Raw genomic sequence first — 144,179 nt, 5'->3', positions numbered from 1 at the left:
GGGGAGACTCTTACCCTGCTGGTATTGTACATTATCCAGGGTCTGGTACCAGATGCCTTTCCTTAATGCATCCCGGCCATCCAGGTCCTCCTCCTCATATAACACTGCTGGTTCCATTCTGTTGCTTTTAGGGTCGCTGTACTGTGACATGCGTTGCCCCCAACTTGTAAATCCACGGAATGGTGTCTCCTGTAGCTGTCCTTCTGGCTGTGGGAACGATCCCACCGCTGCCACCAATTGTTACAGTATACCCAGGCATAAAAGGGCAGAGGCACAGGCAGCATACAGTAAATTTCCCTTCTCCCTCCCCCCAAGCATGAGTCAAAGCTCCATGGTGAGGGTCAAAGAGATATCAGCAAGAGCTGTGGGTTTATTGTTCTTATATACACATTCTTACACATTAGTACCACCCACAGGGTTTTGTAAAACAACCAATAAACACATACAATACTCTCAGACACTCCCACACAAAATCATCCCCTCTGCCTGTGATGCAATTACCTTACACAATGGGTGATACAATTACCTTACACAATGGTTGATGCAGTTACCTTACACAATGGTTGATACAATTACCTTACACAATGGTTGATGCAGTTACCTTACACAATGGTTGATGCAGTTACCTTACACAATGGTTGATGCAGTTACCTTACACAATGGTTGATGTAATTATCACAGACAGAGAAATACAGTTCAATTGCCATGGAGCCAAAGTCTTTCACATAGTCTTTCATTATACAAATGGGCTACATGGCATAGTTATCTGGGGTATCACTGTTCAAATAGGGCAAGTACTGAATGACCCGGCTTTCATTTCCCTGCAGGGGAAAATCAAGCGTTTCAACAGGGGGCCATAGTCTAAAGGCAGCAGGCGGGCAACCAGGCTCCTCCAATGCACAGTGGCGAGATTGGTCTCGTCACAATGCTGAAGTGGTTTTTAAAGATAAAATAAGGGCAACAACTTTGTGTTGTTAGTAACCCAGAATCAATAGAATTCCGGGGGGGGGGGGGGCGGTATGTGCGGCAGCCTTGACAACATAGAGTAACTGAGTCCCAGAGTAGGTGTCACACTCTTGCTGGCTCACACTAGAGACACTTGTGATTAATCTTTAACTCAATATATGAGTTTGTTGCTCTATGGTATTGTTACCCCAATTACAATGTCAATGCTAGTTGGGAGTTGAATACAGTGAGCTAATTTATGATGGAGTGGACTGATATATGTATTTGATTCCTGAATCGAAACAAAAGTTGTATGATTATGTGATAGTGTGGAAAAGAGAAGAGGGGGAGATTCCCTTCTTAAACAATGCTGCTCTGGTTAGTGAGCAGAGTTTCCGTTGAGTTACCCTTTAAGAAATTATACTGCAGTCTATACATATATAAGAGTCCCAGGTAATACAAACACACAGTGGATATTCGGTTATTGGGTATCTTCACACAATCACACTCATACATCCATTATTTACAGGTTAGATCAAATCCGAAAACGATTCACAGTTTACAATAACGTGACTAGAATGTCATATCTGCGTTCATGTAATGATAGAACAGGTGCGGAGTAAAAACATAGAAGTCACTCGGACATGAAACAGAATTCTACTTTAGCAAAGGATTACCTTGAGGTGTTGCTTGCCATCAGTGGAAGTTCAGACAGGAGAAAAAGGAAATCCCTTAACTGCTCACGGCAGTTGCAGTGGCATCTAGTGTGAGTGTGGCTAACTTCCGGTGACTAGGAAAATAGATCCGGTCCGACTGCACTTGCCGCAGCGCAGGTATCAATGACAGGATCCAGGCAGAGAGTGGTGATAATAACGGAGGTACTGAATGACAGTGATGGTTTGTTAGTGATTCTTCCAGCTGGTAGAGACTGCAAAACAACTTGTTAGTAAACGGGCAGAGTCACGAAAACAGTGGAGTAAATGACCTGTGTATAAGAGATGAAACTATTGTGAGCATTAGCGATACAAGAGTTCAGCTCCAATTTTCAGTCAGGGATTGGATGTAAAAAAGGTGCTTAAATAAGAAGAGGAAGTAGATGGGAGGGATATACCTTTAAAGGTATATCACATCTCCCCCCCTCAAGGGAGCATGAACCTCAGAATGTGACTGCCAGGAATTTTCCTCCGGACCATAACCTTTCCATTTGATCAAATATTCCAGTCGGTGCCTCCGAATACGAGAGTCCAATACTTGCTCAACCTCAAACTCCTCCTGATTATCAAGAAGTACTGGGGGAGGTGGATCTTGGTTATGTGCCTGGTGAACAGATTTATAGGGCTTTAACAACGAGACATGAAAAGTGTTGTGTATTCTGTAGTCTTTTGGTAGAGTCAACCTAACTGCGTTTGGGTTTATAATTTTGTTAATGGAAAAAGGTCCTATGTATTGGTTAGCTAATTTCTTGCATGGTAGTTGTAACTTACAATGTTTAATGGACAAGAGTACTAGATCTCCCGTGTTGTAGATGGGACTAGGTCTGTGTCGTTGGTCGTAATAGTGTTTTTGTCGTTTTGCCTCTGTCAGATGCGTCTTGAGAATGTCCAGTCTTTTTTGTAGAGAGGAGAGAAAATCTGTAGCACTTGGTGAGTTGACTGATGTGTTAGATAAAGTAATAGTAGTAGGGTGGTAACCATAGGTGGCAAAGAAAGGTGTCATTTTTGTTGATGAAGAAATGGAATTGTTGTAAGAAAACTCTGGCATGGGAAGGTAGGTAACCCAATTATCTTGCAGATGTGTTATGTAACACCTGAGATAATGCTCTAAAGTCTGATTTAACCTTTCTGTTAAGCCATTAGTCTGTGGGTGGAAAGACGTAGAGTATCTAGCGTCTATCTTCAGGATTTTACATAAGGATCTCCAGAAAGCTGAGGTGAATTGTGTTCCGCGATCGGTAATTATGGTTGTTGGTAAACCATGTAACCGTACAATAGAATTTAAGAGAATGCCTTGGCTGTAGTCATGGCAGTTGGTAGGTTTTTTAGTGGTGTAAAATGTGCAAGCTTTGTTAAGTGATCAACTACAACAAAAAAGGAAATTTATGCTTACCTGATAAATTGATTTCTTCTACGATATGATGAGTCCACGGATTCATCATTACTTGTGGGATACTATCCTACTGTTAACGAGAAGTGACAAAGAGCACCACAGCAGAGCTGTATATATAGTTCCTCCCTTCTCTCCACCCCCAGTCATTCGACCGAAGGTATAGGAAGAGAAAAGAAAAGCTAAAAGGTGCAGAGGTGACTGAAGTTTTGAAATAAAATAAATGCTGTCTTAAAAAAAAGAGGGCGGGCCATGGACTCGTCGTATCGTAGAAGAAATCAATTTATCAGGTAAGCATAAAATTTCTTTTCTTCTACAAGATATGACGAGTCCACAAATTCATCCTTACTTGTGGGATACAATACCAAAGCAACAGGACACGGATGAACGGGAGGGACAAGACAGATACCTAAACGGAAGGCACCACTGCTTGAAGAACTTTTCTCCCAAAAATAGCCTCAGAAGAAGCAAAAGTATCAAATTTGTAAAATTTGGATAAAGTATAAAGTATAAAGGGAGGACCAAGTCGCAGCCTTACAAATCTGCTCAACAGAAGCATCGTTTGTAAAATCCCATGTGGAAGCCACAGCTCTAGTAGAATGAGCCGTAACCTTTTCAGGGGGCTGCTGTCCAGCAGTCTCGTATGCCAGGCGGATGATGCTTTTCAGCCAAAATGAAAGAGAGGTAGCCGTAGCTTTTTGACCCCTACGTTTTCCAGAATAAACAACGAATAGAGAAGATGTTTGACGGAAATCCTTGGTCGCTTGTAAGTAAAACTTCAAGGCCCGAACAACGTCCAAGTTATGTAACAGACGTTCCTTCTTAGAAGAAGGATTAGGACACAAAGAAGGAACAACAATTTCCTGATTAATATTCTTATTTGAAACAACCTTAGGAAGGAATCCAGGTTTAGTACGCAAAACCACCTAATCAGAATGGAATATAAGATAAGGTGAATCACATTGTAACGCAGAAAGCTCAGAAACTCTTCGAGCTGAAGAGATAGCAACTAAAAACAAAACTTTCCAAGATAAAAGCTTAATATCTATGGAATGCATGGGTTCAAAAAGGAACCCCTTAAAGAGCATTGAGAACTAAATTCAAACTCCATGGCGGAGCAATAGGTTTAAACACAGGCTTGATTCTGATTAAAGCCTGACAAAAAGACTGAAGTCTGGGACATCCGCCAGACGCCTGTGTAGTAAAATTGACAAAGCAGAAATTTGTCCCTTTAAGGAACTAGCTGATAATCCCTTCTCCAATCCTTCTTGGAGAAAAGACAAAATCCTAGGAATCCTAACCTTACTCCATGAGTAGCCCTTGGATTCTCACCAATAAAGATATTTACACCATATCTTATGGTAAATCTTTCTAGTGACAGGCTTGCGAGCCTGAATCAAAGTATCAATGACCGACTCAGATAATCCCCGCTTAGATAAAATCAAGCGTTCAATCTCCAGACAGTCAGCTGCAGAGAATTTAGATTTTGATGTTGGAACAGACCTTGAATGAGAAGGTCCTGTCTCAACGGAAGTTTCCACGGTGGCAGAGTGGACATGTCCACTAGATCCGCATACCAAGTCCTGCGTGGCCATGCAGGCGCTACTAGGATTACCGAAGCTCTCTCCTGTTTGATTCTTGCAATCACACGAGGCAGGAGAGGAAATGGTGGAAACACATAAGCCAGGTTGAACGACCAAGGTACTGCTAGAGCAGGGGTGTCAAACTCAAATTCATCGGGGGCCACATCAGCAGTTTGGTCACCCTCAAAGGGCCTCAAAGGGCCGGTTGTATAGGACTATGGCAGATATTATGTAGAGGGGCACATGGGGGGCATATATTTATGCAGGGTTAGCACTAAGGGTCAAAATATTATGAAGGGGGGATGGGGGCTATATATTATATGCTGGGTGACACATGGGGGCTATATATTATGTAGGGGGGACATAGAATGCCTATCTCAATGCTATTAGCAAATAATCTGCCACTCAGCTGTTATTTTATTTGTTATATCTGCTGGTAGAGATATTTTTCAGTAAAGCTTCTTAATTTTTTAATTACCCTGGCTATAGCAAATGATCTGCCACTGTTATATACAGTTTATTTGTTATGATCTAATCTGTTGGTTCTGTAAGTACAGATATTTTGTAGTAAAGCTTCAGAAGGGTACTGCATCTCTGTACTTACAGAACCAACAGATAATAACAAATAAACTCAAATGTATATATTATAACAGTGGCAGATCATTTGCTAATATCAGCCAGGGTAATTAAAAAATTAAGAAGCTTAACTTTACTGAAAAATATCTCTACCAGCAGATATAACAAATAAACTGCACGTGGCAGATCATTTGCTAAAAAATATCAGCCAGGGTAATTAAAAAATTAAGAAGCTTTTACTATTTTTTAATTACCCCTCAGATTTGCGAATCTACCTGCTGCCTGGTTAACAATGTTACAGTTACTTTATAATAATAAAATTTGTCATTTTATTACCAGCATTTTTTCCTAGCATAACAGACTGTGCCTGACAAATTAAACTTACTTAAGAATAAGTCACAAAAATTGATATTTTTTTAAAATAATTCTGATTTCATGGTTTAGCAGCCAGAGTGCCTAAAACTTTTTATTGCAGCTGAGCCTGAGAGCACAGGTTCATCACAGGTTCATATGCGCAGCAGGCAGCCAGACTCTCACCTCTCACAGTCTCGACTCACTCTCGTCTGGTCCAGATCGGCAGCGCCAAGTCAGAGGATTACGGGGCCCGGTGTTCGACACAGTGAGTGACAATCTCAGCTGCTCACTTGTCAGACAGTGTCCTCTAGCCTGCTGCCGCGTGTTCCTGTGAGAACTTCACACTCCTCAGTGCTCTAGAGCGGCAACGCAGGGTCACGTGAGATGCCCCTGGTGACATCACGCCTGCTTGCTTGTCGCTGATTCGCTGCTGCTGACCGCGGCGCGAGAATTACAAATTCAAAGGAGGAAATTATAAATATAAATGTTTATTTTTTATATTACTGAATCGCGGTATCAGGGGTGAAGGCTGGCGGCGGCTACACGGGCCACATGACAAGGTCTGGTGGGCCGGATTCGGCCCGCGGGCCTTGTGTTTGACACCCGTGTGCTAGAGCATCTATCAGTACAGCTTGGGGATCCCTTGACCTGGACCCGTAACAAGGAAGTTTGGCATTCTGATGAGATGCCATCAGATTCAATTCCGGTGTGCCCCATTGACGAATCAATGATGCAAACACCTCCGGATGCAGTTCCCACTCCCCGGGATGAAAAGTCTGACGACTTAGAAAATCTGCTTCCCAGTTCTCTACTCCTGGGATATAGATTGCTGATAGATGGCAAGAGTGAACCTCCGCCCATCGGATTATCTTTGAAACCTCTATCATCGCTAGAGAACTCCTTGTTCCCCCTTGATGATTGATGTATGCTACAGTCGTGATATTGTCCGACTGGAATCTTGACTGAATTTGGCCAAAGCCAACTGAGGCCACACCTGAAGCGCGATGAATATTGTTCTCAGTTCCAGAATATTGATTGGTAGTAGAGACTCCACCTGAGTCCTAACACCCTGAGCCTTCAGGGAATTCCAGACTGCACTCCAGCCCAAGAGGCTGGCGTCCGTCGTCACTATTACCCATGCTGGCCTGCGGAAGCACATTCCCTGGGAGAGATGATCCTGTAACAACCACCAAAGAAGAGAGTCTCTGGTCTCTTGATCCAGATTTATCTGAGGAGATAAATTTGCATAGTCCCCATTCCACTGTCTGAGCATGCACAGCTGTAGTGGTCTGAGATGAAAGCGAGCAAACGGAACAATGTAAATTGCCGCTACCATTAATCCAATGACCTCCATACACTGTGCCACTGATGGCTGAGGAATGGACTGAAGTGCTCGGCAAGTATTTAGAATCTTTGACTTTCTGACCTCCGTCAGAAATATTTTCATGTCTACCGAGTCTATCAGAGTTCCCAAGAATGGAACTCTTGTTAGTGGAACTAGTGAACTCTTTTCTATATTCACTTTCCAACCGTGTGTTCTTAGAAACGCCAACACGATGTCCGTGTGAGATTTGGTAGGATGATAAGTTGATGCCTGGATCAAAATATCATCCAGATAGGGCGCCGTTGCTATGCCCCACGGCCTGAGAACCGCCAGAAGGGACCCTAGCACCTTTGTAAAAATTCTGGGAGCTGTGGTCAACCCGAAAGGAAGGGCCACGAACTGATAGTGTTCGTCCAGAAAAGCAAACCTTAGAAACTGATGATGATCCTTGTGGATAGGAATGTGAAGATACGCATCCTTCAGGTCCACGGTGGTCATATATTGACCCTCCTGGATCATTGGCAAAATTGTTCGTATAGTCTCCATCTTGAACAATGGGACTCTGAGAAATTTGTTTAGGCATTTGAGATCTAAAATTGGTCTGAAAGTTCCCTCTTTTTTGGGAACCACGAACAGATTTGAGTAAAACCCCTGTCCCTGTTCTAGTTTTGGAACTGGGCAAATTACTCCCATGGTATAGAGGTCTTTTACAAAGCGTAAGAACGCCTCTCTTTTTATCTGGTCTACAGACAAACGTGAAAGATGAAATCTCCCTCTTGGGAGAAAATCCTTGAATTCCAGCTGATACCCCTGGGTCACAATTTCCAATGCCCAAGGATCCTGAACATCCCTTGCCCAAGCCTGAGCAAAGAGAGAAAGTCTGCCCCCTACTAAAGTCGGTCCCGGGTGGGGGGGCTGCCCCTGCATGCTGTCTTGGTAGCAGCAGTGGGCTTCTTGGCTTGTTTACCTTTATTCCAGGCCTGGTTAGGTCTCCAGACTGACTTGGATTGAGCAAAATTCCCTTCCTGTTTCGTGGCCGAAGAGGAAGCAGAGGGTCCTCCTTTAAAGGAACGAAAATTATTTTGTTTACCCCTCATCTTAACAGACTTATCCTGAGGCAGGAAATGACCTTTACCTCCAGTAATGTCAGAAATGATTTCCTTCAATTCAGGCCCGAATAGGGTCTTACCTTTAAAAGGAATAGCTAAAAGCTTAGATTTTGATGACACATCATCAGACCAAGATTTGAGCCATAACGCTCTACGCGCTAAAATGGCAAAACCTGCATTTTTCGCCGCTAATTTAGCCATTTGAAAAGCGGCATCGGTAATAAAAGAATTAGCTAGCTTGAGAGCCTTAATTCTATCCAAAATGTCATCTAAAGGGGTCTCAACCTTAAGAGACTCTTCTAGAGCATCAAACCCAAAAGCTGTTGCAGTAGTAACTGGAACAATGCAAGCTATAGGTTGTAAAAGAAAACCCTGATGAATAAATAATTTCTTTAGAAGACCCTCTAACTTTTTATCCATAGGATCTTTGAAAGCCCAACTGTCCTCAATAGGTATAGTTGTACGCTTAGCCAGGGTAGAAATAGCTCCCTCCACCTTAGGGACCGTTTGCCAAGAATCCCAAATGGTGTCAGATATGGGAAACATTTTCTTAAAATTAGGAGAGGAAGAGAACGGAATACCTGGTCTTTCCCATTCCTTGTAACAATGTCCGAAATTCTTTTAGGAACTGGAAAAACATCAGTGTAAGTAGGCACCTCTAGATATTTGTCCATCTTACACAATTTCTCTGGTGGTATCACAATAGTGTCACAATCATCCAGAGTCGCTAAAACCTCCCGGAGTAACAGGCGGAGGTTTTCAAGCCTAAATTTAAAGGACATCACGTCCGAATCTGTCTGAGGCAACACATTTCCTGAGTCTGAAAGTTATCCCTCAGACAGCAATTCTCCGACCCCCAAATCAGAGCACTTTGAGGGTACATCGGAAATGGCCAATAAAGCATCAGAGGGTTCAGTATTTACCTTAATACCTGACCTGCTGCGCTTACCCTGTAAACCTGGCACTTTAGATAATACCTCTGTAAGGGTAGTAGACATAACTGCAGCCATATTTTGAAGAGTAAAAGAATTAGACGCACTAGAAGTACTTGGCGTCGCTTGAGTTGGCGTTAAAGGTTGTGACACTTGGGGAGAATTGGATGGCATAAACTGATTCTTTTCAGACTGAGAATCATCCTTAGATATACTTTTATCACCTAAAATATGTTCTTTGCAGTGTAAGGCCCTTTCAGTACACGAAGGACACAATGTAAGAGGGGGTTCCACAATGACTTCTAAACACATAGAGCATTGACTTTCCTCAATGTCAGACATGTTGAACAGGCTAGTAATAACCACAAAAGTTGTGAAACACTTTATTTATTGATGAAAACAAAAAAATTTTAAGAAGTAAAAAGCGCACAATTTTTCCAAATCTGCTTAAAAATGTTAACAAGCGTTCAATTTTAACGTATACCTATCCTATATTGCAGTCGGATATTGCACCACAAGCAAGGGGCAAATTAAACCCCCTAAATGAGTAATGTAACACAAAACCGTTATGAAAAAAAAACTGAAACAAACCCCTGTGGCGTCTACCTGCCCCCAGGGATCTGACAAATGTCTCAAATATCACTCCGGTAATCTCTCAGTTTGGGCCCAACCGAAGCTGAAGTTTGCTGCCTTCTTGACAAAATCAACTGCGCATCTGAAGCGTGAAAAATAGGCCCCGCCCATCATATACGATGTACTCTCAGCCTAAACAACCGTATGTAAAGCGGTGTAGAACTAGCCATGTGGATAAGCATTTCTAAATTGTATGATTATAGCCATGTGAACCCCCAGCACAATGTACAAACACCAGTTATATTGAACCGTTTTGCAATAAAAACCGTTATGCTGCCCCAGTGTCTAAACCATGCTGCCATAATTTCTTGCTGCATTTAGCCCTGATAAAAATTAAATACACAGGATTTCAGTAATACCCCTTCTTATGTCTATAGGTTTACTGCTTACCCCTTCCCTCTTTGGGACTAGATCAGCCAGTTCTGAAATATCAAAGTCTCTTCAGAAGTAAATGGCTGAGCATACCTCAATGCTTGTAGCATGAAAACGTTCCCCACACTGAAGATTTCTCTAGTACTCCTCAGCCATTCTGTGGGAACCCACATGGATCTTAGTGACATCTGCTAAGATTATCAACCTCCGGGCAGAAATCTTCTTCTATATGCTGCCTGAGGTGAATAGTACTCACCGGTACCATTTAAAATAAAAAATTCTTGCTTGAAGAAAACTAAAAACTATCATTTTAACACCTCTTTCACTTTACCTCTTCCTATTACTAGTATAGGCAAAGAGAATGACTGGGGGTGGAGAGAAGGGAGGAGCTATATATACAGCTCTGCTGTGGTGCTCTTTGCCACTTCCTGTTAGCAGGAGGATAATATCCCACAAGTAAGGATGAATCTGTGAACTCGTCGTAGCTTGTAGAAGAAATAGTATTAAATTGTTGTGAATTTGGTAAGTCAACAATGAAATCCATTGAGATGGTGGTCCAAGGTATATCAGGTATTGGCAGAGATGTTAAGTAACCCATAGGTCTCTTATGTTCTAACTTATTCCTTGCACAATTATCACAAGTGGCAAAATAGTCATTGATTGTCTTTTCCATCTGTGGCCACCAGAAGTACCTTTTGGTTAGTTCAGTAGTTTTTTTGTACCCCTGTATGACCTGATAGAATGCTATAATGAGTGTAAGATAGTATAAGTTTTCTCAGAGTCTTTGGTATATACAACTTGGTATTATGATAAAGAAGTCCAGGGTTTGGATCTTCCGTGCAGTTATTAGGGAGCGTGGTCTCAACTCTTGGGTGAAATGATGTATCCTAAAAATGTAATCTGGTTTACATGAAAAGTACACTTCTCCTTTTTGGCGTAAAGTTTGTTTTCTCTTAGTCTTGTAAGTACCCACCAAACATGTTTTTCATGTTCATGGAGAGTCTTAGAATAAATTAGGATATCATCTAGGTATATGATGACACATACATCAGTTAGGTCACGGAAGATTTCATTTATAAAATGCTGAAAGGTAGGCGGGGCATTACATAAGCCGAATGACATTACGTTATATTGGAATAGACCATATCTGGTTCTAAAGGCGGTCTTCCATTCGTCCCCATCTTTTATTCAGATTAGATTGTAGGCTCATTTCAAATCTAAGTTTGTGAAAATGGTGACATCCGTGAGACGTTCGAGTAGTTCCGGAATTAGGGGTAGAGGGTAACAATTTTTTACTGTTACGGTGTATAATGCTCTGTAGTTTATTATTGACCTTAAAGTGCCATCTTTATTTCTAACAAACAAAATACCAGCTGCTGCTGGTGAAGTGGAATGTGTGATAAAACCTTTTTTTAGGTTCTCATCAAGATAAGACCGTAAATCTTTAAGCTCTGTTTGTGACAGGGGATAGATTTTCCCGTGTGGAATTTGTGATCCAGGAATAATGTCAATAGGACAATCGAACACCCTATGAGGGGGAAGATTCTCGGCTTCCTTCAAATCAAACACATCTACCAAATCCTGATAAACCACTGGTACACCTGGTTCAATACTTGCTATGGAACAATGGGGATAGCAAGTCTTAAGACAATAGTCGGAATTGAATGTCACTTCATGGAGAGTCCAATCTACGAATGGATTGTGTGTCTCTAGCCATGAGTAACCCAAGATTATTGTGTGCAAGGCTATTGGTATGATATCGAAAGAAAGATATTCAGCATGTCCAGTTACAGTAGAAATCAGTAATGGTATAGTGTGATGTGTTATAGGCCCCTTCTGTATAAAAGTACCATCAATTAATTTAACGAAGACAGGGTTATGCTTGCACACAGTGGGAATTTTATTTTTTACAACATATTTAGCGTCAATATATACCCCAGATGCCACTGAGTCTATCAATGCTTTAGTCTGGATGTTGTGTTGATCCCACTGTAAAGAATGAGGTACTGTAAGTTGAGTTGCTTTGGTTATGCTATTTATGTTTTCAACATTAAAGTTCTTACACTTCTTCTGTCTGGCTAGCAGGGGACAAGAGGAAACTGTGTTCTTTATTTGCGCAATAAAGACATAAATTGGACAAACGTCGTCTTGTCTTCTGGTGTAAGTGGGCCTTTGATAGCGCCTATCTCCAATGGAGTGGGGTTAAATGTGGACTTCTCCTGATTTGAAGTATAAATAAGTCTTGTCGTGGTGTCAAAAGTCCCCTTTTCAGCCTTCCTTTCTCTTAGTCTCCTGTCTAGAGTGGTACTCAATTTGATCAGGGCAGTCAGGCTGTCAGGAAACTCCAGAAGTGACAGCTCATCTTTCAAGGTTTCTGAGAGTCCTAGACGGAACCGATTTCTCAGACTTATTTCGTTCCATTGGGAATCGGATGCCCACATCTGAAAGTCAGTGGTGTACTCCTCCACTGTTCTTTTTCCCTGTTTCAGGGCACGTAGTCTGGTCTCTGCGTTAATTTGGGTGTTGGAATCCTCATAAAGGTTTGACAAAGCAGTGAAGAAATCTTGTATAGAGTCTAATATGGGATTATTAGTTTCAAAGAACCTATTAGCCCAGGATCTGGGTTCCCCTAATAGGAAGGATATAGCAGTACAAACCTTAATCCTCTCAGTGTGGTATGTACGAGGTTTGAGTGAGAATAATAAGTTACATGCATTCTTAAAGTCTATGAATGTAGAGCGATTACCTGTGAAAGGTAAAGGTAGCTGAATGTGTGGTTCTGGTATGTCTTGTGTCTTGGGACTCAGACAATCCTTTATAATTGATTTTAAAGAGGTAGTCTCTGCTTGCACTTCCATTAAACCATGGGCCAAATAATCTAATTTCTGATGTTACTAAATTCATTCTGAATTTCATTTGGATCCATGATGTACAGTAAGCTAAGGCATTTTTATTTATTTTGGCCTGAAAATTCTGTCACACTCTTGCTGGCTCACACTATAGAGACTTGTGATTAATCTTTAAATCAATTGTTAGGGCTTAGTTGGTTAAAGATCTTTCAACTATTGCAGTGGATCTACAGCTGCGGATCAGATGTAATGTTTCACTCAGCACTTAATTAACATATGACAATGTTAACCATAATGGGGCTCAGAGTGAGTTAATAAACTTTAAGTCTATGTGGAGACTTGGAGAAAAATAAAGGAATAACTTAATATGTTAAGTATCCAAAAAGAAACAGATTAATAAAGTAATTCTTTCTGATGATTTGTGGAAAAGTATCAGTTCGTATGTATCACAATACAATTTATGTAGCAGTCCATCTGTGACCAATAATTAGTGAGGTGTGCGTCAAAGATTTAAAGTCACAATAAGATGTTACACAACTCAGTTAGCTGTAGTGAGTTAGTCGTAGGTTACCTGTTGAATTGGCTGAGAGCAGAGAACTCGAGCGGCACTCGAGACTACAGCTGATAGGCGGTGAGTGACAGCTTACTGAAAACCGGTTGCGGTTGGCGTCTGACGTCACAGGTATGAAGTCCGTGGGAGAAATAAACTCACAAATCTTCTGGTAATGTTGAAAAGGCACTCGGATGTTTGAAGTATAATCCTGGCTTGATAATATGTGAGGAAATGTAACAGAAATGTATACCATAACCAAAGTAGAAAAAATAGAACACCGTAGCAAGGTGTCAGTTTCCCTTGAATAAAGTTTTGAACTGTTTTCCAATAAGGTAGCTTGGAATAAGCAGGAGCTCAGTTTGTAGCAGAGTTACCTAGGGATAAAACTCAATTACTAAGCACCTGGCTGGCGTCAGGGGAAAACTTAAATAGGCTAGGAGGAACTAAAAGGTAAAGGTGGTATTGGTAATTGTATGACACTTAACATAAGGTGGAATAGTGAGTTCTGACAGATTGCCCCCTTCACTCAAGCCGTCCCACGGCTTGTAAGCGAGGTCTATGAGGATTCCTTGAATGGAAGCGAGACACCAATCGGGGAGCGTTCACAAGATTATGGGGTTCCCATGTGTCTTCGTCTGAAGAGTACCCCTTCCAACTGACAAGGTATTGTAGATCCCCTTTATATAAACGTGAATCCAAAATATCCCTCACTTCATAAACGTTAGGGTCTAAAGACTGAACTTCAGGAGGTAGTAGTTGAGTACCAGTGTTTTTTGCAGGTTTCAATAAGGAGACGTGGAATGTAGGATGGATGGCAAGAGTGGTAGGAAGTTGTAAAGTGACAGCATTTTGGTTGATGATACGTATAATACGAAATGGTCCTATAAAGAGGCTTGCTAGTTTCTTGCTTGGGGTCTGCAATTTTAGATTTTTTGTGGATAGCCAGACCCAGTCTCCAATTGAATATTGTGGGGATGGCCTTCTTCTGAGGTCATAATACTTCTTTTGTGTTTCTTGAGCTGTTTGTAGATTCCTTTGTAATAGTTGCCAGTTTTCAGTAAGTCTATCAGTTAGATCCTCCACATTTGGGTTTAAAGAAGAGTCTTTTGTTGAGAGACTAATCTTTGGATGGTATGCATAATTCGCGAAGAATGGTGACATCTTACTGGACGAATTGAGAGAGTTGTTATATGCGAATTCTGCAGTTGAAAGGAATTTCTTCCAGTCTGTTTGGTGGTAGGCACAGTAGCAGCGCAGATACTGCTCAAGCCACTGGTTTAAGCGCTCTGTTTGGCCATTAGTCTGAGGGTGGTAAGCGGTGGTATAACGGTGTTCAATCTGTAACTTGTTGCAGAGGTTCTTCCAGAAACAAGAGGTAAATTGAGTTCCCCTGTCAGAATTAAGGATTTCTGGTATCCCATGTAGTTTAATAATGTTGTCTATAAATAGTTGTGCGGTTTCAGCTGAGGTTGGCAATTTGTGGTGCGGTATAAAATGAGCCATCTTGGTAAACAAGTCGAGAACCACCATTAAAGTGTTCATTCCAGCTGAAGTAGGTAATTCAACTATAAAATCTATACCCAGATGAGTCCAGGGTCTTTGTGGAACTTGTATGGGCATCAGTAATCCATAAGGAGGACGTCTCTCCGATTTTGAAGTGATACATCTAGTGCAATTTTGTACATAGTTACGAACATCCATGGCCATATGTGGCCACCAATAAGTCCTTGAAATGAGGTTTAAAGTTCTTTGAATACCAGGGTGTCCAGAAAGAGGGGAATTGTGATGTTCCTTCATTAAATTTTGTCTTAACTGCTCAGGTATATATAATTTGTCTGAATTGTAATATAGACCATCATTCCCTAGTGTTATTTCTTTAGGTAAGTCTTGTTCAGCATGTATGGCCTTTTGATAAACGGATTCAGAAAATGATGAGATGCCTAAGAACTTCTCGTGGGGTATCATCACTGTAGGGCTACCTTCCGAAGGAGGTTTAGGGTCTCTTCGGGAAAGAGCGTCCGCCTTTCCATTACGGTTAGCTGGTCTGTAAATGATTTGAAAATGAAATCTGCTAAAGTAAAGACTCCACCTCACCTGTCTAGCTGAGAGGGTCTTATTTCTCTGGAGGTATTCCAAATTTTTGTGGTCGGTATAAACTATAACCGTTAAGAGTGTACCCTCTAGAAGATGCCTCCAGTATTCAAAAGCTCTTTTAATGGAGAGTAACTCCTTTTCCCCAATAGGGTAATTCCTTTCAGGAGGAGACATAATTTTCGAATAGAAGGCTATAGGGTGTAGAGGTTTGGTTAAATTTTCTCTTTGGGATAAGACAGCTCCTAAGGCGTAGTCTGAGGAGTCCACTTCAAGAAAATACTGTAAAGCAGGATCAGGGTGACGCAATATTGGAGCTGTAGTAAAGGAGTGTTTTAAGAATTCAAATGCTTCATTTGCCTTTGAGTTCCACCGATAGGTAGTTGTACTGCCCGTAAGGATGGTAAGAGGTTTAGCGATAGAGGAATAATTTTTTATAAATTTTCGGTAATAATTGCTGAAACCTAAGAAGCGTTGGAGATCCTTTCGGGTTTGTGGAATAGGCCAATCTTTTACTGCTTCAACCTTGTCTTGTTGCATCTCGATGCCTTCAGAGGAGATGTTGTAACCAAGGAAAGATATCTTTTGAGTGTGAAATAAGCATTTTTCAGCCTTTGCATAAAGTCGATGTACTTGTAATCTTGAGAGTACCCAGCTGACGTGCTTAATATGATCTTGAAGGTTTTGGGAGTAGATCAGGATGTCATCCAGATAGACTACGACACAGATGTCTAACAGGTCTCTGAAGACATCATTGATGTAGTGTTGGAAAGTGGCTGGTGCATTGGTAAGGCCAAATGGCATAACTAGGTACTCATACAGACCGTATCGAGTCTTAAAGGCAGTCAACCACTCATCTCCCTCTCTTATGCGTATGAGGTTGTAGGCCCCCCTGAGATCTAATTTGGTGAAAATCTTAGCTTTGTGAAGGCGTTCTATGAGCTCGGGTATTAATGGGAGAGGGTACCTATTCTTAACAGTGATTTTGTTTAGGTCTCTGTAGTCTATGATAGGACGTAATGATTGATCTTTGTTTTTGACAAAAAACATTCCTGCACCAGCAGGAGATACCGAGGGTCTGATGAATCCCTTCTTAAGGTTCTCGTCTAAATAAGCTTTTAAATGTTCAAGCTCAGGTTGACTCAACGGGTATAAGTGACCATAGGGTATAGTTGCACCAGGTTTAAGGTCTATGGGGCAGTCATAACTGCGGTGTGGTGGTAAGTTTTCTGCCTCACGTTTGCTAAATACTTCTATATATTGGGTGTACTCCTTAGGAATGATAGGTAACTCCTCATCTACCTGTGCTACCTGTATTACATGTGTGGGAGATGTACAGGTACTCTTACAATATGGGGAGTCTAAAGTGAGTTTTAATGTCTTCCAGACTATAGTGGGTTCATGCAAGCGTATCCACTGTATACCTAAAACCACAGGAAAAAGAGGAGAAGGCAATACATCAAAACGAATATATTCATGATGATTGTCTTGTGTGGTAACCAATAAAGGGACGGTATGATGTGTTATTGGACCGCTAGATATGTATGTGCCATCAACGACACGAATAGAGACAGGAGTGGTTTTTCTTTCAAGTGCTATTTTATTTATTTTCACAATGGTAGAATCTATATAATTCCCGTGGGCCCCGGTGTCAACAATAGCCTCAGTGGTTAGGCGTCTACGTTCCCACTGCAAAGAGAGAGAGATGATACAATAAATAGGGTTATTCTGCTTTGAGGTAGAAATGTTAGTCATAATGCACTTACTTTTCTTATTCTTTTGTAGCAGTGGACATTCCTTTACGGAATGGGAAGGATTAGCACAGTATAGACAGAGTGCTAGAGTTTTGCGTCTCTGCTTTTCTTCTAGTGACAGAGGACCTCTTAGAACTCCAATTTCCATCGGCTCTTGAGTGGTACTACTGGTAGCCCCATGGGATATGGGAGGCGTAGGTTTCCGGTAGATAACTTCAGAACTGTGTCTTTCACTTCTCCTTTCCCTGAGACGCCTGTCTATTTGTATGGACAGCCTCATCAGCCCTTCCAATGTATCTGGTAGAACCACTCTAGCCAACTCATCCTTAATAGACTCAGAGAGACCCAGCCTGAATTGGTTTCTAAGAGCTATTTGATTCCATTGGGAGTCTGTAGAAAACTGCTTAAATTCAGTGATATACACCTCAACTGGTTTAGAACCTTGTCGTAAAGCTCTCATCTTAGTTTCAGCTGTAATTTGTGAATTAGTATCCAAATACAATTCATCCATGGCAGTGAGGAAATCTGGTAGGGAAGTGAGAATAGGATTATGTGTTTCATAAAACGAGTCTGCCCAAATCCTGGGTTCACCACGTAAAAAGATATCATTGTCAAAACTTTCAGGTGATCACTAGGGTAAGTTTTAGGTTTGAGTGTGAAAAGCAACATGCATGCATTCTTAAATTGACGATATAAACGTCTGTCGCCTGAAAAGAAATCAGGGGATGCTATCTGAGGCTCAGGTTGGCTTACCGGAGGCGGTGTTGTAACCTTCACAGTGTCTCTGATAACCTTTCTCAAAGTTTCATTCTCCACTTGTAAGGCACTCATGGCCTGTCCTAGTTGATCTACCTTTTGTGTAAGATTGTAAACAATTTGTGGCAGATCCGCTGGATCCATTATTCTGGCTTAGTAATTCTGTTAGGGCTTAGTTGGTTAAAGATCTTTCAACTATTGCAGTGGATCTACAGCTGCGGATCAGATGTAATGTTTCACTCAGCACTTAATTAACATATGACAATGTTAACCATAATGGGGCTCAGAGTGAGTTAATAAACTTTAAGTCTATGTGGAGACTTGGAGAAAAATAAAGGAATAACTTAATATGTTAAGTATCCAAAAAGAAACAGATTAATAAAGTAATTCTTTCTGATGATTTGTGGAAAAGTATCAGTTCGTATGTATCACAATACAATTTATGTAGCAGTTCATCTGTGACCAATAATTAGTGAGGTGTGCGTCAAAGATTTAAAGTCACAATAAGATGTTACACAACTCAGTTAGCTGTAGTGAGTTAGTCGTAGGTTACCTGTTGAATTGGCTGAGAGCAAAGAACTCGAGCGGCACTCGAGACTACAGCTGATAGGCGGTGAGTGACAGCTTACTGAAAACCGGTTGCGGTTGGCGTCTGACGTCACAGGTATGAAGTCCGCGGGAGAAATAAACTCACGAATCTTCTGGTAATGTTGAAAAGGCACTCGGATGTTTGAAGTATAATCCTGGCTTGATAATATGTGAGGAAATGTAACAGAAATGTATACCGTAACCAAAGTAGAAAAAATAGAACACCGTAGCAAGGTGTCAGTTTCCCTTGAATAAAGTTTTGAACTGTTTTCCAATAAGGTAGCTTGGAATAAGCAGGAGCTCAGTTTGTAGCAGAGTTACCTAGGGATAAAACTCAATTACTAAGCACCTGGCTGGCGTCAGGGGAAAACTTAAATAGGCTAGGAGGAACTAAAAGGTAAAGGTGGTATTGGTAATTGTATGACACTTAACATAAGGTGGAATAGTGAGTTCTGACATCAATATATGAGTTTGTTTCTCTATGGTATTGTTACCCCAATTACAATGTCAATGCTAGTTGGGAGTAGAATACAGTGAGCTAATATATGATGAAGTGGACTGATATATGCATTTGATTCCTGAATGGAAACAAATTCCAAGTTGTATGATTAGGTGATAGTGTGGAAAAGAGAAGAGCGGGAGATTCCCTTCTTAAACAATGCTGCTCTGGTTAGTGAGCAGAGTTCCAGTTGAGTCACCCTTTAAGAAATTATACTGCAGTCTATACATATATAAGAGTCCCAGGTAATACAAACACAGTGGATATTCGTTTATTGGGTATCTTCACACACTCACACAGTCATTATTTACAGGTTAGATCAAATCCGAAAGCGATTCACAGTTTACAACAACGTTTCTAGAAAGTCATAGCTGCGTTCATGTAATGATAGAACAGGTGCGGAGTAAAAACATAGAAGTCACTCGAACATGAAATAGAATTCTACTTTAGCAAAGGATTACCTTGAGGTGTTGCTTGCTATCAGTGGAAGTTCAGACAGGAGAAGAAGGAAATACCTTAACCGCTCACGGCAGTTGCAGTGGCGTCTAGTGTGAGTGTGGCTAACTTCCGGTGACTAGGAAAATAGATCCGGTCCGACTGCACTTGCCGCAGCGCGGGTATCAATGACAGGATCTAGGCAGAGAGTGGTGATAATAACGGAGGTACTGAATGACAGTGATGGTTGGTTAGCAATTCTTCCAGCTGGTAGAGACTGCAAAACAACTTGTTAGTAAACGGGCAGAGTCACGAAAACAGTGGAGTAAATGACCTATGTACAAGAGAGATGAAACTATTGTGAGCATTAGCAATACAAGAGTTCAGCTCCAATTTTCAGGCAGGGATTGGGTGTAAAAAGGTGCTTAAATAAGGAGAGGAAGTAGATGGGAGGGATATACCTTTAAAGGTATATCACAGTAGGTCTGCTTGCCATGCGGTCAGCTTCCATGCGGTCTAGTTGAGTAGCATAGGAAGGTCAATTTATGCGATTGTGTCTTACCGACTCTTCTAGGGTACCTTCAGGGCACTTTAACTAAGATGTCAGGTACAAAATTATGGTTTTTAGGGAACAAAGTATAGTTAAAACCAAGTAAGAATCAGGAGCTCTTCACATATACGTCCTTCAGCAACAACTGTAGGCTCCGCCCCCGAAATGGTTTTATTTTAAATTGTGTAGGGAATATACATAATATTCTATATACAATTCCACAACATTGTTAAGATAAATATGTTTTAAAATGTAAGAAATATTTGTTATTGGATTCTACAATTCAACATGTACCCAATTCTAATAATTACAATGTTATACTAGACCTTTCCAGATGTATCCATTATTAATGTTCTGGACATCAATTTCATGATCATAGGAACATTTAAAAAAAAAAAAAACACATTTGTAATACATGACACATACATCAAAATAGTTGTGTCAATCTGTCAATTAAAACATAATTTATGCTTACCTGATAAATTCCTTTCTTCTGTAGTGTGATCAGTCCACGGGTCATCATTACTTCTGGGATATTACTCCTCCCCAACAGGAAGTGCAAGAGGATTCACCCAGCAGAGCTGCATATAGCTCCTCCCCTCTACGTCACTCCCAGTCATTCGACCAAGGACCAACGAGAAAGGAAAAGCCAAGGGTGAAGTGGTGACTGGAGTATAAATTAAAAAAATATTTACCTGCCTTAAAAACAGGGCGGGCCGTGGACTGATCACACTACAGAAGAAAGGAATTTATCAGGTAAGCATAAATTATGTTTTCTTCTGTTAAGTGTGATCAGTCCACGGGTCATCATTACTTCTGGGATACCAATACCAAAGCAAAAGTACACGGATGACGGGAGGGATAGGCAGGCTCTTTATACAGAAGGAACCACTGCCTGAAGAACCTTTCTCCCAAAAATTGCCTCCGATGAAGCAAAAGTGTCAAATTTGTAAAATTTGGAAAAAGTATGAAGCGAAGACCAAGTTGCAGCCTTGCAAATCTGTTCAACAGAGGCCTCATTCTTGAAGGCCCAAGTGGAAGCCACAGCTCTAGTAGAATGAGCTGTAATTCTTTCAGGAGGCTGCTGTCCAGCAGTCTCATAAGCTAAACGAATTATGCTACGAAGCCAAAAAGAAAGAGAGGTAGCGGAAGCTTTTTGACCTCTCCTCTGCCCAGAGTAAATGACAAACAGAGAAGACGTTTGTCGAAATTCCTTAGTTGCCTGTAAGTAAAATTTTAGAGCACGGACTACATCCAGGTTGTGCAGTAGACGTTCCTTCTTTGAAGAAGGATTTGGGCATAAGGAAGGAACAACAATCTCTTGATTGATATTCCTGTTAGTAACTACCTTAGGTAAGAACCCAAGTTTAGTACGCAGGACTACCTTATCCGAATGAAAATCAAATAAGGAGAATCACAATGTAAGGCTGATAATTCAGAGACTCTTCGAGCCGAGGAAATAGCCATTAAAAATAGAACTTTCCAAGATAACAACTTTATATCAATGGAATGAAGGGGTTCAAACGGAACGCCCTGTAAAACATTAAGAACAAGGTTTAAACTCCATGGTGGAGCAACAGTTTTAAACACAGGCTTAATTCTGGCCAAAGCCTGGACGTCAGGAACTTCTGACAGACGTTTGTGTAACAGAATGGACAGAGCTGAGATCTGTCCCTTTAATGAACTAGCAGATAAACCCTTTTCTAAACCTTCTTGTAGAAAAGACAATATCCTAGGAATCCTAACCTTACTCCAAGAGTAACCTTTGGATTCACACCAATATAGGTATTTACGCCATATCTTATGGTAAATCTTTCTGGTAACAGGTTTCCTAGCCTGTATTAAGGTATCAATAACTGACTCAGAAAATCCACGTCTTGATAAAATCAAGCGTTCAATTTCCAAGCAGTCAGCTTCAGAGAAGTTAGATTTTGATGTTTGAAGGGACCCTGTATCAGAAGGTCCTGTTTCAGAGGTAGAGACCAAGGTGGACAGGATGACATGTCCACCAGGTCTGCATACCAAGTCCTGCGTGGCCACGCAGGTGCTATTAGAATCACTGATGCTCTCTCTTGTTTGATTCTGGCAATCAATCGAGGAAGCAACGGGAAGGGTGGAAACACGTAAGCCATCCTGAAGTCCCAAGGTGCTGTCAGAGCATCTATCAGGACTGCTCCTGGATCCCTGGATCTGGACCCGTAACGAGGAAGCTTGGCGTTCTGTCGAGACGCCATGAGATCTATCTCTGGTTTGCCCCAACGTCGAAGTATTTGGGCAAAGACCTCCGGATGAAGTTCCCACTCCCTCGGATGAAAAGTCTGACGACTTAAGAAATCCGCCTCCCAGTTCTCCACTCCCGGGATGTGGATTGCTGACAGGTGGCAAGAGTGAGACTCTGCCCAGCAAATTATCTTTGATACTTCCATCATAGCTAGGGAGCTTCTTGTCCCTCCCTGATGGTTGATGTAAGCTACAGTCGTGATGTTGTCCGACTGAAACCTGATGAACCCCCGAGTTGTCAACTGGGGCCAAGCCAGGAGGGCATTGAGAACTGCTCTCAATTCCAGAATGTTTATTGGCAGGAGACTCTCCTCCTGACTCCATTGTCCCTGAGCCTTCAGAGAATTCCAGACGGCACCCCAACCTAGAAGGCTGGCGTCTGTTGTTACAATTGTCCAGTCTGGTCTGCTGAATGGCATCCCCCTGGACAGATGTGGCCGAGAAAGCCACCATAGAAGAGAATTTCTGGTCTCTTGATCCAGATTCAGAGAAGGGGATAAGTCTGAGTAATCCCCATTCCACTGACTTAGCATGCACAGTTGCAGTGGTCTGAGGTGTAAGCGTGCAAAGGGTACTATGTCCATTGCCGCTACCATTAAGCCGATTACCTCCATGCATTGAGCCACTGACGGGTGTTGAATGGAATGAAGGGTGCGGCAAGCACTTTGAAGTCTTGTTAGCCTGTCCTCTGTCAGGTAAATCTTCATTTCTACAGAATCTATAAGAGTCCCCAGGAAGGGAACTCTTGTGAGTGGAACGAGTGAACTTTTCTTTTCGTTCACCTTCCATCCATGTGACCTTAGAAATGCCAGCACTAACTCTGTATGAGACTTGGCAGTTTGAAAGCTTGAAGCTTGTATCAGAATGTCGTCTAGGTATGGAGCTACCGAGATTCCCCGCGGTCTTAGTACCGCCAGAAGAGCACCCAGAACCTTTGTGAAGATTCTTGGAGCTGTAGCCAATCCGAATGGAAGAGCCACAAACTGGTAATGCCTGTCTAGGAAGGCAAACCTTAGGTACCGATAATGATCTTTGTGAATCGGTATGTGAAGGTAAGCATCTTTTAAATCTACAGTGGTCATGTATTGACCCTCTTGGATCATAGGTAAAATTGTCCGAATAGTCTCCATCTTGAACGATGGAACTCTTAGGAATTTGTTTAGGATCTTTAAGTCCAGGATTGGTCTGAAAGTTCCCTCTTTTTTGGGAACCACAAACAGATTTGAGTAAAACCCCTGTCCCTGTTCCGATCGTGGAACTGGATGGATTACTCCCATTAACAAGAGCTCTTGTACGCAGCGTAGAAACGCCTCTTTCTTTGTCTGGATTGTTGACAATCTTGACAGATGAAATCTCTCTCTTGGAGGAGAGTATTTGAAGTCCAGAAGGTATCCCTGAGATATTATCTCTAGCGCCCAGGGATCCTGAACATCTCTTGCCCAAGCCTGGGCGAAGAGAGAAAGTCTGCCCCCCACTAGATCCGATCCCGGATCGGGGGCCCTCAATTCATGCTGTTTTAGGGGCAGCAGCAGGTTTCCTAGTCTGCTTCCCCTTGTTCCAGGACTGGTTAGGTTTCCAGCCTTGTCTGTAGCGAGCAACAGCTCCTTCCTGTTTTGGTGCAGAGGAAGTTGATGCTGCTCCTGCTTTGAAATTACGAAAGGAACGAAAATTAGACTGTCTAGTCTTGGCTTTGTCCTGAGGCAGGGCATGGCCTTTACCTCCTGTAATGTCAGCGATAATCTCTTTCAACCTGGGCCCGAATAAGGTCTGCCCTTTGAAAGGTATATTAAGCAATTTAGACTTAGAAGTAACATCAGCTGACCAGGATTTTAGCCACAGCGCCCTGCGTGCCTGAATGGCGAATCCTGAATTTTTCGCCGTAAGTTTAGTAAGATGTACTACGGCCTCCGAAATGAATGAATTAGCTAGTTTAAGGACTCTAAGCCTGTCCGTAATGTCGTCCAGAGTAGCTGAACCAATGTTCTCTTCCAGAGACTCAATCCAGAATGCCGCTGCAGCCGTGATCGGCGCAATGCATGCAAGGGGTTGCAATATAAAACCTTGTTGAACAAACATTTTCTTAAGGTAACCCTCTAACTTTTTATCCATTGGATCTGAAAAAGCACAGCTATCCTCCACCGGGATAGTGGTACGCTTAGCTAAGGTAGAAACTGCTCCCTCCACCTTAGGGACCGTTTGCCATAAATCCCTTGTGGTGGCGTCTATTGGAAACATTTTTCTAAATATCGGAGGGGGTGAGAACGGCACACCGGGTCTATCCCACTCCTTAGTAACAATTTCAGTAAGTCTCTTAGGTATAGGAAAAACCTCAGTACTCGTCGGTACCGCAAAATATTTATCCAACCTACACATTTTCTCTGGTATTGCAACTGTGTTACAATCATTCAGAGCCGCTAACACCTCCCCTAGTAATACACGGAGGTTTTCCAGTTTAAATTTAAAATTTGAAATATCTGAATCCAGTCTGTTTGGATCAGAACCGTCACCCACAGAATGAAGTTCTCCGTCCTCATGTTCTGCCACCTGTGACGCAGTGTCTGACATGGCCCTAATATTATCAGCGCACTCTGTTCTCACCCCAGAGTGATCACGCTTACCTCTTAGTTCTGGTAATTTAGCCAAAACCTCAGTCATAACAGTAGCCATATCCTGTAATGTGATTTGTAATGGCCGCCCAGATGTACTCGGCACTACAATATCACGCACCTCCCTCTGAGCGGGAGATGTAGGTACTGACACGTGAGGCGAGTTAGTCGGCATAACTCTCCCCTCGTTGTTTGGTGAAATTTGTTCAATTTGTACAGATTGACTTTTATTTAAAGTAGCATCAATACAGTTAGTACATAAATTTCTATTGGGCTCCACTTTGGCATTGCAACAAATGACACAGGTATCATCCTCTGAATCAGACATGTTTAACACACTAGCAAATAAACTTGCAACTTGGAAATACAATTCAATTAGAATAATATTAAAACGTACTGTGCCTTTAAGAAGCACAGAAGATCTATGACAGTTGAAAATTAATAAATTGAAACAGTTATAGCCTCAATCCTTGTAAACAACACAACTTTAGCAAAGGTTTAATCCCATTAGCAAAGATAACAAATTCTGAAAGCAGGAAACAAATTACAGAATAAACGTTTTTTATCTCAGTCAAACTATAATTCTCTCAGCTCTGCTGAGAGAAATTACCTCCCTCAAAATAAGTTTTGAAGACCCCTGAGCTCTGTAGAGATGAACCGGATCATGCAGGGAATACAATGAGTTGCTGACTGAAATATTTGATGCATAGTAAAAGCGCCAAAAAAAACGGCCCCTCCCCCTCACACACAGCAGTGAGGGAGAACAGAAACTGTCAGAAAAACAGATTAAGCAACTGCCAAGTGGAAAAATAGTGCCCAAACATTTATTCACACAGTACCTCAGCAAATGAAAACGATTTTACATTCCAGCAAAAACGTTAAACATAATCTCTAGTTATTAAACAGCTTTATGTATTTCTTACAGTGTAATTCTAGTGAAGTACCATTCCCCAGAATACTGAAGTGTAAAGTATACATACATGACATTATATCGGTATGGCAGGATTTTCTCATCAATTCCATTGTCAGAAAATAAAAACTGCTACATACCTCTATGCAGATTCATCTGCCCGCTGTCCCCTGATCTGAAGTTTACCTCACTCCTCAGATGGCCGAGAACAGCAATATGATCTTAACTACTCCGGCTAAAATCATAGCAAAACTCTGGTAGATTCTTCTTCAAACTCTGCCAGAGAGGTAATAACACACTCCGGTGCTATTTTAAAATAACAAACTTTTGATTGAAGATATAAAACTAAGTATAATCACCATAGTCCTCTCACACATCCTATCTAGTCGTTGGGTGCAAGAGAATGACTGGGAGTGACGTAGAGGGGAGGAGCTATATGCAGCTCTGCTGGGTGAATCCTCTTGCACTTCCTGTTGGGGAGGAGTAATATCCCAGAAGTAATGATGACCCGTGGACTGATCACACTTAACAGAAGAAATTATGTCTAAATGTTAGACTGTAAATAAGAATGGATTATTGTTTGATCATAGGCCACAAAGTTGTTTAGCTTAGTAATAAATTATGTTATTAAAAAGATAGTTTTGCTTGACGTATAGACTCAACAGGGATGGAATGAAACATTGTCGGAACAAAATGTTTACAAGAAATAAAAATGAAATTTTATGTAAACCATGGTTTCTCTACCGCGGTGCTCAAGTACCCCCAACAGGCAAGGTTTTCATTGAAGCTGAACCAGTGCACAGGTGAAAAAATAAGCTGATGAGAGCAGGTTAGTAACCATGGTGTTATTGATCAGCTGATTACTTCACCTGTGCACTGGTTCAGCTATAAGGAAAACCTGGAGTGTTGGGGGTACTTGAGGGCCGAGGTTGAGAAACACTGATGTAAACAATATGGAAAAAATAGAAATATTAGTATTGTGCGTGTACCTGTAAAGAGAAGTGTTCATGGGCTATTATTTGTTTTCTTCTCTGCTGTCCATCAATAAAACTGTTTGACTGAATGTTACCAGCCAATAATCTCTTACACCACAGTCCAACTGTTGCTTTTCAGATTAACTCACAATTGAAATATCCAGTGCAAATTGAACCTTTTGTATTCCTTAAAGGGATATAAACCCAAAATGTTTCTTTCATGATTCAGATATTACGTGATTTTAAACAACTTTGTAATTTACTTCTACTCTCAAATTTGTCTTTGTGCTCGTGGTATCTTTTATTTAAAAGCAGGGACATATATGCTTAGGAACCTTCCATTTCTAGAGCATTACTAGTAGTTTTGTTATCTATTTCCAAGTGCACTAAATACCAGAACTATTTCCTGCCATCTAGTGCTGCAGATGCCTACCTAAGTATCTCTTCAACAAAGAATATCATGGGAATGAAGCAAATTTGATAATATATATTTATTTATTTTTAAATTGTAAGCTCTGTCTGAATCACAAATGAAAATCTTTGGGTTTCATATCCCTTTAAGAATTTATATGACATTTGTAAATATTTCACCGTCATTTGCATGATAGGAATTTTATGTTGCCTAAAACAGTAGGAAAATGTGTGTAATCATTATTGTTACATATTGTACCTACTAGCTGGAATGTTCATGCAACCACCATCTGGGTTCCTTTATACCCCACATACTGCAATTCTGAAATGGACTGATAGAGCAAATTCACATTTAATGTATGTGACATACAACATCAGACCACCTCAAGTCTTTCTGGACTTTTTAGCTTCCAGACAATTGTTTTTTATAACATGATGTTGTATTTGAACCTGGGGTCTTACATGCTGTTTGGGGAGCTTGTGAGAAATATCCTGACTTTGGAGTTGTTCAGTCATTAGTTGTCTCTGACTATTCATATGCTTTATAATTTTTTAAAATGTACATTGAGTGTTTTTCTCTTTCTCATATAACCCCTCTCTAGTGACAATGCTGCCAGCTCCCTGTGTCCGTGTCACTGTCTCTTTGCCTATGTCTCACTCTTCATTTGTCTTTCTACAGTATCTCCCACTCCGGGTCACCAAACTATAAGAATCAGTGTGGCTGCCCCTCATCTGCTTCTCAGTCTTATTCTTCCCCTTTTAATAGTCCTATCTACATCTGCCCCCCTTATTTCCCCTGTCTTTATCTGTGCCCATCTAAGTGGTTTCTGCTCTCACCGTCACTCTAAGGGGTCAATTTATTATAGTGCGAGCGGACATGATACGATGTAGTGTATCATGTCTGCTGCACATCGATAAATGCCGACAACATACGCTGTCTGCATTTATAATTGCGCCCCCTGAAGATTTGCGGCCGCTAGCAGGGGGTGTCAATCAACTGGATCGTATTCGATCAGGTTTATTTCTGTCCGCCGCCTCAGAGCAGGGGGACAGGTTATGGAGCTTGCTAAATTGACCCCTAAAGTTTAGTTTGTCCTGTTACTCTCTCTCTTATTACTTATGTCCTGCTTACTTACTGTATCTGAAATAGACAAATGTGTATTGTATGGAAAATAGGAAAGCGATAATATGTGTGTGGTGTTTTATGTGCTGTGTTTGTGTATGTGTTGTGTTGTATGTGCATGTGATGTGTGTGTGATATGTTGTGTGGTGTTGTATGTGCTGTGTGTGTGCGTGCGTGCGTAATATGTGAAGTGGTGTTGTATGTGCTCTGTGTGTGTAATATGTTCTGTGGTGCTGTATGTGTGTGTGTATATATGTATGTGCTGTGTATATGTGCTGTGTGATGTTGTATGTGCTGTGTGTATGTAGGTGATGTTGTATGTGCTGTGTGTATGTGCTGCGTGTATGTATGTATGCGTAGTAAATGAAAAGTACATTTTGCAAAACATTTTTTTTAAAAAAAGCTTATTTTTTTGTTTTGGTTTTTCCTAGCCTGACTGTCTGTCTCTCTCTGAAATCAACTATGCAGCTTAAAATTCTGAACTGAACAGGGACTTATATAGGGTGAAACAATGTATCAATTTGGTGACGATCAAACATTTTCCCATTGGTTGGCTTCATCTTCCCGGAGGTCCTCAGACAGCCTGTGAAATAATATTAGCATATATGTACACAATTATCAAGGGCATTTGTATTTATCATATAACTTTTAAACAAAAAATAGGAAAATTCAAACCCCAAAAAATGCCAGAATATAAATTCACATTCAAAACAAAAAACATAAATTATGCTTACCTGATAATTTTATTTCCATCTGCGGGAGGAGAGTCCACTGCTTCATTCATTACTTGTGGGAATTCAGAACCTGGCCACCAGGAGGAGGCAAAGACACCCCAGCCAAAGGCTTAAATACCTCCCCCACTTCCCTCATACCCCAGTCATTCTGCCAAGGGAACAAGAAACAGTAAAAGAAATATCAGGGTATAAATGGTACCAGAAAAAGAAAATTAAATTTAGTTCCGCCCACACTCTCCTCCCACAGATGGAATTGAAATTATCAGGAAAGCATAATGTGTTTTCCATCTTAATGGGAAGAGAGTCCACTGCTTCATTCACTAATTGTGGAAACAAATACCCAAGCTCTAGAGGACACTGAATGAAGAAAACGGGAGGGTAAAATGAGGTGGGCCCTAAACTGAGGGCACCATAGCCTGAAAACACCCAAACTCCTGACAAAAAAAACTGCTTCACCAGGAGCAGAAGGACAAAAAGGAAAAGATGCAAATAACTGCCCAACAGTTAAAACCAGCAAGGCCCTTGCTAGAGACCACTCAGAATCACTAGACTCAACTGAGCCCAAAAGCCTCTGAGGAGACAAAGTCCCACAGGCTATCAGCCCGCGAATAAACCCACGACCAGAAGGAAGGGAAACATCCACATTCTCCTTGAAAGGAAGAGGAAGAACTCAGATAAGGGAATCAGAAAGGATCCCCAAAAACACAAAAAGACATGTGCATCTCGAAGAAAAACCCCAAGGGTAACTCCAAGAGAGTAAACAAGGATGAAAAAGGGCAAAACCGACTAAAAAACTACTGACCTAGCAGAGCAAGGGAGGAGAATCCCAAACCCCTATCTGCGTGGATTCCAAGGGACCAAAGTAAAGCCCTAAAAAACTAAAGGGAGAAAGGTAGAACCCCTCCCCAATGCAGGGCACTAACTTGCACCCAGGATAGAGCAACCAAAAGACAAACCATCAACGGAAGTCGCAAAAAACAGCATCAGAATATATGAATATGTTCCTGCGAAAACCCATAGGCTTCCTGATGCAAATCTGATCTAAGCAAACACAAGGTGCCAAACCAAGCCATCAAGCTAGTAAAATGCACAGGATCATCTTCAGCAAGAAAAACTCCAAAGCAGTGCGGAACAACACCTACCCAAGAAAAGAAGGAAAGAACCCAGAACCAGCAGAGAAAAAATACCTGCTGAGGAGGGAATTACTGCAAAGCCTCGCCTATAAGGAAGGCTCACAAGATCTATCTATGATACCCGGTCAAAGATCAACAGATCAGACAAATCCCTGACCCCCACACCAGGCAACGGACCCAGCACCAAAGTGACTGGCAATGTCCGAAAGACAAAGGAATTAAAAAATTCACTAGGACCTTCAGGAAGGAAAAGGGAGGGGATCAAGCCCCCCAAAAAGAGCTTGGGTTCCAGAACCCAGTCGCAGCTCCCTTCCCGAAGACTAAGGGCACCCCTAAAAAGGGGACCCTCTGATGAACTACAGTTATGGCATATCACAAGAATACCAGCCCTTTACCCGACACCCTGCATGCAAGGCAGGGGGGACAACCCCACTGAACAGAGGAAGAAAGGACCTCCGAGTACCAGGCAGATATTGTGGAATGCCAACTCCACCCCAAAGTGGCGGGGAACAAAAAACAGAACAGCTCACCCACACACAGGTATAAAAGTGTAAAGCTGTAGATGGACCCAAAAGATCAAGTACCGAAAGAAGAACGATTCGGCTACTACGATCGACCCAGCCGAAAAGTCCAATTCCCGATAAGAGAGAGAAAAAGCCGCTCGTAGGAACAGAAGATGTCCAGGAAATGGGAACTGATCCGACCCGAACCAGTCCTAAGGAATCTGGATACAGAAACACAAAATGGCTAGTCAAAGACAAGGACAAAAAAAAAACCAGACACCTGGAACTCGGAGTCGGATTTAAACAAACTAATATCCTCTGAGGAACTACCAGGTTACCCCATCCGGAGCATACCTTGCACCACAGACGATGCAATCCCAGTCACATCCAAGGCACCTTGGACACTGAACTCTCAGGCAAGTATCCCAGACACAGAGTGCTTCAAGACCCCAGCAGGATTCAAACTCCCAACCGAAAGGGTGCTAGGCAATGATAGAAGTCACACAGCGACTCTGGTTGACCCCTAAAGGCTCTAGGGACAACACCCCCTAAGTCCAAAGACTAACAAAAGAACACAGCCAAAACCTGGAAAATCTGGATTGAGAAGATAATAGTCCCCAAGATCCTCTCAGGATCTACTTCCCAGAAGCACTACATCTCTAGGATTTACGATAAATGAACATTCTAACCCCTGGCGGATGTAAACCCAAATGCATAAACAGGGGCAACACCCGAAAAGAAGGAGGCCACAAACTGTCACGCTCCAGATGTATGGGAGCAGACGAGATCCCGGAAGTAGAACAAAGACCAACAGGCCCTAACTTCCTGAAACTGATGACCAGAAGGCCAATCCCCAGAAAAAGGACAAAAGGCCCAATCAGCCTCGACCCTAAAGGAAGAGGTACCATCACCAAGAGGACAATCTCAAATGAAGCCTCAAAGGAGAGACGAGTAAACGCCGCCAGAACCTGGAACCACGGATTTCCATGGAATCCTCTGAACCTCCAACCCACTATGGGAAGGAGAAACACTCTAGCACCTGAATCAAAAGATCCCAGGAGTCTACAGAGTACGCCCTAGCAGGATCTGAACCTCGGAAAACCCGCCAGCAAAGCATGGATAGAACAATTAGGTCTGAGCACAATCCCCTCTGATGGCCCCAGAAGATAAACGAGGACCAGCCTGATGTCCTGGAACGAAAGGCTACTTATAAATTGTAACACAAAACAAGAAAACGAAACTCAAACAAGAGTGAACCACTTGGCACCCCAACCGGACCAGCCAGTAATAACGGGAACCACGTGTCTGATATAGACCCCCAGGGACAGAAAACAAGTACCCAACCAGTACCAGCCTGAAGTATAGGGCACCCAAGGACTGCCCAAGGCCACAGAAAGTCTTAACCCTAGAAGGAATTGACAATAAAACAGGCAAACTATAGAACATAACAATGTCCTAACTTTCATGTAACTTCCACGGAAGCGCCAATGCGACCACAAAATCGCTGGTATCAAATTCCAGAGAAGAAATTGTTCCCAGGGAAAAAAATTATAACAGACACAAGCTTTTAAAATTAAATAAAATACATCCTAACTGGATCAAATTAAAAGAGGGCAACACCTGCAGGTTAATGCCCAAGAAGAACGGCGGGAGATCCATATTTCCCAAAGCTTAGAACTGGAATAGGATACCTTAAAGGAAAGAGTAAATTGGAGACGCAAGGAGATTACTTCATCCCCCCGTCTAATCCAGCTTGCCATCTGGGACAGAAGACCGAGGAACCCACGACCCATCAGGACTGGGATCCTCCAGCACCGTCAAAACATGCCGTAGCAGTACACGAAGGCGCGCCAGTCTATAACGAAAAGCAAGACTTACCTCCGTCGGGGTAACTGAAGACCCTGAGGATTGGGCCCCTGAAGCCTCAGAGGACACCCGCTTCCCCAGAGAACTGATCTGACTCAGACGATCCCCCGTCTGACGAGCCCTGGTTAACAGAACATGGACAATATCTCATCAACATCTCCATTCCTGGAAGATGTAAATGCGCCAATACCATAGATATGGCCACGTGGAACCGTGCCATAACCTCTGGAGGAAACAAACCGCCTTCTGGAGAAGGAGTAACGGCATTAGGGACACCTGCTTGCATAGCAAAAGAAGGTTCTAGGGTACTCGCCTTGCAGGATAATGAATCCCCAGGGGCGGATGGTTCGGCGGACTCTAACTTCCTCATTTTGGGAGAAAAGAGAACTCGAAAGCTGCATGCGGAACATAACTGATGGGCGTGAATTACCCGGGCCATTTCATACTCTTCGCAAGAAGTAGAATCTGAATTAAAGACATCTGTTATCAAAAAAACAGAATCCCCCATAACTTGGATAGAAATTATGGATAGAAATATAAAAAAAACGGCACCTTACAACTCCAATGGCTGGGGGCTGGGCACTCACCACCTCTTATGACCCAGACAACTAGCGAAACAGACTCTCCCCTTCACCATGTGGTCAGGAATATGGAAATGGAAACTAGAAACGTGACCGCGTCTAGTCACAGGGTACACCATGCACAAGGGCCGCGCAGCCTGACTTTTAAACAGGGCGTTATGTTCCGATAGCCACGAGCCCAAGAGACACTACACATTAGCAGACAGAATCACATAATAAACATGATTAAAGTCCCCCCTGTTCAATAACCCCACTCAAGAGATATTAACCCTCGATTCCATAAGATAAAGGAGTCCCACTGAAACCCTGCTTCTTTGATTACATTACACTTCACACATTGGAGTAAAATGAAACTATCTTACCGGAATCCACGCCGCGGAACAGGAACACAGCCTTTCAAGTGTGACAGATGATAGCCTCGCTTCTGATATTGACTTGAGTGAACAAAGCAGGTAGCGAAACTCATCAACGCCGATTGCTAAGGAGCTGTTAATATGAGTCGGGATGGTTTCGCAGAAAGACTCTCCCTGCATCTCCGGACTCTAACTTTCATCCATGATCTCACTGAGAGGCTGACAGGACTACTTAAAACTCTGGTCCCATTTCGAAGAGTACTACCCTCCATAAGAGACTATCTTTAATCTTTCGACACTTCTCTGCCAACCTCCTATGACGAAAGCCAAAGAATGACTGGGGGATGAGGGAAGTGGGGGAGGTATTTAAGCCTTTGGCTGGGGTGTCTTTGCCTCCTCCGGGTGGCCAGGTTCTGAATTCCCACAAGTAATGAATGAAGCAGTGGACTCTCCTCCCATTAGGATGGAAAACCCCATAAATAACTTGTTTCACATTGCCCTTAATGAAAATTTAAGGGGCTTTGTAATACTGACAAGACTTCTTATAGAATCTCTCCAGAACAGACAGCTTTAGAGAATATTGCCTAATCCTTTAGAAAAGCTTATTAAATGATTTTTGTACAAAATTTACCATTAAAGTTGATGTGAATAGTCTTGGTTGAAATATTTTGATAAGCTTTTTTAAAGCATTAGAATGTACCCATGTTTTTATTAATCTCTGAATTCAATTTAGTAAAACAGAGCATTTATCACGGTTCGCCAGAAACAGGAGTTGAGAAGCAGCTGTCTTAAGACCGCTGCTCCTTAACTCGTCCGCCTGCTTTGAGGTGACGGTCAGCAATCTGCCCGATCGGTTTGGTTGACACCCCCTGCTAGCGGCCAATTGGTTGTGAATCTGCAGCAGGCAGCATTGCACAAGCAGTTCACCAGAACTGCTTGTGCAATGATAAATGCTGAAGCATAATAAATTGGCCCCTAAGTGTATTTATGAGCTACTTTGCACTTAAAGTGACATGAAAACCAAAATGTTTCTTTCATGATTTAGATAGAAAATATAATTTTAAACAATTTTCCAATGTACTTCTATTATCTAATTTGCTTCATTTTCTTGGTATCCTTTGTTGAATAAGCAACAGTGCACTACTGGAAGCTAGCTGAACATATGGGTTGAGCCAATACCTCTGACATGGATACAACTGACGTGGAACTGGGGTGCAGAAAAATGATAGCAGGTGCTCTGGACTGATGAGTCAAAATTTGAAATATATGGCTGTAGCAAAAGGCAATGTGTTCACTGAAGGGCTGGAGAGCAGTACAAGAATGACTGTCTGCAGGCAACAGTGAAGCATGGTGGAGGCTGCATTTCTACAAATGGAGTTGGGGATTTGAAGGAGTAGTAATGTACTACTGGGAGCTAGCTAAAAGTCAATGACAAAAGGCCGATATGTGCAGCCACCAATCAGCAGCTTTTGGGGGTACCTAATCATACTCTTCAACACAGGATACCAAGGGAACAAAACAAACTAGGCAATAGAAGTAAATTGGAAAGCTGTTTAAAATCACATGCTCTATCAGAATCGTGAAAGAAAATGGGTTCCATGTCCTTTTAGGTTGGAAATTCCCTTTTAACATATTTTTCCCACTGCTCCATATAACACCTCCCATTGGACTGCATAATGTCAACCTTTTAAAAGCACCTCTGGGATCCCCTTTGTTCAGAAATAGCAGACATATATGGCTTTGCCATTGCTTTTTGGTAACTAGAAGGCCACTAATTGCAGCTGTGCAGCACACTTCTTTTATTCCCGGCAGTGAAGGGGTTAATTAGGAAACTTGTAAGGTTAATTTTATCTTTAGTGTAGAGATTACCCTCCCACCTGACCCTTCCCACCCCCTGATCCCTCCCAAACAGCTTTCTTCCCTCCCCCACTGGTAACCCCCATGTTAAAAGTACTGGCAGACAGTCTGACAATAAAAATTATATATTTTTTTTATTTTTCTGCAGTGTAGGATCCCCCTAACCCTCCAACCACCCTGGTCCCCCTTCAAACAGCTCTCTAACCCTTCCCCCTCTATTGCCGCCATCTTAGGTACTGGCATCTGTCTGCCAGTACCTATAAGCCCCCTTTTTTATTTATTTTTAATTTTAATTTTTCTGTAGTGTAGTGGTCCTACCACCTCCCCCCCTCCAACGATCACCGCTTATTAAATCCCCCGCACCCCCAAACCCCTTTTCCGTAGTGTAGCTGCCCCATCCCTCCCTGTTCCTTTAATTTTTTTCTGTAGCATAGAGCCCTCAAACTCCCTCCCCCCTCTGCTACTGAACCCCCCCACCCCTCCCGCCGGCACCGGCATACAGTGTCGCACTCTGTATTATTGAGGCATCTGCCCTCATATGGAGCCGGAGCACCGATCGCACTCCGACTCCATATGCGGCAGATGCCTGGAGCTTTAGGAACTCCAGCTCTCGGCTGTAACTTAACAGCCGAGAGAGCTGGAGCTTCCTGAAGCTCAGACGTATATATATACATCTTGCAGTACGATAGGCAAAGTATATATACATCTTATTGAGTGAAAGGATTAAAGGGACAAGAAACCCAAAAAAATGGCATTCATGATTCAGACAGAGCATGTAATTATAAGCATCTTTCTAATTTACTTGTATCATCAGATTTTCTTTGTTATCTTGGTATCTTTTGTTGAAAAACAGGGACATAAGCTCAGGAATGTGCATTTGTCTGGAGCACTATATGGCAGCAGTTTTGCTAAAATGTTATTCATTTGCAAGAGCACTAGATGGCAGCACTATTTCCTGCCATGTAGTGCTCCAGACCCTTACCTAGGTATCTCTTAAAGGGACACTGAACCCGATTTTTTTCTTTCATGATTCAGATAGAGCATGCAATTTTAAGCAACTTTCTAATTTACCTATATTATCAATTTTAATTCGTTCTCTTGCTATCTTTATTTGAAAAAGAAGGCATCTCAGCTAAGGAGCCAGCAAATGTTTGCTTCAGCACCATGGACAGCACTTGCTTATTGGTGCTGTCCAATCAGCAAGGACAACCCAGGTTGTTCACCAAAAATGGGCCGGCATCTAAACTTACATTCTTGCTTTTCCAATAAACATACCAAGAGAATGAAGAAAATGTGATAATAGGAGTAAATTAGAAAGTTGCTTAAAAATGCATGCTCTATGTGAATCACAAAAGAAAAATTTTGAGTTCAGTGTCCCTTTAAACAAAGAAGAAAAAAAACTTTTTTTTTAAATCCTATGCTCTGTCTGAATCACAAATAAAAAACTTTGGGTTTCGTATCCCTTTAAACACCTGAAATATTGAACTGAAACAAACAACATGTGCTTGTTTATATTTATGGTGGAACATTTATACCAAGCAGTAAAATCTGAACTGCAATTCAGAAGTGAAACTAGGCAGTGAAACAGTTAAAGCGCAGACAGACTGTAGGTGCGTACAGTTTAGTAAGTGCTGGGTTATGTCTTGTTACTGTTATGTAGGTCAGTGTGCTCAGATTATGCAACTGAAAACTCTACTGGATTACTAAATAACTTAGAGGGATCCAGTTCTGGAAGATTCACATAATATCTCAGAAGGAAATAACAATTCTTTAGTACGTATTTTCCTGTGCGACTGGCAGCTGTAATGCTGATATATTTAGCATTTGCAGAGCTTGTGGTAAGTAGGGTGTTGCCTAAATACAATTAGCCGGTCAGATGACTGGATCCCTACTCTTGTGGCTTTCAAACTGTTATAAGGATACTGAATTTAATATAACTAAATGTCAGAACTATAAATAAAAAAGGAACTAATGCATCAATATTCAGATTGGCGATTTGAATTCTGAATGAAGAGGACATTACCCTTGGCAGAAGATAAGAGTTAAGCTAGTTTGTTTTTTTCCGCTGGCAGGAGGAAGGATGTCATTCTATCTGTGTGTCCCACAGAAACCTTGGAATGGTTTCATGTATGTTTATAGCAGCCGTCACCGGACTCTTTCTTAAATTCTGACGTATAATATCTGGAGAAAAGCCACATAAAAACATGTTTTAATATCAGGACAATGCTTTTGTTCCTTCCCTTCTGAGACAGTTGGTATCTTGCACGTCACTCACACGATTAATTCCATACTGCGTTTAAGGTGAGCTGACTCTGCCTTTCTGCTTTACAAGCGATGCTGCAGAATGCATCACTTGCAAGCCTGACATGGCAGTTGGGATTAATGCCTTCTCTTCTCTATGCTGTGCTCTGAATCCATTATACGCTGCTGAGCGTTTCTAACGTCAGTATGTAAATACCCTGCCTGTCATAAGACACTGTGCCTCCAGCCTCTGCATCCTACGTTTAAACATTGCATCACCATTTTTATAGCCAGCATTTTGATAACCACTTTATAAGAAAAACACGGCCCTGAAAACAAACTGCAGACAGTAACCAGCTGGTATTAATCTTGTTTTTAATCCTGTCTTGTATTTACTCAGCTAAATAATGTATGCTGTATTGTTAATTAATGTGAATATCAAATTAAAGAGCCTGAGAACGAATATGTTTGCTATTCAGGTAGGAGGGACGGAAAAAAATCTATTTTTAACTCTTGCGTAGCTCGGTAGCCTGGCTTGAGCTTGCAGAAGTCGTGAGGAGAAGATTGAACCTCCAGGGGATGTGACAAGTGGCCTTTTTTTTGCAGTGGTCAGTCTTGACACCCTTTTTATATAAAAACATGAGATCAATGCAATGCAGCATGGAGAAAACCCGGAGGTGGATTCTTATTACTTCCACAATCCATTTCCCGATTGCAAATCCATTTCTCATGAATAACCTTCGTCTGAGCTGCTTTTCAGCTGATTTTACCGACGACAGCAACTCAGAACCATGAAGCGAGGAACAAATTAAAAAAGGTTTATTTTTTTCTTCAGCTGCGCAATACGCAGGAAGATCGAATGTATATACATTGTTAACACACCCTTAAATGGTTCGTACAGGTAGGTTTAACGTGCATGTTATACATATTATCATTATCACAGCGCCAATTACATACTGAGCAATTTGCACTAAACCACAGAGTTAATAAACATAACATTAAGGAATTTCCTTGCAATGCAGAAATGACTAAGTGGAATAATAGGAACTTGTATAAAATGAACCTTTTTTTCCTGCATGATTCACCTGTAATCATATATACGTACATTTACAAAAAGGTGGTGTATATTTCGTATACATATTAACTTACTATGATGGTTTTGCTAAATGACCCCCAAGTACCACATCTGTTGAGCTTGAGTGTATGGAATTTGTTTTGGTAGGAAAGGTGCCCTGCACAGTATGGCGGATGAAAAGATAATGCATTCTTTAACTATTCACTGATCTTTGTCTGAATATCCTCTTGCATACGGTTCACAGCAGAAAATAAAATAATACTCTTTTTTTTCCTTTTAAACTAAACTAGTTTCAATACTGTAAAATATAAATACAAGAAAATATGTTTAAACATAGCTTAGAGATGACACAGTCCACAAAGTTAGTTAACCAAAAAAGCAGCGTTATACCTCTTTTTATGGTAAACTCTTAACCACCAAGTTGCCTTTTTGTATAAGCTATTTAACAACACTTGCGGCAACCGCTACAGAAAATACCAAAGCGCTACTTTACAGCATAAGAGGACTTTCTGCATTCTCACTAAAGATACTAAATTTGAACTAATATAACCTGTCAAAACATTTTAACATGAAACTAAAATAAATACATAAGTAGGTGACAAATTCAGAGATGTTTAATTATCAATATAGCTCACTGTGACAATGCCGACCCTCAGTAGGCCAACTTGGCAGCTAAGAGGTTAATATTCAGCATGATGCATGACAGCTTAAAGCAAGTTAGAGCAGTAGCGTTATGAATCCGGCCCAAATGAGTTTCTAACATTCCCTATCTAGCTGTGTGTTAGCAGCAAAGCTCCTTTAAGACTGTGAATCTGCGTTTGTGTTGATCTCTCTAGCCTGGGCCTTTGCCTTGTTTCTGTGGCAACGGGAATTTTTCACTAAATGGTTTTAACACCGGGAAAGAAAATGTTATTTCTAGAAAATTTTCCATCAGGCAAGTAGCAAATGCTTTTTACAAAGAGCAGTTATTCTTATTTTTTGTTTGCTCCACTGGGGATTAGAGATGATTTAGTGTTTATACCAGCGTATGCAGCCAAAGCTGAGTGCAGTGGATTCTTAGATTGGTTGACATATTTTGTTTGTGTTTAATATATATAGATCATGGGAGCATTTTGCTTTCGTCAGCTTACAAAAACTACTTGATAGCATTAACAGTTTAGCAGCTGGTTTGAGGCCTGCACTGTTGCATAGCCATTCTGGCAGTTGAAAGGACTTTATTTACTATATATTTTCCCGATACTAAAATATCTGTTTCTCAACTGCTTGAAAAGAAAAGGAAGCTGTGTTAATTTCCAGTGCACTTAATAAGCATTTGCTAAATTCTTAGCTTTCTGTAGAAATATAAACACGATATGGTTCTGCGAAACAGAAACATATTAATAAAAACGTTTAGATCATTAGAGTCGGCATGAATGCAGGGTTACACTTTTAGTTCTCTTTAACAGTCTTGAGGGTGTGCAAATGACAATGTATAATTCTGTAATGTCGACCATTTTGATTTCTCCACACCTACAGTAAAATGGCCTCTATCAAATGGGTGTGGTTGCGTTTTGTTACGCTAAGGCATTGCATAGTCTTTCAATTAAGTGAATTTAAATGTGTACATAGAAATGTAACCTTTGTATTACAAACACAACGTGTTTTAGTTATTTACTGACATTTTACGAATGCTTTGACAATGAAACGCATTATGTCAGTTTATATTTTTTTTAAAAATCATTGGGATGTTGCAGCTCACAGCTATATGATTTATTTATTTTTATTGCCTGATTTATTACAGTAGTTTATTTTCAGTACACATTGGTTATAGTTTTAAATTACTTTGAATTGTTTTAAAAAAATAAAAATAAAATGGCGAACACACAACGAATATATATACTGTATATCTATACCTATCCATACACACACACATACATATATATATTTATTTTATGTAATAAGAGCGCAAGACTTTGGACAAATTATAGAAGCTCCAATATTTCTCAATAAATTTGTGAAATCATACTCTTTCTTTGTGAATACGCATTTATTTTAATAATAGAAGTGAGGACGTTTATTCTAAAAGATACATGCAGACTAGAGGGACAAAAGACCGCCTTTAAATCTCACCCACTGCAGGAAAATTGCCTTTTGTATATCTCTGTTCCTGAGGGCTGTCTGTAGATGCGAATGAAAAGGACTTTTGTGGGGGGGGGGAAGCTAAGGGCTAAAAATAACACATTATCGCAACCAGATACAAAATGGAGTTCCTGCTTCGTTTTCTACCTAACAGTAATACGTTCATTGTACTATGAATTAATCCTAAACAAGTAATATAATAACAAAAATACCAATATATGCTGCATGGTTACTAGATAAAACCAGGATTCTATTACCTTAATATACGGTTGTTATAACAGTAGCTTAGAACCATAGAGAGAGACGAGATACAGATGTGAAATGTTTATAGCATGATATGCCGGTCTAATGTGAAACCCAACAGTAATTTTCACATTTAACTTTAGAGGATAGATGCATTTCAGTTTTGAATAAAAACATTTTTGCAATATACAGGTTTTAGCAAAAATGCTTCTAGTAAACGGCTATAGCCGTTTCAAAAGTTTATTTAAATATGCAGCGTGCACAGCATTATAAACACAGCACTCGCTCTGAGAGCCTAAGGTGCTTGCATAATCATGAAATTACTCAATTTGTTGTTAGCTGATATGCTACAAGCCCCACTGGTGATCTGAGCATCTGCAGTACTTAAAATGCTAATGCTTTGAGAATATCTAGCTGTGGTTCACATGCACATGCAGAGAAAAATGTTAACACTAAAACCGTAAGAACTTTTACTAGAAGCATTGTTTCCAATACGTGTATATTGCAAATATGTTTCTAGTCAAAGATGTAATTCATCTTTGTGCATTTATATTTTGACAGGAATGTCCCTTTAAGCAAACTAACCTCAATACTGATTTTAAAACCCCAAGATAACATTATAGCCCCAGCAGTGTATTGTTATTTGTGATTATTATTTCTAACTTTAGATGTAATTATATATCTGATTACACTTGAAAACACTGCACAGTGATTGCCCATTAACACTGTCCTGAAAATATTAAATGACAATGTATCTATATGCAAATGTGAATCTATATATAAATGGGGGGGAGCCAGTGTAGCAGTCTAGTAGCAGGAAGTGGCTTAGAATAGTTTATTAAAAATGGAGAAAGATACTAGGGGGAATAGGGTAACCTAGCAACCTGTTTTTTTCCCCCCATAAACATACTGTCCTGTAAAGCATGGAAAATTGTTGTAACTTCTTTAAATAATCTCTCATTTTTAACTTTAAGTTGCATTACACTACATCAGGCAATTTCTATATACCTGAATTCTGGGTATTTTCAAGGTCAGGTGAGATAGTATACAACTGAATTCGAGTATATTCATATTTTCTAAGGTATTATGTTTACAAATAAAATTATCCAAGATATGAAATAGTTTGTGTGAGTTCACTGAAAACTGAGAAACAAAAATAGATTATTTAAAGTGAATGTCAACTTAAAGGGACACTGAACCCAATTTTTTTCCTTTTGTGATTCAGATAGATCATGCAATTTTAAGCAACTTTCTAATTTACTCCTATTATCAAATTTTCTTCATTCTCTTGGTATCTTTATTTGAAATGCAAGAATGTAAGTTTAGATGCCGGCCCATTTTTGGTTAACAACCTGGGTTGTTCTTGCTGATTGGTGGATAAATTCATCCCCCAATGAACAAGTGCTTTCCAGGGTCTGAACCAAAAAAATAGATTAGATGCCTTCTTTTTCAAATAAAGATAGCAAGAGAACGAATAAAAATTTATAATAGGAGTAAATTAGAAAGTTGCTTAAAATTGCATGCTCTATCTGAATCACAAAAGAAAAAATTTGGGTTCATCCCTTTAACGCCATTGCCCCATGGCATTGGATAGACTTTGCAAAATTAGGGTGGGTTTAATTCACCAAATTTGTTATATTTCAGTATTTTTTTTAAAAAATGTTTTGCGCTTATCGGAGTGCTCAAAAGGTAAAAATTAAAAAAAAAATACTGAAATATAACAAATTTAATGAATTAAACCCACCCTTTTTTTGCAGTCTATCCAATGCCGTGGGGCAGTTGCGTGAAGTTGACATTTACTTTAAGCTCTTTTTTGTATTATAGATTCATGAGGTGACTGAAAACAAGAGCTGTTCTTACCTACCTACAACAGTTATGGCCTGTTTACAAAAACAATTAGGCTGAATTGCTTAAAGGGACACTAAAGTCAAAATGAAATTTTCACATATCAGAAAGAGCATGCAGTTTTAAGAGACTTTCCAGTTTAATCTGCACAGCCATTTTATATACACAGTTTCTGAGGCATAAGCTCTTACTGAGCAAGTTCACAGTGTATATACGTATACTAGTCTGTGATTGGCTGATGGAGCTCACATGATACGGGGGGCAGCAAATGGGGGGGAATTTGTCACAAAAATACTATTGCTTTTTTGAAATTCAGAGTGTTATTGCATTGTCTTATTATGCAAGTCTACTGTAGTTCATTTATTATTCCTTTAACCCTTTAAGGACACAGCTTTCAGTTTGCTCAATTGTTTTATGACGGAAAAATTCCGTCATCTGTCCTTAAGAGGTTAAAGGGACAGTGAACATCTAAGTTTTAAAACAAAATTAATGCTTACCTGTTGAATTTATTTCCAGGCATGGAGAGTCCACAAATCACTCCAATTACTAGTGGGACATTCACTCCTGGCCAGCAGAAGGAGGTAAAGAGCTCCCCAGCAGAGCTGTCAAGTGTCACTTCCCTTACCCATAACCCCCAGTTATTCGGCCGAATTGGAACGGAAAAAGAAGATAACAAGGATATAGAGGTGCCTGAATTGCGTACAAAAAAACGGTCATCTGAATTTAAACAAGGACAAGTCGTGGACTCTCCATGCTTGGAAATAAATAAATTTATCAGGTAAGCATAAATTTTGTTTTCTTTCCTATGGCATGGAGAGTCTACAAATCATTCCAATTACTAGTGGGAACCAATACTAAAGCTAGAGGACACAGGATGAAAGGGAGGGAGAACAAGACAGTCGGACCTAAACCGAAGGCACCACCGCTTGAAGAAACTTTCTTCCAAAGGAAGCCTCAGCCAAAAGTATAAAATTTGTAGAATTTGGAAAAAGTGAATAGAGGACCATGTGGCCGCCTTGCAAATTTGTTCCACAGAAGCTTCATTTTTGAAAGCCCAAGAAGAGGAGACAGCTCTAGTGGAATAAGCCGTAATTCTCTCAGGAGGCTGCTGTCCAGCTGTCTCATAAGCTAAACGGATAACACTTCTCAACCAGAGAGACAGAGTGGTAGAAGTGGCCTTCTGGCCAATACGCTTACCAGAGAAAACAACGATCAGGACAGAAGTCTGACGAAAATCTTTAGTTGCTTGAAGGTAAAATTTTAGAGCATGCAAAACATCCAAGTTGTGCAGAAGACGTTCCTTCTGGGAAGAAGGATTGGGACAAAGAGAAGGAACAACGATTTCCTGATTAATATTGCGATCCAACACTACCTTAGGGAGAAATCCCAGCTTAGTACGGAGGACCACCTTATCAGCATGAAAAATAAGGTAAGGGGAATCACACTGCAGAGCCGAAAGTTAAGAAACTCTGCGAGCAGAAGAAATAGCAATAAGAAACAAAATCTTCCAAGATAGTAATTTAATATCAACAGAATGCATTGGCTCAAACGGAGCCTGTGCAAAACTTTAAGAACAAGATTACGGCTCCAAGGAGGAGCAACAGGTTTAAACACAGGCCTGATTCTGACCAATGCCTAAACAAAAGATTGAACATCTGGCAGATCTGCCATACGGTTGGGCAAAAGAATATAGACAGTGCAGAGATCTGACTCTTCAGAGTACTGACTGACAAACCTTTCTCCAGGCCCTCCTGAAGAAAAAACAAAATTTGAGGAACCCTTACCCTGTTCCAAGAGAAACCCTTTGAATCACACCAATAAAGGCATTTACACCATACCTTATGGTAAATTGTGCGAGTGACAGGGTTATGAGCCTGAAGCATGGTATCTATGACCTTCTCAGAGAAGCCACCTCTAGCCAAAACTAGGCGTTCAATCCCCAAGCAGTCGGCTTCAGAGAATCTAGATTTGGATGAAGGAAGGGACCCTGAATTATAAAGTCATTTCTCAGTGGCAACCTCCAAGGGGGAAGAGATGACATCTTCACCAGATCCGCGAACCAGATCCTGCGAGGCCATGCAGGAGCTATTAGAATCACAGACGCTCTCTCCTGCTTGATACAAGCAATTACTCGTGGAAGGAGAGCAAACTGAGGAAACAGGTAAGCTAGAGTGAAGTTCCAAGGAACTGCCAGAGCATCTATCAGAACGGCTTGAGGATCTCTTGAACCGTACTTTGTAAGCTTGGCGTTTTGACGAGATGCCATCAAATCCAACTCCGGAACATCCCCCCCCCCCGAGGGTTATCATTGTAAAAACCTCTGGGTGGAGAGCCCACTCTCCGGGATGAAAGGACTGTCTGCTCAGAAAAACAGCTTCCCAGTTGTCCACCCCTGGGACATGGATGGCAGAGAGATGGCAATCATGAGACTCCACGCACTGGATTATGCGAGTCACCTCCTTCATTGCTAAGGAGTTCTGAGTTCCTCCCTGGTGGTTGATGTAAGCCACCGAGGTGATGTTGTCCGACTGGAATCTGATAAACCGGACCAAGGCTAGTTGAGGCCAAGCTGTCAAGGCATTGCAGATTGCTCTCAACTCTAAGATGTTTATAGGAAAAGAAGACTCCTCCTGAGTCCACAGGCCCTGTGCTTTAAAGGAGCCCCAAACTGCTCCCCAGCCTAACAGACTGACATCCATTGTCACAATCACCCAGGAAGGTCTCAGAAAACATGTGCCCCGAGACAGATGGTCCTGGGAACTCCACCACAAGAAGGAGTCTCTTGTTAGGGGATCCAGATCTATCCTCTGCGAGAGATCCGAGTGGTCTCCGTTCCATGACTGAGCATGCATAACTGCAGAGGTCTCAGATGGAACCCGAGCAAAAGGAATGATGTCCATGGAGGCAACCATCAGACCAATCATCTCCATGCATTGATCCACTGATGGACCAATATCAGACTGGAGCGAAATGCACAAAGCAAGAAGTTTGAATTTTCTGACGTCTGTCAGATAAATCATCATGGACAGGGAATCTATAATTGTTCCTAAGAAACACACCCTTGTATCTGGTACAAGGGAACTCTTTCCCAGATTCACCTTCCACCCATGGGAACGTTGAATAGACAACAGCCTCTCTGTATGAGATTTTGCTAAATGAAAAGATGACGCTTGAACCAAGATGTCGTCCAGGTAAGGAGTCACAGCCATTCTCTGCGACCTGACCACTGCCAGAAGAGCCCCCAGAACCTTTGTGAAAATTCTGGGAGCTGTAGCAAGGCCAAAAAGGAAGAGCAACAAACTGGAAATTTTTGTCCAGAAAAGCAACCCTCAGATACTGGTAATGATCCCTGTGAATGGGAACATGAAGATACGCGTCCTTCAGATCTATGGTCGTCATGAACTGACCCTTTTGGACCAGAGGAAAAAGGGAATGGATGGTCTCCATTTTGAAGGCCGGAACCTTGAGGAATTGGTTGAGACACTTTAGGTCCAGGATGGGATGGAAAGTGCCCTCCTTTTTGGGAACTATAAACAGATTTGAATAGAATGTTAGGCCCTGTTCCTCTAGGAGAACTGGAACAATCACTCCCAGGGAAGATAGATCCTTTACGCAGTTTAAGAAGGCCTCTCTCTTTATTTGGCCCACAGACAACCTTGACAGGTAGAATCTGCCCCTGGGAGGACAGGATTTGAATCCTATTCTGTAACCGTGGGACAAGGATCCGGAACATCACGTATCCAAGCCTGCCAAAAAAGGAGAGCCTGCCCCCCCCCACTTGATCCAATACAGGATTGGGGGCGGTCCCTTTATGCTGATTTTGAATCAGCAGAAGGCTTCTTGGCTTGCTTTCCTTTATTCCAAGGCTGACTTGGAATGTTGCGGCTTGGAAGAGGAAGACTTTTGTCTCTTAAAGTTAAGAAAGGAACGAAAATTTGAATTCTGGCGACCCTTAGGTCTATTCTTTTTATCCTGAGGTAGGAAAGAGACCTTTCCACCTGTAATTTCGGAAATTATTTCAGCCAGACCTGGACCAAACAAGGTTTTACCCTTATAAGGCAAAGACAAAAGTTTGAACTTGGATGTGACATCTGCAGACCAAGATTTTAACCACAGAGCTCTACAAGCTAAAACAGTGAAACCAGAAATCTTAGCTCCTAGAACTTGCATGTTGGCATCACAAATAAAGGTATTGGCCAGCTTGAGAGCCTTGATCCTGTCTTGGATCTCCTCTATAGTAGTCTCCTCTGAAATTAGATAAGTCATCGCACCAATAAGATGCTGCCCCCGCAACTGTAGCAATACTAGCAACAGGCTGCCACTGTAATCCCTGATGAATGTACATTTTCTTTAAAAAAGCCTCAAGTTTCTTATCCATGTGATCCTTGAAAGAACAACTATCTTCAATAGGAATAGTAGTTTTTGGCAAGAGTAGAGATAGCTCCCTCTACCTTGGGCACTGTGCGCCACGAGTCATGTATAGAATCAGCAACAGGAAACATCTTTTTAAAAACAGGGGATGGGGAAAAAGGAATTCCTGGTTTATCTCATTCCTGAGCTATTATATCTGCCATACGGTCTGGAACAGGAAACACTTCCACAGAGGAAGGAACATCATATACTACCCTGTTAAGTTTACTAGACTTCTTTGCATTCTCAGCGACAGACGCGTCAGATTCTTCCAGAGTAGCAAGAACCTCCTTCAATAGTAACCGGAGGTGTTCTAACTTAAATCTGAAATTAAGCTCCTCTGAATCTGCAGAATTGGTTACTACAGTATCAGAATCTGACAACTCACCCGCAGACGCCACTGAGGTAATCATCTTCGTCGATGACTTAGAACACTGACCAGCGCAGCCTTAGCAGAGTCAGAACTCTTAGAAATATATTTGGTTTTCCTCTTTCGCTTACCAGTGACAGGAAAGGTTGATAAGGCTGCCAAAACAGCAGATGTTATCTGCGCAGCAAAATCCCCTGGTAAATAAAACACCCCCAGGAGGATGTTGAGAGGAACCGCAGGGCACTTCTTGTGAAACAGTATGGGACGTTGGAGGGGAAAGTAAAGGCATAGCATGGACAACATTATCCAGAGAGACAGACTCAGGAGGGGAAATCTTGTCTTTAAGCTTTAAAGTCTTATTTAAACATGAAGAACAAAATTGCACAGGGGGTACTATCTGAGCCTCCAAACAAAGCAAACATTTTTCAAAATTAACTTCAATATTTTGGTCTGAGTCCATCTTAGGAAAAAAAAAAATAATAATTCCCACAGAATTGAAAACATAAATGAAATTATATACCCCACAGACAATATAAGAAAGACTACAGATACCTCTATATATATACACCTCTATATCCTCAGTCTTGCTGAGGTAACTCACCACACCGGGATCAGGAGTAACCATTAGTAACCGGACACAGATGAGAACGATGGCCTCTCTCTAGTCTGACTGTCAGAAAAACCACACTGCTTTAGAAACTTCTAAAACCTAGCTCTCAATTAGCACAGAGCTCCGCTCTCCAAGCCACTATGTGTATTAAGACTTGGAAGCGAGGGTCACGTGAGCGAACCTAATCCCAGCTCACAAACGATATGCAGCTCCTCTCTCTGTGCCGCGATAAACCCAGAAGGCCAGAGAGCATACAGTCATGTGAGCGCACATAAAAAAATAACTGAGCCACAAACAGAGTGCGAAATAAAAGTGCTACGAAAAACAAACAAGTCCCCTGAGATTCCTACATACCTGACTGATAAGTCACATAAAAAAAATCTCAAACAAGTATCTGAATTCCCCAACAATACCTGTTTACCAGATTCAGACTCAATAAATGAAGGGTAAAAATATTAACCCCTTCTAGTAAATTAAAACCACATCTTAAGTGCCTGCATACAATAAACTGCCCATAAATAAATTCCTGAAGGACAGGAATTAGCTGTGTCCCATTCAAAGATCCACTGAGGATTAACCTCTGGAGTGCTGCCCTCAAAGCCTAGAAGGCAAGAGCACTTACCTGTGGATCCAACTGTAGGGCAGGAAACAGCTTCTTAGGTGTGACTGATTCACCAACATCTGCCAGGGACCTGTTAGAAAAAAGAAAAAACAGAGAAACCAACCCTGGTTTTCTATCAAAGGGGTAGCAAACTGTTAGAAATAAAGCAAGGACCACCTTGTTGCCTTCTAACTACTAAAAGCCACCATTACTCTTACTAAAGAGATTGACATGGAAACAGCATAGCTTCTAATCCTTGCTTGCAGGGAAAAGTACCCATTTAAAGGATTAACATCTTTAGACACCTTCTTCCCGTGACCAAGGCAAAGAGAATGACTGGGGGTCATGGGTAAGGGAAGTGACACTTAACAGTTCTGCTGGGGTGCTCTTTGACTCCTCCTGCTGGCCAGGAATGAATATCCCACTAGTGATTGGAATGATTTGTGGACTCTCCATGCCATAGGAAAGAAATAAGTTATATATAATAAAACAACATAGCAATACACTTTACAATAGTATGTATTTATTTATTTTGCCCCCTTTTCATGTGGATTTTCTAATTCTCAGAGTTGGTAATGCACATTGCAGGCACCACAATGCTAACCATGCTACATATTGTCGCTAATTGGTTTAAGAAGATAACAATTGCAAAACAATGCAGTTTATACTAACATAATGACCATAGCCCTGTTGTCTGCAGACTGAAGCCCAAATTAACTCCTCCAAATAAGGAAAGTGGCTATGAAATTTGGCTATAAAAACAATTGCAACAATGTGTTAATTCGCTATAAAAATGTTTACATTTGGTTGAGATGCTATTCTATAGCAAGACCTCAGAATTGTCTTGTAATTACAAGGTGTTCAGTGTCTAATCAAATAAGTACTTCTTTCCTTTATTGCATTGCAGCGGCATCACCGGAGGGCACTAGCCCCTCAGCATCACTGCTGGCACCCCCTTGTTCCCCCAATAGTGATCATCCCTCCTGTTCAAATTATCACCCTGCCATCCCCGCCCACAGCATGCATGACCATGTCCATGACATGCTCACAACCCCACCCCACCCTCCTAACACATCCTTGCCCACAAACCAAAAGGTGAGCCTCCTGGAAGTGCCACCCCAGAAGTAATTTCTAGAGGTGTCACTATGCAACATACAGTTGGTCTACGCTGTGCATCATTTTAGGTAACGTACAAATCTCTTCCATTGCTAAAATTCCAATATGGAGCATATCCAATTTGTGTTTGATTAAATGCTGGTAGTTCATAGGAGTGCAGCTCACATGCCACATTTGTGTGGCAATACTAGAGAAAGATTGTCGGAATACATTTAGTAGATTCACATTCTAAACCTTCCTACCTCTGTATTAAGTGAAATGGACAGTCTAATTGAAAATTGTTATTCTTTAAAAAGGTAGATAATCCCTTTATTACCCATTCCCCAGTTTTGCATAACCAATACTGTTGTATTAATATATTTTTTACCTCTGCGATTACCTTGTATCTAAGCCTCTGCAGACTGCCGCCTTATCTCAGTGATTTTTACAAGTTTGCATTTTAGCCAATTAGTCCTTCATAAATAACTCCACAGGATTGAACACAATGCTATCTATATGCCACACATGAAATAGCACTGTCTGGCTATGAAAAGCTGAAAAAATATGCACTGAGTGGCACCCTGCTGGGGCTTAGAAACAGGCAGAAATTTAGAGGTTTAGAAGTTATAAAGTATATAATATAACAATGGTTGGTTGTGCAAAGCTGGAGAATGGGATTATCTATCTTTTTAAACTATAAACATTTTCAAGTAGACTGTCCCTTTAAGTATGGGAAAGACATACTAAGGGTGCAGAAATACGTTTCTCTATAATTCCTAGGGCAGAACAGTACACAAAAGGTTATATTAAATATGTTTGCAGGCAGAGCTAATCAATACCTAGCAGAATTATAAGGGGTCAATTTACTATTGTGCGGATGGACATGATACTATGTAGCATATCATGTCCGCCGCACATCGATAAATGCCGATCGGCATTTATCATTGCACCAGCAGTTTTGATGAACTGCAAGTGCAATGCCGCCCCCTGCAGATTCGCAGCCAATCGGCCGCTAGCAGAGGGTGTCAATCAACCCAATCGTGTCCGATCGTGCTGATTGCTGTCCGCTACCTCAGAGATGGCGGACGAGTTAAGGAGCAGCAGTCTTACGACCGCTGATTCTTAACTTCCGCATCAGGCGGAGCTGAAGCGGAGTGGGTCGGAAGCAGTATCCACTGCTTCATAAATCGACCCCTAAGTCATTATTGAAAAGTATTCATTTATATGATAGTCATGTATTATTAACCCTTTACCTGGGAGAGTAAAATTCATGAGTATAAAAAGAACATAAGACACTTGACAAGGAACAATTGCCTAAAAAATAATAATTATATAGAGTAGTTTAATTTTGAAATGCTGCATTCATTTGATATAGCATTATGGACTGCATACATCTGCATATCTTACTAGTTTTTATTAAAGGGACATTGTACACTAGATTTTAATTTGCATAAATGGTTTGTAGAGTCTGCTCTTTTTGCTTTAAAACCCATTTCATTTTTTGTCCCAGCCTAACCTTTTCAGTGCTAATCTGGGAGCTTTTAAGTAAAATTTTAAATGGTTTTATACTGTATTTTTAGATCAGTATCTCCGCATATTTTTCTTTATAGTAGTGTCTATTACATGCAGTTATATGGAAATTGGCGTTTACTGTCCCTTTAAAATCGCAAGCAACTTTCACTTCCTTTTTTACATGCAAAAATGTTTTAACAAGTGCATATAAAAAACAAAACAAAGCTGCAGATATTTTAGCTCATTTGTAATGCATGAAAAGCTGAAGAGTTTGCAATGCAAGTGGTAAAAGATTGTAACGTACATTATAGCCGATTACATGACATTTTATTTTCATAATTAAAATTAAAAAAAAACTACCATTAAAAAAAGTTCCATTTTAATTGTATTATTAAATTCACTTATTGCTGTTAATACCTTTAGTAGAATTTTAGCTCTTTCCTAGTATATATATACACATATATATATATATATATATATATATATATATCTAGCTTAGCTCAAAAGCTTCCATGTGCAGCGTTTGTAACGATAGATTCAATCACAATCCTGTAGAAAAGTTTATCAAATTACAGGTAGCCCTCAGTTTACGCCGGGGTTAGGTTCCAGAAGGAATGGTTGTAAATCGAAACCGTTGTAAATTGAAACCCAGTTTATAATGTAAGTCAATGGGAAGTGAGGGAGTTAGGTTCCAGGCCCCTCTCAAAATTGTCATAAGTAACACCTAATACATTATTTATAAAGCTTTGAAATGAAGACTTTAAATGCTAAATAGCATTATAAACCTAATAAAATAATCACACAACACAGAATATATAATTAAACTAAGTTAAATGAACAAAAACATTTGCTAAACAGCATTATAAACCTAATAAAATAATCACACAACACAGACTTCACTTGCATTTTTCTGTTTTCTTGTTCTTTTTATGCATTCCAATCTGGACTGATTTATAGACAGGAAGATCTAGTTCTTTTGATATCTGCTAGATATCTCAGGTCTGGTTAAACGGATTAATTTCAGCTTGCTTGGCTTTGGTGCAACACAAGCAGACAGCTCCATCTACTGGCTATTTTAATAAATGAACTGCTTCTCAATACTTTTCAATAGCAGTCACATGACTGGAAAAAAAGGTTGTTATTCTGAAACGGTGTAAATTGAACCGTTGTAAAGCGAGGGCCACCTGTATTTATCTACAAAAATCACTATAGAATTTAATGGTGTTTTATTCTGTTGAAAAGAATTAGATTTCTAAAGGATAGTGATCGAACCTGATGTTTGAAGAAGGCTCATGACATGAGCAGGTATGTTTCTTAAGCAATATGTGTTTATAACTATGTATGTATCAGTGTTAAGCAGTGTTGCAAACATTGATGCTATATAGTGCTCAAGATATGTGCACACTCCTTAGCCTACACCTTGGTTTTCTGACATGAAAAGGAGTTTCAACAAAGAATAATAAGAGAAATAAAGTCAAATTTGTAAACATAAGTAAATCTTTTTTTTTTCTTTTTTAATTATACACTCTGAGTCCTGTTTAAATCATGAAAACTTAATTTTACTACTGATATCAAATAAAAAAAATTTAAAAAAAAAAGGCTTGGAAGGCTACTTTAACTTTTTATTTAAGGGACATGTAAACAAAACTTATTATTTCATGGTTTAGATAGAGCTCGACATTTTAACCCTTTGAGTGCTAAGCACTTTCCCACCTGGGTGCTAATATTTTCTAAGGCCTAGATTTGGAGTTCGGCGGTAAAAGGGCTGTTAACGCTCCGCGGGCTTTTTTCTGGCCGCACCATAAATTTAACTCTGGTATCGAGAGTTTAAACAAATGCTGCGTTAGGCTCCAAAAAAGGAGCGTAGAGCATTTTTACCGCAAATGCAACTCTCGATACCAGAGTTGCTTACGGACGCGGCCAGCCTCAAAAACGTGCTCGTGCACGATTCCCCCATAGGAAACAATGGGGCTGCTTGAGCTGAAAAAAAACCTAACACCTGCAAAAAAGCAGCGTTCAGCTCCTAACGCAGCCCCATTGTTTCCTATGGGGAAACACTTCCTACGTCTGCACCTAACACTCTAACATGAACCCCGAGTCTAAACACCCCTAACCTTACACTTATTAACCCCTAATCTGCCGCCCCCGCTATCGCTGACCCCTGCATATTTTTTTTAACCCCTAATCTGCCGCTCCGTAAACCGCCGCAACCTACGTTATCCCTATGTACCCCTAATCTGCTGCCCTAACATCACCGACCCCTATATTATATTTATTAACCCCTAATCTGCCCCCCTCAACGTCGCCGACACCTGCCTACACTTATTAACCCCTAATCTGCCGAGCGGACCTGAGCGCTACTATAATAAAGTTATTAACCCCTAACCCGCCTCACTAACCCTATCATAAATAGTATTAACCCCTAATCTGCCCTCCCTAACATCGCCGACACCTAACTTCAATTATTAACCCCTAATCTGACGACCGGAGCTCACCGCTATTCTAATAAATTGATTAACCCCTAAAGCTAAGTCTAACCCTAACACTAACACCCCCCTAACTTAAATATAATTTTAATCTAACGAAATAAATTAACTCTTATTAAATAAATGATTCCTATTTAAAGCTAAATACTTGTACCTGTAAAATAAATATTATAATTATATTGTAGCTATTTTAGGATTAATATTTATTTTACAGGTAACTTTGTAATTATTTTAACCAGGTACAATAGCTATTAAATAGTTAAGAACTATTTAATAGTTACCTAGTTAAAATAATAACAAAATTACCTGTAAAATAAATCCTAACCTAAGTTATAATTAAACCTAACACTACCCTATCAATAAATTAATTAAATAAACTACCTACAATTAACCTAACACTACACTATCAATAAATAAACAGCCAATAGAATGCGAGCTCAATCTGATTGGCTGATTGGATCAGCCAATCGGATTGAACTTGATTCTGATTGGCTGATTCCATCAGCCAATCAGAAAATTCCTACCTTAATTCCGATTGGCTGATAGAATCCTATCAGCCAATCGGAATTCGAGGGACGCCATCTTGGATGACGTCCCTTAAAGGAACCGTCATTCGTCGGGAGACAACGGAAGAAGAGGATGGATCCGCGTCGCCTGCTTCAAGATGGACCCGCTCCGCACCGGATGGAAGAAGATTGAAGATGCCGCTTGGAGAAGATGTTTGCCGGTCCGGATGTCCTCTTCTTGCCGGATAGGAGGAAGACTTTGGAGCCTCTTCTGGATCTCTTCAGCACCGGATGATGGATCGCCAACCCCCGCTTGGGTTGGATGAAGATGTTGGAGCCAGGACGGATCGGTGAACCTGGTATGGTGAAGACAAGGTAGGAAGATCTTCAGGGGCTTAGTGTTAGGTTTATTTAAGGGGGGTTTGGGTTAGATTAGGGGTATGTGGGTGGTGGGTTGTAATGTTGGGGGGGGGTATGGTATGTTTTTTTTTACAGGCAAAAGAGCTGAAATCCTTGGGGCATGCCCCGCAAAGGGCCCTGTTCAGGGCTGGTAAGGTAAAAGAGCTTGTAACTTTTTTAATTTAGAATAGGGTAGGGAATTTTTTATTTTGGGGGGCTTTGTTATTTTATTAGGGGGCTTAGAGTAGGTGTAATTAGTTTAAAATTGTTGTAATATTTTTCTTATGTTTGTAAATATTTTATTATTTTTTGTAACTTAGTTCTTTTTTATTTTTTGTACTTTAGCTAGTTTATTTAATTGTATTTATTTGTAGCAATTGTATTTAATTTATTTATTGATAGTGTAGTGTTAGGTTAATTGTAGGTAGTTTATTTAATTAATTTATTGATAGGGTAGTGTTAGGTTAATTGTAGGTAATTGTAGGTAGTTTATTTAATTAATTTATTGATAGGGTAGTGTTAGGTTTAATTATATCTTAGGTTAGGATTTATTTTACAGGTAAATTTGTTATTATTTTAACTAGGTAACTATTAAATAGTTCTTAACTATTTAATAGCTATTGTACCTGGTTAAAATAATTACAAAGTTGCCTGTAAAATAAATATTAATCCTAAAATAGCTATAATATAATTATAATTTATATTGTAGCTATATTAGGATTTATTTTACAGGTAAGTATTTAGCTTTAAATAGGAATCATTTATTTAATAAGAGTTAATTTATTTCGTTAGATTAAAATTATATTTAAGTTAGGGGGGTGTTAGTGTTAGGGTTAGACTTAGCTTTAGGGGTTAATCAATTTATTAGAATAGCGGTGAGCTCCGGTCGTCAGATTAGGGGTTAATAATTGAAGTTAGGTGTCGGCGATGTTAGGGAGGGCAGATTAGGGGTTAATAATATTTATGATAGGGTTAGTGAGGCGGGTTAGGGGTTAATAACTTTATTATAGTAGCGCTCAGGTCCGCTCGGCAGATTAGGGGTTAATAAGTGTAGGCAGGTGTCGGCGACGTTGAGGGGGGCAGATTAGGGGTTAATAAATATAATATAGGGGTCGGCGGTGTTAGGGGTAGCAGATTAGGGGTACATAGGGATAACGTAGGTGGCGGCGCTTTGCGGTCGGAAGATTAGGGGTTAATTATTTTAAGTAGCTGGCGGCGACGTTGTGGGGGGCAGCAGATTAGGGGTACATAAGTATAACGTAGGTGGCGGTCGGCAGATTAGGGGTTAAAAATTTAAATCGAGTGGCAGCGATGTGGGGGGAGCTCGGTTTAGGGGTACATAGGTAGTTTATGGGTGTTAGTGTACTTTAGGGTACAGTAGTTAAGAGCTTTATGAACCGGCGTTAGCCAGAAAGCTCTTAACTCCTGCTATTTTCAGGCGGCTGGAATTTTGTCGTTAGAGCTCTAACGCTCACTTCAGAAACGACTCTAAATACCGGCGTTAGAAAGATCCCATTGAAAAGATAGGATACGCAAATGGCGTAGGGGGATCTGCGGTATGGAAAAGTCGCTGCTGAAAAGTGAGCGTTAGACCCTTTAATGACTGACTCTAAATACCAGCGGGCGGCCAAAACCAGCGTTAGGAGCCTCTAACGCTGGTTTTGACGGCTACCGCCGAACTCCAAATCTAGGCCCAAGTTTTTAGAGAGTGCTCATGACGGCTCTGAGCCGTCATTAGCACCAGAGTGAGAAACTCTGTGATGGCTCAGAGCCGTCATTAGCACTCAAAGGGTTAAACAACTTTCCAATTGGTCATTCAACAAACAAAGTGGATCAGTTAAGTTGGAGAGGGTGTGGGATAATTTACAGTTGCACTCATAAACACTGATAAAAATTATTATATATATATATATATATATATATATATATATATATATATATATATACACACACACACACACATACTGTAAAAAAAAAAAAATATATATATATATATATACATACACATACTGTAATATATATATATATATATATATATATATATATATATATATACATACATACATACATACACATACATATACACACATAGAATTATTATATTTTTTTTAAGTTTTATATTAAATAATTCAATAACGCACTTTAAGATTAGTAATTCTTTGTGTACGCTAACCCAACACCGCGTTAGACCTAAAGCGTGAAACACGAAGCTCGTTATGCACATTTTACATTCCTATGTTCTTCACATAGATTTTTTTTAAATAAATATATATATATATATAAATCCTATCCTCCAACTCATTGCTTGACCCCCTGCAATCTGGCTTCCGTCTCCAACACTCAACTGGGACTGCCGTCACCAAGGTTACTAAATCTTTTTTTCTGCTAAAAACAATGGCTGCTATTCTATACTTATCTTACTTGACCGTTCTGCTGCCTTTGACACTGTTGACCATCCCCTCCTGTAACGGACTCTCAGCTCCCTTGGGCTCTGTGACATTGCCCTCTCCTGGATCCACTCTTATCTCTCTAATAGGTCCTTTTCTGTCTCATTTGATGGCGACTCATCCTCTCCACTGCCTCTGTCTGTTGGAGTACCTCAAGGCTCTGTTCTAGGCCCTCTACTCTTCTCTATTTATACTTCCTCACTGTGTAAACTTATCAGTAGCTATGGCTTCAACTATCACCTCTATGCTGATGATACTCAGACCTACCTATCCACCCCTGCACTCTCTCCTTCTGTCCTTTCCCACATCAGCGACTGCTTATCTGGCATTTCTTCCTGGATGGCCTCTCACCACCTAAAAATCAACATGTCCAAGACTGAGCTTCTTCTAATCCCCCTATCTAATTCTACTCTAGTTTCTAACTTTACTATCACTGTTGGTGACACCACTATCTCCCCATCAACCCAAGTCTGCTGCCTAGGAGTTACTCTCGACTCCAATCTGACCTTCATACCCCACATCCAATCGCTCTCTTCATCCTGTCGCAACCACCTACGCAATATCTCCAAAATTCGTCCTTTTCTGAGTGCTGAAACTACTAAACAGCTTATCCATTCCCTTGTAATCTCCCGGCTTGACTACTGCAACAACCTACTAACTGGCCTTCCTCTCTCCCCCCTTCAATCCATCCTAAATGCCTCGGCTAGGCTAATCCACCTCTCCCGACGCTCTATATCTACTGCACCCCTCTGTGAGTGCCTTCACTGGCTCCCCATTCACAGCAGAATTAAATTCAAAATTCTCACTCTGACCTACAAAGCCCTTACCAATGCAGCCCCCCATACCTGTCCTCACTCATCAACAAATATACTCCAGCCCATCTCCTAAGATCCAACAACGATCTACTCCTTGCCTCTTCTACCATCACCTCCTCTCATGCTAGACTACAGGACTTCTCTCGTGCGGCACCAACAATCTGGAACGCACTTCCTTGAGCTGTCAGACTCTACCCCAACCTCTCCTCCTTTAAACGCTCCCTAAAGACCTTCTTGTTCAGGGAAGCCTATCACCAAATCATTAACTAATTAATTCCACTTGCTTAATAGCTGCCCTCATCCAACTCCACACTAACATCATTTCCACCTTTGCAGTCCCCACCCTCCTACCCATTTAGATTGTAAGTTCCCACGGGAACAGGGCTCCCAATTCCCCCCGTATTTGTTTGTTAAAATTTGTCTGGTGTCTCATATTGGACTGTCCTTTAAATAATAATAATAATAATAATAATAATAATAATAATAATAATAATAATAATAATAATAATAATAATAATAATAATAATAATAATAATAATATATATATATATATATACATATACTAGTCCTAAAGCCCGTGTACACGGGCCAATTTTTTAGGTACCGCAGTTCCAACCCTTGCTCCCTCTCTCTCCCCCTCTCTTTTGAGTTCTCTCTCTCCCCCTCTTTTGCTCTCTCTCCCCTCTTGTGCTCTCTCTCTCTTTCTCTTCCCCCCCTCATCTGCTCTCTCTCCCCCCTCTTTTGCTCTCTCTCTTTCCCTCTTTTGCTCGCTCTCTCTCCCCCCTCTTTTGCTCTCTCCCCCTCTCTTTTGCGCTCTCTCCCCCTCTCTTTTGCGCTCTCTCCCCCTCTCTTTTGCGCTCTCTCCCCCTCTCTTTTGCGCTCTCTCCCCCTCTCTTTTGCGCTCTCTCCCCCTCTCTTTTGCGCTCTCTCCCCCTCTCTTTTGCGCTCTCTCCCCCTCTCTTTTGCGCTCTCTCCCCCTCTCTTTTGCGCTCTCTCCCCCTCTCTTTTGCGCTCTCTCTCCCTCTTTTGCGCTCTCTCTCCCCCTTCTCTTTTGTGCTCTCTCTCCACCCTCTTTTGCGCTCTCTCTCCCCCCCCCCTGTCTTTTGCGCTCTCTCTCTCCCCCTTCTCTTTTGCGCTCTCTCTCTCCCCCCTCTCTTTTAAACTCTCTCTCCCCCCTCTCTTTTGAGCTCTCTCTCCCCCTCTTTTGCGCTCTCTCCCCCACTCTTTTGCGCTCTCTCCCCCACTCTTTTGCGCTCTCTCCCCCACTCTTTTGTGCTCTCTCCCCCTCTATTTGGGCTCTCTCCCCCTCTATTTGGGCTCTCTCTCCCCTCTATTGCGCACTCTCTCCCCCCTCTTTTGCGCACTCTCACCCCTCTCTTTTAAACTCTCTCTCCCCCCTCTCTTTTGAACTCTCTCTCCCCCTCTCTTTTGAGCTCTCTATCTCCCCCCCCTCTCTTTTGAGCTCTCTCTCCCCCTCTCTTTTGAGCTCTCTTCCCCCTCTTTTGTACTCTCTCTCCCCCACTCTTTTGCGCTCTCACTCTTTTGCGTTCTCTCTCCCCCTCTTCTGCTCTCTCTTTCTTTCCCTCCTCTGTTTTGGTCTCTCCCGCGAGGCCACGCCCCTCCCGCGCGCTCCCGTGAAGCCACGCCCCCTTACCATGCACGTCGGTCACGCCCCCATCACGGCTTGTATACTGTGTACCTCGCGCCCCCTAGCTCGCGCCAGACCTCACAGCTGTTCAGCTTGTATGCTGTGTACCTCGCTCCAAGTCGACACTGGTAGCTCGCGGCCGCTTCTCACGCGCAGACCTCGCTCCAAGCCGACACTGATTAAGGCCAGGTATGTTTGTCTCTACTGCGCATGACTGCATCTGACAAACATACCTGGCCTTTTATTATATAGGATATATATATATATATATATATATATATATATATATATATATATTATAATATGATGTAAAATAGATATCTATACCTATATATCTATAAGAGTAGACATATAGGTATAAGTATATACAGATATACACACACACATATATATATATATATATATATATATATATATATATCTGGATGTGAAGAAAATTGGAATGTGAAATATTCATAACTCGTCAGGTTAGCGAGCGAGCAAAAAGTGTTAAATAAATTTACGCGGTCACAATATAAGCTTACTTCTAGCGAAAGTTTATACTTGAGCGAAAGCGCTAAATAGTGTGCCACTTGTAATCTTGCCCATATTGTACAGTATGGGCGATTGCTCCAAAATATATAAATTTTGGAGAGATGGAGAGATTATAAAAAGACATAAAATGGCTAGTAAAAATAGTTTTAAATTATATAAAGATTTGATTAGTTGATTGATGCATATCTTACAAGATAAAGTTAACAGGGACTTTCAATTTAAAGATAAGTAAGAATAAGTCTTTAAGTGGCTGAGAGATAGCTGATGTTTCATAAGATCTGGGTAGTGTCAAAATAGTTGGATGTATTCTTGTGAAAGATCAACACCCTAAGATCTGGATTTCTAGAGATCTTAGTGTGGTAAATCTTTTACAAGAATAAATCCAGCTCTGAAAAGAGCAGAATGGCATGAGCAGCCACCTACTTCCACATTCAGATCCAGATCAAACCTGGGACCCTAATACAGCCACACAAATGCAGGCTCACATACAAAGTGCAAGCTCACAATCAAACAAACTGGGAACTAGTCAGGGTTCACAGACTTTTGTAATCACCCTTAAGCACAAGCAAAACAAGGAAAGTGGAACAGTACTCCCAGACCGGACCGGGGACACATCACATGACCCCTAAACTATGCTCAGCTATGGTGCTAAATAAAGCACTCTCAAAGAGCTGCACTATCTTCAGAGTCACATGCAGTCTTGGCCCAGACCAGCCTGGGAGCAATTCCCTAGGGAAAATTACTAAACAGACATTACAATACACACAAAAATAAAGTCCAGCACTCGCTCACAAGCTCTCAGCTAAGTTTAAAAGCAAACTGGAAGAGTCAGTTACCGCATTTGGCCAAATGGGACAAGCCCAGAACCAAGAAGAAGAAGTCCAGCAAGGACCTGGCAGCTTCATCGGGGTGCCAAGTTGACCCTTTTACAGTCTGAAGAAGCTTAATCAGGAATGGTCTTTGTGAAAGGGTAGCAGCCAAGAAAAATACATTTCAGAAACACTTAGTCTTCTTCTTCTTGTCAAATCACGCCAAGACAGAAACAGTACTTTAACAATCAATAAATGTGAACTTTTTTAAAAACAATCACCTAGATTACGAGTTTTGCTGTAACAGGGGTGCGGTGCTAACGAGCAGTTTTCCCTCACCGCTCACCTACAGACAGCGCTGGTATTACGGGTTTTTACAAACCCGGTGTTAACCGCAGAAAAGTGAGCGGAAAGCAAAATTTAGCTCCAGATCTCACCTCAATACCAGCGCTGCTTACGGTAGCGGTGAGCTGGCAAAACGTGCTTGTGCACGATTTCCCCATAGGAATCAATGGGGGAGAGCCGGCTGAAAAAAAACCTAACACCTGCAAAAAAGCAGCGTTCAGCTCTTAACGCAGCCCCATTGATTCCTATGGGGAAATACATTTTATGTCTACACCTAACACCCTAACATGAATCCCGAGTCTAAACACCCCTAATCTTACACTTATTAACCCCTAATCTTCCACCCCCGACACCTGCATTATTAACCCCTAATCTGCCGCTCCAGACACCACCTACATTATACTTATGAACCCCTAATCTGCCGCCCCCAACATCGCTGAACCCTACATTATATTTATTAACCCCTAATCTGCCACCCCCGTCGCCGCAACCTAACTACATTTATTAACCCCTAATCTGCCACCCACAACGTCGCCGCCACTATAATAAAGTTATTAACCCCTAAACCTAAGTCTAACCCTAACACCCCCTAACTTAAATATAATTTAAATAAATCTAAATAAAATAACTACAATTAACTAAATTATTCCTATTTAAAACTAAATATACTTACCTATAAAATAAACCCTAAAATAGCTACAATATAACTAATGGTTACATTGTAGCTAGTTTAGGATTTATTTTTATTTTACAGGCAACTTTGTATTTATTTTATTTTAACTAGGTACAATAGTTATTAAATAGTTATTAACTATTTAATAACTACCTAGCTAAAATAAAGACAAATTTACCTGTAAAATAAAACCTAACCTATGTTACAATTACACCTAACACTATACTATAATTAATTCCCTAAACTAAATACAATTAAATACAATTATCTAAAGTACGGGGGGGAAAAAACACTAAATTACAGAAAATAAAATAATTGCAAGTTTTTTAAACTAATTACACCTAATCTAATCCCCCTAATAAAATACAAAAGCCCCCCAAAATAATAAAAGCCCTACCCTATACTAAATTACAAATAGCCCTTAAAAGGGCCTTTTGCGGGGCATTGCCCCAAAGTAATCAGCTCTTTTATCTGTAAAAAAAAGTGCAACACCCCCCCAACATTAAAACCCACACACCCAACCCTACTCCAAAACCCACCCAGTCCCCCCTTAATAAAACCTAACACTAACCCCTTGAAGATCACCCTACCTGGAGTAGTCTTCACCCAACCGGGCCGAAGTCCTCAACGAAGCCGGGCAAAGTGGTCCTCCAGACGGGCAGAAGTCTTCATCCAGGCGGCATCTTCTATCTTCATCCATCCGGCACGGAGCGGTTCCATCTTTAAGACATCCGACGTGGAGCATCCTCTTCAAACGACGTCTAACTGAAGAATGAAGGTTCCTTCAAATGACGTCATCCAAGATGGCGTCCCTTCAATTCCGAATAGCTGATAGAATTCTATAAGCCAATTGGAATTAAGGTAGAAAAAATCCTATTGGCTGATGCAATCAGCCAATAGGATTGAGCTTGCATTCTATTGGCTGATTGGATCAGCCAATAGAATGCAAGCTCAATCCTATTGGCTGATTGGATCAGCCAATAGGATTAAACTTCAATCCTATTGGCTGATTGCATCAGCCAATAGGATTTTTTCAACCTTAATTCCAATTGGCTTATAGAATTCTATCAGCTATTCGGAATTGAAGGGACGCCATCTTGGATGACGTCATTTAAAGGAACCTTCATTCTTCAGTTGGACGTCGTTTGAAGAGGATGCTCCGCGTCAGATGTCTTGAAGATGGAGCCGCTCCGCACCGGATGGATGAAGACTTCTGCCCGTCTGGAGGACCTCTTCTTCCCGGCTTGGATGAAGACTTCTGCCCGTCTGGAGGACCATTTCACCCGGCTTGAGGACTTCGGCCCGGTTGGGTGAAGACTTCTCAAGGTAGGGTGATCTTCAAGGGGTTAGTGTTAGGTTTTATTAAGGGGGGGATTGGGTGGGTTTTAGAGTAGGGTTGGGTGTGTGGGTGGTGGGTTTTAATGTTGGGGGGGTATTGTACTTTTTTTTTTTTTTAACAGGTAAAAGAGCTGATTACTTTGGGGCAATGCCCCGCAAAAGGCCCTTTTAAGGGCTATTTGTAATTTAGTATAGGGTAGGGCTTTTTATTATTTTGGGGGGCTTTTTTATTTTATTAGGGGGATTAGATTAGGTGTAATTAGTTTAAAAAAACTTGTAATTTTATTTTCTGTAATTTAGTGTTTGTTTTTTTCGTACTTTAGATAATTGTATTTAGTTTAGGGAATTAATTTAATTATAGTCTAGTGTTAGGTGTAATTGTAACATAGGTTAGGTTTTATTTTACAGATAAATTTGTCTTTATTTTAGCTAGGTAGTTATTAAATAGTTAATAACTATTTAATAACTATTGTACCTAGTTAAAATAAATACAAAGTTGCCTGTAAAATACAAAATAAACCCTAAGATAGCTACAATGTAACTATTAGTTATATTGTAGCTAGCTTAGGGTTTATTTTACAGGTAAGTATTTAGTTTTAAATAGGAATTATTTAATTCATGATAGTAATTTTATTTAGATTTATTAAAATTATATTTCAGTTAGGGGGTGTTAGGTTTAGGAGTTAATAACTTTATTATAGTGGCAGCGACGTTGGGGCGGCAGATAGGGGTTAATAAATGTAGGTAGGTGTCGGCGATGTTAGGGCAGGCAGATTAGGGGTTAATAATATTTAACTAGTGTTTGCGGAGTGCGGCGGTTTAGGGGTTAATATATTTATTATAGTGGCGGCGATGTCCGGGGATAAAAAAATTATTTTAGTGTTTGCGATGTGGGGGGGGGGCCTCGGTTTAGGGGTTAATAGGTAGTTTATGGGTGTTAGTGTACTTTTAAGCACTTTAGTTAAGAGTTTTATGCTACGGCGTTGTAGTGTAAAACTCTTAACTACTGACTTTTAAATGCGGTATCAGTCTTGACAGGAGAGGCTGTACCGCTCACTTTTGGTTAGACTCATAATACCGGCGCTATGCAAGTCCCATTGAAAATATAGGATACGCAATTGACGTAAGTGGATTTGCGGTATTTTGAGTCTGGCCAAAAAAGTGAGCGGTGAGCCTGTCATTTCAAGACTCGTAATACCAGCGGGCATTAAAAAGCAGCGTTGGGACCTCTCAACACTGCTTTTTAACCCTAACGCACAACTCGTAATCTAGCCGTATACTTCTAAACAAATTTAAAGGGGCTAACATTGTCATTGAACAATAATGACCAGTATACCCATCATGCCCACATATTATTGGCATTCAGATGGTTAAGTAGTGGCGAGGATCGATTCGGATTGCAAAAGGTTGATCTCACAGATGTAAACAAACATTTCCCTTTCACAGAGAACAAAAGGGTTAATTCAAGAGCACTTTACTGTAGCTTTAAGGAGGTGTGAAAAGGCTATTTATATATGTCAGCGCTGCGGAATCTGTTGGCACTCTACAAATACCTGATGATGATGATAATAATAATAATAATAATAATAATAATAATAATAATAATGTCAGTTCCAGGTGACTTCAGAGTGTCTTCCTATCTCGAAAATAAGTAAGTAACACATAAAAATGCCCTTTCAGCAACTTTTCTATTAAAAAGGCATTCACTGCTGTAGGCTTTTAACACGTGGATCCATTTTGCTTTGTGGTCACTTAGAAAATGCTGACCAAAAACAACGTTCCAGGAGCAAATCACTGATTGCTTGTGATTGACCCTTTTATCGCCAATTGCCCTCAGCAGAAGAGATAAGAGTAACTTGGGTTCCAACTTGACAGCACCCATTACTTTAGGGCTGCAACTAACGATTATTTTCATTATCGATTAATCGGTCGATTATTTTTTCGATTAATCGGATAAAAAAATAAATAAATCATTTTTTCCTATATTTCAAATAAAATCCACATACTGAGTGCTACAAATATAAACATCAGACTAAAACTTTACAACTTTACATTAACACAACTATTGGTCCAATTTTTTAAGTAGCAGAACAAATTTTTATAATTGAGCAAAAGAAAACCACAAACTGTTTGAAAAGAGGTAGATATAGTAATATGTAGACTACCACTGCTTATAATATTCTGTTATTCACTCTTTCAGAAACTTTGCATTGAAATGCAAAAATATCACCATGTCCACATGATCCTGACTGAGGCTGGCTCTCTTTTTTGCAAGCTATTTTGCCTGCAGCAAAGAAGAGGCGCTCAGATGGTGTTGAGGTGCCTGAGACGCATAAGTAGGGTTTTGTCATTTTCACCAAGGTGGGCTATTTATCTTTGTTAGCTCTGCACCAATGCAAGGGGCCTCTTAACAAAGTAAGCCTGGACTTCATTCGGACATAAAAATATCTTGAATATCTATATGCAATGGTAAACAACCAGCTATAAGGTTAGGGAAAAAAATATTTAGTCCACTCTTAAACTAACAGATATATAATTACAGAGGTTGAATTTGGTACATATTCCATTAATTAAAAATATAGAAGGAAGAAAGAAAAAAAAAAAAAAAGGGACACACAGGTAACAGGACACAGCCTTACACAATTATCTATACAGTACATATATCAGCAATAGCAAGCGATCCGCTAAAAATTGTGCAAACAGATAATAGTGACATCAATCCATATAACAAATCCCATCAATCTAGGGCTAGGTGTAAATAACAAGCTGGGCACTATATCATGCAAAGCATAGTTCCAAATCACCTGATTTTATATAAACAATCCCATGTGCAGGAGCTCATTGGAGTAAAGCAGCTGGTGCTGTGTGCAAACCAAATAATCGATTATGAGATTCGTTGACAACTATTTTCATAATCGATTATTATCGATTATGCCGATTAGTTGTTGCAGCTCTACATTACTTTATAGAAACTAAAACTTAACAAATATTCCTCCAACATTTAAACAACTAATATAAACTTAAAAATACATCTGCATTCTGCATATCCTTCTCAGGCTAACCTTACATAATTATTGCTAGCCTTTATTTACATTTAATTTCACTTTAACTTATTATTAATAGATGCAAAGGCATTCAAGGCCTGACAACATAACAGCAGTTCACTGCGTACACTAAACACCCCTTGTCAGATATTCCTTTGCAAGTGTTGCAATCTTTTTTGCAATATATGTAAAAAAAAAAAAAATATGGTTGTATATTATATTTAGTATCAGCTCTTTCCTACCCACGTTCCTTGTTTATTTGGCAAATTAGCACAAACATCTCGCTCAAATAATGTAAAATGTCTTTGCTCATTTCAATAAACGCTTTTATAAAATCCCAACAGATTGTATTAGTAAATTTCAATTTATAATTTCAGACATCTTTATCTATCATATAGATTCTTAAAAAGTAATTATCTTTGAATGAAATTATCTTGCAGGTAATAAAAGCTACACCTTACAAGGAAGTAAACAGCTTGACATTGTAAAATAAAATGTTTAAGGGGCCATAATAGTGTTTATATGTAATTTCAACACTAGTGATGCTGTAATGCTGTGTGTTTTAACCCCCACAAAGGGGTTAATCCTACTTAAAGTCTCGCTCAGGACTTGCAGAGCACTGCTGGTCCCAAGCAGAAACTGCTGCTGATCCAATCACCAGCACTATTTGCACAGCTGAGTCATGCGACTAGTGCTACTGATGCAACCATTGAGGATCAGCAATGCTCTGTGGGTCCCAAGCGGGACTTTATGTGTTTATCCATATTGCTGGGGTTAAACACATAGTATTACAGAGTCATTAGTAATAAAATGACGTGCTCTAATTATGCATAGTATAACATCTTTACAATATACTTTCATTATTTAATTTGCCACTTTTTCCTGTAATTTTTCCTGTCTGCAAATTGTGGGTATTCCACTACTAAGAAGTCAAAGTGCCCATGACAGGCTTCACAAGCATAACTGTGCCATTGGATTTAGCAAAGATGATAAGATGTATTGCTAACATAATGACCGTGGAACGCTATGTCTATTTCAGAAGCAAGTTGGAACTAGCTGCTCCAAATAAGGCAAAAGGGTGGAGTTTGGTTATTGAAAACTAAATGCAGCAAACAAAAAATATTCACACTCACTCAATATGTTAATTTATTGCACAGCTGCATGTAATTACAAGGTGTTTGCTTCAAAATTAGAATTATTTATCAGTGTTAAAGAGACAGTAAATACAAATAAAATTATCAATTTAACTCAGTTGCTTTTAGCTGTGCACACATTACTTCTTTTATCAGTATATTGGAAATGATGAGACCTCCTTACTAGCACACAGCTGGTGAAATAAATTAGTGAGACCTGCAGTTTTAAAATGCTTAGAGACTATAGGGCTCCCAACAGTTTGTGAGACTGTCAAGTTTGGATTTCTGTTTAACTGTCCCTCCCCCACACTCCCTTCCCAATAATGTACAATCTCAACCTATGGAACATCCCTGTTCAGCCCACACTACCCCCAGGTTGCTATGACTCTGCCCTGACTCAGTTCCCAGCCTCACAGTCTCAGATATTATCTAGGAAAAGTTGTGAAGTATGCAGAATATGATGAGGGTTGCAATAAAAAAATAAAAAAAACGCCAAAATAATAGTATAATAATCTATTGTAAAAAAGGCACACATACATAAAGTGCAGCCATAAATGGTAAAAATCACAATACTCAATATATTGCAAAATATGAAATCTACACATTATAAATGGATTCAAATACAATATAGGAAGTACAAAGATAAAGTTAAGGTCAATTTTGATGAAATAGCGCCCTGTTTTTAATAATCCTATTCAAAACAAGGGCACTTTCATTCATAAAAATTTACATTTCACTCGTTTTCGTAAAAAAAAAAAAAAAAAAAAAAAAAAAAAAAAAAAAAAACTTACCTTTTAATCCTGGCAGCCACTCCAGCGATTCCCCCGGCCGTCGGAAGCCTCTGCAGACGTCAGAAATGACGAATCCGGCTTCCTCCAATCACAGCTTCCTCCTCCCTGGGGGAATCTTGGCCTGATGCAACGCCGTGATTGGAGGAAGCCGGATTCATCATTTTGGACCCGTGAAGACCGCTTGCGACGGATGGAGGAAGTGCTGGAGCGGCCGCTAGGATTCAAAGGTAAGTTTTTGAAGAAAACGAGTGAAATGTCAATTTTGAATTAAAGTGCCCTTGTTTTTAATAGGATTATTAAAAACCGGGCACTAATTCATCAAAATTGACCTTCACTTTAAAATGTAAAAAAAATGTAAGAAAATGTAAAACACAAAGGGGCGAATTATCTAAAGGCCTCTGAATTTACAAGATTCTGAAAGAAATCTCCCAATTACTATGAGGTTGGAATATTCTAAAAGTAGTTTCTAACTTTAAAACAGAGAGTCTAGCAAAAAGTGTTGTTACCTGAATTCAAAGGGACAGTAAAGTCAAAATTTGTGATTCAAATAGAACGTGCTATTTTAAGCAACTTTAAAGTTTACAAAATGTGCTTTGTTTTTTTGGTTTCCTTTGTTGGGATTTTAGAGCTTTACAAATAATCGGCGAGATTCCGAGTTTGGCGTTAACAGGGGTGCGTTGCTAACAAGGCTTTTTTTTCCTAACGCTCTCTTAAAGGGCCACTAAACCCAAAATCTTTCTTTCATGATTTAGATAGAGAATACAAATTTAAACATTACAATTTACTTCTATTATTTATTTTGCTTCATTTTTTAGATATCCTTAGTTGAAGAAAAAGCAATGCACATGGTGAGCCAATCACACAAGGCTTCTATGTGCAGCAACCAATCAGCAGCTACTGAGCATATCTAGATATGCTTTTCAGCAAAGAATATCAAGAGAATAAAACAAATTAGATAATATAAGTAAATTAGAAAGATGTTTAATATTGCATTCTCTTTCTAAATCATGAAAGAAAAAATGTGGGTTTCAGGGCCCTTTAAGCCAACGCTGGTATTACAGATTTTTTTAAACCTGGCGTTAGCCGCAAAAAGGTGAGCGTAGAGCAGAATTTAGCTCCACATCTCACCTCAATACCAGCGTTGCTTACGGTAGCGGTAAGCTGGCTAAACGTGTTTGTGCACGATTTCCCCATAGGAAACAATGGGGCTGAGCTGGCTGGACAAAAAACTAACACCTACAAAAAAGCAGTGTCCAGTTTCTAACGCAGCCCCATTGTTTCCTATGGGAAAATAAAAAATATGTCTACACCCTAACATGAACCACGAGTCTAAACACCCATAATCTTACCCTTATTAACGCCTAATCTGCCGCCCCCGCTATCGCTGACACCTACATTATATTATTAACCCCTAATCTGCCACTCCGGACACCGCCGCCACCTACATTATCCCTATAAACCCCTAATCTACTGCCCCCAATGTCGCCGCCACCTACCTACAATTATTAACCACTAATCTGCCGACCGGACATCGCCGCCACTTTAATAAATGTATTAACCCCTAAACCGTCGCACTCCCGCCTCGCAAACACTAGTTTAATTTTATTAACCCCTAATCTGCCACCCCCAACGTCGCCGACACCTACCTACATTTATTAACCCCTAATCTTCCGACCCCAACGTCGCCGCTACTATAATAAATGTATTAACCCCTAAACCTAACCCTAAGTCTAACCCCCCCTAACTTAAATATAATTTAAATTAAACTAAATACATTTAACATAAATAAATGAATCCTTTTTAAAACTAAATACTTACCTATAAAATAAACCCTAAGCTAGCTACAATATAACTAATAGTTACATTGTAGCTAGCTTAGGATTTATATTTATTTTACAGGCAACTTTGTATTTATTTTAACTAGGTACAATAGTTATTAAATAGTTATTAACTATTTAATAACTACCTAGCTAAAATAAGTACAAAATTTCCTGTAAAATAAATCCTAACCCAAGTTACAATTACACCTAACACTACACTATCATTAAATAAATTACCTAAACTACCTACAATTAATTACAATTAAATTCAATAAACTAAATTACAAAAAAAAAACCCACTAAATTACAGAAAATAAAAAAAGAATTACAAGAATTTTAAACTAATTACACCTAATCTAATCCCCCTAATAAAATAAAAAAGCCCCCCAAAATAATAAAATTCCCTACCCTATACTAAATTACAAATAGCCCTTAAAAGGGCCTTTTGCGGGGCATTGCCCCAAAGTAATCAGCTCTTTTACCTGTAAAAGAAAAATACAATACCCCCCCAACATTAAAACCCCCCACCCACACACCCCCTACTCTACAACCCACCCAATCCTAACGAAGAATGAAGGTTCCTTTAAATGACGTCATCCAAGATGGCGTCCCTTGAATTCCGATTGGCTGATAGGATTCTATCAGACAATCGGAATTAAGGTAGGAAAAATCCTATTGGCTGATGCAATCAGCCAATAGGATTGAGGTCGCATTCTATTGGCTGATTGGAACAGCCAATAGAATGCAAGCTCAATCCTATTGGCTGATCCAATCAGCCAATAGGATTTTTCCTACCTTAATTCCGATTGGCTGATAGAATCCTATCAGCCAATCGGAATTCAAGGGACGCCATCTTGGATGACGTCAAATGCAGTGGTTCTCAACCAAAGTGACCTGGCTCTGGAGGTTGAGGGGCCTGTTGGGGGCAGGGCAGGGAGGCTACCATGTTCATTTGCATAAAATGTAATACATTTTGGTCAGTGTGAGACAGTGTTCCTGGGGCCTTAATTGGTCTCAGTCTGCCCCTGGTGTGCAGTGGGGTAAGAGTGTGCAGTGGGGGCCCACCAGCAGGGCTATCACGGCCCGGTACTGGGCCCACGGCCCGGCTGTTGAGAAACCAGGATTTAAAGGAACCTTCATTTTTCGTTAGGACGTCGTTTGAAGAGGATAGCTCCGCGTCGGCTGGATAGAAGATGGCTCCGCTCCGGAAGGATGAAGATAGAAGATGCCGCTTGGATGAAGCCTTCTGGAGGACCTCTTCTGCCCCGATCGGATGAAGACTTCTGCCGTATGGAGGACCACTTGTGCCCGGCTGGGTGAAGACGGCTCAAGGTAGGGTGATCTTCAGGGGGTTAGTGTTAGGTTTTTTTAAGGGGGGATTGGGTGGGTTTTAGAGTAGGGGTGTGTGGGTGGTGGGTTTTGTATTTTTCTTTTCCAGGTAAAAGAGCTGATTACTTTGGGGCAATGCCCCGCAAAAAGCCCTTTTAAGGGCTATTTGTAATTTAGTATAGGGTAGGGAAATTTTATTATTTTGGGGGGCTTTTTTATTTTATTAGGGGGATTAGATTAGGTGTAATTAGTTTAAAATTCTTGTAATTCTTTTTTTATTTTCTGTAATTTAGTGTTTGTTTTTTTTCGTAATTTAGTTTATTGAATTTAATTGTAATTAATTGTAGGTAATTTATTTAATTAATTTAAAGTGATGGTAAACTCTCCCCTTTTTAAAATCAGATCTGGAATGTAAGCGCTATTTTAGATGGAGTTTAATTCATTAGCTGTAATGAAGATGCAGTATAACTTACTTTTTATTATAGATCTGAAATTCAAATACTGCATGCTCCTCCGCCCACTTCAAAAGTAAAATTTTCTGTGAGCTAACAGATTGAATTGTTGTCCAATCAGCGCTCTCCCCATCTGGCACTTTTGTTGTAGCTAGAGCATTGATTGGAGAGTAATTCAATCATTTAGCTGACAGGAAAATTGACTTTTGAAGTGGGTGGTGTAACGTGGGGTATTTGAATTTCATATCTATTTTAATAACTAAGTTATAGCGCATCTTCATTGCACATGATGAATAGAACTCCATCTAAAATAGCGTTTACATTCCAGATCTGATTTTAAAAAGGGGAGAGTTTACCATCACTTTAATGATAGTGTAGTGTTAGGTGTAATTGTAACTTAGGTTAGAATTTATTTTACAGGTAATTTTGTACTTATTTTAGCTAGGTAGTTATTAAATAGTTAATAACTATTGTACCTAGTTAAAATAAATACAATGTTGCCTGTAAAACAAATATAAATCATAAGCTAGCTACAATGTAACTATTAATTATATTGTAGCTATTTTAGGGTTTATTTTATAGGTAAGTATTTAGTTTTAAATAGGAATAATTTATTTAATTATGTTAAATGTATTTAGTTTAATTTAAATTATATTTAAGTTAAGGGGGGTTAGGGTTAGGTTTAGACTTAGGTTTAGGGGTTAATAACTTTAATATAGTAGCGGCGACGTTGGGGGTGGCAGATTAGGGGTTAATAAATGTAAGTAGGTGTCGGCGATGTTAAGGACGGCAGATTAGGGGTCACTAAAATTTAACTAGTGTTTGGGAGGCGGGAGTGCGGTGGTTTAGGGGTTAATACATTTATTAAAGTGGCGGCGATGTCCGGTCGGCAGATTAGGGGTTAATAATTGTAGGTAGGTGGTGGCGACGTTGGGGGCGGCAGATTAGGGGTTAACAAATATAATGTAGGTGTCGGCGATGTTAGGGGCAGCAGATTAGGGGTTCATAGGTATAATGTAGGTGGCGGCGATGTCCTGTCGGCAGATTAGGGGTTAACAATTTTTATTATAGTGTTTGCGATGTGGGGGGGCCTCGGTTTAGGGGTTAATAGGTAGTTTATGGGTGTTAGTGTACTTTTGAGCACTTTAGTTAAGAGCTTTATGTTCCGGCGTTAGCCCATAAAACTCTTAACTACTGACTTTTAAATGCGGTAGAAGTCTTGACAGGAGAGGGTCTACCACTCACTTCTTCCAAGACTCGTAATACCAGCGTTAGGCAAATCCCATAGAAAAGATAGGATATGCAATTGACGTAAGGGGATTTGCGGTAGCCTCGAGTCGCGGAAGAAAAGTGAGCGGTGAGCCTCTACTTGTCAGACTCGTAATACCAGCGTTAGGTAAAAAGCAGCGTTGGGACCTCTCAACGCTGCTTTTTAAGGCTAACGCCAAACTCGTAATCTCGGTGAATGTTTGTAGAAATGGTTATACTTTGTTGTAAGCATTGCTGCTGTAGAATACTAAAGCTATGAGCTCATATGAGCCTACTCTTTAACAAAGACTTTAAAAGAACAGAGCAAATTTAATAACAGAATGAAAGTTGTTTAGAAAATGCATGCTCTATCTAAACTATGACTTTACTATAAAGGAGAAGCATGTATAGCACTCACAGAAAAAATGAGACACCGACATAAAAATACTAAGTAAAGTAATTGCATCCAGATTACGCAGAAAAAAAAAATAACACAGTAGAAATGGTAATGAAACTACACTGTGTTTGCAAAAACCGCTGTGAAATTCGTACTTCTAATATTGTTTTCCTAATTGTAAAATGACATCCTCTAAGTATCCATCTATCACAGTCTAAAAACGTAAGGTTCCAAAGATTAAAGTTAAAGGGACAGTCAAGTCCAAAAAAAACTTTCATGTTTTAAATAGGGCATGCAATTTTAAACAACTTCCCAATTTACTTTTATCACCAATTTTGCTTTGTTCTCTTGATATTCTTAGTTGAAAGCTAAAACTATGAGGTTCATATGCTAATTTCTTAGACCTTGAAGACTGCCTCTAATCTGAATACATTTTGACCACTAGAGGGCATTAGTTCACATGTTTCATATAGATAACATTGAGCTCATGCACGTAAAGTGACCTAGGAGTGAGCACTGATTGGCTAAACTGCATGTCTGTCAAAAGAACTGAAATAAGGGGGCAGTCAGCAGAAGCTTAGATACAAGATAATTACAGAGGTAAAATGTGTATTATAACTGTGTTGGTTATGCAAAACTGGGGAATGGGTAATAAAGGGATTATCTTTCTTTTTAAACAACAACAATTCTGGTGTTGACTGTCCCTTTAAAAGGATATGAAAACCAAACATCTCCTTTTGTGATTAAGACAGAGCAGACCATTTAAAAAAAAAAAAAAGTTTCCAATTTACTTCTTTTATCAAATTTGCTTTTTCCCCATGATACCTAGGTAGGCATCTGGAGCACTACATGGCAGGAAATAGTGCCAAAACTGCTGCCATATAGTGCTCCAGAAATGGGCTGTCTCTTAAGCATAATTCCCTGCTTTTCAACAAAAGATACCAAGAGAAAGAAGAAAACTAGAAAGTTTTTTTTAAATCACTTGCTCTATCTGAATCATGACAGAAAGATTTTGGGTTTCATATTCCTTTAAGTTACACCCCTGTCAAATGCTGTCTGGGTCCTCTGGTCCCACCTGGTCTAATTATTGAGCGGGCTGAACAGTGATGTTCCATAGCTGAAAGTTCTCTGCCAGATGTAGCATATTCTTTAAGCATTACCCCCCCACCCCCACCCGCACCCGAAGATCTCTGTTTTATCTTGAAGAATTAAATGATAGCAAGATTGTGTCAAAACACTTTTTGCACTAGTAGAAAAACACATGTATATAAAAACAAAGGCAGTTTTAAAGGGACAGTCTACTCCAGAATTTGTATTGCTTAAAAAAATATATAATCCCTTTGTTACCCATTCCCCAGTTTTACATAACCATCACAGCTATATTAATATACTTTTTACCTCTGTGACTACCTTGTATCTAAGCCTCTGTAGACAGCCCCCTTATTTCAGTTCTTTTGTCAGACTTGCATTTTAGCCAATCAGTGCTGACTCATAAATAACATCACGGTAGTGAGCACAATGTTATCTATATGGCACACACGAACTAGCGCTGTCTAGCTATGAAAAACTGGTTCTGGCATTTCTTCGATATGTTTTATACACAACATTGTAATTTTGAATGTAAAATTCGAATAAAAATATTTCATTTAAAATTGCATGCCCTATCTAAATCATGAAAGTTTAATTCTGACTAGACTATTCCTTTACTTTATGCTGAAAGCAAAGTAATCTAATCTGTTTTTACTGCAGTATTTAATTTTTCAAGCACGTATCCTGCTAACTTCGCATTCCCGAACAAGATTTACCTTACCAGAGAACTTCATTAATCTATGGGAAGCATCTTGTAACTTGAGGGATAGCCCCGCCCCCTTTTTCTAAAGAATTCTCTGAGGGCATCCCCTGTGAGTGCCACCGTGTTTTCATATCTGATCTGTCCAATGTTAGATAATCTGAAACAAAATAGGAAAACGTGTAAAATTAAACATTATGCACAAAATGTTAAAATGATGGTAAATCCAAGCGTTTAATAAATACTAGGATTTACCATCACTGAAAATCAAGGGGAGTTTCATTCATCAACCGTGTAAAAATACTGGATGTGTCTCTCTTTCATATAGGATATAGATACACACACACATATATATATATATATATATTTATTTATATTCAATTAATTGGGGTATGGGTAATACAGCCAATGAAAGGCTACAGTGTCCAAGACATTAATTTCATTGGCAGATATTTTAGAAAAGGCATCACTGGGGGCCTGCTGGAGGCTGCCAGAATAGAAGTAAAGGGTGGTTCCCAGCATTAAAACTGTGGGTTTTAATAAACGGTGCCACAGGGCCAAATCAATGTGAGATGATAGTAGTAGTGTATAAGTGCTTGGTGGGGGTCATCATTTTCTATTACTTGTTAACAACTTTCTCATTTAAATCCACATTTTTGATCTATATACCCCAGGGGATCTATATACTCCTGGGTAGTAAAGGAAACGTACAAATGGGCCTGCGTTACACACTTATTGAATTTGACACCTGTGTACTACAGGTGTTACAAGTCTAGCACCCCTAAAAGGAAACTGGAAGTGATGCATTAAATTAAAGGACATTGTACTGCAAAAAAAAAAAAAATATAAATATATATATATATATATATATATATATATATATATATATATATATATATATATATCCTGTTAGAGTGTATTAAAGGGAAAGTAAATTCAAAATTAAATTTTTATGAATCAGACAGAGCAATTTTACACAATTGTGCACTTTACTTCTATTATCAAATTTCCTTTGTTCTCTTGGTATTCTTGGTTGAAAAGTATACCTAGGTAGGCTCAGGGGCAGCAATGTTCTACCAAGAGCTAGCTGGTGATTGATGGCTGCATATATATATATACATTCACCAGCCACTTTATTAGGTACGCCTTGCTAGTACTGGGTTGGAATCCCTTTTGCCTTCAGAACTGCCTTAATTCTTTGTGGCATAGATTCAACACGGTGTCGGAAACATTCCTCAGAGATTTTGGTCCATATTGACATGATAGCATCACGCAGTTGCTGCAGATTTGTTGGCTGAACATCCATGATGCAAATCTCCCGTTCCACCACATCCCTAAGGTGCCCTATTGGATTGAGATCTGGCGACTTTGGAGGCCATTGGAGTACAGTGAACTCATTGTCATGTTCAAGAAACCACTTTGAGATGATTTGAGATTTGTGACATGGTGCATTATCCTGCTGGAAGTAGCCATCAGAAGATGGGTACACTGTAGTCACAAAGGGATGGACATGGTCAGCAACAATACTCAGGTAGGCCGTGGCATTTAAACAATGCTTAATTGGTACTAAGGGGTACTAAGGGGCCCAAAGTGTGCAAAGAAAATATCCCCCACACATTACACCACCACCACCAGCCTGAACCATTGATACAAGGCAGGATGGATCCATGCTTTCATGTTGTTTACGCCAAATTCTGACCCTACCATCTAAATATTGCAGCTGAAATCTAGACTCATCAGACCAGACAACGTTTTTCCACTTCTATTGTCCAAGTTTGGTGAGCCTGTTCTTAGCTGACAGGAGTGGCACCCGATGAGGTCTTCTGCGGCTGTAGCCCATCTGCTTCAAGGTTCGACATGTGCGTTCAGAGATGGTATTCTGCATACCTTGGTTGTAACAAGTGGCTATTTGAGTTACTCTTACCTTTCTATCATCTCGAACCAGTATGCCCATTCTCCTCTGACATCAACAAGACATTGTTGTCCACACAACTGCCCCTCACTGGATATTTTCTCTTTTTCGGACCATTCTCTGTAAACCCTAGAGATGGTTGTGTGTGAAAATTTCAGTAGATCAGCAGTTTTTTAAATACTCAGACCAGCCCGTCTGGAACCTACAACCATTCCACGTTCAAAGTCCCTTAAATCCCCTTACTTCTCCATTCTGATGTTCTGTTTTGATCTTCAGCAAGTCGACTCCACCACGTCTAGATGCCATGTGATTGGCTGATTAGCAATTTGTGTTACCAAGCAATTGAACAGGTGTACCTAATAAAGTGGCCGGTGTGTGTATGTCTCTTGTCGTTGGCTCAACCAATGTATTCATCTAGGTCCCAGTAGTGCATTGCAGCTTATAGCTTTACTAGTCAACAAAGAATATGAAGAACAGTTGATAATAGAAGTAAACTGGAAAGTAGGCATGTGCATTCATTTTTTTGTTCGGTAACAAAAGCGGAAGTAGGCTGTCGCAAGCCACATTCATAGAAACATAGATATTGACGGCAGATAAGAGCCATAGGCCCAGCAAGTCTGCCCGACCTTACCTAACAGTATAAACTTATCTAGTTCGTAGGATAGCCCTATGCTTGTCCCATGCATTTTTAAAGTCCCCCACAGTGTTTGTTGCTACTACCTCTTGAGGAAGTTTATTCCATAAATCAATCACTCTTTCTGTAAAGAAGTGCTTCCTCAAATTACTTCTGAATCTACTACCCTTTAGCTTGAGCTCATGACCCCTTGTTCTTGAATTTTCCATTTTATGTAAAATACCCACAGCCTCAGTTTTACTAAACCCTTTAATGTACTTGAAAGTTGCTATCATATCACCTCTTTCCCTTCTCTCCTCTAAGCTATACATATTTAGGTCATTGAGCCTATCCTGGTAAGTTTTATTTTTTAGACCATGTACCATTTTGGTAGCCCTCCTTTGCACAGATTCAAGTTTGTTAATATCCTTCTGAAGATATGGTCTCCAGAACTGCACACAATACTCAAGATGAGGCCTAACTAATGATCTATAAAGTGGCATAAGAACCTTACTATTTCTGCTGCAAATACCTCTACCAATACATCCAAGCATTCTGCTAGCCTTACTCGCTGCATTACTACATTGTTTACTAAGTTTTAAATCATCTGAAATAATAATTCCCAAGTCCTGTTCCTCGTCTGTAACAGTCAGTAAAGTGTCATTGAGTCTGTAATTAACATTTGGATTTTTCTTCCCTAAATGCATTATTTTACACTTTGCTGTGTTAAACATTCGACTGTTGTTCAGAGCCGCAAATATACTTGTGATTGTGCAACACAATGAGATCTGTGTAAATCCAGATCTCAGTGTTTTGCACTTTTACAAGAATATTTTCAGCTTCGAAAACAGATGAATGCGTCTTGTGGCAGCCTACTTCCGCATTCCTTACAAAAAAAAAAAAACGAATGCACATACCTACTGGAAAGTCATTTAAAATTGCATGTTCTGAGTCATGAAAGTCAAAATTTGCATTTCATGATTTAGATAGAACATGCAACTTTAAACAAGTTTCCTAATTTACTTCTATTATCTAAATTGCTTTGAGTTCTCGGTATCCTTTGCCTTTTGTGATTGGCTCACTTGATGTGTAAAGCTAGCTCTCAGTAGTGAAGTGCTGCTCCGTCAACCAGGGATACCAAGAGAACAAAAGCAAATTTGAAAATAAAGTATATCAGGGAAATGATGCCTTCTTACTCCTATTTCTAATTTGTTTTTAATATATATGAGGAGCACAGTTGTGGTTGCAGACTTAAAGGGATATGAAACCTTAAAAAAAAAATCAAAAAAAAAAATCCTTTTTTGATTCCCATGGTATTCTTTGTTGAAGTGATACCTAAAGAGGTGTCTGGAGCATTACATGGAGCAAAATAGTGCTGCCATCAAATGCTCTTACAAATGAATAACATTCTTGCAAGACTGCTGCTATATAGTGCTCCAGACACGCACACGCTCCTGAGCTTATATCCCTGATTTTCAACAAAAGATGCTAAGAGAATCAAGAAAATTTGACAGTAAAGGTAAATTAAAAGTTGTTTAAAATTGTGTGCTCTATCTGAATCATGAAGAAAAATGTTGGGTTTAATTTCCCTGATTTAACATGCTAGATTATCAGTCAACCTACACGGTATCTAAGCATTATACTAATATCTAACATTAAAAGTTCACCAGATAACTCTTGTGTAAACGAGCTTGTTGCACTCCCCCTGTGAGACCAAAAAGCTAATTCTGTAATCTGCAATTGCTGCAAATCAAATAGCTGGTTTGGGCAATAGATCGCTTTTCAAAAACCTAGTTACAAGATTTTGCTTTTTGGTCTCTCCAGGGAGCATGGGGCAGGTACAGAGAAGGACTAGACAACTTAGGGGGTAAGTGCCCAGATTTAGAAACCCTGTCCCTTTGAAATGTTATATTTGAGTTTTTATATATACAAACACACAAAAACAAAATGTCTCCACCTCTTAGCCAATAGCCATGCTAGCCATATGGCACTGGTATTGCACATGGTATTTATTAATACTTTTACTTTTTTTTTCTACCCGATTAGTCAGATAATAATCAGCTGTTCGGATGGAAAAAAATAAAGTTGGAGTGAAGCAGCTGGTGCCGTGCAACCTACCAACTAATCGCAGACCACCTAATCAATAATAAGATTAATTGACAACTATTTTTATGATGAATCTTACCGATTAGTTGTTGCAGCCCTAGGGGCCTATCTATCAAGCTCTGAACAGAGCTTGACAGCCCGTGTTTCTGGGGAATTCTTCAGACTCGCCAAAAACACAAGTTATGGAGCAGCGGTTTAAAGACCGCTGCTCCATAATCCTGTCCGCCTGCTCTGATGAGGCGGACATGAATCGCTGCAATTCAACCCGATCGAATACGATCAGGTCGATTGACACCTCCCTGCTGGAGGCCGATTGGCCGCGAGTCTGCAGGGGGCGGCGTTGCACCAGCAGCTCGTGAGCTGCTGGTGCAATGCTGAATACGGAGAGCGGTTTGCTTTCCGCATTCAGCGAGGTGTTGCGGACCTGATCCGCAAGACCTTTCTTAAATAGGCCCCCTAGTCTGAACTTCAACCCAATTGTTAACATTTGCATCCATCATGAAAGGGTTTAAAGGTATCTTCTACACAGTTTATTTTAAAGGGACATGAAGCACAAAAATTCTTTCATGATTTCAGATAGACAATACATTTTTAAACAACTTTACAATTTACTTCTGTTATTAATTTTGCTTCATTATTTTGGTATATTTTATTGAAGAAGCAGCAATGCACACCTGGGAGCTATCTGAACACATTTGGAAGCCAATGAAAATGGGCATACAAGTTCAGCCACCAATCAGCTGCTAGCTCCAAGCTTATAAGGCTTATCTAGATATGATTTTCAACAAAGGATACCAAGAGAATTAAGCAAATTAGATAATAGAAGTCAATTGGAAAGTTTTTTTAAAATTGTATGCTCTATCTAAATCAAGAAAGAAAAAATTTGGGTTTCATATCCCTTTAAATTTATGAATGGTCATGTTTATTTTTAGTGCTGATAAATTCTATCGTTTTTGAAATGCTAGGATTTTCCATCACTTTAAGAGCTCTTAGTTAAAAGGGTATAATATTTTTTCTAGTTAAAGGGGTAGGAAATTCAACATTAAACTTGCATGATTCTGATAGAGCATGCCATTTTAAGACACGTTTAAAATTACTTCTATTTTCAAAATGTGCTTTGTTCTCTTGGTATCTCTTGTTGAAAAGAATACGCACATATCCTACACTAGTGGGAGCAAGCTGCCGATTGGTGCCTGCACACATTTGTCTTCTGTGATTGGCTAACTAGATGTGTTCATTTAGCTGCTAATATTACAATGTTGTTCTTTCAGCAAAGGATAACAAGAGAACAAAGCAAATTTGATAATGGAAGTAAATTGGAGAGTTGTTTAAAATGGTATGTTCTATCCAAAACATGAACGAAAATGTTGGGGTTTCCTGTCCCTTTAAGCCGACATGCAGTATAGTGTAGGACAGTACAGAGTTTAAGTTTTGTTTAATTTCCATAAAAGAGGTGAAACTATTTCTCTTGAGCTTGAGTGAGAATGAATACAAATTTGGAGCTCGGACATAAAAAATTTTTATCACATATATACTGTATATTGTAATTGATAATCAGTGTATGTTTTTTTCACTTGCATTACTAAATTATTAAAAAAATATATTTTCTGAGAAATGTAGCACAGGATGTGGGCTAATAATATGCTTCAAAGATTGGGACTGAAAATGATGTATTTTTATGCATGTATCATACAGCAATAAAACAAAAATTTTAAGCAGTTATTAAGCAGCTTGGTGAATATGTTTTATAGCAAAGGTTGCAGACATCCCAAGGCTAATTCAGAAATAAGGAATGGGAGACTTTTAAAACTTAAACTACTAACTTTTTTTTATATGTGTCGTTCTATCCATTTAAATGCAGGGAATGACACAGTCTTCTGCAATTCCTGTCCGTCGCGTTTCATCCATCTGCACACAGGGTAATGTAAAGGGACCCCTTATTCCTGGTATCCTCATAGCCATTTACAATCTGTGGGACAGGGGTCACTGCCACCTGTCCAATAGGATGCAGGCATTTATCTTGAGAAAAGGTGGTCATCTGTGACCACTGGGCACCCTCCTATTTCTATTACAAGACCCCTATTGCATGAGAGGTCACATGCCCCTTTTCTTTGCTGGTTATCAACATTGTAATCAGGAGTATCAGGGAGGTATTTGACAAGGAGGATCACACCCCTTAAAACATAGAGGGGCATTCATGAAAGGGGGTGTATAATACCACTGCCACTGGTAGGTACCATAATTAAGTAATAAAGTACTTAAATACTTTCTTTAGGAATAGCTCTTAACAAACACACACACACAATACTTCTGATGATCTAAACCGCTCCGTTTAGACGAGATGTTATAAAATGATCATCCCGCACTGAGAGACCCTTAGTGAAATTATAAAAAGGCAGATTTTGCTATACTTTTCCAAGTGGCATTTCCTGCATTGCTGTATGTAAAGGAGAGAAAAGACCAGTTCAGTATAGCACTGCATTAAATTGAGAGTTCGGCTGCAATTACACTTTGTATTTTATATTACGTTAGACTTCAGATTAAGTTTTATTGCATTTAAACTTTACACTTTCTATTTTGTATATATGTTTTGACAGTTTCTGTGTAACTTTATTATTGTGTAAATTAGGCTCATACTTACACAAGACACAACTAAGATTTTAATCCACTCTCTCATCCTTTCATGCCTCTGCCAGGCTCATCTTCCTTACATGTCGCTCTTCATCTGCTGCACCGCTCTGCCAATCCCTTCACTGGCTTCCTCTTGACTCTAGGATTAAACACAAAATTCTCACTATGACACACAAAGCCCTAAACTGCACTGCTCCCCCCTACATCTCAGACTTTGTCTCCAGATACTCTCCCTCCGGTCCCCTTCGCTCTGCTCATGATCTCTTACTCTCCTCTCTTGTTACCTCCTCACATTTCCATTTACAAGACTTTTCCAGACTGGTTCCCATCTTATGGAACTCTCTGCCTCGCTCCACAAGACTCTCCCCTAGTTTTGAAAGCTTCAAGTGCTCCCTGAAGACTCTACTATTCAGGGATGCATACAACCTACACTACCCTTCCTATCTCCACTGCTATCCCTTAAACCCCATAGCATGTAAGCCTATGAGCCCAGCTGTTTGTAGTTCATCTTCATAAGAGCCGACTACAACAGTGCAACTCTCGGTAGGGCCCTCTACCCATTTGACCCCTGTAAATGTTATTTGTATACTATCTATGTTCATAGCGTTGCAGAATCTGTTGGCGCTCTACAAATACCTGATGATAATAATAATACTTTGTATATTTGTTTGCATCTTTTATAAATTTCTTGTAGTTTGTATTTCTTCTATTTAATATATATATATATATATATATATATATATATATATATATATATATATATATATATATATATATATATATATATATATATATCAGAAAAACTGACAGCTTCAGCAAAGATTTTCAAGTTTGGAAAGAAATTATATAGTGCAGACTTCACAGAGACTGAACTCACTAAATTCTATAAGAAAAAAAAAAAAAAAAAAAGAGAGGAACCTAGAAGTCACAGATAGATGAGAGGTGCCTTCCATAGAAAGTAATAAGGCTCTCTGGGATAAAGAATTTGTAAAATCACTACTGGATCTAAATGTATTAAAAAGTGCAAAGCATAAATGTAATAATACTGAATGGACCCAATCTGAAGTGTAAAGTAAAATAAAATACAAAGCACAAAAGTGCAAGTGTAACAAAACTCTCATATCATGCAGTGCTATATTGCACTGGGTTTGTCTCTCCTTCACATACACAAATGCACAGAACACCCCTTAGACAAGTATAGCAAAATATGCCCGTCTAGAATCTTGTGGGAAATCTCGCAGTGCTGCAGGGTCCCGTCCTTTTTTTTTTTTAGCATTCAGTGAGTTCAGCCCCTGTGAAGTCTGCACTACAAATTATTTCCAAGCAGGAGAATATTTTATTATCAGGCCTTATCAGAATTGCCTTTTTTTTTTAAAAAAAAAAATGAGTCTCTTTATATAAATAGCAGCCACCTACAGAATATCTAAAGTGCTCTCATCTCAAAGAGGAAATAAGGTTTCCTTATCTAATCTTTTAGGACAGGTATAAAAGAAATGACTAAAGTGTGCAAACAAGGACAGTGTGGAATATAGCAATATTATAGGGACTTTAACCCCTTAAGGACCAGCGACGTACCCCGTATGTCACTGGCCTTTTTTTGGGACTTGATTGTTTTATAGCGCGGTCTTGCCACCAGCGTTGAGACTGCTCTATTCCACAAAGCCTGCTGGAGGGAGTGGATTAATAGTGTGTACTTGCTAGACTTGTGCTATTATGTCCTGAAAAAACCCTTAACGACCAGTGACATACAGAGTACATTGTGGTCATTAAGGGGTTAAACCCTGTGTGAGTTACTTTATCAGCACATTTACAATTTACAAACTGGCCTTAGCAGGCAATATGAGATAAGATCAGGTTTTTACATGTAGAATAACTAAGAAAATATGGTAGTGCACATTACTTTTTAGAAACCCAGGGGAATTGGAAAACTAAAATACAGGAGGGTGTGGGGGCAATATATATATATATATATATATATATATATATCATTTTTTACTACACATTATAAACAATTTTATGTTAGTGTTTCATACCCCTAAAGGAAGGGATATAAATATACTCACAAGGGTTTTAAAGTAGTTTTGCTAATCATTAATAGATTGACAGTTTTAAATGTGTTTTAACTTTCATGATTTAGATAGGGCATTTTATAAACAACTTTCCTATTTACTTTTATCATCAAATTTGCTTTGTTCTCTTGGTATTCTTTGTTGAAAGCCAAGTCTAGGTAGGCTCATAGGCTGTTTTTTCTAAGCGCTTGAAGGCTTCCTCTTATCTCAGTGAATTTTACAGTTTTTCAGTAAGACAGTGCTAGTTCATGTGTGCCATATAGATAACATTGCTCACTCATGTGGACTTGTGGGTAGAGATTACATATGCAGCGCAGGCTTCAGCGTAACTGCTGAAACCCGCGTCGCCCATAATTTCACCATGCGGAATCACATATACCGTGCCGTAAGTCGGATAAACTAGCGATGCACAAATGTGCGTAAATACAAATTTCTGGAGTTGCCAGTGACTTAAAGCAGAAACTCCGGTGCCTAAGAAAATACATTTTTTTTTTTAAATCTCTTGTAAAAGTCTAACACGCCTCCCAAAAATAAACCCAACGCGTAAAAACCCCTATATCCGCAAACCCCCCGAATCGGAACTAATAATAAATGTATTAACCCCTAAACCAACAACCCCCACAACGCAATATACCTAATTAAACTATTAGCCCCTAATCCGCCATTCACCCACATCGCGGTCTCCCTAATATATGTATTAACCCCTAACCCGCTATTCACCCACATTGCAATTAACCTAAACTATTAACCCCTAACCCGCCATTATCCCACATCGCAATTTACCTAGTCTATTAACCCCTAAATCGCCATTAACCCACATCGCAATAAACCTAATTAATCTATTAACCTCTAAACCGCCAACCCCCTACAACACAATGAACCTATTTAAAATACTAAGCACCCTAACACCCCATAAATTAACCCCAATTACCTAAATTATAAAATACTAAGTTACAGTTAAAAGCCTAACATTACTTTAAAAAAAAAAAAATTAAATTAATCCAAAAAATAAAAAAAGTCTAACATTAAAGAAAATAATAAACTAAATTATCAAAAATAAAAAAAATTAAACCTAATCCCTGGGAAAACAGCCCCCACAAAATAAAAACACCCCCTAATCTAATACTAAACTACCAATAGCCCTTAGAAGGGCTTTTTGTAGGGCATTGCCCTAAGTTAAACAGCTGTTTTGCCTTAAAAAAAATCTAAGTCCCCCCCAACAGTAAATACCCCCACACCAACCAAACCCCCCCGAAAAAAAAAAAAAAAAAAGCGAACACTAAAAAAACCTAAGCTACTCATTTAGGGGCATTTGTATGGACATTGCCCTCGAAAGGGCATTCAACTCTTTTACAGTGCCCAAAATCCCTATTCTAAAAAAAAAAAAATCCTAACTCTAACCCCCAAATAGGCGGAGAAAGTCTTCTTCCAAGCGGCGATATCTTCTTCCATTGCTTCGTAGTCTTCTATCTTCATACAGGAACAAGGCGACGCGGAGCAGAGATGAGCGCGGAACAGAAGACCAGCAACCGTGGAGCCATCGAGCGTGTACGATCACCACCGCACACTGAGGATTGAATTCAAAGTACACATTTAAATATGGGGTACTTTGCATTCCTATTGGCTGATTTAAATTTGAAGAATCAAATCAGGTGGTGTTTTTATTTTGGGGGGGCTTTTTTATTTTCATAGGGATTATGTTTCATTTTTTTATTTTTGATAATTTGGTTTATTTTCTGTAATGTTAGACTTTTTTATTTTAGATGAATTTTTTTTATATATATAAAGTAATGTTAGGTTTTTAATTGTAACTTAGTATTTTTTAATTTCGGTAATTGGGGTTATGTGGAGTTATGCAGGAGTCAGCACTAATTGGCTATTGGAGTTATGCAGGAGTCAGCACTAATTGGCTAAAATGCAAGTTTGTAAATAGCACTGAGATAAGGAGCAGACTCTGCAGACTTAGAAACAAGGTAATCAAAACTAGGGAATGTATAATAAAGAGATTATAAATCTTTTTAATAAACATTTTCTAGTAGAATATCCCTTTATTTGTATTTTTTATTTAATATGCACATTATATATTAATGTCAATTTATAGATATTTTCGCTCATATAAAATGTACCCTTACACTTAGGCTTCTGAAGTAAAAAAGTGTTTTCCATTTGAAAAGCTCTGCATGCTTGAAATTAAGACAGTGAAGTTTGGTTACAGCACAAGTAGAAATGCTGTACTGTTACTAGTCATTTTTCTTATGAGCTTTAAAAGCTGTACCCTAATAAAAAAAATACAGAAGGGTTTGGAATCTCTGCACACACACTGGTTAATCGATGTACATTAATAAACTGTCCTTATACAAGAAACTGACTACAGTGCTTTCTAGTGATGAGCTGAAGCAGGGAGGAAACCTGCTGGAGACAGACCAGCTTGTACTCACCATACAATGACATCATAAGCTGGGAGGGACTCCCTGAAATTAAAGCCACATCCCGTTTTTTAATAATTGTTGATGCAGCTTGTCTTTAATTTTACTTACCAGCCATTAAGATTTTAACCCTTTACATGACCGATACGTCTGTCATCTGTCGCAGTGTCAAAAGAGGTCAATGTTTTGCTTTTCTAGCCTTTCTAATTAGCAGTTAATCGCCACCTAGTGAGATGACGAGCATATTGCATGCAGACATTGTGAGCACAGCAGTGAAAAAAACTTAGGTAAGTGTTTTACAGGAAGTAGTGTCGCATATTCTAAGTCACTTGTCAGACCAAATCACGGCTCAGCAGATAAGACTGACCTGTAATGTAGCTGGTGGAACTGAAGACAAATTATTGTTAACTCTTTGCAGGGGTGTGGAATGATTGTTTTCAGCTTGAGGGTGGGCGGGGAGAGTGACATCAATACCAAAACATGTTTCGTGGCCCACAACAATAATTAATATGGTTTTACATAGAAAATAAGCTGTTTCTAACCCATTTAACCCTTTATATATTAATCTGCAATGCAATGTGTTTATGTAGTGCATCATTAGTATATCGGAGTGTTTCCACTCAGTTTTGCAAAATGTTAATTACATAAAGAATATTTATTGATTGTACATTCTACTCTATATACAGGGAATATGCTTATTGCATACATATCTAAAAGCAATAGCTGTGTGTGCTGAATTCTCTAAGGCTTGCTTGTGCAAAAACACATTTTTAACTCAGTGTGCACAATGGAAATAGCTCATGAGCTGCTGACATTTGAAAACTGATCATTTGAAGGGACATTACGCCCTAAATTTATATTTTGTGATCTAGATAGAGCATACAATTTCAAAAAAACTTTTCAATTTACTTTCATCTAATTTGCTTCATTTTCTTGGTATCCTTTGTTGAAAAGCATACCTTTGTAAGCTCAAGAGCAGCTACTGGGTACTAACTTCTGATTGCTGACTGCACATTTACGCCTCTCATCATTGACTCAAGTGAAGTGTTCAGCTAGCTCCCGATAGCGTTGCTCCTTCAACAAAGGATATTAAAAAGAATGAAGCAAATTTGATAATAGAAGCAAACTGTAAAGCTGTTTTGAAATTGTATGCTGAGGGCCTAATATTCAATAGCTCACCGCACAGAAGAGATGATCTAAGATCCCTTCAGTATGGAAAGGTCCCTAAAAAAATGATAGAAACACAAATTTTTATTTGAAAAAAAAAAGTTTCATGTCACTTTAAACAACAGTTTAAATATTTTAGCAACCTAATGCATAAAAATAAAATAATAATAATAATCTATACTAAACAAACAAAGGAATTGGCGCACATCCATTTTCAAAAGCACAAAAAAATATGTTGTGCTTTTGATAATGGATGTGCGCCAATACCTTTTTGTTTGTGTAATTACTAGGTCATATTGGCAGCACTCCCAAAGATGTGTATATACACTTTTTGTAAGGTGTGCTAAACCAAATGTTGTATTTGTATTAAAAAATAATCTATACTATAATCACGTTTGTAACGTGCCTTTCGCCAGTTGTGCGCACAGCCTGCAGTGCGAGACAGCTTCAGGAAGCTTCAGCACTCCGCTGTTATGTTACAGCCGAGAGCTGAAGCTCCAGGCATCTACCGCATATGCAGCCGGATCGCAATCAATGCTCCGTTGACCATATGAGGGCAGATGATGATCTCGGAAGGGGGGAGGTGATGGGACCACTACACTACAGAATTTAAAAAAAATAAAAAGGGGGTTATAGGTACTGGCAGAATGCCTCCAGTACCTAAGATGGTGGCAATAGTTAGAGGGGGGGTTAAAGAGCTGTTTGAGGGGGGAATCAGGGATAGGAACAGGGATAGAGGGATAGGGAGAGAGTGATAAGGACAGAAGGATAGGGAGAGAGTGATAAGGACAGAGGAATAGGGACAGAGGGATATATGGATAGGAATATTTCTTTAATTAAACATTGTATCCTGTGTACAGATACCAGGGTGGATTTGATTTAAATCACAATTTAATTCACTAGACAGTAAGACCAATTTAAATCATGGTTTTCATTTTTAGAATAATACGTTTTCAGATATTTTTTTCCCAATTATATCAGACCATTACTGATTTGATTATATAATCATTAGAAATACATAGAAAGATCATTGAAATACATGAAATTATTTGGACTATCTCCAGTTTAATTGGTTAATCATTCATATTTTATCAACTTTTCACCTGTACTTTATTGGAAGGACAAAAATAATGATTACATTAATAATAAAAATTGAAATAGTTTTATTTAACTAAAACAATAACATTATTTTTCATTTTTAATGCTTGCCCCTCCCTCCCCACCTCACACTTAGGTTTATGTGCAGATCTTCTCTAATCTAATTTGCTTTGTTCTCTTGGTATTCAATATTGAAAAGCCTGCATAGGTAGGCTCAGGAGCAATGCGCTACTGTGAGCTAGATGCTTGTCACTGTCTCACCCAATGTATTCTGCTAAGCCCCAATAAAGCATTGCTCTCCTTCAACAAATTCCAAGAGAATGAAGCAAATCTGATAATAGAAGTAAATCTGAAAAACGTATGCTCTATCAAAAACCCAAAAGTTATCTTTCATGATTATGTCCCTTTTAAGGTCTATTTATCATCTCTGTATGTTCATTTATAACATTTTGCAAATGTTTGTTTGCTTCTTTGTAAAGAAGGGGCATGTTATTTCTGCAGACACAAATTCACAGTTTTGAGAACAGCAAAACCAATAATATTTGATAATATCTTCAAGATAGAACAATTGTCCAAAAAAATCTGACAAAAACCTTTGAGAGCATGACGTTGTGAATGGATTAACCCCTTAACGATACACATCGTACAGGGTACGTCATACAAAAAACTGGTCTTTAAAGACCAACAACGTACCCTGTACGTCGTCAGGGGTTTCAAGCGGCTGGAAGCGATCAGGATTCCAGCCGCTTTCAAGGTATTGCCGTGATGCCTCGATATTGAGGCATCACTGCAATACCTTTTTTTGCACACCGATGCAGAGAGAGCCACTCTGTGGCCCTCTCTGCATCGGCCAGCGATGGTGCCGATCATTGGTGGGTGGGAGCCATTGCAGGGATGCGGGTGGGCGGCCCATCGCTGGTAAACTTCCGGTTTCTGTTGGGTGCGTGCAGGAGCCCGCAATCTGTTCAAATTAAATATGTTAAGTGGTGGGAGCGGGTGCTGGGTGGCAGAGGAGTGGGGGGGGCATACAACAGGCATCTGGGAGGGGGAGGGTATAAAAGGGGGGCAGCTACACTACAGAAAAAGTAGGTTTTATTTAAAAAAAAAAGCCACATTTGTTTGCCAAGTACAGCTGCCAGTACCCAAAATGGTGGCAAATAGTGGAGGGGAGGGTTAGAGAACTCTTTAGGGGGTATCAGGGAGGTTGGGGTCCAGGGGGATCCTTCACAGCAGAATAAATATATATATATATATATATATATATATATAATTTTTTTTTATTAAAGATGGCGGGACAATTGTGGGGTGGGGGAGGGAAGAGAGTTGTTTGGGAGGGATCAGGGGGTGGGATGTGTCAGGAGAGAGGCTGATTTCTACAATAAAGCTAAAATTAACCCTTCAAGCTCCCTACAAGCTACCTAATTAACCCCGTCACTGCTGGGCATAATACAAGTGTGGTGCGCAGCGGCATTTAGCGGCCTTCTAATTACCAAAAAGCAATGCCAAAGCCATATATGTCTGCTATTTCTGAACAAAGGGGATCCCAGTGAAGCATTTACAACCATTTGTGCCATAATTGCACAAGCTGTTTGTAAATAATTTCAGTGAGAAACCCAAAGTTAGTGAAAACGTTAACAATTTTTTTTTTTTTTATCAAATTTGGCGGTGAAATGGTGGCATGAAATATATCAAAATGGGCCTAGATCAATACTTTGGGTTGTCTACTACACTACCCTAAAGCTAAAATTAACCCTACAAGCTACCTAATTAACCCCTTCACTGCTGGGCCTAATACAAGTGTGATGTGCAGCGGCATTTAGCGGCCTTCTAATTACCAAAAAGTTATGCCACAGCCATAAATGTATACTATTTCTGAACAAAGGGGATCCCAGAGAAGTATTTACAACCATTTGTGCCATAATTGCACAAGTTGTTTGTAAATAATTTCAGTGAGAAACTTAAAGTTTGTGAAAAAGTGAACCTTTTCTTTTTATTTGACCGCATTTGGCGGTGAAATGGTGGCATGAAATATACCAAAATGGGCCTAGATCAATACTTTGGGTTGTCTACTAAAAAAAATATATACATGTCAAGGGATATTCAGGGATTCCTGACAGATATCAGTGTTCCAATGTAACTATCTGTAACTATCATTTTGAAAACAAATGGTTTGAAAATAGCAGTGCTACTTGTATTTATTGCCCTATAACTTGCAAAAACAGCAAAGAACATGTAAACATTGGGTATTTCTAAACTCAGGACAAAATTTAGAAACTATGTAGCATGGTTGTTTTTGGTGGTTGTAGATGTGTAACAGATTTTGGAGGTCAAAGTTAGAAAAAGTGTGTTCTTTTTCATCATATTTTATAATACTTTTTATGGTAAATTATAACATATGATGAAAATAATGGTATCTTTAGAAAGTCCATTTAGTGGCGAGAAAAACGGTATATAATATGTGTGGGTACAGTAAATGAGTCAGAGGAAAATTACAGCTAAACACAAATACCACAGAAATGTAAAAACAGCCCTTGTCCTTTAGGGAAGGAATTTGAAAAATGGCCTTGTCCTTAAGGGGTTAATGGAATTAATTTACCAAAAACACATTACAGCCATGAATATCCAGCGTCTTGCTATATAATTATTATATTTCAGGATGAATAAGCTTTGCATCTTAAATACCTCAAAAAAACATTTTATTTAAAAAAAAATCCTATTTAAATTAAATTGTTTGTTTGTTTTTAAATCATTGATTTTTATCCACCCTGGTTTTCACTGATATATTTCTTCAGTTTATTTTGCTTACTTCAAAGGGAATTGAACTATTTTTTTTCTTTATTTGTCCCTGTTGACTTTTTATAACAGCTGCAAATGTGCTGTAAATTACCCCTTTGCATTTATTTTTGCACATCAAGTAGATGATTTTAATCGCTAAAACCACCATCCATAATTTATATGTTAGTACCCAAGTATTGGCCGTTGTGTATAGAGAAATGTACTTGTATGCTTTTTAGAACAGTGGGTTGTGCTTTCATTTATTAAAATAGACTATTAAACTATCCATCTTATTAAAATTAGAGGAAACATTGCTTGTAAAATATTGGCTGGTTTCCCTAATACCCTAGGATACAGACAAAACTATATAATATTAGAGAGGTGTTTAAAGGAATGCTAAAGTAAGAATTTAACTTTAATAAAACCTACATTTAAAAAAAACAAAGTTTCAAATGTACTTCCATTGTCAAATTGTGCACAGTCTTTTTAGATTCATTCACACTTTCTGAGACACCAGCTCCTACTAATCGTGTGCAAGAGTTCATAGTGTATACATATGAGTCTGTTATTGGTTGATGGCTGTCATGTGATACAAGGGGATGGCAAATTGAAGAACATTTTGAAATTTCCCAGAAAAAAAAGTCTACTGCTCATTTAAAATGCAGATTAATTGCTATTGCATTGCCTTTTTATCATGCACTTGATGATTATGCAATTCTTCGGTAAAGTCCTTTATTTCAACATGCCTGAATCTATGGTTTTACAAGATACGTTGGTTTAACTGTTTTCTCTTAAATTACATTTAAATAACCTGTACTGTTAATCTATTACTTCTTTAAAAAATAGCTTGTCTGTACTTAACAGCTTAAAATGAAATATACATTAAACTACTGGGCACAAGTACAATAGTATTTACTACTCACAATTATGTTTCTCTTGTATGTGTACCACTCTTCAAGGCTCTTCTCCTATTTTGGGCATTTACACGTGCTGATCAGTGATTTTACACGTCTTCATACTGGGCGACGCCATCTTATAGCTTAGGTATGCTAACACTATGAGAGAAGCAGTGCACATTCACAGATCTGTGCCGTTGCCAGCATTTTTACAACTGTATTTTGCTCTTCAGGTTAGCATGCATGATACTGAATGAGAGGATGGGTGGAAAAATATCACTATGGTTGACTAGTCAGGGGTTAAACGCTACTAGCCTAGAGGGATAAAGTTAGTAGTCCACTCAATGTTAAAGATAGGAAAAAGTCATCTGCTGCAATTTCTAAGTTGTCCGGGACTACTGGAATTTTTTTATATATATATATATATATATATAGTAGCCATATTAGTCCAGTGATTTAGATACCAAAATAACAAGAGTATTGCATTGAGCAATGATACTTTTTTATTGGACTAACTATACATTTATAAGTAGACAAGCTTTCAGAAGAATGCCTTCCTTTCTCAAGTCTGAAACAATACTGACCAATTCAATGGAATTTGCAGATTATATCTTGAAACACAGAATGGCTAAAGAGACAGAAAGTGTTGCAGAGGTCTGAGTGCAAAAATATTTTGTAATGTACTTTCATATAGTCAATTACATTGTATATTCCACAGTCTTTATACATAGGTACAGGAGGTAAGCCTATGTCCACACTTTTGCCATTATTATTATTCCTTTTTTTTTTCTCTCTTCCTTCCTTTCTTCTTTATTTTACTATTTTATACCCCCCTGTATATATAATTTCACATCTTTATACATATTGATTCCATATTGATATATAACTTTATGTCAGTATATGCCCTATGTAAAACTATATATTTCCCCTGTCTGTTCTCCTACACTGGACACTGTCTGCCTCTGTCACCTAAGCCCCATGATTTTCACGACACCCCCTCCTCTCCCTGCACTCAGACCTCTGTAGCACTTTCTGTCTTTTTAGCCATTCTGTGTTTCAATATATAGGAGCTGATTTATCAAATGTCTGTCTAACATGATCCGCTCAGCAGATCATGTCCATGCATTTAACATTGGACAAGCAGTTCTGGTGAGCTGCTTGTGCAATGCCGCTCCTTGCAGATTTGCGGCCAATCGTCTGCTAGCAGGGGGTTTCAATAAACCGGATCATACACGATCGGGCGAATTGATGTCCATAGCCTCAGAGGCGGCGGACCAGTTAAGGAGCAGCAGTCTTAAGAACGCTGCTTCATAACTACTGTTTCCGGTGAGCCTGAAGGTTTGCGCGGAATCAGAGGCCATTTGGCCCTTGATAAATTGGCTCCATAATCTGTAAATTCCATTGAATTGGTTCAGACTTGAGAAAGGAAGGAATTGTTCCGAAAGCTTGTCTTCTTATAAATATATAGTTCGTCCAATAAAAAAAGTATCATTGTTCAATACAATTTTATGTAACATTTTGAAACTGTATAAAACTGTATTGTGTATGCCAACATAAAATGTGTGATATAGCTGTGAAAAAGCTGGCTAGGTCAATGATCTGTGAATATTCATCACTTCTGTCAGAAGGGTGCAAGAATATAGCAACTCTAAGACGGCAGCACCCAGTTTGAAAATATGGAGATTCACCAATCGGCACCTGTTAATGGTTAAAATAAGAGAATGTTTTTGAAAACATCTGCAGACACATGGTGGATATAACCATTATGTTAAAGCTGTGTCTAATAGTAGTTTAATATATTAAGTTGTTTTTATTTGTATACAGTATTTTTCAAACCTAATCATAGCCTTATAATTAGACTGAGACAATTCATTATATGGCTTGAGCTATTGTGCAATTGATTTAATAATGTTCTCATTTTTTTTCTCTCCATAGGTAACTGCTGGTAGATCAGGATGTGTAGTTCAGAAGATATAGTGGACTGTCTTCATGGGGAAACCCTGCTTTGCAGTCTAAATGAGCAACGAATGCAGGGATCCCTGTGTGACATCACTATAGTGGTGGAAGACACAAAGTTTAAGGCCCATAGGAATATCTTGGCAGCCTCCAGTTTATATTTCAGAAACCAGTTTCTAAGTCAGAGCATCTTAATTCAGGGTCACGTACTAGAACTCACAGATTTCAAAGCAGACACATTCACAGAGATCCTAAATTATATTTACAGCTCCAAGATAGCAGTGAAAAGAAAAGAAGCATTAACTGATCTTGCTGATGCTGGGAAGAAACTGGGAATAACCTTCCTTGAAAATATAAAAAATGATAACCAGGGTTGCAAGCGATCATCTTTGTCGGCACCTCCTGACCGTTCAGAACCTGAGACCAAAATGCCACTTTCATTTTATCAAGGGGAGAATTGCCTAAAATCAGAAAATGTGGAGAAAAAGGGGGATGATCCAGCTATTGCTAGTGGACCAAGGATCACCAATGCTTTTTCTATTTTAGAAACGGAAGTTAGTGTGTTTTCTCCCCTTGATTTAAGAGCAAGTTTTAAGAAGACCAGCAATAGCACACATGAGTCTCAGAGTGGTGGAGACTGTGCTGATAGGATTTGCAGTGATGGAGAACCTGTGAATACACTGGCTGAACACTCTTATGCAGTGTCCTCCGGAGACGTTACATATAAAAGGGATTCTGCATTTGATCAAGAAAGAAATGAGGAAAGCACAATGCCTCAAACACTTCCTATCATCCAAGAAACAAAGCCTGATACAACCATGCCTGTTCTAGAACCACAATGCTTTGTCCCACAAGGCATAATCCAGAACTGCACGTCTATGGTTAGCATGAACTGCTCAGAGAATGAGCAAATTCCAAAGCCGGCTGACTTCTACAGCTGTAGAGAAGATGAAAGTAATGTACCAGAGCTTCCTCAGGAGAACTCAACTTCTTTCCAACCCTTCCACGAGCAAGCATTATATCCACTTCCTAATAAAACACAAGGAGTGTTTACCTGCAAAAACTGTGGCAAAGACTTTGCACATCTGAAACGTTTGCAGAGGCATGAACAAATTTGTTTTAAGATGGTACTCACTAATAAAAACATGGGAATGGCAGAAAACATGTCTAGCGAAACTTCAGCTGACACAATATGCAACCCTACAGAATCTGACCAAAACACCTTCCCTAGTATCACATCACCTGGAACTGATCACTTTGTAAAGATAGTGGATGGGAAGATATTCTATGTTTGCATTGTTTGCAAACGTAACTATGTAACTCTGTCTAGTCTTAGGCGGCATTCAAATGTGCACTCATGGAGAAAATCCTACCCTTGTCACTACTGCAACAAAGTATTTGCATTAGCAGAGTATCGTACAAAACATGAAATCTGGCATACAGGAGACAGGCGGTACCAATGTATATTTTGTCTAGAAACTTTTATGACTTACTACATTCTGAAAAACCATCAAAAATCATCCCATGGAATTGATCCAAGAATGGGGGTGGGAAACAAAGCTGCCAATCGAGGCCTCAAACCTAGTATCTATCCATACAAGCTCTATAGACTTTTGCCAATGAAGTGTAAAAGGGCAGCCCTGAAACTCACAGCAAATAATTCCACAGAACATAGTGGTTTACATTTCCAGGGTCAGAATTCTTTTATACAGGTACCATTGTTCAAAACCCACTTATTAATCAGACATTTCCATTAGAAAATCAGGAAAGTTCATCTTGTCCATTGGATGCATCGAGTGTCTCAACCTCCACTATAAATCAAGATTCCTGGCAGTATGAGATATTACAGTCTGAAAGGAACATGAATTTGCCACCTGCTGGAAAATCTAATTCTCCTTTGGAAGAGTTGGACTCCACTCCAAAAGAGTGTGATACTGTAGTTAGTTCTTTTAGCATTGAAAATCAGAATATTCCCTCTGTTATAAACTGTACAAATGCTGCACCATCTGTGATTATGCACAGTAGCAGAGTGTCTTCTGTAATAATGCATGGAAACTCAGTTACAGCTGCAACAAATGGCTCAGGATGGTATCATGGAAGTACCACTTCCTCTCTTGAAAGAGGTAGAACTAACAATTCTAACAGCCAAGATACAGGAAAGAAACAGACAATAAGAGAAGATGATCAAACTGAGAGATCTAAAACATCAAATTCTGTTCAGGAGGAAAAGGAGGTCTCTAGTTCCATTGCTTCTTCAAAGAAAAACAAAAGTGTTATTCAGGAAGGAAATAAAATGGAGACTTATATTGCCAAACCTGCCTTGCCAGGCACTCTTGTAAATAGTGGTATTGCTCCTCTTTGTCAGATAACAGTAAAAATTGGAAGTGAAGCTTTAGTGAAAAGGCAAATTTCTGGGTCATCACTGTACTTCCGAAAAAGTAAAAAAACAAAACACTCCGAGGCTAAAGTGAGCAAAGTAGAGCAAGATTCAGATGAAAGTAAGCAGGAGAGAAGATCTATTTGTCTAAGAAAGTCAGAAAGCGTCAAGATGGAAGAGGCATGTGATGACACTAGTGACCAAGATATATCAGACAAGCCATGGCGTCCTTACTACAATTACAAACCCAAAAAAAAATCCAAGCACTTTAAGAAATTCAGGAAGCTTAAGAAGAGAAAAAAACACAGTGGCCTTAGGTCACACGAGGAGAGTGTAAGTGAAATCGACACTAAGTGCTCAAATGAAGATACATTTGAAGATGATAACTACATAGAAGAAGATTTAGAGATAGCTGACAATGAATGCACTGACAAGCCAAGTGAGGAAGAAACTGATGTTTCAGACTGGCAGATAGCCACCAAGCCTTCATTCTGTGAGTTGTGTCAAAAATCTTTTCGTAATCCATCAACGTTAAAAGTTCACATGCGTTGTCACACTGGTGAGAAGCCTTATCCATGCAAAACCTGCGGCAAATGCTTTTCTTTCCCTGGAAATTTAAATAAACATGAACGGATCCATATGGGCGTGAAAAACTACATGTGTCAATACTGTAGCAAGTCATTTATGCTAAATGAAACTCTGAAAAAGCATGAGAGGATACATACTGGGGAAAAGATGTATGTCTGTCAGTTCTGCCCTCAGCAATTTCTTTATTTGTGCACTAAAAAGAATCACGAGCAAAGACATCTATCAGAACGTAGTGTGAAGGGTTTTATTTGTGTCCAGTGCTCAAAAATCTGCAAGACAGCAGCAGCTCTGGGGATGCACCAAAAGAAACATTATCTCAAAAGTTTGAAACAGAAAGAAAAGAAAGATTTTCCAGTTGCTGTAAACTGGAACACTTTCACAAGTCAATCTTCTAAAGAGTCTGATATCAGTAGAGCAAAGAGTGGACCAAACATGACTGAAAGTTTCTCTCCTTCATATGAGGACAGTGGATCTCCAGTTTTGTCCATCAACAGTAATTTCACAGAACATGATTCCCAGAGTGTTGGGGCCATGGGTTTTATGGAGAATGTAGAAACTGTTCCAGAACCGGATAACAGATATGGTTCCCCATCACTACTCTCACCGTCAGTTGAAGTGCATGGAAGTGTCTTGAGGGAAGTCCCAAAAAGTTGGAAACACTGGAAATCAAGGCATTACAACCTGGATGAGAGTTTTAACTCTGATAATTCTTCTACAAGAGAGTGTTCCAAAACGTTCACTGAATTAAAGACAATGACAAGCTTTGATAATCCATTTGTTCCTTAGTACAATTTAAGTGGCGTTTAGGATCTATCTGAAACCAAACATTACATGTTATTCACATTAGTGTGTACAGTAATAATTTATTTCTAAAGCCCTTGGTTGCCAGTGGTCAGCAGTGTTTTGCCGTCCAGATGGTATGATTGCAGTTAAAATGAATGTCATCAGTGTTGTTTAAAATTCTAAATAAGTACACTGTCTTAAAACTGATTTAAAGGGATAGTAATTATCTTGAGATTTTTATATAAAATGTTTAGATATCCATAATGAAACTAATTTGCAGTATGCTTTCATTATTTATTTTGCCCTCCCTTTCATGTAAGTCAGCTCTGAAAATTGTGGATTTTCTCATTCTCAGAACGTGAAATGCATCACACTGAGTCTCAAGGCTAAATCTGCTACATATCTTCCCTAATTGGCTTTATCTGATAACAAATTCAAAGCAATTCACTAACTTTATGACTGTGGCTAGCCTTGTTGTTTGCAGGCTAAAGCTTGTATTGGTTTCTCCAAATTAGGATAGTGGTGAGTGGAGTGAATTCCAATAAAAAGGATGTTAAATTGTTTAAAAATGTTAAAACTTGACTGATCTGTTATTCTATAGAAACATACAGGTCTTGTAATTACAAGGTGTTTACTGTCCCTTTAAGATAGCTAAAGAAGGCTAACTTACAAGATCTACATTTACAGCTAATAATCATGTTCAAAATCCTTGGTTTATGGGTTACATGGAGTATAAAAATAAAAAAAATAGGGTGGTAGAACTTCATGTATGTGCACTGGTGAGTAAATGAAACAACATTAAAGGGACATGAAACCCCCATTTTTTCTTTCCTGATTTAGAAAGAGCGTGCAATTTTGAACAACTAATTTACTTCAATTAGCTAATTTGCTTCATTCTCTTAATATAATTTGCTGAAAAGCATATGTAGATAGGCTCAGTAGCTGCTGATTGGTGGCTGCACATAGATGCCCCGTGTGGTTGGCTCACCCGTGTGCATTGCTATTTCTTCAACAAAGGATATCTAAAGAATTAAGCAAATTAGTTAATAGAAGTAAATTGGAATGTAGTTTAAAACTGTTTGCTCTACCCAAATCATAAAAGAAAATGTTTGGGTTTAGTGTCCCTTTAATGTTTTTGTTAACTCACGCATGCATAGTGATGTCAGTGGTGTTCATGCATGTGCAGTGCACCTGTAAGGTCAGAATGCACATCTGCATCACGTTGTGCATGTGTCACAATGTTGTCATCAATAAGATGTGCATATTTTAAAATATGGTTCTTCAGCTGCAAGAGCTCATGCAATGGGACTTAATATGTATTTGTCAGAATATAAAGGAGGTTTTTTGAACAAAGACTGACAGCCATGAATGTGGTTGAGTAAGATTTCTTAAGATATCTTTAAAAGTGTAAAAAGTTTAAACAGTTTTTGTTGCATTTTTATTCAGTTAACAGACCCTTTAAAGCAAAGGTATTTATTAAGAAACCACATTTGCAATTCCTTGTCAAATGAGCAATCACTTAGCAAATGAAGTGCCACCATCTTGTATATAACTACTTTATCTGTGCGTTGCAGATAGAGAGAGGTAGATGGGAGTTTATAATGGGTAGGTAGGGGGCCAGATATAAAGCTGTGGGCAGTCACATTATGGCTCACAAGCCATATATTGGACAAGCCTGTCTTAAAGGGATGTTACCATTGGCTCAAATGTACGATTGTGTATATAGAAGCGCTTGGGTGTGGTTTAATCATAATCAATATTTTCATGTTTACTTTAAGTTTTACTTTTGTAAGTCAGCCTTGGAGCAATATATTCTCACAGGATCAATAGCTGCTTTGCTTTTCAAGAAGTTATACTGCATATGTGCAGTAGTTATAGTTCTTGCATGTGGGGTCAATTCTCCTTTTTCTTAATCTGTGAAGGAGACAAATAATGTTATAATAATAATAAGCTAAATTAGCAAACCATTTATTTCTTGAAAGCAGCATTATGAGATAATGAGCTCCAATTATGGTTGTACAAAAGTGAAAATTCATATACAGTATAAATATACCACCTGGTACATTTCATATTACTCAACTATACCTTTAAATACTTCTACAACTGGTTTTTTAATTGTGACATTTCAACCAATTTTAAATGGACACAAAAAATAATATTACAAACAAACCTTTTTTTAAAAAAAACAAATGGCTGCTAACTTACTTTGTACACGTCCCATTGCATTTCTTGGTCTGTTTATTTTTATTAACCTAACACATCAATAACACAGTGCCAGTTACTGTACTGGATATTAAAATTACTTGTTTTGTAAACATAAAAATATGACAGCTTAGATGGAAAGTCCATGGAATATGTGAATGAAGAAAATTAAAGTTTTTGCTGGTAATGTTATCTAGGGAATTCAGCATAGCCATAACTTTTATTTGGTGTATATTTAAACCCTTATGTTGGCACTTTGTGATTTTAAAATGTTAAATTTATTAGATATTTGGTACAAATGTAAAATAAAGCACACCATGGGGGCTATTTAAGAACATGCGAGCGGAAAGGTTCCGATAATGAGGATCATGTCCGCTGCACATCGATAAATGCCGACAGCATGCACTCTTCTGGTGAACTGCTGGTGCAATACCGCCCCCTACAGATTTGCAGCCAATCGGCCGCTAGCAGGGGGTGTCAATCAACTTATTGATTATTATTACGTATTGGATCGGGTTGATTTCCGGCAATGTCTGTTCGCCGCCTCAGAGCAGGCGGACAGGTTATGGAGCAGCGGTCTTCATAACTTGTGAAGGCTCGCCAGAAACACGGGGCATCAAGCTCCATACAGAGCTTGATAAATACGCCCCATAGGTTCAATTTTATGTTGATAGAGATAAATATTAAATAAAAGACTAAATATATACTGTCTTTATTTTACAGTTTTAATTCAGTGTTTCTAAACTCCAGTCCTCTGATACCCCTAACAGGCCAAATTTTCATGATAACTTGACTAAAGCAGTGTTTCTCAACAGCGGTCCTCAAGTACCCCCAACAGGCCAGGTTGCATCTGAACTAGAGCATAGGGGAAATAATCAGCTGATGGGTGAGAGCAGGTTAGTAACCATGGTAACTGATCAGCTGGTAATTTCACCTATGCTGTAGTTCAGCTATAATGAAAACTTGGCCTGTTGGGGTACTTGAGGACCACGGATGAGAAACACTGGACTAGAGCACAGATGAAATAATCAGCTGATCAGTAACTATGGTTACTAACCTGCTTTTATTCATCAGTTGATTATTTCACCTGTGCTCAAGTTCAGATATCAAGAAAAACTGTCCTGTTAGGGGGACTTGAAGACTTTTGTTTAGAAACACTGTTGTAAATCTCCAAGACATATTTCTCTATAATCACAGAGAAATGTCAAGCATACGAGTCTATATATATTGTATATGTATATATAGGTTGTTTTTCAAGGAAAATTAAATATTCTTAAAGAGACATAAAAAGGCAATAATAAAATGCTTTGATGAGTACTGCTTGCAGAGATCTGTGTGTTTAACCCCTGCGATAATCATTGCTGGTTTGAACATGGCCGCTGAGCCAATCAGCTGTGGCATATGTGTATAGCACCCAGTCACGAGCCATGTTCAGCTCAGGATTACAGTATGTTGCTGCTTTTAAGCTTATTTTATGTAGTTAACCCCACAGTCCTGTTCAAGCATTAGCCAATGTTAGAGCATTTTCTTAATGCTCCTTTATGCCCCTTTAACTTCACTTACTGTACACTGTTCTATGATATTTTCTGTAGAATAATTTGTAATTAAACTGTACATAGTTTAATACATACCTTTTTATAAAATATCAAAGATAGTGTAAGTAATTTACAAGTGTCAGAAAGTGTTTTCTCTAGCTATAATAAGGTAAATATTTATTAAAGGGACCCTGAAACCCAAACAATGTGATTTCATGATTCAGATAGGCCATACAATTTTAAACAACTTTCCAATTAACTTCTATTATCTATTTGTTTTTCATTCTCTTTGTATGTCTATTTAGACTCAGGAGCAGGGAGCTAGCTGCTGATTGGTGGGTGCACATATATGACTCTTGTCATTGGCTTACCAATGTGTTCAGCTAGTTCCCAGTAGTGCATTGGTGCTCCTTTAACAAAGCATACCAAGAAAATTAAGCAAAATTGATAATAGAAGTAAACATTTTCTATATGAATCATGAAAGAAAAATTTGGGGTTTCATGTCCTTTTAAGCTGCATTCACAGCTTTTGGGGCTTTGCAGTTAAGACTTGCACCACTGAGTCTGCAACCAAAAGTTTAAGGAGCATAAATTGCTTCTTTTTGACTCTACCACCTCAGAGGTGGCGAGATTAATGACCCCAATACTTGCTTGTTTGGGGTGATTGACATACCCTGCTCTTGTTCAGTTGGTTGAGCAATAGAAGTGGGCGTCATTGCACAATAGAGCACTTGTACAGTGTTCAATTTCGCCATGCTATGTTGTATCGCAAGTGTAGATTGCAGGCAGACAAATTCTTTACTCGAGAACGTATCTGCTTGTAAACTTGATACATATTTACCTAAATCCATGCACCAGTCCCATGTAGCAAAATCATCTTAAATATATGATTAAGGGCAGCAAACCATGGAATACTGAGTTCTTTATAATATGATACATGCACAGTTAGTCTAATCTGCTGTCTCTCCCCAGATATGAATAGTACTTGACCCCATTAATCTCATGGAGAAGTTTATGTTTAAAATATTTGAGATTTCTTATAAATGGGAGACAAAAATAAACAAATGTTCATAAAGAGAATATGATAATGTAATCTGATGACATGAGTGATTCCTGTTAGTCACAGGTGGAAAGTTTAATTAATGTCAAGCACAGAAACAGGGTCTGACAAATAAATATGGAATTAGTAACCAGCTATAATCGAGGATCCACTGTACAAGCTTAGAGTAGCCAGAGAATCATAATTAGATATTAGTTTAAAAAAAAAAAAAATACAATTTTAGGAATGATGCTATCCTGGCTGTTGGGATTTGTCAAGTCCAGCATTAAATTATTGTTAACTTTAGCTAAATCTCTTGGGATGGAAATTAGTGAAAATGTTGAGCTAATGCAGATTGCTGCTTTATAATACATTATAATATACTGCAAATAAGATCAATTGCAAAGCCTATTATATGTGGTACTTAAAGCACTATTTGGGATCCAAATTTCACTTACCTACTAGTACTATACAGACCATGTAATGCATTATATAACAGTATTTGAAAACCTTACAAGAAATTATCAACCGTGAAAACCCTATAGTGTCTTATTTAAAAAAAAAAAAATAGGTGAGATTTTGCAAAAAGTCTTTATAAACTGTAACTCAAAATCTAAGAGCCAAAAATGTGGCATATAATTTAATCTATGCAATAATAAAATATTTTTGTTTATGCGTCTTAATAAAGCTATATAGGTAAATATGTTTAAGCTTACATCTAACAAAGATTGTTAAGATTTAGAACTCCTCAACTATATTACACATGTAAATTATAATCAAGGAATCCTAAATCTAGGCTTTAGGGCTGTGGTTGTCAACAGTGTAGTTGTATTTCAAGTGAACAAATGACCGTCTTAATAAACCTAAAATAAATAAACAAAAAAATATGTTCAGATCATCTCAAATTTTGTTTAATTATTAAATAATATATTTACCTTGGGAAATAAAAATATAATTATATATTTTTTTCTTTCTTGAGATAAAATTACACTGCACCTAATCCATTAGTATTAAAAAATCTGCACTTTAATTTATTTTAAGTATTTTTTTAATATTTACCCAAAAAGTCTACCATGGGACATTTCCCAAAAAGTATGCAATAAAGAGTATGGTAAATTGTGGAAGAAAAATGCTTTTTAACCAAGTAACTGGTTTTGGCCAAGGGACTGGTATTCATAAATGTATAACATTTCTTATAAATGTTATTTTCAAGGTTTAAGAAAAGTGTTCAAAAGAGCTTTGCAAAGCAAAGGAGGTTAGTAGTAACAAAATATATATTTATATTTATAATATTAAAAAAAAAAACATTTTGAAAGATTTCCGTTAATGTTTTAATATTTCTGGGGGGGGGTTATTTGCTGTTCCTGGATATTGAAAGACTGCCTACCAATAAAATTTCAATGATAGTAAAAACAAAAAAAAAGGTTTGAGGCCTAGTTTATATTGTTAATGATGTATAAACATTGTAAGCTTCCTATTGAGATTTTGTATTGGTTTTTGGTCTATTGCATTTCATTTAGTTTTTGGTAAAAAAAAAAAATACAATAAATAAATAAAAATGGTTAATAAATTTGAAAGATTTTTTTGTGTCGCATCTGGAAGCAGAAAGCTTTTGTAATGTGTAGGATTACTATTAGAATTGTGTTCCAAATAGAAATCTAATAACAGTGATATGTTTAATATAAATATTTTACACATTTTCCAAATTACTAATAAAGCAGTCAGTATTTTAAAGTAAAAACAGCTAAATAAATGTTTTTTTGTTTTCTTAATGTGATTTTTTACCTCACTGAGCTTTTACAGTAATTATCAAAGATATGACCCATTTTCTGGTAGCTGGACGGTTTAACCTTTGTTTAGGAAAAAAGTTAGTATGAGATTTGAATGCAGAGTTTCTGCATGTCACTAAATATTAAAAACAAATATGTATATGTTGAAGATTAAACTTTAATGACCTGAGAGTGGTTTCCCAACTATTTTATGGTAGCACGTTAAAATAGGCCCTGTCTTCTTGTTGAACTGTAAAAAGACAGACATAAGGGGACTACATAAAAAGTGCAATATTAATGGTCATTAAAGTCTTCATCTTCAGTTAGTTGCCTTATTAGTAATATAGAGTAATCCACATTACTTTTATAAAATCTCTAAAAAAATAAATGATGTACAAATTGTGCAGGTTTTCTATAATAGGTTCCTCAGTAAGGCTTATGTAACCTAATAATAATTCCTGACTAGGATGAATTTTGTAAATTAGCTTATACTTTGTAAATTATTCTATATTACCAATATATAATGATATGTCTATTGTAAGTTTAAAATTCATCATAGCTAGATTTAAGTTATTAAAAATATCACTGCTATTGTTTCTAAGTGGACTTGAAGCCTCACATGTCATTGTTGAAGAGGTGAAATATTGTGATGTCAACATAACTGTTTTTGTTTCACAATTAAAACAACAAAGTTATAGAAAGAATATTGTACAAATTAATCTTTGGATTTTTCAACACATACGTAGAACTATTGGACAAAAAATAAACATGCTACAATACTTTGATCCTAGATTATTTGCATTGTATTTATTGTGTCAGTGTTGCCTGTTTTTATGGATGTTGGTGTATGATGGGGGAAAGACACAGAGAATTTAAGTATTTTAATAAAAAAAAGGGTAAAGGGGGATGTTAAAGTAACATAACAATGTAACAATAAAATACGCTAATTTTGTTATTGCATAATACCATTGATTGCTAAAGCTGACCTATGGTAGGAGAATTTGTGGATATCAGTTGCCTAGACTCTAACAATTCTCCAATGAGAAAATTCTCTTCAATTAGATTGTTATCCTACAAAACTGATTCACTGAACTGTGTGTATTAGAGCAATTAAATAACATAGGAATTTGAGATATTTGTCCCATTGATAAATAATATATATATATTTTTTTTTTAAATAATCTTTATTTAAGGCAAAATATATCTTTGTTACATGAAACAAGAAATCAACTGTTGAACTAGACAAGGTAGTAATTACTTTTCCATTTTACATAGTACACAGATTTACAAAGAAACACTTGCCAAGTTATCAAAGTCCATCATGATATATGCTTATTTTTTCTTTTAGTGCAGCAATCATTTCTGATTCTATGAATAATTCAACAGGTACTGCGTCCATTCACTGTAAACATAATCCACATCATAGATCAGTACATATGTAACTGAATTAAGAGCAAACATTATCTAACCATTACGTATGGGATGAGATTTGCAGTGATGTCAAATCTGTATATTACCTGGAAGGTAGACAGGAAGGATGGGAGGGAAGGGAAAGACCAGGGCCAGAGCGAAGAGAAGAAGAAAAGAGAAAAAAAAAAAGGTGGGGAATCTCTCAAAGTACCTAGTGTGTAAGTGCAGGGTGATTACCGATGTTTTTCGGTTTTGTATAAAGGGTGTTCCAGGGTTCCCAGACCATTGAGTAAAAGTCTAAGGTACCTCTATTTATTGACACCGCTTCCTCCATACCTCTAATATAGTCAACTATTTCTAATACTTTGTGTGTCGGAGGGACCACTTGTTGCTTCCAGTGTCTCGCTAAAGATAGTTTGGTCGCCACCATGATGTATACGAATAGATGTTTTTTGCTTTAGTACTTTTAGGAAGTTCTAGATGTAGCAGGCCTATCTCAGGGCTCCTAACTACTGGGAGGCCCAGCTTCAAACAAAGGTCTAAATCAGCCCTCCAAAGAACTTGTATGTGTGGGCAGCCCCACCATATATGTATATCATCTCCCCTATTCCCACATTCCCTCCAACACAAGCCTGAGTTGGTGTTGGTGAGTCTGCACAGTCTGGTAGGTACCCAGTGCCATTTAGTCAGTAGTTTGTAATAAAGCTCAAACAGTGTAACACTGTATCGCTGACCTAGTTAGTGCAATAGCTGTTTCCTATGTCTTCTGTTCTATAGTGCATCTGATGTCTCTCCATGCTAAGATGTTGTGGGTCTTACGTAGTGTCAGGGAGTCTAGAAAAACATATATAATGTACTCTCATAGGTCTCTGTCCATGTAACCCTGCTTCCATCTTGCTTCGCATAAGTCTGATCTCTAGGGGCTGAGGAAGTTAATCCCCAGCTATGTATAATGGAGAGGTAAGCATTGATTCAAATACGAGTTTCTTAGGGATACTAAACTTTAGATTTATCTCAGCATGTGAAAGCCACTGGTTCCGTCATAAAGATCTGCTATGGTTTGAAGGTTAGGGATTTCCCATAGATAGGATTAGACTCTGGAAGTCCTAACACCAGGCCTCTGATGCTGTGGATTGGGGAGGGGTGGGGGGCCATCTGGGGGAAATGTCTTAGCTTGTACCACACTTTTAAACAATCAATTAAAACAATGTTAGTAATCGAAAATTTGACTAAGCAATGCTAAGGCAACCATGGAAGATCCTGCAAGTAAATAGCACCCGGAAGCAATGCTTGTTCTATCTCATACTGTAAGATAAATTGTATCTTTTAGAATTGTAGTGTGTTGCTAGTTGCAAACGCCAAGAGATACAAATTATAACCTGGCGATATGCTTCAAGCGTTTTGCTAAGAGTGAACTCACAGGAAATGCTGCTAGACAAATATGATTCTATTCAGACAAACAAGTGTGCAAGTCTGATAAATTCACAGAGGCAAATATGGATAGCTAGATCAAAAATAGAGTTCTTTAGCATAAGATTAATTGTTAATATAAGACTGAGTAAGTATGTTGATAATATGAACTAGAAACAACTTGAGAGAATTGATTAGCAGAGTCTATACTTGCAGTAAGCCTGTGCTTGGCTTTCCCTTGCCGCATGGGAACGCTTGTAATGCAGAGTGAGACTGGAGTTCTTCCTGAGAGCTGAGTGGCTATTTGCAGTACTGGTCAGGCTGAGAGATTGTTCTGTAGCTTCCGGAAGGAAGGTGAGTTGAAGTCCTAGCGACGCAGGTGAATGAATCAGCTGCAGCTGGAGATGTGAGAAAATCCTCTGTAATACTTGGGGAGCTGCACTTTAGGAGAGAGACTGACAGGCAATCTATGAAATGGATTCAGATGGCTGTGGCAGATTAAGTGTCTTTAGTAGAAAGCAGCAATTAGTTAGAAAGTTCTTTTTGAGGGTTAAATTCAATAAGCCAAAAGTTCAATATCACTCAGTTTGAGATGATAGCAAGGAGTGACTTGATTCTGTGAAGTATTCAATCAGAACAAACAAAATAATCAAGCAAAGTAGATCTCAGGAAGTGAGGTTTTATTGGCAGGTGAAAAGGTGGATAGGGAATGTCTTAAAGGGACATTACAGATCCCCCCCCCCCTCAAGCATCCGCTCCAAGGATGCAGGCTTAGCAGGATAACGCCTATGGAAAGCATCAAGAGACGGGTAGCATGAACATGAGACCTGGGTACCCAGGAATCCTCCTCAGGACGTAGCCCTTCCAATGGATGAGGTACTCCAAATGACCACGGTACATACGGGAGTCGAGTATAGAATCCAACTCAATTTCGTCATGGTCATCCAAGTGAATGGCGGAGGTGGTTCTTTCGGCCTGCCCCTAAAGGTGCTGGATGTATATGGTTTCCAGCAAAGACACATGAAACGTGGGCTGCAACCTTGTATCTAGGTGGCAGTTGTAGGGTCACAGAGGTTGGATTGAGTATTTTCTTTATAGGAAAGGGGCCAATGTATTGGTTAGCCAACTTCCTTGAAGGAACAGATAATTTCAGATATTTGTGGATAGCCATACCAAATCACCTAATTTGTAATTCGGACTATCTGTCTGTGTCTTAAATCGTAGTAATGTTTCTGCGAGGCTTTGGCAACCTGTAGATGTTCCTTTAGTAAGATAAGAGAGTCCTGGAGATTGATGAGATATGAAAGTGGCTGCTGGTGAAGTAGAACCTATACGCGGAAAGTGGAATGCTTTGTGGGTGGTAACCATAGGTAGCATAGAATGGACTGGACTTTAGTCGAGGCTGATTATTGAGTTGTTGTATGAATATTCAGCTAGAGGGAGAAGAGAGTACCCAATTGTCTTGCAAATGTGTTATATAGCAACGAAGATACTGTTCTAAAATCCCGTTAATTCGTTCGGTAAACCATTAGCCTGAGGATGGTAAGAAGTTGTTAATCTAGGTCGTTATACGTAGAACTGAACATAAAGCTTTCCAAAAATGTGAAGTGAACTGAGTCCCTCGGTTCTGTTATGATGGATTGAGGGAATTCCATGGAAGGACGTACTATATGTTTTATTGAATGCGTCTGTGGTGTCAGTTGCAGATGGCAAAGACGGTAGGGGAACAAAATGTGCTAATTTCGTGAGATGGTCAACCACCACCATAATGGTGTTATGGTTTGGAGATACTGGCAATTCCACTATAAAATCCATTGAAATTATTGTCCAAGGAATATCCGGAATTGGTAAAGGTGTGAGTAGTCCAATGGGCTTTAGTTTCTGAGTTTTATTTCTAGCACAGACTGTACATGATACTATGTACTGTTGAATGGCATCTGCCATCTTAGGCCACCAAAAATATCTCTGAATTGCTTCCTTAGTCTTATATATACCTTGGTGTCCAGAAAGGGGGTTATCACTGGAATTGTTGCAAGATATAAGTCCAAAGTAGTGTAGGTATATAGATCATTGTCATGGTAAGTATAAAGTCTGTTTTGTCTTTTTGTAGTTGTGGGATGTCTGGTATGTCATCAGTTTGAAGAGCTTTGAGGATATCGTTTTCAAATGGTGTGAGGTTACCTATAATTTTGTCTGGAGGTATGAGACACATGTTATGTTCTGTCTTTTGATTTTGTTCATATACACGTGAAAGAGCATCAGCTCTAGAATTTAAAGGTCCTGGTCTGTATGTATTACAAAGTTAAACCTGTCAAGGAATAATGCCCAACGGACCTGTCGTGACGAGAGGGTTCTACTCTGACGTAAATATTGAAGATTTTTATGATCAGTGTTATTGTGAATGGTCTGTTAGTACCTTCTAAGATATGTCTCCAGACTTCTAAAGCAGTCTAATGGCCAACAGTTCCTTGTCGCCAATCGTATAATTTAGTTCTGCAGGTTGCAAAACTCTTGAATAGTAGGCAACTGGATGAAGTGTAGTATCTGTACTAGTTCTTTGGGAAAGGATTGCTCCTATGCCAATGTCTGATGCATCTGTTTCTACTATAAATTCACAAGTATGATCAGGGATTGACAAGATGGGTGCTGATGAAAATTTCTCTTTCAAGAGTTTAAAAGATGCATCGGCTTCTGTTGACCAAAAGAACTTTGTATTAGTTTTTGTTAGATTGGTCAGAGGTTTCACAATAGCTGAGAAGTTGAATATAAATTTGCGATAAAAGTTGGCAAAACCCAAAAAGCGTTGCACAGCTCTCACTGTTTTAGGTTGTGGCCAATCTTTTATTGCAGATCATTTTTCTGGATCCATTTGAATCCTATCTGGTGTGATGATATACCCAAGAAACTTTATCTCATGCACGTGGAATAAACACTTCTCTAATTTAGCGAAACAATCTATGTTCGCGTAAACGTTCAACACCCACCTAACATGTTTTATGTGTTTCAGATGTTGTTCTGGAGTAAATCAGTATATCGTCTAAGTATATTATTACGCAGATATCAATGAGATCTTTAAATATTCATTTATGAAATATTGGAAAGTACCTGGGGCATTGCACAGGCCAAAGGGCATGACTCTGTATTCAAATAGCCCGTAGCGGGTTCTGAACGCAGTCTTCCACTCATCCCCATCTTTAATCCTGATCAAATTATACGCCCCCTTGAGGTCTAATTTAGTAAATATAGACGCACCGTTAAGGCGCTCAAGGAGTTCACGGGATGAGTGGAAGTGGATACCGGTTTTTAATGGTTACTGCATTCAGAGCTCTATAATCTATAATTGGCCTTAATGTTTGATCTTAGTTCTTTACAAATAAATATACCCGCTGCTGCGGGAGATACAGAAGGTACTATAAAGCCTTTTTCTAAGGTTTTCATCTAGGTAGTCTCTGAGATATTGTAGCTCTTGTTGTGATAGTGGGTATATTTTACCAAAGGGGGCAGCTGAACCCGGAACTAAATCAATCGGACAGTCGAAAGTCCTATGGGGTGGTAAGGTCTCAGCCTCTTTGATATTGAACACATCAGATAAGTCCTGGTACTCAGGAGGTATGGTAGTCTGTAGTGTAGCTATAGTCTGTTGTGAGGAAGCATGTGTTTTTACAGAACTCAGAAGTGAAATGTATGTTACATTTTTCCCAGTTGATACTAGGATTTGTGTTTTACAACCAGGGTAAACCTAAGATGACTGTGTGAATGGCTGTGGGTATGATGTCAAAGCTTTGAAATTCAACATGACCTCTCTGTCTGTAACAATAGTGGGATGGTGTGGTTGGTTACCGGTCCCTTTCTGGATTAAAGATCCATCTATTACCTTAAAATAAAAGAGGGTTTTGCTTTGAAATTATAGGTATTTTATTTTTTCTGACAAAGGAAGCATCCATAAACAACCATATGCTCGCCAGAGTCAACTAACAGCTTCAGTCTTGAACTGATGTTGATCCCACTGCAAAGATAGAAAAAGGGTAAGTGCAATGAGTCTGTTTCTGCAGGGATACAGTATAGATATGGGATGGCTTACCCTTCTTTGTACGTTGTAGTATGGGACAGGTTCCCACTGAGTGGATCTTTACTAGCGCAGCCAGTACAGACATAGATTAGAGGTGCGTCTCCTAGCTTTTTCCTCTGGTGTGAGGGGAGCCTTGATAATGCCAATCTCCATGGGGACACTTACTGGTGTGTTTCTGTCGATATAGGTAGCAGTTGGTCTTTTAAATGAGGAGTCAGAAGTCAGTCTCTCAGTGCGGCGTTCCCTTAACCTGCGGTCTAAGGTGATTGCCAGCTTAATAAGTCCTGTTAGGGTCTCAGGCATCTCTACTCTAGAGATTTCATCTTTTAAGATGTCATTAAGCCCAAGCCTGAATTGATTTCTTAATGTGATGTCGTTCCACAATGTATCTGTGGCCCACATCTGGTATTCTGTGACATAATCCTCAACAGGACGTTTTCCCTGTCTGAGAGCTCTAAGTTTGGTTTCTGCATTTATTTGTGTGTTGGCATCTTCATAAAGTGATGCCATTAAGGAAAAAAATGCATCAAGTGAATTCAAAATCTCATCACTGGATTCAAAAAAATGGTTAGCCCAGGTCCTGGGTTCCCCTGTTAAGTATGAAATAACAGTACACACCTTTATTTTTTCTGTATGATAGGTGCGGGGTTTCATAGAAAAAAGCAGCAAACAAGAATTTTTTGAAGTCTCTGAATCTGACCTCTTTCCTGAAAAGACTGCAGGAGGGTTAATATGTGGTTCAGGAGGGTCTAGATTTCTAGGAGTTATTATTTCCTTATAAACATTTTTTTAAAGCAGTGTTCTCAGTTTGTAAGTCTGTGAGCACTCTTGCCAAATAATCAACTTTTTGGTTTAAGGTTTCAAACTCTGTTTTTATGGCTTGGGAGTCCATATTTATATTAAAGGCTTGATTATTATGTAAGATAAATTGTATCTTTTAGAATTGTAGTGTGTTGCTAGTTGCAAACGCCAAGAGATACAAATTATAACCTGGCGATATGCTTCAAGCATTTTGCTAAGAGTGAACTCACAGGAAATGCTGCTAGACAAATATGATTCTATTCAGACAAACAAGTGTGCAAGTCTGATAAATTCACAGAGGCAAATATGGATAGCTAGATCAAAAATAGAGTTCTTTAGCATAAGATTAATTGTTAATATAAAGACTGAGTAAGTATGGTTGATAATATGAACTAGAAACAACTTGAGAGAATCTGATTAGCAGAGTTATACTTGCAGTAGCCTGTGCTTGGCTTCCCTTGCAGCATGGAACGCTGTAATGGCAGAGTGGAGACTGGAGTTCTTCCTGAGAGCTGAGTGGCTAGTTGCAGTACTGGTCAGGCTGAGAGATTGTTCTGTAGCTTTCCGGAAGGAAGGTGAGTGGAAGTCCTAGCGAAGCAGGTGAATGAATCAGCTGCAGCTGGAGATGTGAGGAAAATCCTCTGTAATACTGTGGTGGAGCTGCACTTTAGGAGAGAGACTGACAGGCAATCTATGAAATGGATTCAGATGGCTGTGCAGATTAAGTGTCTTTAGTAGAAAGCAGCAATTAGTTAGAAAGTTCCTTTTTGAGGGTTAAATTCAAATAAGCAAAAGTTCAATATCACTCAGTTTGAGATGATAGCAGGAGTGACTTGATTTCTGTGAAGTATTCCAATCAGAACAAACAAAATAATCAAGCAAAGTAGATCTCAGGAAGTGAGGTTTTATAGGCAGGTGAAAAGGTGGAAGTGGAATGTCTTAAAGGGACATTACACATACCATCTGGGACGTTCCCCAGATCCTCGCCAATTAGATATGTGCGTCAACATTGCTGCATCGTAATAAAATTTCAGGTTAGGCACACCCAATCCCCCCCTATCAATGGGTGCCTGAAGGATATAGCGGGAATATACGGGGCTTGAGATTAACTCAAACATATGTGTTTAAAAGCGATTGGAATTGATCTTGTAACACTTTCGGTACTCTTAGGGGCAAGCATCGGAAAAGGTAGATGAGCTTCGGCAGCAACATCATCTTAAAGCAGAGATTCTCCCCATCCATGATATCTCTCTGTATCTGGGGAGTGCCACATCATGTTTTAAGGATTGTAAAATTTAAAAAATAATTCCACTCGACAACTCTTTTCGGGTCATGCGAGAGGTACACTCCCAAGTGTTTGATTCCATCTCTGGTCCATTTGAATGAATATCGATTCCGAAGAGCTCTAGTTTGAGTTTCAGGAAGATTTAGGGGGTAGGCTTCTGTCTTATCTACATTTAATTTGTAGAAAGATAGAGTACCAAAGAATTTGAAGAGATCTAGGAGATAGGGCAAGGAATTAGTTGGGTCCGACAGAAAAACGTTAGGTCATCCGCAAAGAGACTCAGTTTCTGGAGTGTACCATGAAGGTATAGACCCTTAATATCCAGATTCTGCCTAATCGCAATAGCTAGAGGCTCAATGGACATAGTGAACAAGAGTGGGGAAAGGGGGCACCCCTGTCGAGGGAGTTTAGATCAGAACAAAAGCCTAGCCCTCTCACTCTGGCTGTGGGATTGGAGTATAAAGCTCCAATCGCTGTTTGGGATTATTTCGGGTACACCCATGTGCCCCATAACTTCATTCATATATTCCCACCGGGCTCTATCAAATGCTTTCTCAGCATTTCGTACAAGGTTCATACTGTCTGAACCTTGTCTATGAATAGTGAAACCTACTTGGTCCCTGTGAATAACATCTGGTAGTAATTTACGGAGTCTGAAAGCAAGAATTTTGGCGAACAACTTAACATCTATGTTTATGAGTGATATGGGTCGGTAACTAGAACATAACTGGGGGTCCTTACCTTCTTTTGGTATTGTGAGAATATTGGCCTCTAGGAATTCAGGGAGTAGTGAGCCAGAATCAAAAGCTCGGGCAAAGATCCTCTGCAAGAAGGGAGCTAGGATATTACTATAGGATTTTTAGAACAGGGGGGAAAACCGTCTGGGCCCGGGGTCTTGTGAAGCTTTAGTTGCTTAATCACTGATTTAATTTCTGAGGTGCTAATAGGTTCAGAAAGTTGTTCAACTCGGTCCTGAGCTAATTTAGGATTTTTTAGGGATTCCAGGAACCTAGAAATAGCTGGGCAATCAGCGAGCTCTATGTCCTCTTGCTTTCCAATATTGTATAAAATGTTGTAGTTGGTCCTAAACGCTTCACCTATCTCTTTCGGGGAATAAACTACTTTGTTCAATAGTTTAAATTTTTGAATTCGGGACAATTTGAGTCTAGCCCTGAGCTTAGTTGCCAAAAGTCTATCTGCCCGGTTTCCTTGGTAATAAAATAATTGTACCTAAGGACATTGTCCTGAATGCTTTGCATTTCTTTACCTGTTATTTCCGAGCGCACCTCACCTATACGATCAGCAAATCTACTATCAGGGTTGTCTTTATTTTCCCTTTCTATGGTCCTCAATTTCGCACCCCTTTCACGTTGTAACTTTGCTGCCCTCTTCAAGAAAGTCCACCTCATTTAAGCCTTCATGGAGGCCCAAAGTATATCATCCTGTATCTGTTCAGTGTCATTAAAAGTAAAAAAATCCTGTAGGTCTGTGGCAGTCTGGGTTAACCATGGGTTTTTAATTAGGTAGTCCGCTAGTCACCAGGCCCTGTTACCTCCATCCTGTGGGGAAAGGCATAGGGTAATTGTGACCATATCATGATCTGACCATGGGCACACAGCAATATATGCTTGGGAAATTTTATCAAGTGACCATGAGTCACAGAAGAAGATATCAATCCGGGAGTAGGAATTGTGGGCTTTGGAGAAAAACGTATAGTCTCGGTTATTGGGATTCAGATATCTCCAGGAGTCAAATAAGTTATGTTGTATCATGATGTTTTGAAATTTCTTGGATTCGATTACTATTTTTGGTCAGGTTTAAATTTCTTATGGTGTATTTTGTCTACCTGAGGGTCCCAAGTGATATTAAAATCTCCGCCTATCAGGAGAGGGCCCCGTCTAACCTGTGTAACAAGTTGCAACACTTGCTGTATGAAGGGTCCCTGCTTCTCATTCGGGGCATATATGTTCACAAGGGTACATAACACATTGTCTAGTTCACATACTATAATAACATATTTGCCTTCTGGATTGGTATCAATTACAATCTGGGTATAAGCTATATTCCTCCTGAGGAGGATCGCTACTCCTCTTTTTTTGTTTGGTGTGCACACAAATATAGAGGTTGGAATTTAGGGCACATTGGGGGGAGTCAGTCCAGTGGGTCTCTTGAAGGTAAGCAATGTCAATTTTAGCTTTTTGTAAATGTCTTAGTAGGAGGCTTCTCTTAGTAGGAGAGTTTAAACCCTTAACATTAAGGGTGGCTATTCTAATTGGAGACATTTAATTGTCAGGGGGTGGGGTCTGTGATTTTTGTCCAAGTAAGATACCAATTTATGTAACACACAGATTCTATAAGGAGAAGCGCTCTCTTCCAGCCAGTAGGTAGGGATTAGCGGCACAATGGAGAGTGGGTGTAGTGAAATCCTCCAGGTGCTGGGACAAACAATGCAGCACCAGGTGTGTCTACTCCACACACGTAAGTGTAAACAGGAATCCAAATAGAGGTGCGCACTGGTTTCCCAGCAAGAACGGACAATCCACAACCGGATAAAAAAGTTCAAAAGATTTATTTATCCAAATGTAAAAACATATATGAGGTGAAGCTCCATAAGAGCATACCATTGCATGCACAGGTAAATGTAGTCTAATCCCAACGCAATGCATTGGGATTAGACTACATTTACCTGTGCATGCAATTGTATGCTTTTATGGAGCTTCACCTCGTATATGTTTTTACATTTGGATAAATAAATCTTTTGAACTTTTTTATCCGGTTGTGGATTGTCCATTCTTGCTGGGAAACCAGTGCGCACCTCTGTTTGGATTCCTAAGATACCAATTGAGAGGGAAGAGAGGAAAAAAAACAACAACAGAGAGCTAGGAAAGAAAAGTGAGAGCCAAGAAGAGGAGGGAGTAGAGAGAGGGGAGAAAAGGGCAAGGGTGTCACTTGTATATACAACAAGAAAGCACATCACTGAACCTGCAAATAATAACTTCAACAAACCCAGGGTTAGGCATAGCATGTTTGCGACAAGTGCATAAGAGCGCTGTCCGAGGCCACACTGTAGACCGTTATCCAAGGGGCCCAGCGTGGCACAAATATAAGTATACATTCGTATGCAAAAGTTTAGGCACCCCTGACAATTTTCATGATTTTTATTTATAAATAATTGGGTGTTTGGATCAGCAATTTCATTTTGATCTATCAAATAACTGAAGGACACAGTAATATTTCAGTAGTGAAATTAGGTTTATTTGATTAAGAGAAAAGGTGCAATATGCATCAAAATGAAATTAGGTGCATAAATTTGAGCATCCCAACAGAAATATTGCATCAATATTTAGTAGAGCCTCCTTTAGCAAAAATAACAGCCTCTAGACGCTTCCTATAGCCTGCATTGAGTGTCTGGATTCTGGATGAAAGAATTTTGGACCATTCCTCCTTGCAAAACATCTCCAGTTCAGTTAGGTTTGATGGTTGCCGAGCATGGACAGCCCGCTTCAAATCACCCCACAGATTTTCAATGATTTTCAGGTCAGGTCTGGGGACTGGGATGGCCATTCCAAAACATTGTACTTGTTCCTCTGCATAAATGCCAGAGTAGATTTTGAGCAGTGTTTTGTGTCGTTGTCTTGTTGAAATATTCAGCCCCAGCGTAACATAAACTTTGTGACTAATTCCTCAACATTATTCTCAAGTATCTGCTGATATTGAGTGGAATCCATGTGACCCTCAACTTTAACAAGATTCCCAGTACCGGCACTGGCCACAAAGCCCCAAAGCATGATGGAAATCCACCAAATTTTACTGTGGGTAGCAAGTGCTTGTCTTGGAACGCTGTGTTCTTTTGCCGCCATGCATAAGGCCCTTGTTATGACCAAATAACTCAATCTTTGTTTCATCAGTCCACAGCACCTTCTTCCAAAAGGAAGCTGGCTTGTCCAAATGTGCATTTGCATACCTCAAGAGACTCTGTTTGTGGTGTGGCATCACTCTCCCATACAGCTTCTCCTTGTGCAGCAAGATGATGTTGTAGGTCTTTGGAGGTGGTCTGTGGGCTGTTTTTGACCGTTCTCACCATCCTTTGCCTTTGCTTCTCCGATATTTTACTTGGCCTGCCACTTCTGGCCTTAACAAGAACTGTGTCTGTGATCTGTTTTTGACCGTTCTCACCATCCTTTGCCTTTGCTTCTCCGATATTTTACTTGGCCTGCCACTTCTGGCCTTAACAAGAACTGTGTCTGTGATCTGTCATTTCCTCACTAGGTTCCTTACAGTGGACACTGACAGCTTAAATCTCTGTGATAGCTTTTTGTAGTCTTCCCCTAAACCATAATGTTGAACAATCTTTGTTTTCAGGTCATTTGAGAGTTGTTTTGAGGCTCCCATGTTGCCACTCTTCAGAGGAGAGTCAAAGAGAACAACAACTTGCAATTGGCCACCTTAAATACATTTTCTCATGATTGAATGCACCTGTCTATGAAGTTCAAGGCTTAATGGGTTTACCAAACCAATTGTGTGTTCCAATTAATCAGTGCTAGGTAGTTACAGGTATTCAAATAAAAAAAATGACAAGGGTGCCCAAATTTATGCACCTGCCTAATTTTGTTTTGATGCATATTGCACATTTTCTGTTAATCCAATAAACCTCATTTCACTACTGAATTATTATTGTGTCCTTCAGTTATTTGATAGATCAAAATGATATTGCTGATCCAAACACCCAATTATTTATAAATGAAAATCATGGAAATTGTCAGGGGTGCCTAACCTTTTGCATACGACTGTACATATATTTAAACTGTGAGGGGAAGGGGACATAGGACACCCAGATGGGTAGGAGTATTTAGTATTTACCTCCCTAGCCGGGATAATCGCACTGTGAACGAAAGGGTTTTTGAGCACTAAGGATACTAAGGGCCTTTATGGGATGGATAATTCACTCTTCCACCGCAAATTTACAATAATTAGGTCCCTCACTCAGGTTATCTTATCAACTGTAAATAAGGACCCAGTACATTTAAAGAGAGTAAAGGGAAAGTCACATAATGAGGCTTATAACTTATAGGGAGAGTTTTTTTTGTTTTTTTTGTTTAATCAATATTTTATTTGGTTTTCAAGTAAAGTAAACAAATACAACAACTGTACGACTAAAGCGTACTAATTCTTCAGAGACACAAATATATGATGAGAAACAAATACATCATAACAAAAACAGTGGTATCGAAGAAAATGTGATATATGTGCCTAACAATCATGCTCTCCTACTTTCTCCTATAAGAGGGGCTTTCAAAGTTGTTCACATTAATCTGAAATGGATAGGAGAGGGGGGGGAGGGGGATACAGGAAATGGAGAAAGGGGAACAGGGCCAAGAGTGGAAGTCAGGGCCCTAGTAGTGTCTTCAGGCTTAACGGATTTGGTGCGGGACAGCGTACGCTTCCAATAGGAAAGATAGAGGTTATCCTAGGTCTCAAAGCTGGGGAGCCACAATGTGTCAAATCTATTCTTCCATTCTGACCAAATTAATTCAAAGAAGTCAGCCCTACCCATAGTGTAACAAATGTTTTTCTCCATAGAGTAGATATAGGCCATAGTTAAAATAATGTCAGACCATGCAGGGGGACTAGCTCTCTTCCATGCTCTGGCAATGTTAAGTTTGACAGCCGAAACAAGGTATATACATAGTGAGGCATAGTGTTTGGGCAAGGGAGAGTTTTAGTATCTGGAAGGGCCTGTTTTTAATGGGAATCAGACCCATCTCGTACTAAGGGCCTTTATAGGATGGATAGCTCCTTCTTCCGCCACAAACTTACAGTATGGAGGTCCATCACTCGGGTTGTCACATCAGCTATAAATAAGGACCTAGTACATTTAGTACAGTTTAGAAAGAAAGTAAATGGGGGTGTCACGTAGTGGGTCTTATAACTAATAGGAATTTTTTAGTATCAGGGAGGACCTGACCTTAATGGGGATCCGACCCATCACAACATTAGTGCATAACCAACAATAACATAAATAACTGTGCTAGGAAAACAGTAAAACTTAGAAACTTTCTAAAACCTGCAAGAAAATATTAAGACATTTAATTTGCAAAGGATATTTGTATAAGGGGATTTAACAGTCCTCCTTAATGTAGAGAGAATTTAGTAGCTCTTGGATCAAAAGGGCATCAGGGCGGCTTCTGTTTACTCATCGAAGGCCCCTGTCTTTGTTGTTGTACTCTGTGAGGCAGAGGTTGCCACTCCCTTTAGGGAGGTGCTAAGTAATTTATTCTTGAAAGCAAAATAGTGTAGCCTTGCCACTACATCCCTAGGTTTATCCATCGCTATGGATCTGGGCCCTATCCATCATGAGATCACTATCTGAGGCTTCCACTACAATTTCTATAAAAAGTTCCTTTAAGTAGGGTTATATATCCTGGGGTTGAACCGTTTCTGGGATGCCCCTAATGCGGACATTGTTCCTCCATGATCTATCCTCTAGATCCGCCAATTTCCGTTCCATATCCGACATTTGGTTAGCAAGGGATTCTGTATAGGAGAGCAAATTAGAATGGTCGACAATTAGATCTTCCTGCTTTCTTTCTAATGCGTCATTCTATTGCCTATAGAGGCAATGTCTGTTTTCAAATCTGCTGTAGATTTGTCGAATCTTTTTGTTAAAGAATCATGGTGTCCTGCCAGCAAAGTTTTAATGGTTTCAACTAAGGCTGGGTGAGCGTCCAGGCTAGCGGCTGTACGAGATAAAGAGGTTCTCAGTGATTTTTCCAGAATAGAGTTAAAGTCCGAGTTCTCATCTTCTGAGGCATCTTGCTGGGTAGAGGGGGTGAAATGGTATTGTTTTAACACAGATTTGTTCTGTGAGACAGACGGCTTCAGCTTCTTCTTTTGGCTGTGTGACATTGCTGAGCTGTAGAAGGTATGAGCCACTCGTACCCTCTAATGTAGATAAGAGCCCAGTAGCAACTTAATCCTTATGCAAAGCCTCCTATGTTAGAGTGTGGGGACCAGGGAGGTATAAACGGTAGTTGTCTTCACATGTAGGTGCAGCTGGGTAGCTAGGGGTATGTACCTTTCTAGATCATGAATTTAGGACTAAAAAACCTGCACCCCCTTCCCAGGGCGACATAAGGGGAGGGAGAAATGGGCTCAGCTCACAAGGATGCAGTATATAGGAGAGGGGTGGGAAGGGGGTCAGTATCCCAGCACTGTTCCCAGTTTAGTTAGGTGGGCCTCTCAGGTGTGGCATGTTTCATTTTCTCCCTCAGAGTGCAAGGTACTGCTGTTAACCTTGTGCTAGATCTTTACTGAAGTGTTCACGCACTTGATTCCAGGACCACTAGGCCCCAACCCGTATCAGGATGGCGCCAGTCGAGCACTCAGCCCCCACACGTCTAGGACCGCCTAAGGCCCAGGGGCGTTTCACAACTCTGGAGCGGAACCCTGACCCTCCGGAGTGGTACTGCTAGGTGGGCACCAGTGGTGCGATTAAGCAGACAGTTATGCAGACAATTTAAATGGTCCCTCTTATCTGATAGTCTGCTTTTAAAGCCTTAAAGCACTGACCGGAAGGTGTGAGGCCTAGTAGGGCCTCCTACTATGGCAAAGCGTTTCAAACAATAATATGAAGGTAACCGATAAAACTTGATTCCCAAACGGAGGCAGCTTGTATAAAAATCTTCAACTCTTTATTTCATGAACATCATAAAAACAGCAGGTATCATAAAAGAACATGCTTAGACACAAATGTCTAACGTGTTTCAGCTTAGACAGCCGTACTCATAGACCTCGATACCATAGAATGAACTTTATGACGTCATCTGTGAGGGCCGAAGACTGGGAACGGAGTCAGGAGCTGTGAGAAGGAGTTGGGACACGCTGCTCAGAACGGAAAGCTGCACACTATCAGGGCACCTCTCTGCAGAGATATAAGGAGGTCAAACTGCAAGGGTGAGTATGTGCTGAAAAGCGAAAGCATCAGCATTTTTGTTCACACCCGCCGGCCGAGACTGGAAGCAGCGTTTGAGACCACGAGCAGAGGAGGTAAGCCCTTATGCAGCCATCATACAGTGTACATATACACCTCACTGACATTGTACCCTAATAGACTATACTGAGAATTTTATATATATATAGATGACTGTTGGTAATTCATCTCAGTGTTGAATATCCTATCCTATGCTGTTTCAAACGATAAGCCTGCAGGGGCAAGGGATACAGAGGTGTCTCACGGATCTTGGGAAGAACAAATGTTGCTCCTTACCCTTATGCCTGCTGTGATCTGTGTCCCTCAGCAGCCCCCATCCAGTAGCGTAGCTGCGTGAGCCGATGGGCCATTAGTGGGCCGCACTTGCCAGTCGGGCCATAGCAGAGTTGCGTGGTAGTGAAGAACTGGCCCAAAACAATGGACTGGAATGCGAATGCGGCTATATGGCTGCCGCGATTTTTGTTTTCGCCGTTCCGGCCCCTTTCCTCCCAGATGGGGCCAACTACCATGTAGGCCGCAAAAGCCGTAGTGTTTCCTGTGCCAGACTGGCGGTCGGCAGGTGTGCCCATCACGGGCGGAACTTCAAAAGGCCTCTAGATGTAGCCGGAGTGTTTCTGGTTGGGTCAGGAGCTCTTTTTAGGCAAGTTTCGGCAGTATAGTCTAAGATAATAGCTCAAATGCTAGGATTGTTACAGGAGCTCTTTAGAAGCACGTCTGCCCTGTTAAGCTGTCGGCTCCGCCCCATAAATAATATTTTTTGACTCCTGGTCAGTTGTTTAATCATTTAGTTGTTTTTTTGTTGTTTTTTTTGTTTTTTTAAATCTATGTACAATTTGGATTTCCTTAATTCTAACCCATTGTGGTTCCATGTGCAAATAAAGCAGTCAGCAAAACTGTGGAGATACCCATTTTCTATATTTATTAAGAAAGGTAATCTGACCTGTGTCATTGTGGTACTTATAGACCCATTTCTTTAATCAATTTAGACATTAAATTGTACTCAAAGCTCATAGCCAAGCGCCTGGTTCACTTTTTACCATCTATACTACATGTAGAGCAGGTTGGTTTGCCAAGCCCTTGACAATACCAGCAAAATTGTAAATATTTTCTCAGAAAGTCAAAGATGAGGAATCCCCGAGGCACCCCTCTCTTTAGATGCAGAAAAAGCATTTGATAGGGTCCATCAGAGGTATTTTTGGAAGGTTTTACAAATCTTTGGATTCCTGAGCCCTTTTATTACCTCTGTCCAGGCCTTGTATTCTCACCCATTTGCCAGGGTTGTAGAATTTCCAATGGCACCTGGCAAGGCTGCCCGCTTTCACCAATGATATTTGCTCTGGCTATGGAAACATTGGCACATGTGATGAGGATATCCCCTGTGATCCCTGGAGTTAAAATAGGAAAAGTCACTGAAAAAATTGCTTTGTTTGCAGATGACGTCAAAGTTTTTGTAACAGACCTCAAATCTTCCATTAAGGAAGTATCCCATTGCTTAGATGACTTTGGAAAGTGTAGTTACTACAAAGTGAACATATCTAAGACAGAGGCCTTCGCTATTAATCTTCCTACTATGAAACTAGAAACTTTGAAGAGCGACTATAAGTTACAATGGAAGACTGATTATAGCTCAGTGCGGCGAACGATTCAAACAAATAAAGGAACTTTCAGCATGAAGTGTTTTATATTTCATGACTGAAAGTCCCCTTTATTTGTTACATTGGTCAATCCTAGCATTTCACAACCAATAGGATTTACCATCACTTTAACAATTCATCATCTTATTATATTAGAAGATTATAATCAAGGCAAACCCTTGCAGATTAGAGCCTGGGAAGGAGAATTGGCTGGATATACTTTGGCCAAAGAATTGGGGAAGGCCATTATCTCTACTAAGAAGTCAATTCATTGCATTACATTTTTTGAATCTTATTTTAAGTTACTTTTGAAATGGTACCTCACCCCGGTTAAATTATCCAAAAATTTTCCTACATGTTAACCACGGTGCCAGAGACTATGTGGCGGCAATGGCTCTGACCTACTATATTTGGTGGTCCTGACCAAAAATATCTTGGCTTTGGCAGGAAATCTTTCAGCTATGTATCAATTTGGGCTTAATAATCCATGATACCCCTAATTTTGCTTTTCTTCAGATTGGGATTGACAAACTACTTAAATCTGACAGCTCTTGTGCTCTTGATTTATACAGCCACTAAAGTTTGTATTGCTAGAAATTGGAAATCCTGTGATCCTTCTACACTTCCCAAAGTAAAGACCATGATTATTACATTGCTACAATGGAGAGAGGGTTCTATATTGCACAAGATATGATGGAGGCCTACTGTGAGATATGGGACAGTTGGATTCAAAAAGAAAGGACGGTGTAGTAGACAGAAAAACACACCTAGTCATACAATCCCCATAAATATGTGTACTATGTGGGGATAGTGTGCTGGTACGAAGGGAGTATTGGTTTGTAGAGAGAGTGGATGTTGCACAGATGGTTGATTCCGTTAGCAATGAGAAATGCTGGTATAAATAAACCACCTTGGGAATCCTGCCTGTGTGTCTTGAGCGAAAATGTCAACAATTAAAGTGAGTTCAAAACATACAGACTCATACAATACAGTCCGTTGTAGTGATATTGGTAAACTGGGCTCAATTCACTTTACTACTTGCAGCGTAGTTACGATTACATTCACAGTATTACCACAATTTTGTTCACTTTATGTCTACTCACAAATGATGCAAGAGGGAAATCAGCGACTCTGGTGATCCTGGGCTGCCTCGCCTCCCTTCCTTTGGGGCAAACTGCGGGTACGCCTAACACCGCTCGCTGTGAAACTCCTCTTTCAGGTGCAGATCCATTCGCACACAGGCCTCGGCGTGTCTCGCTCCTGACGATGCAAACCATGAGTGGCTAACAGATACACACCCTCCTACCTCCCATTGGATAGAACGTACCAGCACTAACTCCTTCAGTCTGATCCCGGAGGTAAAACGGCAAAAGTAATCCCAAAAAGAAAGAGCTTGTCCGGGGTCAGAATTAAAAATATTTCTTTAATCAATCAATATTTAAAAGTTCAAAATGGGAACAAAGAAAAATTACAAAACATCTAATGCAGTGGCTTACGCGTTTCGGCCGTAGCCTTACTCATAGCCAGTGTCACACTCATTAAGCTATACACTTTAAAAATGCCTCCCTGGGCTGTGATTGGTGTAAAAACAATAGGTGTGTTTGAACCATTACTCAATATCCCGTGAATTATTCACTAAACACTATATATGAATCCAGCATAGCAATCTTCTAAGGTCTTAAAAATAAAACAAAACAATATATGAATATATATTGAACATAATAATGAAAATAACAAGAATGAGGTATTAGGTAACATAACTCTTAGGTTAAATACTGAATACTAACATGTTCAGAAAAACTTGGTCATAAAGACTGACCTGATATATTACATTATTAGATATAATATCTGTTGATAATAAATATTATCAATCTCCAAGAACAGATATTATATAAACCTCTATTAAATCAAAAGACACTGGAAGTATCCTGAAATCTATAACTGACATAGTCTATAAATGCATGTTATATATATATATATATATATATATATATACACACCTTTGCTGTTGGAAGTATCTAATGTATTAAATATACTCTTTTCTCACTGAATATATAAATGGAAACATAATAAAACATTTAAAGTTCAAAAATCAGAGATCCACATAGTAAAAATGTGTGTGTTTGTGGGTATAATTTGATATAAACTATGTGCAAAAGAACGTAGAATAGCATACTTATTATTCCCAATAATTGATTAGATCATATTGGGAATTCAGGCCTCTAGGGTGTCTGGTTTCCAGCTGGAAAATCCAGAACATTTCCCTTTTCCCTAACAATTTTTCTTTGTCACCACCTCTCTGGGGAGTTACCACTTGTTCAATTGCTTTCCATTTGAGTGTAGCAATGCTGTTATTGTGTTTAGTAACAAAGTGTTGTACAATAGGGGTAGTAGCTTTGCCAACTTTGATAGAACTAAAGTGTTCCCTCATGCGGGACCTTACATCCCTAGTTGTGAGTCCTATATACTGGACCTGACATTGTGTACATTCCAGCATATAAATGACATTGCTTGATGAACAATTAAGACATCTTTCAATATCATATGTCTTCCCAGTGACAGCAGATGAAAAAGTAGTAGTCATTTCTATATAGTCACATGGTTTACACCTGTTGTGTCCACATCTAAACATGCCCTTGTGTCTCAACCATGTACTGATGGGCTTTTCCTCGGGTTTTAATTTAGAGGGAGAGAGTATGTTGCCAAGTGTGCAGGCCCTTTTGTAAGAACATCTCAGACCACTATCAACAGTATCAATTAATTTGTCATCTGCTCTTAAAATACCATAGTGTTTCCGCACTATGCCACATATCTGTTGATATTGGGCACTGAATGTGGTTACAAAAGTAACTCCCTTATGTTCAGTATTAGAAGTGTCATCCCTTTTGTTAGTAAGCAAAGAACTTCTGTCTATGTCTTTGACCTCATTTATTGCCTTGGTTATATCAGAGTTTTTATAGCCCCTTTCCTTAAAGCGTGTCACAAGATCCTTTGACTGTTTATCGTATGTTGATGTATCAGAACAATTCCGTTTGAGTTGGATCAACTGACCCTTGGCTATCGCGTAAGGGACATGTTTGGGGTGGCAGCTTCGGCCGTGCAACAAAGTGTTGCCCGAAATTGGTTTCCTGTAACTACTAGTTACAATGTTGCCATCATCCATGCCCCTCATCGTGATGTCAAGGAAATTTATTTCATTTGGTTCAACCTCAAATGTGAACTTGAGGTTGAGGTCATTGTCATTGATCCAAGTTATGAAGTTTTGGATCCTGTCAGTCTTCCCTTTCCAAATTAATAAAAGGTCATCTATGAAACGCTTATAAAAAGCAATTTCATTGATATACGGATTAGTTTGTGCATAGACGTGGGACAGCTCCCACCAACCTAAGTATAGGTTTGCATATGAAGGCGCGAATTTGGCACCCATAGCTGTCCCACGTCTCTGCAAAAAATAGTCACCCTCAAATTCAAAATAATTGTGGGTCAACAAAATAAAGTGACCCTCAATATATAATCCTGGTAATGTGTAGAATAATCAGTTTTTTCTTCCAGAAAATATCTCAAAGCCTGTATCCCTTTGTTATGGGGAATGGTGGAATATAAGGATGTTACATCCACAGTGACCCATGTGTAATCCATACTCCATTTCTCAGATTCAAGTAACTGTAAGACATGTGTGGTGTCTTTTAGATGACTGGGTAGTTGGGTCACCAGTGGCTGCAATATCGCATCCAACCATTGGGAAACATTTTCAGTATATGACCCTATACCACTGACAATGGGCCTACCCTTCACCATCTCCAAAGATTTGTGAACCTTTGGAAGATGGTGAAAGATAGGAGTGACAGGGTGGTTGGTCAAAAGATAATCATAAGTGTTTCTGTCCAGGAAGCCACTTTCCAGGCCATCATCCAAAAGATCTTTTAGATCTCTTTGGAAAAACCAAATTGGGTTATTGTCAAGTTTTGTGTAACTCTCTGTGTCTAGTAATTGCCTATTGGCTTCCTTGATGTAATCAGATCTATTTAAAACAACCACCGAGCCACCTTTGTCAGCTCCTTTCACCACCAACGCTTTATTATTCTGAATCGATTTTAGTGCTGTTCTTTCCTGTTTGGTCAAATTGTTAGTTGTACTGGTGTTAGTAGTTTTCAATTTCACAAGGTCTTGTTCCACCCTTTTATAAAATGTTTCTAAAATATTACCCCGTGAGTAAATGGGATAAAAGTTAGACTTCTTCTTGAATCTGACTTGTTTGTCTACAGATAAACTGGAGGACAAAGAGCCATCATTCAAAAGACTATTCAAACTGACCACATCACATTGTTCTGAAAAAGACAAAGGTTGACCCAAGTTTTCCACTCGCCTATCTGATTGTGGAGTAACAGTCTCAGAATCATGGAAATGCTTACGTAGTGTGAGATTCCTGATTAGTCTATTAAGATCTATAATAGTACTAAAAAGATTAAATCACAGGTGGGTGCAAAGCCTAAGCCATAGCTCAGGACTTTCGTTTGCATCTGTGTTAACTCAATATCTGATAGATTGATGACCTGAAAGGTCAACGTCTCTGCTGGGACCTTTTTGTTCTCTGAGAATATCTGGGTTCTGTTGTACCCATTGCCCCTACTCCCCTCCCTAGGTCTTGTGGAGGGATTGAAAAAACCTGTTCAATAGCTCTAGAATCTTGTATGGTCCTAATGTCGGTACTCATGACACCCATGCTGGTCTGTGTATTTGCAATGGGAGGAGGGAGGTGATAATTTTGGTATGACTGGCCACTCTGATATATACCTGGTGCCATAGTCTGTTGTGTGTAGTCATACTGTAATGGTCTAGGCTGTTGAAAGGATTTAACTCCTGGGGGTATGGTCATATGTGCATATTCATCATATGGTCTCGGCCTGTTGTGATTATCATTAGGCAACTCTGTAATAGGTCTATATGAAGGTATTTGTGTGTTACTTGATTGTTTCAATATACCTTGGGGAGTCATGGCTTGTGTGAAATGAATAGATTATCTATTATGTGTCTGAAGATCTTCCCCTCCTGAGTCTGCCTCACTATCACTAAATGTGACCTGTTTGCTGTTCTTCCAGCGTCTATTGCGCCTATTTCTACTATTGCTACGTTGTCTGGTCTGTTGCTTTCTGGCCATAAATCTCTGCTGTTTATTCCATATGTAAACAGTGTTGGCTTGATAGTCACTATTGTCCCTGATAAATTTTGAATGTTTGTGTTCCATTATCTGCAGCTTAGTATCTGCTACTACTTTTTGAAGCTGTTCATCAAACCCCCTGAACTGACTCTCCTGACTTCTTTTGTTAAGCTCATTCTGGATTTCTGCAATGTCTATCCTAAGCATTTTAAGCAGATGAATTTTATACCCAATAAGCAACATCATTAGTTTCAGGGAACAGTCAGTTAAAGTCTGATTCCAATCGTCTATAAAAGTCTTTTATAGACGATTGGAATCAGACTTTAACTGACTGTTCCCTGAAACTAATGATGTTGCTTATTGGGTATAAAATTCATCTGCTTAAAATGCTTAGGATAGACATTGCAGAAATCCAGAATGAGCTTAACAAAAGAAGTCAGGAGAGTCAGTTCAGGGGGTTTGATGAACAGCTTCAAAAAGTAGTAGCAGATACTAAGCTGCAGATAATGGAACACAAACATTCAAAATTTATCAGGGACAATAGTGACTATCAAGCCAACACTGTTTACATATGGAATAAACAGCAGAGATTTATGGCCAGAAAGCAACAGACCAGACAACGTAGCAATAGTAGAAATAGGCGCAATAGACGCTGGAAGAACAGCAAACAGGTCATATTTAGTGATAGTGAGGCAGACTCAGGAGGGGAAGATCTTCAGACACATAATAGAGAATCTATTCATTTCACACAAGCCATGACTCCCCAAGGTATATTGAAACAATCAAGTAACACACAAATACCTTCATATAGACCTATTACAGAGTTGCCTAATGATAATCACAACAGGCCGAGACCATATGATGAATATGCACATATGACCATACCCCCAGGAGTTAAATCCTTTCAACAGCCTAGACAATTACAGTATGACTACACACAACAGACTATGGCACCAGGTATATATCAGAGTGGCCAGTCATACCAAAATTATCACCTCCCTCCTCCCATTGCAAATACACAGACCAGCATGGGTGTCATGAGTACCGACATTAGGACCATACAAGATTCTAGAGCTATTGAACAGGTTTTTTCAATCCCTCCACAAGACCTAGGGAGGGGAGTAGGGGCAATGGGTACAACAGAACCCAGATATCCTCAGAGAACAAAAAGGTCCCAGCAGAGACGTTGACCTTTCAGGTCATCAATCTATCAGATATTGAGTTAACACAGATGCAAACGAAAGTCCTGAGCTATGGCTTAGGCTTTGCACCCACCTGTGATTTTAATCTTTTTAGTACTATTATAGATCTTAATAGACTAATCAGGAATCTCACACTACGTAAGCATTTCCATGATTCTGAGACTGTTACTCCACAATCAGATAGGCGAGTGGAAAACTTGGGTCAACCTTTGTCTTTTTCAGAACAATGTGATGTGGTCAGTTTGAATAGTCTTTTGAATGATGGCTCTTTGTCCTCCAGTTTATCTGTAGACAAACAAGTCAGATTCAAGAAGAAGTCTAACTTTTATCCCATTTACTCACGGGGTAATATTTTAGAAACATTTTATAAAAGGGTGGAACAAGACCTTGTGAAATTGAAAACTACTAACACCAGTACAACTAACAATTTGACCAAACAGGAAAGAACAGCACTAAAATCGATTCAGAATAATAAAGCGTTGGTGGTGAAAGGAGCTGACAAAGGTGGCTCGGTGGTTGTTTTAAATAGATCTGATTACATCAAGGAAGCCAATAGGCAATTACTAGACACAGAGAGTTACACAAAACTTGACAATAACCCAATTTGGTTTTTCCAAAGAGATCTAAAAGATCTTTTGGATGATGGCCTGGAAAGTGGCTTCCTGGACAGAAACACTTATGATTATCTTTTGACCAACCACCCTGTCACTCCTATCTTTCACCATCTTCCAAAGGTTCACAAATCTTTGGAGATGGTGAAGGGTAGGCCCATTGTCAGTGGTATAGGGTCATATACTGAAAATGTTTCCCAATGGTTGGATGCGATATTGCAGCCACTGGTGACCCAACTACCCAGTCATCTAAAAGACACCACACATGTCTTACAGTTACTTGAATCTGAGAAATGGAGTATGGATTACACATGGGTCACTGTGGATGTAACATCCTTATATTCCACCATTCCCCATAACAAAGGGATACAGGTTTTGAGATATTTTCTGGAAGAAAAAACTGATTATTCTACACATTACCAGGATTATATATTGAGGGTCACTTTATTTTTGTTGACCCACAATTATTTTGAATTTGAGGGTGACTATTTTTTGCAGAGACGTGGGACAGCTATGGGTGCCAAATTCGCGCCTTCATACGCAAACCTATACTTAGGTTGGTGGGAGCTGTCCCACGTCTATGCACAAACTAATCCGTATATCAATGAAATTGCTTTTTATAAGCGTTTCATAGATGACCTTTTATTAATTTGGAAAGGGAAGACTGACAGGATCCAAAACTTCATAACTTGGATCAATGACAATGACCTCAACCTCAAGTTCACATTTGAGGTTGAACCAAATGAAATAAATTTCCTTGATATCACGATGAGGGGCATGGATGATGGCAACATTGTAACTAGTAGTTACAGGAAACCAATTTCGGGCAACACTTTGTTGCACGGCCGAAGCTGCCACCCCAAACATGTCCCTTACGCGATAGCCAAGGGTCAGTTGATCCGACTCAAACGGAATTGTTTTGATACATCAACATACGATAAACAGTCAAAGGATCTTGTGACATGCTTTAAGGAAAGGGGCTATAAAAACTCTGATATAACCAAGGCAATAAATGAGGTCAAAGACATAGACAGAAGTTCTTTGCTTACTAACAAAAGGGATGACACTTCTAATACTGAACATAAGGGAGTTACTTTTGTAACCACATTCAGTGCCCAATATCAACAGATATGTGGCATAGTGCGGAAACACTATGGTATTTTAAGAGCAGATGACAAATTAATTGATACTGTTGATAGTGGTCTGAGATGTTCTTACAAAAGGGCCTGCACACTTGGCAACATACTCTCTCCCTCTAAATTAAAACCCGAGGAAAAGCCCATCAGTACATGGTTGAGACACAAGGGCATGTTTATATGTGGACACAACAGGTGTAAACCATGTGACTATATAGAAATGACTACTACTTTTTCATCTGCTGTCACTGGGAAGACATATGATATTGAAAGATGTCTTAATTGTTCATCAAGCAATGTCATTTATATGCTGGAATGTACACAATGTCAGGTCCAGTATATAGGACTCACAACTAGGGATGTAAGGTCCCGCATGAGGGAACACTTTAGTTCTATCAAAGTTGGCAAAGCTACTACCCTTATTGTACAACACTTTGTTACTAAACACAATAACAGCATTGCTACACTCAAATGGAAAGCAATTGAACAAGTGGTAACTCCCCAGAGAGGTGGTGACAAAGAAAAATTGTTAGGGAAAAGGGAAATGTTCTGGATTTTCCAGCTGGAAACCAGACACCCTAGAGGCCTGAATTCCCAATATGATCTAATCAATTATTGGGAATAATAAGTATGCTATTCTACGTTCTTTTGCACATAGTTTATATCAAATTATACCCACAAACACACACATTTTTACTATGTGGATCTCTGATTTTTGAACTTTAAATGTTTTATTATGTTTCCATTTATATATTCAGTGAGAAAAGAGTATATTTAGTACATTAGATACTTCCAACAGCAAAGGTGTGTATATATATATATATATATATATATATATATATATAAACATGCATTTATAGACTATGTCAGTTATAGATTTCAGGATACTTCCAGTGTCTTTTGATTTAATAGAGGTTTATATAATATCTGTTCTTGGAGATTGATAATATTTATTATCAACAGATATTATATCTAATAATGTAATATATCAGGTCAGTCTTTATGACCAAGTTTTTCTGAACATGTTAGTATTCAGTATTTAACCTAAGAGTTATGTTACCAAATACCTCATTCTTGTTATTTTCATTATTATGTTCAATATATATTCATATATTGTTTTGTTTTATTTTTAAGACCTTAGAAGATTGCTATGCTGGATTCATATATAGTGTTTAGTGAATAATTCACGGGATATTGAGTAATGGTTCAAACACACCTATTGTTTTTACACCAATCACAGCCCAGGGAGGCATTTTTAAAGTGTATAGCTTAATGAGTGTGACACTGGCTATGAGTAAGGCTACGGCCGAAACGCGTAAGCCACTGCATTAGGTGTTTTGTAATTTTTCTTTGTTCCCATGTTGAACTTTTAAATATTGATTGATTAAAGAAATATTTTTAATTCTGACCCCGGACAAGCTCTTTCTTTTTGGGACAGTTGGATTCAATACAACACATGATTAATTTGACCCTTTCTGCCTTAACCTTTATACTGCCATATGTTTGTGCGTGTGTTTATATATATATGTGTGTTTGTATATATGTACATATATATGTTTGTGTAAATTGATTATTTTTTTCTTTTTTCTCTTTCTTACGCCTTCTCCCCTCCGCGTGGTACAATCTCTATGATCTAGTCACCCATACAGAAGGTAATGACCCTCTTGAGGTTCTTCCTCCTGTGTTTTTTGGGGTTTTATTTTTAAACATGCCACCTGACGCACATACTGTATGTAACTTTATCCCATGGTTGAAGTATGGGTGGACAATCTCTTGTACTGTCTGTTTCATCTATCATGTTCTGATTTATTTACATATGTATATTGAGTACATCCCATTGTTTGAACAGTGTGTTGTTATTATGGCACATCTTTTGATGAACGCCTTTTTTATGCTACAATGTATGGACTCATCATCATAATGGACTCTCCTCGTCATGTTGCATGGCTTATAACTAAGAGTGTTCTGCCAAATTTCGTTGTATATTCTCTCACATATTTGTATTTATCTGTTGTGTATTACCTTCAAATAAAGAATTATGAAAAAAAGGAAGGTAATCTGAATGCATTTCACTTACAGGCACAATTAGACAAAATTACTATCCTTTTTATGTATTTAAAACAATTGTTTTTAAAATTATAAAGGATTTTTTAACATAAATGAATATGTTCTAAGTCTGGCAAACCATATGGTTTTATGTTTCAACTCAAGTACTTGCTGTGGCTTTCCTCTATCAATATACACTTAGCAGCTATACTGCACCAAATGCAAAGTGTACAATTGTTGTTCTTGCTGATTGGTCAATAAACTGTGGGCTAGTTCTGCAGTAAAATTAATTATTTCCAAACAGAAGATCACATATTTTCATGTACACACACTTTTTAACAGTTAATACCTGGCATTTGAAATTCATGGCCAAATAATTGGGAATTTCCCACCCATTTAAATATATTTTGTACTAAAAAATGTGTGATACCCAGATCTCAGACACAAACATTAGTAAAATTATTTTGTTATCTAATTGAACGCTTTTCCCAAAAGTCAGAACCGACCCTAAGGTCTATAAGTGTTGAGCAATAACAGTATTATATAAAGCATGATATGTTTTGGAAATAAAGTGACAATTACTTACTAGTTCACTAGTAGCTAGGCCTAGTAACAAGCTAGAACTACTGTTAGGGGAAAGGAAATCAAATTAGAAAACCCTAGGCCTTTTATTTTACAAGCTTCTCAAATTTGCAAACTTTTAGGTTGAATATTGTAGCTATTAAGGATGTAGAACGACAAAAGACAGCATGTACAATGCTGTGTATGCTGTCCCAACATTTACCTGGACGGTAATCTGGATACTCCAGCCTCAGGTGTGAAGGAACACTGCCAAACGAACCACTTATTATATTACAGCGGAATTTCAAAAGTTCATTACATTATTTTGTCAGGGTATCCCATTTCAGCCAACCTGAAATTTAAGAAGGCCATATGCTTGAACAGGCTTGGGAAGAGTTGTGACCACTAAGATTTGAGAATGTTGCCTGTGACAGAGGAAACTCTCTTTATTTGGATAATGGTAAAATAAAAGTTACTGCTATGTAACCAAGAGGACTGCAAGCCAGACACTTTGGATAACAGTAAATTAAGTGGTCAACAGTAAGAGGGCAATGGAGATCCTGCAAGTTAGATTTTTCAGGGTTTTTGTCCCCTTCATAAGCAATAATGCTATTTGTATCCCAACAATTTAGGAGAAACAAATATCTTAGCATTCTGGATAATAATTAAAGAATAAAATCCTTTTTTCATGTGCCCCCAAAATATAATTAGCATAAGATAATGTTGTAAAATGCAATTTATTAAAAATAGTGAACCAATAATAAAAATTATAGGAACATGAAATCAGCTATAATAAAACAGTGATAATGAAAATCATTGTATAGCAAATGTACTATGTAAGAGTAATGAAAGAAGTGTAAAAATACAAATAGCAAATGTATTTTCTAATAATAGATAACAGCAATAATAATCAGTCTCATATTACTCTCATTATTAAGCAAAACATAGTGGCAAGTGCAGCACAAAAATATTAACACTGTTGTGCATTAACATCTGTCAATTGCAATCAGTCACCTTGATTACGAGTTTTGCGTTCGTGTTTTAACGCTGAAAAAATGGCCATTTCAACGTTAAAACAGCATCGCAGCCATTAAAAGTCTTGTCGGTATAGCAGTCCCGCATACATAAAAATGACGTTTTTTCATGGGACTTCCATAGCGCAGCCATTACGAGTTTTGCGGTGAGGCTAAAAAGCTTGCGTTGCAGCCTATACCGACAAGATCTGTTATGCCATCTGAAAGCAGTAGTTATGAGTTTTACGCTACAAAACTGTTACATAAAACTCATAACTAAACTGCTACAAAGTACACTAAACACCCATAAACTACCTATTAACTCCTAAACCCCTGCCCTCCCGCATCGCAAAAACACTATTTAAATATTATTAACCCCTAATCTGCCGTCCGCCCACATTGCCCCCACTGTACTAAAGTTATTAGGCCCTACACTGCCGCCACTATAATAAACCTATTAACCCCTAACAGCAAGCCCCCCACTACGAAATATACTAAAGTAAACTATTAACTTATAAACCGAAAGCCCCCACATCGCAATAAACTAACCGTAACCCTAATACCCCCTAACTTTATCATAATTAAAATAGAGCTAAATTAAATTTACAATTATTAAATTAATAATACCTATTTAAAACTAAATACATACTTACCTGTGAAATAAAACCTAAGCTAGCTACAATATAACTAATAGTTATATTGTAGCTAGCTTAGGTTTTATTTTTATTTCACAGGTAAGTTTGTATTTATTTTAACTACAGGGAGTGCAGAATTATTAGGCATGTTGTATTTTTGAGGATTAATTTTATTATTGAACAACAACCATGTTCTCAATGAACCCAAAAAACTCATTAATATCAAAGCTGAAGAGTTTTGGAAGTAGTTTTTAGTTTGTTTTTAGTTATAGCTATTTTAGGGGGATATCTGTGTGTGCAGGTGACTATTACTGTGCATAATTATTAGGCAACTTAACAAAAAACAAATATATACCCATTTCAATTATTTATTTTTACCAGTGAAACCAATATAACATCTCAACATTCACAAATATACATTTCTGACATTAAAAAACAAAACAAAAACAAATCAGTGACCAATATAGCCACCTTTCTTTGCAAGGACACTCAAAAGCCTGCCATCCATGGATTCTGTCAGTGTTTTGATCTGTTCACCATCAACATTGCGTGCAGCAGCAACCACAGCCTCCCAGACACTGTTCAGAGAGGTGTACTGTTTTCCCTACTTGTAAATCTCACATTTGATGATGGACCACAGGTTCTCAATGGGGTTCAGATCAAGTGAACAAGGAGGCCATGTCATTAGATTTTCTTCTTTTATACCCTTTCTTGCCAGCCATGCTGTGGAGTACTTGGACGCGTGTGATGGAGCATTGTCCTGCATGAAAATCATGTTTTTCTTGAAGGATGCAGACTTCTTCCTGTACCACTGCTTGAAGAAGGTGTCTTCCAGAAACTGGCAGTAGGATTGGGAGTTGAGCTTGACTCCATCCTCAACCCGAAAAGGCCCCACAAGCTCATCTTTGATGATACCAGCCCAAACCAGTACTCCACCTCCACCTTGCTGGCGTCTGAGTCGGACTGGAGCTCTCTACCCTTTACCAATCCAGCCACGGGCCCATCCATCTGGCCCATCAAGACTCACTCTCATTTCATCAGTCCATAAAACCTTAGAAAAATCAGTCTTGAGATATTTCTTGGCCCAGTCTTGACGTTTCAGCTTGTGTGTCTTGTTCAGTGGTGGTCGTCTTTCAGCCTTTCTTACCTTGGCCATGTCTCTGAGTATTGCACACCTTGTGCTTTTGGGCACTCCAGTGATGTTGCAGCTCTTAAATATGGCCAAACTGGTGGCAAGTGGCATCTTGGCAGCTGCACGCTTGACTTTTCTCAGTTCATGTGCAGTTATTTTGCGCCTTGGTTTTTCCAAACGCTTCTTGCGACCCTGTTGACTATTTTGAATGAAACGCTTGAATGTGCGATGATCACGCTTCAGAAGCTTTGCAATTTTAAGAGTGCTGCATCCCTCTGCAAGATCTCTCACTATTTTTTACTTTTCTGAGCCTGTCAAGTCCTTCTTTTGACCCATTTTGCCAAAGGAAAGGAAGTTGCCTAATAATTATGCACACCTGATATAGGGTGTTGATGTCATTAGACCACACCCCTTCTCATTACAGAGATGCACATCACCTAATATGCTTAATTGGTAGTAGGCTTTCGAGCCTATACATCTTGGAGTAAGACAACATGCATAAAGAGGATGATGTGGTCAAAATACTAATTTGCCTAATAATTCTGCACTCCCTGTAGGTAGACTAGTTAGTAAATAGTTATTAACTATTTACTAACTACCTAGTTAAAATAAATGCAAACTTACCTGTGAAAGAAAACCTAAGCTGCCTTACACTAAAACCTAACATTACAAAAAATAAAAAACTACCATTACAAAAAATAAAAAACATTAAAATCCAAAAAATAAAAAAACTATCATTACAAAAAATAACAACCGAAATTATACAACAAAAACAATAAAAATTATTCCTATTCTAATACCCTTTAAAAATAAAAAAAAACCTAATCTATAATAAACTACCAAAGGCCCTTAAAAGGGCCTTTTGTAGGGCTTTGCCCTAAAGTTAACAGCTCTTTTGCTACAAAACAAAACAAACACCCCCTAACAGTATACAACCCCCCAAACCCACAAAATAAAAATAAAGTAAAACCTAATCTACTCATTGCCCTGAAAAGGGCATTTGTATAGGCATTGCCCTTAAAAAGGGCATTTAGCTCTTTTGCTGTCCAAACCCCAATCTAAAAATAAAAACCCACCCCAAAACGAAAAAAATACATTACACAAAATAACAAACAAATTATCCAAAATAAAAAAAAATATTCCTATTCTAATACCCATTTAAAAAAAAAAACACAGCAAAATAAAAAAACCTAATCTAGAATAAACTACCAATAGCCCTTAAAAGGGCCTTTTGTAGGGCATTGCCCTAAGTTAAACAGCTCTTTTACCTGAAAAATAAATTACAAAGACCCACTAACATTACAAAAACTATTTAAAAAACCTAATCTACCCACTACCCTGGAAAGGGCATTGCCCTTAAAATGGCATTTAGCTCTTTTGCTGCCCAAACCCTAATCTAAAATAAAAACCCACCCAAAAAAAAACTTAAAAAAAACCTAACACTAACTCCTGACGATCCACTTACAGTTTTTGAAGTCCTGCTTGAACAATCTTCATCCAGGCGGATAGGTCTTCATCCAGGCGGCCTCTTCTATCTTCATCCAGGTGGCGAGAAGTCTTCATCCAGACAGCCTCTTCTATCTTCATCCAGACGGCGAAGTCCTCATCCAGGCGGCGAGAAGTCTTCATCCAGTCGGCCTCTTCTATCTTCATACAGACGGCATCTTCTATCTTGATCCCGGCGGCGCGGAGCGGGTCCATCCTGAAGACATCCGGCACGGAGCATCCTCTTCATACAGTCGCCGCCGTACACTGAATCTTCAATGCAAGGGAGCCGTTTCAAAATGGCGTGCCTTGCATTCCTATTGGCTGAAAAATTGGAATCAGCCAATAGAATTAGAGCTGCTTAAATCCTATTGGATAAGAGGATGCTCCGCGCCGGATGTCTTCAGGATGGACCCGCTCCATGCCGCCGGGATCAAAATAGTAGATGCCGTCTGGATGAAGATAGAAGAGGCCACCTGGATGAAGACTTCTCGATGCCTGGATGAGGACTTCGCCGCCTGGATGAAGATAGAAGAGGCCGTCTGGATGAATACTTCTCGCCGCCTGGATGAAGATCGTTCAAGCGGAACTTCAAAAGCTGTAAGTGGATCGTCAGGGGTTAGTGTTAGGTTTTTTAAGGTTTTTTTTGGGTGGGTTTTTATTTTAGATTAGGGTTTGGGCAGCAAAAGAGCTAATTGCCCTTTTAAGGGCAATGCCCATACAAATGCCCAATGGGTAGATTAGGTTTTTTAGATAGTTTTTTTTATTTTGGGGGTTTGGGGGGTGGGAATTTGTAATGTAAGTGGGTCTTTGTAAAAATAATTTTAGATAAAAGAGGTGTTTAAAATTAAAGTAAATCCTAGCATTTTAAAAATGCTAGGATTTACTATTGAAACAAATAAAGGGTACTTTCATTCATGAAGTATAAGATACTTCATTTAGAAAGCTCCTTTATTTGATTCAATCGATCGCCGTTTTTACCTTGTACAGCAGCCCACAGCAAAAAAGATTTGGCTAAGAGGTGACGTTTTCACCTCTTAGCCAATAGCCGTGGGGTAAATCCAGCTTGGCGCCCATGGGAGGCGGATTTACCACACGGCTATTGGCTATGAGGCAAAAAACGTCACCTCTTAGCCAAATTTTTTTTTTCCGTGTGCTCCTGTACAAGGTAAAAAACGGCGATTGATTGAATCAAATAAAGGAGCTTTCTACATTAAGTATCTTTTACTTCATGAATGAAAGTCCCCTTTATTTGCTTCCATAGTAAATCCTAGCATTTGTAAAACGCAAGGATTTACTTTCACTTTAATTTAGGGCAATGCCCTACAAAAGGCTCTTTTAAGGGCTATTGGTAGTTTATTCTAGATTAGGTTTTTTATTTTGGGGTGTTTTTTTTTAATGGGTATTAGAATAGGCATCATTTTATTATTTTGGATAATTTGTTTGTTATTTTGTGTAATGTATTTTTTTTCGTTTTGGGTAGGTTTTTATTTTTAGATTAGGGCTTGGGCAGTAAAAGAGCTAAATGCCCTTTAAAGGGCAATGCCCAAACAAATGCCCTTTTTAGGGCAATGGGCAGATTAGGTTTTACTTTATTTTTATTTTGTGGGTTTGGGGGGTGGGGGGTTATATACTTTTAGGGGGTGTTTGTTTTGTTTTGTAGCAAAAGAGCTGTTAACTTTAGGGCAATGCCCTACAAAAGGCCCCCCTTGGTAGTTTATTATAGATTATGGGGCTTTTTTTGTTTGTTTTTTTGTTTTTTAAAGGGTATTAGAATAGGAATAATTTTTATTATTTTGTATAATTTCATTTATTTTTTGTGATGGTAGTTTTTTTTTTGTAGTTTTAGTGTTTTTTTGTTTTTTTTGTTATGTTAGGTTTTAGTGTAAGGTTTTAGGTTTTATTTGACAGGTAAGTTTGCATTTATTTTAACTAGGTAGTTAGTAAATAGTTAATAACTATTTACTTACTAGTCTACCTAGTTAAAATAAATACAAACTTATCTGTGAAATAAAAATAAAACCTAAGCTAGCTACAATTTAACTATTAGTTATATTGTAGCTAGCTTAGGTTTTATTTCACAGGTAAGTATGTATTTAGTTTTAAATAGGAATTATTTAGTTAATATATATAAGTTTAATTTAGCTATATTTTAATTATGTTAAAGTTAGCGGGTGTTAGGGTTATGTTAGGGTTAGGGTTAGGGTTACGTTAGGGTTAGGTTTGGAGGTTAATATAGTTTAATTTAGGTTGTTGCGATGTAGGGGGCTGGCGTTTAGGGGTTAATAGGTTTATTTACTGGTAGTGATGTGGGAGGCCAGAGGTTTAGGGGTTAATACCTTTATTTAGTGGCGGCAATGTCGGGGAGTGGCGGAATAGGGGTTAATAACTTTAATATAGTGGCGGCGATGTTGGGGTGTGGCGGAATAGGGGTTAATAATTTTACTATACTGCAGCGATATCAGGAGCGGCACATTAGGGGTTAATAACTTTATTTACGTGGCGGCGGTCAGGAGCGGCCGATTAGGGGTTAATAACTTTACGTAGGTGGCGGCGATGTCGGGAGCGGCAGATTAGGGGTTAATAACTTTATGTAGGTGACGGCGATGTCGGTGGGGGACAGATTAGGGGTGTTTAGACTCAGGGTTTTTGTTAGGGTGTTAGGTTTAAATGTAACGTTTATTTTTCCCCATAGACATCAATGGGGCTGCGTTACGGCGCAGGTGTTAGACTTTTTTCTGACCCGGTCTCCTCATTGATGTCTATGGGGAAAGCGTGCACGAGCATGTCAAAACAGCGCTTGTATTTTGTGCGGTATGAAGCTTAAAAGCACCATATCGCACGCACAAGCCGGCTGTTTTAAAACTTGTAATGGCTGCGCTATAGGGGATTAAATAACACAACTTTTGTTGCGTTCGTTAATTTCCCTATAGCGGGCATATCTCGTAATCTAGCTGAATAACTTCTATTTTTGTGCTCATATTATGAGACCAAAGTTACATTTTATCACTTGACCGATAGGCTAGGGCATGCTATCATTTGCATATCCGATAGTTTGGGTGTTCTTAATCCCTCACTTAATAGAGAGGGCAGCAGATTTTCCTCAAGAATTTTACGGTATTTTGCCCCACCCATTATTCCTTCTATTTTGACAAGTGCTCCAGTGCCTAGTGCAGAGAAACAGCACCATAACAGGATATTACCACCTCCATGCTTTACTGTAGGTATGGTGTTATTTGGATGGTGAGCTGTATTGGATTTCCTCCAGACATATCATTTATTGTTGAGGCTAAATAATTCAATTTTAGTCTCATCTGACCATAACTCCTTTTTTCCATGTGTCCTAGGTGTGTTATGGCAAAGCTCAGTAATGACTGCATGTGGCCTTTCTTGAGGAGTGGCTTTTTCTTGCAACCCTCGCATACAAGCCACATTTCTTGAGAATTCGTTCTTGTCACATGCACACAATGACCACTCTTTGTCATACATTTCTGCAACTGCTTCAGAGTTGCTGTGGGCCTTTTGGTAGCCTCTCTGATCAGTTTCCTCCTGGCTCTTTCATCCAGTTGGGAGCGACGTCCTAAACCAGAGACGGTCTGTGTTGTACCAAATACTTTCCACTTCTTAATAATAGACTTCACTGTGCTTCTAGGCATTGAAAAAGCTTTTGATATTTTCTTGTGTCCATCTCCTAACTTGTGCATGTCCACAACATTATCCTGGAGATCTTTTGACAGTGCCTTGCCATCCATAGTTGATTGTTTGCTTCGGTTGCACTACCAGGAACTGAGATGCTCCAGGAAAGCTCTTTTCATGCTTAGCTAATCAATATGCCCACAGCTGATCACAGCTGAAGGTCAAATGGCTTTGTGTGTACCATTGGGAAGGTGATTAGCTACACCTGATTGAGTTTACAAGTAATTTTAGGAGGGGGTGATTCTTGTTGCAACTCAGTGATTCTGTTTTTGAATTGTCTTTATTTTTGCCTGACATGTTGGTGTTATATCTTTCACTTGGATGTTATAAGTTGCACTGAGTAATTACAACTGGATAAACAAAAACTGTGTCTGTCTTTATTTCAGGCTGCAAAGCAACAAAATGTGATTATTTTCAAGGGGGGGGGGTAATTCTTTTCAGTACCCACTGTATGTGAATGTTTGTGATTGTAAAATATTTGTGTGTGTTTTACTATATCCATGTTGGGAAAAAGGGGGTAGTGTGAGTGCTTTTAAAATTACAGCGCTAACTATTCCTTAAAATACACATAAAAATCCCTCAAAATTTGAAGAGCACACTAAATAAACAAGATGGGGAATAGCGCTCCACAATCAGTCAACTCTTTTATGGAGCGCTATTCCCCATTTTACTATATCCATGTTGCTGAATTAAGGCTCACATGTATTATAAGCCGAGCAGACAAGCTTCTAAACTTGAGAAGTTGTCCGCTCGACTTTGCAGCATACAGGCAGCGGATTCTGTTCGTCCTCTGCCCTTATGTATCATTACATGCGTAAATGAGCGTGTAAACCCGCCTCTTTTTCTCACACAACCAATTGCATGACAGAAGGACCTGTCAATCACCCGGATGGTCACTGCTTCTTACATTGCTGGAAGCAGGCTGGCATATGCGAACCTGCCTGCAAGGGCTTGGGAGCAGCTTACACTGCTTCGTACATGGAGCCCTAAGTGAGAGGTGTCTCTAGGCCCTGGCTGTGGACATTCTGGGGCATTCTAGAAGCATGGTCTAGATTTTTCATCTACACTTTGACCCAGCATGGGGAACTCATAAAGACTACATTGCCCCTGTTTAGTATATTGCCTTTTGTTTGTGTCACACTGTTTTAAAGCTGAAGAGGTTGTCTTGTTTTTAGTTTTCTTTATTTGTTTTTCAAGTTTTCTTTTTTTGCAACTCTTGGCACAAGAAAGCCACTGATAGGTTAAAAACTACCACTAGTGAGAGGGGTTTCTTATCCATAAAGTTGAGGGCAATAGCATTTAGCATAATTTTGGTTATTATCAAGTCTGAGAATGACCCCTTAGCATTCAATAGAAATGGGTTTGTTGTTTTCTCATAGGATAGGGATCCGATAAAGAACTTAAAGGGACACTCAAGTCAAAATACACTTTTATGATTCAGATAGAGCATGCGGTTTTAAGACACTTTCCAATTTACTTCCATTATCACATTTTTCACATTCT

At 39.2% G+C, this 144,179-nt stretch overlaps 1 protein-coding gene across 1 annotated transcript; it reads left to right on the top strand.

The window, feature by feature from the left end:
- Window positions 1-37,148: 37,148 nt before the first annotated feature.
- ZBTB38 (zinc finger and BTB domain containing 38) lies at window positions 37,149-106,192 on the top strand. Its single transcript, XM_053709825.1, is given in 3 exon segments — window positions 37,149-38,479; window positions 95,089-96,813; window positions 96,816-106,192. Coding segments are annotated over 2 exon segments (3,750 nt in total). The 5' UTR covers window positions 37,149-38,479; window positions 95,089-95,108; the 3' UTR covers window positions 98,861-106,192.
- Window positions 106,193-144,179: the final 37,987 nt, after the last annotated feature.

This window comes from Bombina bombina, chromosome 4 (genome assembly GCF_027579735.1).
Source record: "Bombina bombina isolate aBomBom1 chromosome 4, aBomBom1.pri, whole genome shotgun sequence".
NCBI lineage: Eukaryota > Metazoa > Chordata > Amphibia > Anura > Bombinatoridae > Bombina > Bombina bombina.
Note: the sequence above shows the minus strand (reverse complement) of the source record. Positions and strands in the feature narration are given on the sequence as shown.